The sequence below is a fragment of the Cannabis sativa genome, chromosome 3 (assembly GCF_029168945.1).
Source record: "Cannabis sativa cultivar Pink pepper isolate KNU-18-1 chromosome 3, ASM2916894v1, whole genome shotgun sequence".
Lineage (NCBI taxonomy): Eukaryota > Viridiplantae > Streptophyta > Magnoliopsida > Rosales > Cannabaceae > Cannabis > Cannabis sativa.
The window spans coordinates 43,836,220-43,959,193 of NC_083603.1; the positions used below are offsets into that span (position 1 = coordinate 43,836,220).

The following is a 122,974-nucleotide window of genomic DNA, read 5'->3' on the forward strand; positions in this document are numbered from 1 at the left end:
TTGGCTCTTAGAATATCACAACAAAGAGATTGACTTTCGCATAATAAATTCTGCCCCTATTTAGCTAGGAAGGCTAGATTCATCTCCTTAGTTTTACAAAAACCAAGACCACCTCTGGACTTAGGAAGACAAATCTTATCCCAAGCTTTCAACCGGATTCCTCGGTTCCCTTTCTCAAATCCCCACCAGAAATCACGCCCCAAGCCATCAATCCTTGCGACAAGTCTATTAGAGAGCTTAGTAATTTGCATCACATACATAGGCATGGACAGTCCCACAAACTTGATCAGAGTAGCACCCCGCTTTAGAGAGGGTTTTAGCCTTCCAACCCTGCAATTTTGAGGTAAGATTCTCTACAACAAAGTTGAAATTAGCATCCTTCTGTCTAGAGCGAAATTAGGGGAGCCCTAGATATTTAACGTTTCCTTCCGACCTTCCAATTCCCAAGGCATCTTGAATCCCTTGTTTCAATTCCATAGGGGTATTTCTACTGAAAATATATAGAAGATTTGAGTCCAAGAACAACACTTCTCAAGGCAATCCCAGTAGCCTTTTGCTTCAACCAGAGAGGCCCTACCCACCAAGATTAGGTCATCTGCGAAAAATATGTGGGACAGAGTAGGGCCACCTCGGGAAAGCTTAATGCCCCCGATATTACCATTACCCATGGCTTTATCAAGAAGTCTTAACAAAATCTCAGTCGCCCAAATAAAAAGGTAAGGTGATAAAGAGTCTCCCTGACGGAGTCCACAAGTTGGAGAAATGTTCCCAACTTGACAACCATTAAGACACACATTCAGAGACGTAGTTGAAATACATTGGGAAACCTAGTTACGGAATAACTCTGGCACCCCATAGCAATACCATGGTCAATAAACTGTCAGCTTATCTTATCATAGACTTTCATCAGATCAATTTTGATTGCAAACAAGCCTTCTTTGCCCTTCTTCCTGTTGAAGGAATTAATGATTTCTTGTATAATCACAATGTTAACATGAATACTTCTACCAGGGACAAAAGCAGCATGTGTAGGACAAATAAGCCGCGGGAGAATAATTTTAATCATGTTTGCAATGACTTTAAAAATGACCTTATAAGATACATTGCAAAGAGTAATAGGCTTATAATGGTTCGTTCTCTTCACGTTCTGAATCTTTGGAATGAGCACTAAATTAGTAGCATTTACTTCTGTGCATCGTTCCAAAGGTGAAGAAATCAAAGACCGCTTCACAAAAATCATCTCTCACCAAATCCCAATAATGCTTAAAGAAGAGGACCGACTTATCATCTGGACCAAGAACCTTAAACCTTAAGGTTGCCCATGAAGAACAGGATTTTTTGAATTTCATTATAATCAGGGGTCCAAATCAGATCTTCTTTCTCCACATAAGATTGCCTATCAGTAATGTGATGATAATATTCAGAATCATAACATATTTCTTATTACATGCTCAACTTATGATTAAAGAGCAATAAAACCTTAGGAGTTTCTTAATTTTAAAAACTAAAAAAAACCTCATAAAAAATAAGCCAAACAAGATCATGATTTGTATAGAAGGTTCTCTTTTCTTGTTACAATCAAATATAAATATTTGCATGCAATCACAGCTCAACAATCAAGTCAGTAAAAAATAATTTGTTTAGAAGGTTTTCTTCTTATTACAATCAAATATAACTGCATCCAATTACAGCTAATCCAACAGTCAAGTCAGTCAGCTAATCAAATTTTACTCTCTTCCTCCTTCCCAACTAATATCCCCATCAACTCAATCAAGGAGATGAGACTTCAAATTTTTTCTAAAAAAGCTAATGAGTATTCAAATATTCAGCAACAAAGAAAAAAATAAAATAAAGATGTTAACATCAGTATAATAATCCTATTCTATAAGTTTGTGATCAGTTGCTGAGAATTCAACAATCCTATTTCAAGTGCTTCCAGGAGCATCAGTGCCAGCAGATTTGCGGTTCAAGTAACGAATAACAGCGTCTTCGACCCTGTTCAAAAGAGATATGGCTTCAAAGTCAGAAAATGATAAAAGTTTAGGTTCTTCAGTGTACTACTGATGGCTATCCAACCTGTTGTATCATAACCACATACTTTTGGTATTTGAAAAAAACATGAAATACCCTTTTGAGTATAGCTATTCTCATGTGGGGTATCTCAAAGAACCTCAACCATTTGACCTACCCTTTTAACTATTCTATATATGGTATTCAGAAGAATCAGAACATTGCTATTCCAGCACCTTAACCCCAACCCCACTTGAGATAAACAATTTAATATAAGGTTCACATATTTTAACTTTTAAAAAAACAGATAAGTAAGATCTCCTATTGATTTTAATCGAGTAATGTTGGACACCTTAAGATGCGACTTAGCAAATACTCATAGTATTTAAGCAAGACCGGCAACTAGTTTATTAAACCGAAATGAAAAGCAAGCATGACATAATCAAACTCGGGATTTTATACTTTTGGTTTGTAACCTGATGATACCAATTCTAAATGGCCTGTTTGGATGAGAGATTTTGGTTTCTTGACTAGAGTTTTACTTATTCTGCAAGGTTGTTCAAGATATAAGATATAATAAACGTGGATACTAGTTACTGCAAATCATGTACGCAAACCCCTCAACCCGGAATCCATTATAATCAAGCTCTATGTTAGTTGGCAATCCATAATTGGGTTGGGAAGCCAAGCAATACAAACAGGTAAATTTACTAATAACGCACACAATAGATATAATGATGGAAGCTTACCAGGGTTGATTATAAAAGTCAGAACGCCGCTCCTTCTCTGCATTTCGACTGGCATCTCCAGCAACAAGCTTTAAATCTTTGCTCTGAGAAGCTATCAGAGTGTTAATAAACTCTGCTGGAGACTGACTGAAACTAAGAAAGAAAGCCCGCCGCCTCCTATGTTCATGAATCTTCTTTATAGACGCAGATATCAGTTCATCGCAAGCATCAATTTCCTTATTATTCTCAGTACGTGCCAAGAATGAAGACATTTCTTTATCCAGAGAAAGAGGCACATCAACCAGCACATCATAGCAATTAGTTCCAACTGGACAAGTTCCCGAAAGCTTAATCTTATGTTCCAGATGTATGGGTTGTGGTGGAGTTAAATGCTGTGCTAACTTTTGTGAAACTGATGTAAACTTCATCTTCTCATCCCCAAACACTTTTTGAAGAGGCGGATCACACATGAAAGAAGTAGGGTCACTGGGGCTCTGCAATTTTCTAGATTTAACATAATGCCAAATTGCAGCTATGATCCTTATGCGGCTATCTGCCTCAATGCCAAGAACTTCCTTCAGAGCTGGGGAAAGTTTATATTTTTCTGGCGTGTAATTCATTTCTAGCCTAATTGCTGCAGTGAACTCTTTATTCCCTATTCGCTTCACTTCAAAGCCGTCGTGTAGAGCAGGCGAACGAGCACTATCCCACGTAATTACATGGCTATCTGGATAAAGATTATTGTCCAAGTATATAGTTATTTTCTTGAAAAAGGAAGAAAACTTTGGAGTCAAATTTGGGGTCATGCCATTGCCAGCAACTACAGGATCTTTCCCATCTTCCAAAAGCCTCCCAACTATCTTAAGTGACCAAGAAGGAGGTTCTGCATTATTGTGTTCTGCATTATTGTTCTCGGGTATAGGCTGCGTCTGATTTACATAAGTGTTGAATACGTACATTCTGAGTGTTTTCTGAAAACGTGGAGATATTTTGAACGACTCCTGGATGTCAATTTTCTTTCTTGTCAAAGCAGCATCCACACGAGCCTCGAATTCAAGCAACTGAGTATAAAGCGCAGACTCGGGCAAAAGGTCTGCCACCTTCTCTGGTATTTGTTTATCAGGTAGCTTTCGCTTCTTCCTCCGAGCAGCTGGGGTCAGCTCCATTGTTTTAAATGGTGAACTTGTATTAGCATTTGATGAGTTTGTGGGTCTTGAAGGTGGCTTTTGATTAGCTCGCTTGGCACCTCCACCTCCAGTACCTGGAGTTGCCACAGAAGGTGTTGATACACCAGCATTACTATTCATGGAATTGTGCAACTGGGCAAGGGCCTGAGCTTGAGCTTCCAAGTCTGCTCGAATTCGGGCTTGCTTAGCTTGACCGAGAGCTTGTGCCTGTGCTTGAGTCTGACCCTGACTCTGTGCTTGAGCCTGACCCTGACCCTGACCCTGTGCCTTTGCCTGTGCTTGAACATTCACAAATTGAGTCTGAACAAGTCCCTGGGCTTGAGGCTCAGACAGCTGAAAATGACCCGGAAAATGAGACACACCTTGTGTTTGATGTTGTGCCTGAGACAGAAGATGGGGTTGCTGATTCACAGCTATAGACTGAGGCACCATCCCTGAATTTCCAAAATGAGGAGGTAACCCTGCCCCCACACCCTTGGCCTGATTATTGTTATTCATTGACATTGTTCACTCTAACATCACTATCTTTAAAATCTAATTTTTCCTTTAAAATCCTCAAACCCTTCAAATTTTCGAAACCAAAACAAAAATTAAATCTTGGGTTTATCTTGCTTATAAAACTTATCCACAATATGAACCAAAAGAGATTCCAATTCTAGTGAAACGTTAAAATTCCATTTACCACAAAAGTTTCCACAACAATTCGAAATTGTCCAATATAACAGCAAACCCAATTCTCCAAATCACAAAATTAGCAATATATTCCAACACTACAAAGAAGAGAAACAAAACAAGTGTCCAAAACTTTTAACCGTCAGAATTCAAAATCTTGTGTAAAGGAATTTGAGAAAACAAAACGAAAAAAATAACTATAAACGCAGAATCTAAAAATGGTAAGCAAAGGAGAGATAAAAGAATCATTTTTTCTTACAAGTTTGAATCTTTCTTTCTGCTATTTCTTCTTCTTCTTCTTTCTCTTTCTCTCTCTCTCTAGAGATCGGCCATGGACCCAAATTTGCTTCCCTCTCTTCACCGCTATTTTCTATACAGTTACTAGAAAATTACAATATTGCCCCCATTTACGTTACAGATAAAATAGCTAAGGCCCAGCCCAACTAAGTTAATAACAGGGTAACTATCTTATAAGGCCCAATTAATCAAAGCCCAGATTTTGGCCCAATAAAAACTCAGTCCAAAACATCTCGTTAGGCCGTAAACCCTACTTCTGAACTCTTCCCAAGAGACCCCCATATATATTGGAAACCCTAATTTTCGACTAGGGATTTGCCACTTCGCCAGGAAAAATTTTGATTCGGAAGCGGAAGGTCAGAAGAAGCCATGGTAAGTCACTCTGCGTTTTTCTTCTTCGTATTCTTCTCTGATCAGCTTTTAGTGCGATTACCTCGTTTGGTCTCGAAATCGGTGTAAAATTTAGCTGTGAAAATGCAAAAGCTCTTGCTTTAGATTCTTATTCCGGATGTGTTTCTATTGCATTTTCAGGTGAAGTATTCTAAGGAGCCTGATAATCCCACCAAATGTAAGATTGGATTTTCTGTTTTAAAGATTTTTCATGTTATTTCACTGTATATTGTTTTTAAAGATTGTGTTGTTTGGGAGCTTAGAAATGGACGAGAACTGTTTAAATTTAATTATTTGAGCTTCATTTCTTAACACTTAGAGTTCGAAATTTTAAAGATTTATAACATTCGTAGTTAGGTTTTGAAAGGATCTTCTGATCTGACCGAACCTGCTATTCCATTTGCGACTCCTTTGGTTTTAAAAAGTGAATTTGAAATATTTTTGAGGAATTATAATTTATATTTGGTGTTTATTATAGAACATTAATGTTTATCTTGTTTCTTCGTAATTCAGCCTGCAAAGCCAGGGGGTCAGATCTCAGAGTTCACTTTAAGGTACATTTCTTCGCTCGACGAACTATAATTTGGTTCTGTAAACTAGGATAGTTGTAATTTTTAATTACTCGAGCCACTTTTTTTAAACAAATGTGCCCAATTCTACTTTTTGTTAAACTACATTACTTGAAGATTTGCATAGTATCTCGAAGCTTTGTTAAGATTATACTTGTTGTTACTATGTTTGTGTGTTGCTTTTTGTTTTAACGAAAATAAATTATGAAATATTAGTATGCTGAGTAGTAAAAATATGTTTGCAGCTATATTAGAATTACTGTATATTTTTTAGTCATCTTTTTTTTCGCAGCTGCTGTCATTTTTCTGCATATATTTATTCAGATGTTTATTTTATTTGCTTGTATATCTCTTCAGAATACTAGGGAGACAGCGTTTTCAATTAGAAAGATGCCTTTGATCAAGGCAAAAAGGTATTTGGAGGATGTTTTGGTTCACAAGCAAGCTATCCCATTCCGTCGCTTCTGTAGAGGAGTAGGGCGTACTGCACAGGCAAAAAATCGCCACTCAAATGGACAAGGACGTTGGCCTGTAAAATCTGCCAAGTTTATTCTTGACCTACTGAAGAATGCTGAGAGCAATGCTGAGGTACAAGTCTTCCTAATCTGTTAATCTTTATTTGTTTGTTCTTTCCTTCTCGAACATGTTGTATCTTGTTGTTTTCTTGGGTTTTCTAACAAATTTCTCCTGTCAATTCTTCTTTAGGTGAAAGGTTTGGATGTCGATTCACTTTACGTTTCTCACATCCAGGTGAACCAAGCTCAAAAGCAAAGGCGTCGTACATACCGTGCCCATGGAAGAATTAACCGTGAGTATTTACATAAGTATACATTTATCATGTCTCCATTTGTTTAGCTTTTTAGTAACCTTTACCATATTATTGCAGCTTACATGTCATCCCCATGCCATATCGAGCTGACTTTGTCAGAGAAAGAAGAGCCGGTCAAGAAAGAGGTAAATAAATTGTTAAAAAGAACACATGATCTGATATTTACAAGCAATTTTCATCTAATATGACTTTGCATAATTGTGCAGCCTGAAAGTCAGTTGGCTTCTAGGAAACCAGAAAAGACTCGTGCTTAGAGAGCTCTCCAAGGCGGTGCCTCTGCTTCTTCAACAGCTGAAGGTGTAGGCTAAGTAGGAATCCAAGTTTTTGTTTGAGTGCCCAGAAATTTTATTTTTGTTTTTTGTCAAACCTGAAGCTTGTTTTTGTGGCAGATTTTATATTAATCTTTATTTTATAGCTATTGCTAGAAAGCCTTTTTGGACTTTTTCAATGTTAGTTTGTTTTAATGAGTTGGAAGTTGATGCTGGATACTAAAGCCTTAAATTAAAATTATATACCTCTACTAAAGGTTTAGCTATATAACTCTTACGATTCTCTTAAATCTCCTCCTTGTGTTCTTGAGTAGGTTAATCTTATAAAACTGGTGATAATTCAGTAAGTCAAATGAAGCATCGAAATGTACTCATAAGCTGTTTTGTTCCATAAAAAAATACTGTGCTTTGCTCTTTGTTTTTGAGATTTTCTAAAATGTTGTGTACTCTTTGAGGCTCATTTTTTGTATTATTTTTCTTATTTTAATAAATTATTTTGGGTAAACAAAAATTTTAATCTGGGAGATGGGGAATGAAAATAAATTAGTGTAGAGAAAATAAAAATCTATGGATTGTTTTCTAGACAAGTCTTTAATTAAACTCTAGTGTGGTAAGAGCATGACTTCTTTTTTAAAAAAAACAGAGAGAAATATCATTCATTGGTTTAAATGGACAAAGATCAGAAGGTTAGGCAAAAACAAAAATGTGAACAAAATAGGATTGACAAGAACCAAATGCCAACACCACAAAAGACTAGGATGATAAACACCATTATTATATCGAAAAGAAAAACTTAAATAAAGGAAAATGCAACTCGAGAAACTTCTAACATCTAAACAAAATTAGTTAAACAAAGCAAATCACCCGGTACTAGAATCAAAACAACAGAAGGGTGCGTTCGCCTTGGGGAAACATCCACATCCAATCCTTTTTTATTGCAACCTTCACAAAAATCCCAAGGATGGCAAACCTTAGCATAGAACCAAAAGACATCTTCTACTGTCCAAAAACGAGAATGTAAGAGATTACGAGCAAAGCCACCACCAAAATACACCCAACCAACAACCACAAGGGAGAGACCCCACCAAACACCACAAGGAGGAGAAGCAACGACCCCCCAAACCCTCCACCGCAAGACCCAAAAAGACCATCTCGCTCGGCGACAACCACGAGGGCCAACTTCTAAAATTCTCATTAGAGACACCTTATAGCACAACCAGAGATATGGCCTCGAAACAAAGTGACGCCAAAATCGCTATCACTGGAATGGGAAAACCAGATCTCGCCCCACCTTCCCCATGCCAAAACATATCAGATCCCGACAAGTCACAACATCGAAGCACACATGTAGCGATCTCCTTGTGTGCCATCTGCTAAGAAACGGCCAGTAGCGCCTAGAGAAAAGAAAAATCCTAACAGTATTGAGAAACCATGGTTAGGCAGAGAAACGAAGGATCGAGCATTTGTCTTAAGACCAAGCTTTGCCACACCACATCTTCTCACCCCCAAACAGATGGTTAATCTAAAGTTGTCAATCGTTGCCTCAAGACCTACCTTTGGTGCTTTGCTTTCAATCATCCTAGGCAATGGGCTAAGTGGTTAGCATGGGCGGAGTATTGGTACAATACCACTTATCAATCTTCGCTGGGGTGTACTCCTTTCAAGGTGCTTTATGGGAGGAATATTAGAATATTTTTATTTATGGAAATTATTTTCTAATTAAGGAAATGATTTTCTATTGAAGGAAATAAATAAATAATTGATTTTCTGATAAATGAATATTTTATATTCATTAAATCTGGACAAAATCAATTATGTAATATTCTATATATGGTCAGATTTCTATATTCATTACTTGATTTGATTTCCTGAATTAATTGTCAAAATATTCTGACAATTAATGTGGCGCAGATACTGATGGAGTATCTCACCTATAAATATAGGGTCTCGGTCCCCGAGCTCCTCACTCATTCTGAATCCTTTCAGCAAATTCCATCTAAAGAGAGTTGAGAGAGCGAGGAAGCCCGAACTCCAATACCGAAGCTATCGCAGGGATTGAAGCTCAAAGATCAATGGCTGGAGGTACATCGATCCTTTCATTGCATATATTATTGATATGATTACATTTTATTTTCCGCATTTCATATCATTTGTATATGCTATATTACATACACTATATATATAGTCTAACAGTTGGTATCAGAGCGGACTTATCTCTGCCTTGATTTTATTTGAGTTTCATATATATATATATATATATACATACATACACTATTCATATATATATTTGTTTGGTTCATTTCGTGGTGTATATATATATATACTCATATTCATATAATTCCAAGTATATATATATATATATTTTTCATACGTATATACATATATATATCTTTATTCTTATATATATTATATACATTTATATACTGTATATATATATATTTTTCATTTTCACGTGTATATATGTTTATATATATATTGTATATTATATATATGCTTTATTGCATAATACATTCATAATATTCTTTTTCATTATGTATATACATGCATATATATATAACATAAAGTTATCGGTGTAAATAAAGTTTAATTTTTCCGTTTTTCATTTTTTCGGTGTTTATTTCGAATTCTATATACATTACTATATTCGTATAGTATTATAGATCGATCTAAGCATTGAAAATCCATTGAAAAACTTAAAGATGGAAAAAAATTTCAGTTAAAACTTTTTCGGACCCGATTAATTTCGTGATATTAAAGTATATATTTTTTCGTGTTTTCGTGCATAAAATCTATGTGGATCTCTTTATTATTTGATTTAGAACATTTTAGATTTGAAAACACGCAATTTGGTCGTTGGAAACGCAATTTCCGATCGGGTTTGGGTCGGGTTCGACGGACCCGCGTGCAGAAAAACGGGTCAAAATCGACCCGGTTCGCTGAAGAAGACGACGCAAAACGACATGTCGTTTGGAGAAAACGACGTGTCGTTTGGCGTAAAACGACGTGTCGTTTGTCAAAAACGACGTGTCGTTTGAAACACGTTACAAATGTCGTTGTTGAAAAAACGACATGTCGTTTTTCACATTGTGGAAAACGACATGTCGTTTTCCGTCTTCTGAGGCAGCCTTTACATTTATTAAACGACGTGTCGTTTTTACCTTAGGGAAAACGACGTGTCGTTTTTAATGTTTTCTCAGCACACTTCAGAATGTAAAAAACGACGTGTCGTTTTTGCCTTTTGCAAAAACGACATGTCGTTTGGCAGTATGGATTTTTCAAAAAAAAAAAAAAGGGGGAAAAATTCCGAATTTTTTTTTTATAAATTTTTATTTATTTGGAATATTAATTATTTTCCCATTTCAGTGTTAATTTAGTCAATAAATTGCATTTAGTTAATTTTCCATTTTTGTTTAATACATATATATAGTATAAATTGAAAATAGAAATTTGTTTAAATTTGGTAATTTATTACATGATTTATTTAGGCATGTAAAAATTGTGCTAATTTGTGCATTTAATTATATATTACCAAATTTCTGCAATTTATTGTCTAAATTAATTTTGAAAAATCTGCCATTAATTTCATATTAAGGAATTTGCATTTAATTAATGATCATACATTAATTGTATTATTTTGTATTTAATTGACAAATTTATGTTTAATGCAATTAATTTAGATTTGTGTGATTTAAATGCTCTACATAAATTCCTTTTATAGTGCTAGATATATTTAGAAATATTCAAACATTAAGATAGGTTGAATATTTTATTTAGCAATTAAGTTTCATAAAACGTCATAAAATTATTCATAAAATATTCATAAAACTTTATAAAATGAATAAAATATGAATAAAACGTAAGTAGTTTTGTGGTTTGACATAAGAAAACATGAACCTGGGACAAATGCTCATATCTAGAACGGTTTTTAATGATCTTCGGACGACCACACTAGGAGCACTAATCTCAGTGATTGTCTATTATGTTAATAACGAAATTACTTTTAGGTAGAGCCCAATACCTAATGTCTAAAGTGAAAATATAATTTTTTATAATTAGGGAGTAGCCACAGCATCTTTAATTATATAAAATTATATATTAATTAAAATTCACCTTAATGGACAAAACTTGTAATTAATTATTTGGATATAATAATTTTACCCCACAGGGATTTTATTATATTTTTATAATTAATTAGGATAATATATTAAGTTAAATTCTCTTAATTTACCCCACAGGGAGTTATGAGAATTTGATTTAATAGTGTTATCACAAATTTTAATTAAAGATAGATTTCATTTCTCCATTATTTCTAAATTAAATACTTCATTAAATCTATCATAAAGTTCATCTAATTTTATTAGATTTAAAATTTAGCCCACAGGCAATTTTAGATTTAATAAAATTTTCATCTTCATCATGTTTCTACATTGGTAAAACATGAATTCATTAAAGCCTCAATTCTTTTAACATCTAAATTTTTTGTAATCCTATTCTCAGCCTATTTCATCCACCTCTAAATATGCCGAAATCACTAGTGAAATCCCCGAGCTTAGGAGCTGACAACTTCAAAATCTGGAAGGAACGAGTTCTTCTCCACCTAGCTTGCACTGACATGGATTATGCAATAAGAAAAGATGAACCAGCTGCTATCACTGATACTAGCACTGCTGCTGAGATTGCACTACGTGAAAAGTGGGAGCAATCTAATCGTCTTTGCATCATGTTCATTATGTCCAGAATTCCTATGGGAATGCGTGGATCGGTGGAGCCACCTGAGAAGGTGAAAGACTTTATCAAAGTTATGGATGAGCAGTTTGACACTTCAGATAAATCTTTGTTCATCAACCTCATCCAAGAGTTCTCGTCTACAAAACTCACCGGTGTTAAAGGAGTTCGAGAACATATTTCTAAAATGAGGGACATCACTGCTCATTTGAAGAAACTCGACGTTATCATTCCTGATACCTTCCTGGTTCATTACATCCTTCACAATCTTCCTCCACAATATGGGCCTTTCAAAATTTCCTACAACACACATAAAGAAAAATGGACTATCAATGAATTGATGACCATGTGTGTTCAAGAGGAAGCCATGCTCCTACAGGAGCAAGGAGAAAGTGTTCACCTGACCACTCAACCTAAGAAACGCAAGCCATTCAAGAAGAACAAAGGGAAAAAGCCCATGGCTCCCAAGGCTGCCATAAAGAAAGATTCCATCAAATGTTTCTTTTGTAAACAAAAGGGACATGCTAAAAGGGAGTGCAGCCAGTTCAAGAAATGGATGGATGACAAAGGTAATCCAATTTCCTTAGTATGTTATGAATCTAATATGGCTAATGTTAATCTTAACACATGGTGGATTGATTTCGGTTCAACAATTCACATAACAAGTTCCTTGCAGGATATTCAAAATCTAAGGAAGCCAGTGGCAAGTGAGCAAAGCATCTTATCTGGAAACAAGATGGGCTCACATGTGGAAGCTATTGGAACATGCAATTTAGTTTTAAGTAATGGTTTTATTTTAAAGTTAGAAAAGACCTTTTATGTACCAAGTTTCTCTAGAAACTTGATTTCAGTTTCAAGACTTATACCCTTTGGTTTTTCCTTTACATTTTCAGACAAATATTTTAATTTATATTATAAATCTGAATGTGTTGGAAATGGTATTTTGTCTGATGGTCTTTACTGCCTTAATTTACAAAATAATACCACTAATAATGTTATGCATGTTCACGCTGGCACTAAAAGATGTGTTATGAAAGAGGATTCCTGTACATTGTGGCACCGGAGATTGGGACATATCTCCATTGATAGAATTAAAAGGTTGGTAAAAGATGGGGTACTCAATACCTTAGATTTTACTGACTTTGATACTTGTGTGGATTGCATTAAGGGAAAGCAAACCTCCAAGTCTGTCAAAACTGGTGTCCATAGGAGTTCTGAAATATTAGAAATCATACATACTGATATATGTAGTCCAGATATGGAGTCACATGGTCAGAAATACTTCATCTCATTCATAGATGATTACTCACGCTACATGTATATCTACTTACTTCATAATAAAAGTGAAGCATTAGATGTCTTTAAGATATTTAAAGTCAAGTAGAGAAACAATGCAACAAGCAAATTAAGATAGTGAGATCAGATAGAGGAGGTGAGTATTATGGTAGATACACAGAAGATGGACAAGCACCTGGTGCATTTGCGAAGTTTCTTGAAGAAAATGGGATTGTTGCCCATTACACCTTGCCCGCACACCCGAGCAAAATGGTGTTGCGTAAAGAAGAAACCGAACATTAATGGACATGGTGCGGAGTATGCTTAGTAGCAACTCTAATCTTCCTAAATCCTTGTGGACTGAAGCATTAAAGACATCCGTGTACATATTAAACCGAGTTCCAACAAAGGCAGTCTCAAAAACTCCTTTTGAATTATGGAAAGGTTGGAAACCAAGTTTGAATCATGTGCGCATTTGGGGATGTCCATCTGAAGTCAGAATATATAATCCACAAGAGAAGAAATTGGACCCAAGGATCATAAGCGGATTCTTTATAGGGTACGCCGAAAAGTCTAAAGGTTACAAGTTTTATTGTCCATCTCATAGCACAAGAATTGTGAAATCAAGGAATGCAAAATTTCTTGAGAATGCCTTGATCGATGGGAGTGATCAATCAAAGGACTTAGGTCCCGAGAAAGATCCTTCGAACCTTCCACTTCAAAAGCAAGATTGATAATGGTTAACACTCCCGTAGTTCAAACGAATGTTGAACAACCATTACCAATCACCGAAGATCCACAAGTTGGTAATGATAATCCGGTAGATCAAAATGCTCAAGAGTTGCTCGCAATCGTTGAACAACCCGTCTTGAACCACTGCCGCTCCCCAAGAGCCTCGTTGGTGAAGTCTTAAGAAGATCTACTAGACCTATCAAACCAAAAATTTACAAAGACTATGTTGTGTATTTATTAGAATCCGATATTGGAATTGGAAATGATCCAAACGTTTTTACAAGCTATGAACAAGTAGAGAATCAAAATTGTGGTACAATGCTATGGATGATGAAATGAATTCTATGAGGTGCAACAGAAGTCCGGGAACTTGTAAAGTTGCCTAATGGGGCGAGAGCCATTGGCCGTAAATGGGTCTATAAAACTAAGAAAGACTCATTAGGCAACACCGAGAGGTACAAAGCGAGACTTGTTGCTAAAGGATTCACTCAAGAGGAAGGAATTGACTATACGGAGACTTTTTCTCCGTATCAAAGAAAGATTCCCTCGAGTCATCTTGGCATTAGTTGCTCATTTTGATTTAGAGCCGGAGCAGATGGATGTAAAACCGCTTTTCCGAATGGTGATCTGTGAGGAGGAGGTATACATGAAACAACCGAAGGATTCACCTCTAGTGAAGGTCGGGATTTGGTATGCAAGCTCAAGAAGTCCATCTATGGATTAAAACAAGCATCCCGCCAATGGTATTTAAAATGTCATGATGTCATCTCTTCCTTTGGATTTGAAGAGAATGTCATGGATCAATGCATATACCGAAGGAAAGTGGGAGTAAGATCTCGTTTTCTTGTTTTATATGTGGACGATATTCTTCTTGCATCCAATGATAAAGTGGTTGCTACGTGAAGTGAAACAATTTCTTTCAAAGAACTTTGAGATGAAAGACATGGGTGAAGCATCCTATGTCATAGGCATTAAGATTCATAGAGATAGATACCGAGGTATCTTAGGTTTATCTCAAGAAGCCTACATCAACGTAGTTTTAGAAAGATTTCATATGAAAGATTGTTCACCGAGCGTTGCTCCAATTATGAAGGGTGATAAATTAAATTTGAGCCGAGTGCCCAAAGAATGATTTTGAAAGAGAACAAATGAAGAACATTCCTTATGCTTCGCCGTCGGAAGCCTAATGTATGCTCGTGTGTGCACAAGACCCGACATTGCTTATTCTGTCGGAATGTTAGGAAGATTTCGCAGTAACCCTGGGATAGACCACCGGAAAGCCGCAAAGAAAGTAATGAGGTATCTTCGTGGTACTAAGGATTACAAACCGATGTTCAAACGAACCGACAATCTAGAAGTAGTTGGCTACTCGGACTCGCATTTCGCCGGTTGCACCGATTCACGTAAATCTACATCTCGGTTACGTGTTTATGTTCTTCGTGGAGCCGTGTCCTGGAGGAGTAACAAACAAACTTTGACTCGCTACTTCTACTATGGAGGCCGAGTTCGTTTCTTGTTTTGAGGCTACATCACATGGTGTATGGCTAAAGAGTTTCATTTCAGCCTTAGAGTGGTTGATTCCATTGCAAGGCCGCTAAAGATGTTCTGTGACAATTCAACATTGCTTGTTTTCATGGCTAAGAACAACAAAAGTGGAAGTCGAAGCAAGCACATCGACATTAAGTACTTAGCTATTAGAGAACGTGTTAAGGAAAATAAAGTGGTCATTCAACACATTAGCACTGAATTGATGATTGCCGATCCTATGACAAAAGGCTTGCCACCTCATAAATTCAAGGATCATGTAGAGAACATGGGACTTGGTTCCCTTATGTAATTTGTACAAATAAAGTTATTATTAATGAAACTCTTATTTTGATTTTTCTCATATTTATGCGCATCTTAATTTTACATTTGAGAAAAATTTCAGAGGACCTGAATAAACATAAGGTTTAGGGTTTATTCACTTAAGTACATTGCCACATAAAGTACATTGTTATATAATAAATGTATTGTAATACATGGAAGATAATACTCGATTCATAATGAGGACATGTCGCTATGATTCGTATGTTTATTATATAATGAGGAACGTTGGGTTTGAATATTTTAGTTTAAATGCTGACCAAGTGGGAGAATATTAGAATATTTTTATTTATGGAAATTATTTTCTAATTAAGGAAATGATTTTCTATTGAAGGAAATAAATAAATAATTGATTTTCTGATAAATGAATATTTTATATTCATTAAATCTGGACAAAATCAATTATGTAATATTCTATATGGTCAGATTTCTATATTCATTACTTGATTTGATTTCCTGAATTAATTGTCAAAATATTCTGACAATTAATGTGGCGCAGATACTGATGGAGTATCTCACCTATAAATATAGGGTCTCGGTCCCCGAGCTCCTCACTCATTCTGAATCCTTTCAGCAAATTCCATCTAAAGAGAGTTGAGAGAGCGAGGAAGCCCGAACTCCAATACCGAAGCTATCGCAGGGATTGAAGCTCAAAGATCAATGGCTGGAGGTACATCGATCCTTTCATTGCATATATTATTGATATGATTACATTTTATTTTCCGCATTTCATATCATTTGTATATGCTATATTACATACACTATATATATAGTCTAACAGGATTCACCTTCCTTGGTTAGGTATTCTTCAGGCCCCACTGCTGTGTTGGTCATTGATCAATGGTTGGACAAAAAAGACTCTTTTTTGGATGATTTGAAGATGCACTTGCTGCGAGCGCAGCAAAAGATGAAGGTTGTTGCTGATAGTTCTCGTCAGGCTGTGGAGTTTGATGTTAGTAATACAGTTTTTGTCAAATTGAGACCTTACTACCAAAAGTCTTTGACTATTTGTAAGAATGAGAAACCCAGTGCAAGAAATTATGGTCATTTCTCGATTGTGAAACACATTGGTAAGGTGGCTTATCGTTTGGACTTGCCTCTTTCTTTTGGCATTCATCACGTCTTCCATGTCTCACAACTTCGTGTTGTTGTTCGTAATGCTCACTCTTCGTCCACTCTTCCTCCCACTTTGACATCAGATTTAGAGCTCATTATGGAGCCTGCTAAGTTGCTTAATGTGAGGCAGCAACCATCTTCTTATGACCAAGTTGTAGATGTGTTGATTCTTGGAAAGATCTTCTTTTGTTTGAAGGTACTTGGGAAAAGTTTAACGTCATTCGAGATCAATTTCCAACTTTCAACTTTGAGAACAAGGTTAAAAAAATTGGGGAGGGGGTAGTTAAGCCTAATATCAGATTTATTTACACTAGAAAAGGGGTGAGACACACGAGCCAAGGGTAGGATATCATTTGTGAGGTGAGTTGGTTGTAGGTTTGTTGAAGGGCAATTTGGGTATTGTTCAGGCTTTCTAGTGTCGTGGGGAGCGATAGTTTGTCATGCAAGAATTGAGATAATTCTACGAAAGTCCCTGAAACTCAATCAATATCAACATGTCGTGACCGGCATCATGGAGAGTTCTCTCTCCTTTTGTATGAGATTTTATCTCCTTTAATATTCAATAAACCATTTCAAATTCATCTTAATTCTTTTACTATTTCCAATAATTTTTTTCTGTTCATTCATTGTTCTTCATTATTATCGCTGCTATTAAGTATCTGAATTAGATTTTACAAAAATATAAAAAAAATCTTTCAATATAAAAATATAATTTATTTTAAAAAAAAAGGGTAAATACCATTTTGGACCCTCTGTTTTACAAAAGTTACTAATTGGACCCTGTATTTTGTTAAATGACAAAATAGACCATGTATTTTCTAAAATAGTACAAATAGGACCCTGAATTGATTTTTTATCAAAATAAAGTTTAATTATAATTCGATCTAAAAGTGCTATGACAAAAATGTTTGCATTTTTTGTATCTGTTCGTATTAAGCATTGTCTTCAAGTTGGTTGTATTAAAAAAAAAATTTGTCAAAAATTAAGCTCAGGGTCCATTTTGTCATTTAACAAAACACAGGGTCCAATCTATAACTTTTGCAAAACACAGGATCCAAAATGGTATTTACCCTAAAAAAAAAATAGTGCTTTATGTATTTTTCATTAATAAATGGGTTTTTTTTATGATAGATGAACATATAGAGAGAAATAGAGAAATGAAATTAGAGATAGTTAAATTCTTACCAATAGAATCTCATTACTACGGGCAACAAATATTTCACAAAATTTGTATATGAAGTCTTCCGGTGCACTAATTTGTATAAGGTGACGAGGGTTGTAACTTCCATGACCAAAAGTGAGCTAAATATACATTAACTATTTTTATACCATTTCTCAAAAACATAATAGAAAAAACTACTTTTAATACCAAATTTGGCCAAAGTTTACAATATGCTCTGAATTTTTATAGCTTCTTTAGTTACATTTGCACCTTTAGCCAAACAATGTTGTTTTTACTACACTTGAACAAGCCAAGCCAAACGAAAGCTGGTCAACCGGAACACTAACAAGTACAGTCAGTAGTTAAATCCCTGGTTTTGAAGTCTTTATTGCCAGGGAAAGAACACAAATGTATATAACTATTAGTCACTTCAACAAATTGGAACAAAAAAGATGAGAGTTACATAGCTTCTTCATGGTTGCACAGCCTCCAAAAGCTTCTCGTACACTTGTCTTGCAGATAAATCCTCAACCTGAAGTAATAATATGATTTGTTGTATGGAAACGATGAGTAACTAGTTATATGCTATATGGGCCAAAATTTAGTAAATAATATTGTTCTACTCACCACAAGTAGTTTTGATTTGTTATTCCATCCTCTTTGAAGGGTCATCTGGCTCAATCTCAGACCCAACACCTGTATGAAACCAAATAAAGTGAGGGTAAATTTTGAACGAGAAAGAGAGAGTAGGACTAGGAGGGAGCAAGAGATGAACTGGTATCGGAAGTATACTTTTCCCATAAACTCCAAAAGTTCATTATTAGCTTCTCCACGAGCTGCAGGAGCGGCAACGGTAACTCGAACATCGTCAGCATTCACCCCTTTTAATAAAAAGAAAGAAAAGTTAGAACAATGTATCATCCAAGTTGTAAATATAGATGTTTGTTCATCTTTCGTTGAGTAAGGAGTGTAAGAAACTGTAGATCAACAAGGTTATTAGAAAATAACACGCAGTCAAGGACACAGGCATTAGAAGAGAGACTCTTCGGTTTATACATTACAGAAGACTGAATCTAAGTGTAGAACAAACAAACCAATGGATGTAGTGTTTTATGATGAGGTATGAATCACCATGTTATTTTAGCAGAGAGCGCCCATGCCCACAGATCAGCACCAGCAAGAGCAGTATAGCATCAATAAACACTGGCGGCAAGAGACTATGTTCATGGGATTTATACCATGAGAGCAATATTTGCTTCATGAGACTGTTACATGTTAATCATTGCATGTTGAACATAAACTCCTGTAGGGAGTATCTATAATAAGGAGACGAATAAGACGCAAGGCAAGCAATATAAAGGAATTAACTACTACTTTTCATCTCAAGCTTTTGTGAGCCAGGCTTCTTCATAATTTCCAAGTATACAAACACAAACTTCTAATTTACAATATCACATGCTTTAAGCCTTCTTGGAAAATATAACAACTGATTTTCTGTGAGCATTAGAAAGTGTGATAGTTGCCAAAATAATCAAAGCCAGGGTAAAACTCAAAATGCTATCTATAAAGACTGCAGAAGCACTGAATACATAATAGTTTTGAAAGTGTACAGAGACTTTATTAAAGATGGATGTGAGAATAATTCCCTACTTGTTATTGCAGAGCGTTGTGCGCGATCTTCCACTTCTATAGCCACTTGAACTAGTCCTCCTTCCAATTGCGATATGCAAGGGGGCACAGGAGCATCCTACAATGAATATCAACAAATCAAATCTTAGTCTCATGGAAATTTGCTACCTTAAAAATGAATCCAAATGCAAATGTTATACGAAAAGAATTTTCTCCTTCAGAAATCAACATTTCCATCCCAAAAATCAAAATGATGAAAAGATAAAGAGTTTTAGAATATCATTCTCCTCGACGATTATGAGGCAATCTAAAGTACTACGAGTAAGAATCAATATATTCTCTGAAAAAACAATCTTAATTATGGCTCCTTGAGAATCAAATTTACAGAAAATCGTTACAAAATTACAAAATCTATACTACCTGTGGGTTGGTTTCAGCAGCAACTGTACTAACAGCACCATCAACAACATAGATAAAGGAAGTAGATTCCAAATCCTCCTCAGTGCGATAGCAGACAAAGAGCTCACAACCTAGGCAGTTCATTCGGAACTGCTTCTCCACCATCCCTTCACCCCTGGTTAAGAAAGATCAAAACAGTGACATAAGATTCACACAACAGTGATATATTAAGTTCCAAATAAACACATAACTCTATATAGTAATCCTAAAATTTCTGACAATAAATATACACAATGAAGACAAATTTACCGCTTAAGAAGAACCTTTCCACCCTCACTAATGTTTAACCTTGCAAGATGTTTCTTCTTGTCTAATACATGAGCTTTATCAGTCTTTCTTTTTGGCATTTTCTGCAACTGGGTATCTTACAAGAAGAACATTTCAGAACCCAAAACAGCAACAATCAACTCAAAATGAAACAAAAAAAAACATAATTTGCATAAGATAAATAACCAATCTCAAATGGGTCTATAAACAAAATTTCAATCCTTCAATTGGGTTTAGGTAGTTTCAAAACTGAGAAAAAACAAGTTCATAAAGCTTAACAAGGACCAATGATTTGTGGTTAATCGAATTAATCATATATACGTAGTTTTATAGATAGAAGAAGGAATGAATACCAGTAATGAGGACATGAGATCCACAGTACTTGCAGTAATAGACGAAGAGGTCAGAATCGGGACCAGCAGGACGTGCGTCCTCGCTCGAGTAGGTGTGGGTTGTCCTCTTCGGCATTTTTCTGGGTTCGACCACCGTAATTTTGAAGCTACGAACTAATAAACACCATTTCTTCCGATCAAAAAACGGGTCGGCTGGCCTACTCTGGTTTGCTCTCTCCTACCTAAAACGTTGTCGTTCAGTGACTTTGGCAATTGGGCCTAGTTCTCCAACTTTGGGCCGGCACAATATTATAGTTTTTTTTCTTACAAAAATACACATTTTTTTGTCATTTTTTTACTCACTTTTTTTCTACATTTTTACTTACCAAGCTTTACAAAATACTGTGTTAAAGTTTCAAAATTATAAAAATACTATTTTTTTTAATTAAATAAAAAAATAATTAAAAAAGCTAAAAAATAACTCAAAAACAACATAAAAATAATTATAAAATAACAAAAAAATATCTACAAAGCAACGGGAAAAAAAAATTGACCTAATCGCAATATGCAAAACAATATCAACTCCTCAATATATTTTTATATTATGAATTTTTCTTTTTTACTTAGTTTTGACAACTTAATTTATCTTTTTGTACTAATATATTTTTTTTTTTATAGAATTTGTTGTTACAATTTCATATTTTTAATTTTTTTTCTCTTTTCCTTTTTGAGTTAGTGATAGTTAAAATGATGATTTGTTTTTTAAAATAAATAAATAATTACATTAATAATAGAAGTAATAAAATCTTATTATTTCAGAATAGGGTATATAATATAATGGATAATATATAACTAATATGTAAAAATATCTACTGTAGCACATTGTGTCAATTAAAAAATAAAAAATCTTATCATTGTATTTTAATAAAACATGTCAAAAAAATAAACTAAATATATGTATCTAAACTACAAAACAACACATACAAAAAAAACAAAAAATATCAGGAAGAAACTAAAAATGTACATCATAAAAAAATAACTCAATAAACAACGTAAAAAATAATAAAACCAATGCACATATATAAAACAAAAAAATTGTGTAGAATAAACTAAGAATTACCCATAAAAAATGCATATAAACTAAACAATGTTTAAGTCTGTCATTCATGTTATTGATGAGGATCTTTTTGAGCTTATCACCCCTTTGTTTTCTTCGGATATGAATGAGCACCTCACTTTATGCCCCTTCTTGTGAAGATATTAGGAGAGTTATCTGGTTTATAGGTCAGTTGAGAGCTCCAGGCCCGGATGGGATATGCCTGGCCGTTTTTATCAAGCACATTGGGAGATTGTTGCGGGTGATGTGGTTGGTACGGTTACTCAATTTTTCCAAACCGGTGAGTTTATCAAGACTCTTTATCAAACCTCTATCGTGCTCATCCCCAAAAAGGATGGTGCTAATAAGTTTGACAATTTTAGGCCTGTCTTGCTTTGCAATTTTGCCTATAAAATCATTCAAAAAATTTAGCCAACCATCTTGGCGAGATTCTACCGTTTCTTATTTCTCCTCTGCAAGATGCCTTTGTGCAAGGTCGTTGGATTGTCAAAAATGGTACGATAGCTCAAGAAAATTATACACTCATGTAATAAGAAAGTTACGAGTGTTAGCTTTATCGGGATGAAGTTAGATATGTCCAAGGCTTATGAGTGATTGGAATGGAGTTATTTAGATCATGTGTTAGAGGCCTTTGGATATAATCCGATGTTTCTAAAGTTTGTTGCTTGGTTTGTGTCTTTTGTGACTTTTTCGGTCTTGCTTAATGATGGATCTCTCAAACGATTTACTCCTTCTCATGGATTAAGATAGGGTGATCCACTCCCTCCCTACTTATTCATCCTGGGTAGTGAGGTTCTATCTTGAGAGTTATTTCAGGCAAAAAGTTGAGGGGTTAATTCATGGTTTCAAAGTTTGTTCTCAAAGTCCGACAATCTCCCATTTAATGTACACGGATGATACTTTTTGTAGGGCCAATAGTGAGGAAGTGGAACGGGCTCAAGATTGCTTAGTCAAGTACTGTAAGTGGTCTAACCAAGCTGTTAATGTGGCAAAATCTACCTTGGTTTTTACTAAAAATGTCCAGCCTATGGATGTTGATGTTATTTCTATCCGTTTGGGGTACATGGGACTCACTTATGAGGATTGTAACCCTCTTCTTTTTTCTAGAAGTAGATCTAATGATTTCCAGTTTGTGGTGAATCGTGTCAAAAAGCAGCTTTAAGGTTGGCGGTGTAAATTTCTCTCCCAAGATGGTCGTATAACTTTGTTGAGTTCCTTTATCTCGAGTACCCCGTTGTACACTATGTCTACGTTCCTTTTGCCTAAGACTATTTGCTCAGTCTTTGATAAACTAGCTCGTAAATTTTGGTGGGTTGTCTCAACTGAGAAAAATAGGTTTCTTGCTTTAGCAAATTGGGACTCCGTTTGTTTGCTGAAAAATTGTCCTAGTTTAGGGATTAAGAAGTTTTTTGATTTGAACTTGGCTCTCATCTCTAAATTAGCGTGGAAGTTGGCCAGTGGTGATTCTACCCTTTTATGTAATGTGTTCCATACTAAATATTGTAAAAAGGGGGACACTTTTTGGAACTGCTCGCTAACAACTTCGGCCTCCCTTTTGACCCAAGGCATCTTTGCTACTCAGGGTTTTCTTCGTACGAGAGTTGCGAGTTGGTTGGTAATGTGTGGGGGGGGGGGGGGGCATTGATTTGTGGTGCTCCACTTGGATTCTTTGGCTGTCTTGGGATGACTACATGGCTACCTTCAATCCAAGAGTCCATGATCTTCAAAAAGTTCTTCTTAGCTCTCCTTTTGATTCTCGAGGGTTATGTACTAGAAGATCATTGGCTGATAATCATTAGTAGGTGGACTCTGTTAGATGTTCAGTTGGTTTAAAAACCTAGTAGTCTTCACATTTATTTGATGTTTGACTATTAGTGACTTAATTTATTAAAATTAAAAAATAGAGAACTTTATTAAATATGTGATTAAAAAAAAAAATACTTTTCCCACTATTTTTGTAAGGAATGTCCTAGGGTAATAGTTTTTATTTAATTTTAATATTAAATATACAGTAGAACCTCTATTTAAGAATACTCTATTCAAGAATAACCTCTAATTTGTTATAAAAAAAATGAAGTCCCAATTTGGGCCAGTTATAAATAAGAATAACCTCTATATTGTAATTAGTTATACATTTTTTAAGTCCCGTATTAATAAAATATACCTCTATATAAGAATAATTACATCTTAAAAAAATATATACATATATTTTATAAATTTACTTATGTGGAATTAATAATTTTATTTCAAATTATAGTACATGTATAAATATTATATGTACTCGAAAATAATTTTAATATGATATAGTATTAAGAATTGTTTATTGGTATTTTTGTTACATTGATATTTTTTGATATTTTGATTTTTTTTTTCAAGTGTAACTCTATTTAGTTATAACCTCTCAATTAGAATATTATTTTCTTGGTCCCAAATGTATTCTTGGATAGAGGTTCTACTGTACAATGCCAATTTTATTCTTTAAAATATGTCTTACAAAATAACTATCATATATTATAGTTTAACTATAAAAAACAATTTAATCAATTTAAGCATTATACTTATTCTTCATAAAGTAAATAAAATAATCATTATTATTTTATTTTCAAATAATTATGATAAATAACATATTACAAATATTAATTTTGATTATTTTTTATTTATTTAATTATGTTTATTCATTAATTTATTCCGACTCAAAATACTTTATAATATAATTGCCATAAGCTCATCACTTGAAAATTAATCCTTTGAGATTTCTTCTGAAAAGAAAAAAATATCTGCCCTTTTGTCTTCAACTTAATGCTTCAAGATTTCTTTATAAATATTCTAAATTTTTAATAAAAATATATCTTCCATAAATACCAATAAACTTATATGTTTATTTTATATGTTACAGTGATGAGAGATTTTGCATTAGAGACAGCAATTTAAAATAGTTTATTTAAGCTCTCAGAAAAAAAATTAGAAAAATGAAATAACAAATTATGTCAGTGCAAATTTAAAAATTTAATTCTTACAAAAAATTTAATACATAAATTTCTTATTAAATTTTTATTTGTACTTTGATTTTTGGATAAGAAAACTATAATTTTTCTTTCATCCAAAATATCCACATGGTCAAAATTAGAAAGTTGACTTTTCTCCTTTTAGATCTTTGTAATTTTTAATTGTCATAAAATGGGTTATATTAATAAAAAAAAGAAGAAAAAAAGAGCTCACAAGTAGAAAAGTGGGAGCGGCCGCACAATAGCATTACCACTTCATAGTTCTTACTCAACAAGTGTGAACACTTGAGTCAAGTACAGAAGAAACAAAGAACACGTAAACAATAAAAAAAACAAACTCGGAACAATAATTATTACGAGCTAGCTAAACTTAATTCGTGCGTATGTTAGACAGAACTAGAAGAAACTAGTTAAACCTACGCCAACCAACAACCTCATCGATTCGTGCTTATAATGTTACTCACTAAAATGCGCCGCTTACCGTACACCGCTTCTCAGTTGTATTGTATCATTAAGCCCTTTTGGTGGGTGGCATCGAATTTCCGTGCACCAACCACAAGACGGAGTACGAAAATAAATGTTTTTTCTTTTTTTGAAATTAAAAATGTTTATGTTTTTTATTTTTGAAATTATTTTAAAATTAAAAAAAAGGTGAAAGCAATTTAAGAAAATTAATAAAAAAAAGGATTTTTTTGGGCTTTATATTTTATATATCTTCGTTCAGTGAAGAAAATAATTAAAAAAAAAAAGAAATAAAAAGAGGGAAATAAAGAAAGAAGGAAGACCAGAACAACCAGAAGAGAGAGAGCCAGAGCCATGGTTTCAACGAGGCGAAGTGGATCTCTCACTGGTAACAGCAACAAAAGATCTCCGCCGGCCGACGACAAGCCGCCATCGCCGAAGCGGCCTAAGGTGTCATCGTGAAAGAAATCAATTTCATATATTTATATATATTTTTTTGGAGAGTTCTTGAAGTGTGGGTTTTTATTTTTTTGGGGATTTTATGGGGGAGACTTTTGAGTTTTTTCAGGGTTTTGATTCTGTTTTCTTTTGCAGGTCGAAAATGGTGGGGGTTCGGAAAAGTCGATGCCGGCGGCGGAGAATTCAAAGGAAGTTTCTACGCCGACTCCACCGCCAGCTGATCTTGGTGAATGTGGTTCCGGCGATGCTCCGATTGCCGAAGATGCCGTTACTTCCGCTAAGAACGAGGTTGCATCTGAGGACGTAGCTGTGTCAACTCCGATCGCGGAAGGTAGTTGTTTTCTTTCTTGTGTTATTTTTGAAGAGGAAGATCTATTCGCATGAGCTAAGTTATTATAGGTGATTATTTTTGGAACATTTCTGGTCTTGGTTTGAGAATTTTGAATTTTTGGTTGGCTTAAAGGGACTTCCCCTGCGGTGGATAAGCGTGGCGTTTTTGAGTTTTATCAGAAGCGAAACTCAAGTTTCGACCCACTTGCGCCTTGGTGCAGGCTTTTGTCTCAGTCTGGGCAGGTTATTACTACTTATGCTTCTGAGTTTTCTTGCTTTTTCTTTTTTTAGATAACAGTATAGTTGCAGTTCCAACCTATACTAAATTTAAAGCTAAGCAGTGATTTTGAACATGGGTTTTACTTGTTTTACGGTTTCTTGAACGTAAAAAGTGTTTCTCTTTGGCATCAGAATCATAACATTCCTATCTTGGGGACGAGTTTCACCATTGGTTCACACAGAACCTGCAATTATCTTTTGAACGACCAGGCTGTCAGTGGTGTTTTCTGCAAGATCAGGCGCACGCAGGTATTACCTGAAAGTGTTTTCAGCAGTTTTTTGCGGCATTGATAGCTTGGGAGCCGCATACAAACACTAGCTTGCAGATTCGTTTCTCGGCAGCGAGTGTTTCTTTTTTCTTTTTTAAAAATAAAATGGAGAGGGGTTTTGGGAATGTGTTCTGGGGTGTCTTTTAATTAGTTTTCATTTTCAAGTTGAACTTCGTAAATGTACATGCAGTATGACCACTCATTCTTTGTGGACATGATCAGCGTGAGAGCAATGCTATTGCTGTTCTAGAAAATATGGGAAGCAAGGGGACGGTGCACGTGAATGGGACAACAGTCAAGAAAAACTCGAGCCACGAGCTTAGCTCCGGTGATGAGGTGGTGCTTGGATTTCTAGGGAGCCACGCTTATGTATCCTTCCGGAATCATTAATTTGTAGTATACTGTGAAACCTTTAAACAACAATTATATGCTTTAGTTTTCAATTGCATATAGGCGTCTTTATACCATATTTATGAGTGTTATACTTGTGTAGTTTCCTTAATATTATTTTCCATAGATTTTTCAGCAAATTATGACAGATGTTGCTGTTAAGGGTATGGAGGCCCAGAGTTGTTTGGCAAAACTTCGTATGGAACGTCGGACAGGAGACCCTTCAGCTGTGGCTGGGGCTTCCATACTGGCATCTCTCTCAAGCCTGAGACAGGATCTATCGCGATGGAAATCTCCAGCTCACTCCACTGGTAAAATTCATCCAGGTTCTGAGGTTCCTACTCATTCTGTTGTTCATGATGGCACAGACATTGAGCTTGACGGTCTGGAAGGCAATTCAACTCCGGATATAGGAAGTGAAAAAGCTGATGATATTGGAGCAATCGACAAGATGCCCCCAGAATTCAATCCAGACTCTGGCACAGAAGCAGGCAATGTAAAACTCTCTGGGATGACTGATTTGATAAGGCCTTTATTGAGGATGTTTGCTGGATCACCTAGTTGTAAACTGAAATTGAGCAAAGGTATCTGTAAACAGGTCTTGGAAGAAGGAAACGATGGGGCGAAGGATTCACAGCCAGCGTCATTATCTGGTCTGTCTCTGCGATGTGCTGTATTTAAAGAAGATATTCTTGCTGGGATTCTTGATGGAAAAAATATAGACGTCTCTTTTGATAATTTTCCATACTATTTGAGGTAGAATTCTAGTTCATCTCTCCCTCCCACAATTTTCTTGGTCTTGTCTATTTTTCAGTCAAAGTTATTTTTTTTTTAAAGTATACATTTCAGCCAAGTAAATTTTGGGTATGAAAGATTTCTTGTGATATTTTGGATTTATCTGATCTGGTTCTTTCTATCCATGCATATATATGAAGAGTTTTTTTATGGCTTTGGTTTGTTATGATCATGTATTCTTTACTCACTTTGTGGTATAATATTTCAAACAAGTGTTTTTTGAAAACACTACAGAGCACTTATTTCCAGCAAGTTTTTGTGCTAAGATGTTGCACCTTGATTCTGGGACTTGAACAGGCACACCATTCAATAGACATGATCCCCCCCTCCCCATCCCTGGCAGGAAATAAGCTGTTATTACTCGAAATCTGTATTTGATTGAGGTCACTAATTATTTTGACCCGTGGGGAGGTTGGGTTGGGTGGGTCAAATGTTTGAGATAGCTTTAATTTTATTTTGAATCGGCTCTATGAACTTTGTTAACACAACTCTTACATGGTTAGTATTACTGTGAGTTCTGTATGCTGATGTAGTTTGTATATCAAATCATAGAAAGTTCCTGATTGGTGCTGAAATTTGTTCTTATTCTTGGTATTTCCTTTTTATGTATTGCTAGCTTTTGTGTTGCTTGATTTGCAATTTCCAGTGTTCAATGGCTCTTTATTTTTCTTATTTGCAGTGAGAACACAAAAAATGTGCTGATTGCAGCTTCATTTATACACATGAAGCATAGAGAACATGCGAAGTATACATCACAGCTTAGTACTGTGAACCCACGAATATTGCTTTCTGGTCCTGCAGGTTAGTCTGATTCACTGGTTCTAATAATAGGTTCATGATGTTGATGCTTTTGCGTTCCATGACCATTATAAGTTGTGTTTTATTATGACCAGGGTCTGAAATATATCAGGAGATGCTAGCCAAGGCCCTTGCAAATTATTTTGGTGCTAAGTTGCTAATATTCGACAGCCACTCATTTTTGGCTGTAAGACAAACTGCATTTTTTGATTATGGAATTTAGCAGTTTCAAACTCAGTAGTCACGGCTCCTATCTAATTGGATCTGTCTTTTTAAGAACCAACAAAAAATTATTGTATTTTACATTGTATTTTCATTATTGCATTTTTTTGTAAGTCATATTGAGAACCAATCAATTATTATTATATTGCATCTTCTTTTCGTTATCGTTTTCTTCTTCTTCTTCTTTTCATGTACTTATTTTCCTGTCAGAAAAAATGAAGGCTGATAAGCTGGAGTTATTAATATCAAATATGATGTAGGGTTTATCATCTAAGGAAGCTGAGCTGCAAAAGGATGAAATTATTGCAGAAAAATCCTCCACCTGCATTAAACAAAGCCTTGTACCCACTGACCCTTGTAAGGCCGTGGAACAGTCAACTAGTGAAGCAGAGACACCAAGCTCTTCAAATGGACTAGAATCTCAAACAAAGTTAGAGTCTGATACTGCGCCCTCTTCCTCTGGGGCATCTAAAAATATATTTAAAATAGGTATTAACACTTTAAATTGTCCTTGGAAGGGTCTTGGTGTAGGATTTTATGTGCGCTCTTTTATTTTATCCTTAGTTGCTGCTGCTGGGATTTTTGTTCCCCTTCCCCGAAGTTTTGGTATGACTTCGATAGTTATGAATCATGCAGGTGATAGGGTGAGATACAGTGGTCCAGGTTCTGGCTTGTATGCTGCAGGATCTTCTTCACGGTACAATCTTTAGTTTTTATTGCTTAAGGAATTGTTTCACCGGCTGATTCTGTTGTTTATCATTGTTACTAAATATTAGGGGCCCACCTAATGGAACTCGTGGAAAGATTATGTTACTTTTTGAGAGCAATCCTTCATCAAAAATTGGTGTAAGGTTTGATAAACCCATACCTGATGGCGTTGATCTTGGGGGTATCTGTGAAGTTGGTCATGGATTCTTCTGTAATGGTATGGCTTGGTCTTATTACTGGGATTTTCATTAAATTAACTGTCACTTGGTTTTGCACTCTGCGAATTGACATGCATACTGATGTTCTCATGCCTACCTCCTCTCTGTAGCTGCTGATCTTCGTCTAGAAAACACGGGTGTCGAAGAGTTGGACAAGTTACTTATTAATACATTGTTCAAGGTAGCCTTTAGTTTTCTCAAATTTTTATTCTCCTCCAGTTTTTGAGTGCAAATTGATGTAATATAATTATAATCTTCTTCCAGGCAGTACACAGTGAGAGCAGAAATTCCCCTTTCATATTATTCATTAAGGATGCAGAGAAATCTCTTGTTGGGAATTCAGATTCATATGCCTCATTTAAAAGCAAGCTGGATAGGCTTTCTGATAATGTGATTGTAATTGGTTCCCATACTCAAACAGACAATCGAAAGGAAAAGGTATTCTATCAGTTTTGATATTATTATGTCTGATATTAGAAGAATGAAACTATGGAAGCTGATTTAGTATTTAATTGGGGAATAATAGTGAAAACAATAACAAAAATAGATTGAGAAAAATTATTTTGTGGGTAAATGAATATATAACTAAAATTACATATAATTTTTTTTAAGTAAAAATAATCAAGTTGAGGTTTTTTTGTCTTTTTTGGTCTCTGCCCCTGACCATGATCAAATTATCTATAATTTCTAGATTAGTTTATACTAAGGAAAGTGTTTTGGAGATTATTCTTCCTAGGGGCAGGTATCATGCACCTCTTTTCAAAAGCTGGATCTGATATTTTTCTTGGAGACAATACTGAAGCAAATTTTATATTATCAAATGATCAGACTCTAAAATTTCTTTCTAGATTCAAAATGACTTTCCGACAATTTCTTGGTATCTATTCATGGAGGCAGGTTTAGGCCTGTCTACAAAAGTGGGGCTGATACTCTCAAGGCCCGACTAGTGTTGAGAGAATTAATGCATAATACTGTGTGAAGACAAACCTATTTGTTAAGAAGAAAAGTTGGACTTCTAGAAGCCTATAATGATTAAGACTTTATTTTCTGCTCATTTTCTTTAGTTTGTTCTCGAAGTTTCACATGTTTTTTTGTTTTATCTTTAATACTTTTTCAGTCGCATCCTGGTGGCCTGCTCTTCACAAAGTTTGGCAGCAACCAAACAGCTCTGCTTGATTTGGCATTTCCGGTAATGTTCTAAGCTGTTAAAGTTGTTATATTTCTTTATTCTTGTGTCGGCTATCTTTTTAATATTTTTGGGTGTTGTTTTTGTTGTTGTTTTTGTGGGTATCTTTTCTTTTGGTGTTAATATCTGTTTAACTTTCACAGGATAGTTTTGGAAGATTACATGATAGAGGGAAGGAAGTTCCCAAGGCAACAAAACACCTGGCTAAACTTTTCCCAAATAAAGTTGCAATTCATTTGCCTCAGGTTTGTATAGCTCTAAATGATTAAGTTTCAACTTTAGAATTTTAGGTGCTCATAATGGATGAATTATGATACAATGTTGGTAATGCAGGATGAGGCTCTACTTGTTTCATGGAAGCAACAGCTGGATCGAGATTCCGAAACCCTTAAAATGAAAGGAAATCTCAATCACTTACGCACTGTGAGATCTTTTCTCTTGCTCAAATATTGTTGAATTTCACTTTTTTTTTTGGGGGAAATTAGGGGGTCTGTGTTGTGGTGGTAGGAGAGGAGGTACACTGTTGGGGGAAGCTGTATAACAATAACACTGCCATTGTTAATTTACTGGTCAGAGCAATTATTAAGTAAATAATATTTAATAGTTACAGTTGAATTCTGTGTGTAGGTGTTGAGTCGGGGTGGAGTGGAATGTGAAGGACTTGAGACACTATGCATCAAAGACCAGACACTTACGAATGAAAGTGTGTTTTTTTTTTGAAAATTTTGGATCATGAATTCTGTTGATTTGTTCCCTTTTCCCCTGCTAATCTTTTGTAAACTTTGTCATTTATTTCAGGTGCAGAAAAAGTAGTTGGATGGGCATTAAGCCACCATTTGATGCAGAATCCTGAAGCTGATGCAGATGCAAAACTTGTTTTGTCTAGTGAGAGGTGATTGATAGCTTATTTTGTGATGTCATATACGGTAGCAGTTATAGCTGAAATATTATAATAGTGGCTAGTGGGCGATTACTACTGCACAGTTGTAATGCAATGTTGTGATTCTGGCAGCATCCACTATGGGATTGGAATACTACATGCCATTCAAAATGAATCAAAGAGCTTGAAGAAGTCTCTTAAGGTGATAATTGTTAGATTTTGCACTTTTTTTAGTTTTTAGTATTATTTACATTTTTATTCTGTGTGAAAGCTAGTTTCAGAAATAAATTGTCAGATATGTCAGCTGCATTTGTCATTTATGAAACTGATTGGTTTGGATTAAATTAGGATGTTGTTACAGAGAATGAGTTTGAGAAAAGGCTTTTGGCTGATGTTATTCCGCCAAGTGATATTGGAGTGACTTTTGATGATATTGGAGCTCTTGAAAATGTCAAGGATACGTTGAAGGAACTAGTGATGCTTCCTTTGCAAAGGCCTGAACTTTTCTGCAAGGGGCAATTGACTAAGGTTGGAATTCATATTAAAATGCTTAGTGATGTCAAGGATTCCTTATTTGTCCAGTTTCAGAACTTCTATTTTTTCCCACTGATGCTGATTTGGGGATTAGCTGAATTTAGTTAATTGATGTGTACTTTATTTTGGTTCTGAAGTTGGCATGTGTTATATGACTTTTCCTTCTTGTTCATTTTTAAAAAAGTTCTATTTTCCCTCTTTTTGCAGCCTTGCAAAGGGATACTACTATTTGGCCCTCCTGGAACTGGTAAGACAATGCTTGCAAAGGCTGTGGCTACCGAAGCTGGTGCCAATTTTATCAACATATCCATGTCTAGCATAACATCTAAGGTTGGTAATTCTGCCAAATATTTTTGATGATTCAATCTCTGTATTGATTGCATTGCATAACATCTAATCTGGCATTGTCTTCTGTTAATGCAGTGGTTTGGTGAGGGTGAAAAGTACGTGAAAGCTGTTTTCTCACTTGCTAGTAAAATTGCTCCCAGTGTTGTATTTGTTGATGAAGTAAGTTTCAATGGATCCTTATTGACCAATATGCTTATGTACACACACACATATTATGTCATCCATATTATACGTAATTATTTCTTTGCTTTTCATAGGTTGACAGCATGTTGGGTCGAAGAGAAAATCCAGGGGAGCATGAGGCGATGCGTAAGATGAAAAATGAATTTATGGTGAACTGGGATGGCTTACGAACAAAAGATACCGAGAGGGTTCTGGTGCTTGCTGCAACAAATAGGCCCTTTGACCTTGATGAGGCTGTCATTCGAAGGTTGCCGCGTAGGTAAGACATTGTGTCAAGACTAAATATGTGGAAATATTTTATTAATGTATTTGCTTTTGTTTATTTGTTTTTATGGTTTGTCAATAATGGTCCTGATAATTTTCTATATTCTTCCAGATTGATGGTAAATTTGCCAGATGCTCCTAATAGAGCAAAGATATTAAAAGTAATCTTGGCAAAAGAGGACTTATCTCCTGGTGTTGATTTTGATGCAATTGCAAATATGACTGATGGATATTCAGGAAGCGATCTCAAGGTTACATATATTTTACTTTGTTATTTTAATTTTGGCTTTCTCCTACAGACAAGTTGAGTGACTATATTAAGGTTCACTTCTTGCAGAATCTATGTGTAGCTGCTGCACACCGTCCAATTAAAGAGATTTTGGAAAAGGAGAAAAAGGTACGTTTCATTCGACAACAATCGAAGAATTTTTTTTTTTAAGTGGTTGTGTGTCGGAAAGGGGATCAAATTCCCATTGTGTGTGTCTCGGAAAGAGGAAAATAGAAAAATGACGGTTGGTGCAAACTTCCTACTTTCTACCAAACACAAAGTTTTCCAAGTTACCAATTTCAAAATGAAAAATGATTTTTTTCCTAGTTATCTTGAGGGATGAATGTCTGCCTTCACTGATGCATCTCCAAGTCTAAAATATTTGTTTTTATCATTTCCTACTTGCAACCATCTTATTCTCTAACCGTAATGAACTGAAACTTTTAGAAATCAATAAACGAAAGATTTTTTCTGTGTTGTAAGCTGCTGAATGGCAATGCTTTTTTTTTTTTTTTTTTTATGGCTGCTAAATTATACCTTCTGTTCGAAAATTGAATAAACAGTCACATAATTTTTCTTATGCTTCATCGTTTTTACGTTGGAAATATAAGTTTTTTCATCGTATATGATAGTTTGATATTATTTTTTCATTTTTTTTTCTGATGTGCTGAACCAATTACAGGAGCGGGCCGCAGCTGTTGCAGAAGGTAAACCTTCACCAGCTTTGAGTGGCTGTGCAGATATTCGTTCTCTAAATTTGGAGGACTTTAAATACGCACATGAACGGGTAAAGATGCCAGTCATTTTGTACTTTCACTGTAAAATAAACTAGCTCCTTTTTCTTTCATTGCAATATAAATATATCTTTTTTTATGTCTTGGTCATCAGGTATGTGCTAGTGTTTCATCGGAGTCTGTAAACATGACCGAGCTTTTGCAGTGGAATGAACTCTACGGTGAAGGGGGTTCCAGAAGAAAGAAGGCTCTCAGCTATTTCATGTAAAGGGCCCCATAATGTACAAATGGTCTTTCCTTCCTCCCCCCTTTTCTATTCCCTCTATTTCATAAATTTTCTAGACTTCTCCGTTGGTCACAGTAAATTTTCCCCGATCTTAGGGTTTGACGGAGAACCATTTTGCCTGTAACATGAGACAAGACACACAGATCATGATAAAGTTCTAAGTTTAGTTGTCTTATCCTTTAGATATTAGGATGGTATTAAAGAGGAAAAGAAAAGAGAACAAAAAAGGGTTTGCTGTTGTTCTCTTCATTCCAGTCTCCTCACTTTCCCATATTATTATCCTCTTGCTGCTGCCATTGCCAACAACACAAGAACTTGCCATCCATCCTTATTAAAATCTAGGCTGATCATTTAAAACATCAGAGAAATAAAAAACAATGACGTTGTGCATATGTTGTCATCTGTTTTTTATTCTGGGGTTTGCGTGAAATTGAAGAACAATAAGCAAGTGAAGTGACCCTCCTTGACTCTTATTTATCATTTTTCGAGTGTATGTATATGCATGCATGTATATTAAAGGCGGATTCTGTAGCATATTTGGCTCTCTCTCTCTCTCTCTCTCTCTCTCTCTCTCTCTCACAAACTTTATTTAATGATATAGTTGAAGTAAGCTTAGCTTTCTATATGACTAATCTCTCTAACTCACTAATGATAAGAAATATATAGCTTGCTCTTGCCTCTAATTGATAATACATGTTAACAAGGTTGTACTGTATTATCTTTTAAAGGAGGGTAAAATGGAAATGGTCAGAATGTTATAGGCTGGAATTTGATTTATTTTGATTCAAGACTTATGTTATGAAGAGTAATAAATCTAGATGGAATGTTGTAGAGAAGAAACTCAACACAAGTACATATACAGTAAACACTGCACAATGTCCAAGTATGTACTTTCAGTTCAAAAACGCTCTCAGAGAGCTAACCTCTTTTGTGGTTTTAACTAAGATATTGCAAGAGTATTGTTGAACTGCAAATTAACATGAACTTTTAAAACTTAGGTGATGTTTTGGAGGTAATGAAATAGAATGAAAAGAAATGATTGCATTAAAATATTAGAATGTTATTTGAATGGAATAGTATTCTATTTTATAATAGAAGGAATAATTATTCTAAATTAAGAAGGGAAAATTACTAATTATAGATTTTGAATTGAACTATTAATAAGTAAAATTAATTTTGTTATTACTTGTATTTGTCATAGAGCATCCATATATATTATTATAAGTGAGGATTGTATTATATGTATTAATTCAGATATATTTACTAATTATAGTGTCAATTTATGAACTACAATGTACTATGTGATGACCCATTTTTTTTATAACTCGACCATAAGAGCAGTGACGAAGCCAGAAATTTAGTTGAGTGAGGGCTTGAATAAATATTAAGTCAAAACTAATAAAAATAATGATAAATGTATCTTTCAAATTTTCATCTTCAACAAAATAAAATAATACTGTTGACAAAAATAAAATAAAATATTGTCAATGGTATTATTTTATTTTTTAATAAAGTATTATTTTTTTTATTATTTGTATTGGACTACTTTTAAAATGGGCTTGATTAGAATAAGAGTAGACTCATGAATCATGATTAAGATATTGAGTGAGGGCTTTTGTGAATTGGACTTTAATAAATTGAGCAAAGTGAATTAATATATGTATATATCTACATATAAAAAATTTGATGTATATATTTGAGTGAGGGCTTTAGCCCTAAAGTCCCTCCGTCCCTGCATAAGAGTATGTTTGGTTTGTTATAATAGGCGTGTTATTATAGAATTAAAATGCCCATTATAATATTTGGTTTGGTTTAAAAATGTCATAGGATTACATTGTAATGGTGATTATATTATATATATAATATACTAATTCTTATTGTTGTCACTATTTTTGTTAAGACAAAAAAAAAAAAATGATAGTATATTCACTAACTGACACAACTCTTAATAAAGTTGATGTGATATGTTAGAAAGTCTTTTAAATAAAGTTGAAGAGATAAGACAAGACAAATCCGCTGCTAACGGTTTATGCTTTATTTATGTCTATCAATTTATTTTCTTCCAAAGCATTTAGGCGAATAAAAGATAAACTTCATAAGAACTTATAAATAGGACTAAGGGATTACATTTAAAGGGACTTTTTTCTTTCTCTCATTGGTATTAAGTCTATAAACTGCCAAATTCTAGAGAGTAAACTTGATCTTGTTCATCAATACAAGTGACTCATTGATTAAAGTTTATTAACCACTTAAAAATCTCATCTCAAACATTTTTCAACACTATCAAATCCACTCTTCAATTTTTATAATTGTATAATCAGTTGGTTGATGTAAAATTACATAACACTTATTTCACTAAGAAAGTTGTGCTATGATGATTACATTGGAAATGATTATCTAAAGAAAAAGTAAAATAACTAACAACAAACCAAATATCATCGTAATTAATTTCTAGTATTATTCTTATTTCATCACATTGTTATTACTATTAGTGGAAATTACATGCAGTATGGCTTTTTTAAATGTTTTATGATAAATATAGCAGTTTTAAGTTTGGACAATTTGTATGGCATTTTTTCTTTTTTGGGTTTTTATATGGGTTTGAGGATGCTATATTTAGGTAAATGATTCTTTAAAATCCCATATTTAAGGATAAAGGAATCTGACTTCTCTCTTCCCCAACCCAAACGCTACTCTCTCTCTCTCTCTCGCTCCAATTGACTATACTCTCTTCTACCGCTCACTTAAACCAAAGTCCACATTCTTAGCTGCCTCTTTCCCTTTCTTCTCAATTAAACTTGTTTTTTTTTTTTTTTTCTATTTAAACTACTATTTATTTATTTATTTTTTTGTTAACAACTAATTATTTTATTAAAAACAGCAAAAATAAAAAAAAAAAACCAGTTTCATCAACATCATCATGAAAAAAAAAACAATATAAAAAATTATAATCTAAAAAGAATGCAAACTTTAAAAACTACTTTTATCAACATTGAAAATAACTAATAATTTCATTAAAAGATTAAAAAAAAATAGTTTCATCAACAAGATAATGAAAAAAAATTACAATCTAAAAACGATACTAACTTTAAAAACCAGTTTCATCAATATTAAAAAAAACTAATTATTTCATTAAAAGAGGCAAAAAAAAAAAAAATTCATCAATAACATATTGAAAAATACACAATGCCTAATAACTAAACTTTTACAAACAATACTAAATTTAAAAACCAGTTTTGAATATATAAATTTTATATCAATACCTAATAACCAAACTTCTAACTTTATTCTTTATTTTGGCATTTAATTTTTATTTGCTTGCTCAAAAAATAGAATTGATTTAAACATACGTTATGTAGCGAATGTAGCAAAGAGAAATAGAAATTAAAATCAAAGAGAAAAAAAGAAACAAAGAAAATTAAAGAGACAAAATGCAATAAAAACCATAAGAGAATAACAAAAAAAAAAACAGTGGAATGTAAGAAACCAGTTAGTAAAACAACCAAAATAAAAACAAACAAATAAAAACCAGTTTCTTGAAATAATCAAATCAAAAATTGAAACTTAAAACTCAATTATGAACAACAATAAAAAAACCAGTTATGAAAACTAGTTACTTAAAAAAAAACCAGTTATGAAAATAATAAAATAATATGTTTGTCAAAAACTGATTATTTAAAATAAAATAAAAATTGTTGTTCAAATATCATACAATAATAAAACTGGTTTTATACAAACTAAAAAAAATACAATAATATCATAAAAATGGAGCAACCCCATTACAGAACAGTTAAAACATGTGAAACCAGTTTCGACCTATGAAACCAGTTTTGACGCTATAAAAAATCATAACAAAATATAAATATTAATTATAAAGTTAACTGAAACTAGTTTCATCAGACAATCAAATAAAAAAATACACACACAAAAATACAAAAAAAATACTAATCACAAATATAATCAAAACAACACACCATGCATACAAATATTTAAAAAAAACTATAAGTGTAAAACAACCATAAAAACAAAAAAAAAAAAAACCATAAAACTCGAATAAAAACCATAAAAGAATAACAAAAAAAAAATAATGGAATGTGAGAAACCAGTTAGTAAAACAACCAAAATAAAAATAAACAAATAAAAACCAGTTTCTTGAAATAATCAAATAAAAAATTGAAACTTAAAACTCAATTATGAACAACAATAAAAAAACCAGTTATGAAAACTAGTTCTTAAAAAAAAACCAGTTATGAAAATAATAAAATAATATGTGTGTCGAATCGATTATTTAAAATAAAATAAAAATTGTTGTTCAAATATCATACAATAATAAAACTGGTTTTATACAAACTAAAAAAAATACAATAATATCATAAAAATGGAGCAACCCCATTACAGAACAGTTAAAACACGTGAAACTAGTTTCGACCTATGAAACCAGTTTTGACGCTATAAAAAATCATAACAAAATATAAATATTAATTATAAAGTTAACTGAAACTAGTTTCATCAGACAATCAAATAAAAAAAAAATACACACACACAAAAATACAAAAGAAAAAATATTAATCACAAATATAATCAAAACAACACACCATGCATACAAATATTAAAAACAAAATATAAGTGTAAGTTTTCAACCTAGAAACAAAATAATAAAAAGGTAACTTAAAATAAAAAATTTGTAATAACATAATGAAACTATTTTTTTTTTTTATTTTTTTAATGAAATTATTAGTTTCTTTCAATGTTGATGAAACTGGTTTTTTTTTTTCAGGATGATGTTGATGAAACTGGTTTTTTTTTTTCTGCTGCTTTTAATGAAATAATTAGTTTTTAACAAAAAAAAAACAGTAGTTTAAATAAAAAAAACAACTTTAATTTCTGTAAAAAAAAAACGTTTACAGTTGAGAACATTTTTTTTTATTTTAGTGTTTTATTTTTTAAAAAAAGAAAAAAAAATAAAAAAGAAACACAAATTTAAAGTTTTTTATGGCATTCCTCATTACTTTTTCCCATATTTGTAAGTTTTTTTTAAAAAAATGCCATATTTAGGGTAATTAAGTTTTCATGCCATATATATCAAAACATATATTCATTTTCCCATATTTTTGTAAATAGCCCTTACTATTATGATTATCATTCTATTCCATCAAACTAAATATCACCTACTTATGTTAGCTCACTAGGACGAATACTTCCAATCTTTTTATTATAATTGGATTATAAATGTAATTTTTTTTTAATAACGTTCATTAATGAAAGAGATAGTTAGATTTTATGATGATTACAAATAATTTTAGTTGCAATAGTTGGCACTTTAGCCATACGAATAATGTTTTGGGCATACACCCATTTTGTATTTTATGAACCTCAAAATTACAAAATCCAATAGCAAAAAAAGAGAAAATTACACTTTATACTTTTTTTATATTGTCCTTTTTTATTTTTATTCTTTCTTATAGGTATTTTGGGTACAATACATATAAAAAGAGAGGTATGTTTCAATTAAATATAAAACTAGAGGTAAATTTGATTAATTGATTAATAAAAGTGGTGTTTTACTTGCCCATAGCAAAATTGCTTCCTCCAAAGCATCCCGTTCGTTCCCTTTTCATTTTTTCTTGAAATTTTTTACAATTTTACCAAAAATTTATACTTATCCTTTATTTACCTTTTTTCGTACCTAATTGATTTTGCATCTTCAAATTAAATATTTTTTTTAAAAAATAATAATAATAATAAATAAAGAAGAAGAAAGTTGAGAAAGTTTGGCATAGGTTGTTGGACTAATGGGCCTCATAGTGTGGCCCATTCTAATGGCCCAAAATATAAATCAATTCTAATGGGCTTTTTTGTACAGAGAAACCGTTGTTGTTGATGTCGTCATCGTCTTCTACATCCTCCGTCTTTGTTAATCTGTGTATCTTTGTAGCTGTTAATTGACTGAGTGAGAACGTTGGTGACAAGATTCATATTTTCTCGCACTTTCTCGGTAAGCAAACAGCGGGTGGAATCGAAATTAGAGACCTGAATTTGGAGGTCTAATGGCGGATACGGTCTCAGCACCACCTAGATCTGCCAATGACCTCTTTGCAGACCCGCTCGACGGTCATCCCCTCTGGTTCAAGCCCGAGCTCTTTCTATCTCCCAATTTTGATTCTGAGTCTTATATATCCGAGTTACGAACCTTCGTTCCCTTCGACACTCTCCGATCCGAGCTCCACAGCCACTTGTCATCTCTCAATCACGAGCTTATCGACCTGATCAACCGCGATTATGCTGACTTCGTTAATCTTAGCACCAAGCTTGTTGACGTGGATTCTGCCGTCGTGCGTATGCGGGCTCCATTGGTGGAACTCAGAGAGAAGATCGAACAGTTCAGGAGCTCTGTGGAGGGCGCCCTTGTGGCTTTGAAGAATGGGTTGAAGCAGAGATCGGATGCTGCTTCCGCCAGAGAGGTCTTGGAGCTTTTGCTCGACACTTTTCATGTAGTCTCTAAGGTACGTCTGTTATAGCATGTGCTTACTTCCCTTTCAGCTTCGTTTGTTCTGACATTTTTAGTTTGCTTAGACTAAATTTTTAGTCAATTGGAAAAATGGGTTGGTATTTACTCATTGTTAATGATCTATTACCTGTGATTTAAAAGATATGGAGTAGAAACAGAGAACTTATTGATCAACTTCAATTTTGTCTTATCAATCCTCATGGTTTATAATTTTGTAAACTTTTCAGTCTTTTTCTATAAATTGTTTTATGTTCTTGAGAAATAAAAGAAAAAGTGTAAGCATTTCTTTTTTCTGTTAGAAATATTGAAAATTAAGCTCAATTAGTCAAGTGTATTTAATTTGAGTTGTCTGTGTGTTGCAAGATCACGTATTACTCTAGGTCTTGAGCTTCTTGATCTTGTGTATTGATTCTATCCAAATTCTATACAGGTTGAAAAACTGATAAAAGAGCTCCCTAGTGTGCCGGCTGATTGGTCAAATGGAGATGTAAGTTCTACAGAGAAGAACTTAATGAGCAATGGGACTTCCGTACAACATGTTGAAAGTGGAACAAGTTTGAGAGAAACTCAAAGCATGCTTTTGGAGAGAATTGCTAGTGAGATGAACCGACTAAAGTTCTATATAGCTCATGCGCAGGTCTTCATTACTCTCTTACCGTGTCACATTTTCAATTTTTACTTCATAGTTTCCTCCATTTGTTTTTCTATGTTCTGAAGTACAATCTTTTTGCACAAGTTCTATTAGTATTCATGTGTTGTTTGTTCAGTTTCCCCATTATGTAAATTAATTGAAAACTACTAATTAGGTTGCTTTCTTCGAGTTTGAGAGAAAATATTCATGCTGTTTGAAATTAATGAGGCTTAGTAAAAGAAATTCAATAGATTCGTCAATACAATGCTGTCTTAGTAGTTGAGCTTATGTTGTATTAGTTTTCTAATTTGTTTGTATGTCAAAAAATATCAATAACTTACTTTCATTGCTGTGGGTATTTTCGCATTGTATTATTGGGTGTGTTTCTTTATCATGAGAGCCTTGTTCCACCATCATCAGTACAAACAAAGATATCCAGTTTTGTTAGTTTTTCCCTAACATAGCGATCCTTGATTGTTCATAGGACCTACCCATTTTTTCTCTTCTTAGGTGTTTGCACGATCTTTGCTCATTGGTTTTCTCTGTTTTGCCAGTACAGAACCTACCTTTCATTGAAAACATGGAGAAGAGGATTCAGGGTGCTAGCTTATTATTAGATGCTAGTTTGGGACACTGTTTTGTGGATGGACTGGAACACCGAGATGCAAATGCAATTTTCAATTGCTTGAGAGCATATGCTTCCATTGATAACACTAAAAATGCAGAAGAAATTTTCCGGACAACGATTGTGGCACCATTGATACAGAAAATTATTCCATATGGACCATCATCTTTGGCTACAGGATCAAATGAACTTGAAAGTGATTACGTACAGGTCAATCAATGCATTGATAGAGATTGCAAATTTTTGTTGGAAATTTCTTTTGAAGGTATTGTATTGCTTTTGTGCCCCCATTAGCTTAGCTGAACATTTATTTTCACTCGTTGCTGCACCAGAAATTTTGTCATCATTATGTGCTATTCTGCTGTTTAAGTTTGTTTATTTTGGTGCTGTTCTTGCGCTTGGAACACTCAACACATTTTCTAGTGGTCTAGTATTTTACAGAAGTTGAACCAAATTGGCCTTAGTTTTAGCAGTCTAGCTGTGGTTCTAGACCTAGTAAATGTCAAAGTGATTTGTAAATTTTTTATGTGGCTTCGTAATTTTATCATCACTTTTCCATCCTGTCTGCCCTTTTTATATTATGTAGTTATGACATTAGTAAAGGTTTATTCAGAAGTATGCCAGTATATTTGATGACAACTTGCACGCGTTAACCTTATTAACTAGAATATCTCACAATTGAATTGTTGTGATTTCTTTTACTCCCCAGAAAATTCAGGTTTGCATGTATTTGATTTCCTGGCCAATTCTATCCTTAAAGAAGTTCTCACTGCAATCCAAAAGGGAAAACCTGGTGCCTTTTCCCCTGGAAGACCCACAGAATTCTTGAAAAATTACAAAGCAAGCCTAAAGTTCTTGTCTCATCTTGAAGGTAGGTATTCAAATCCTTTATTTCATTGTACTTAAAAGTATGCCATAGACCTATTTGTTAATGCACTGCCGCACTATTTACATGTTTTTTTTGGGGCCTAATAGTTACATGTGTCTGAGAGTAAGCTATAAACATCTGATTGTTATGCAAGGTTATTGTCCATCCAGTTCTGCTGTTGCTAAATTTCGAGCGCAATCTGTCTATAATGAATTTTTGAAGCAGTGGAATATTGGGGTTTATTTTTCTTTGAGGTAATTCCTATGACAGTACATTGTCTATTTCTCTTTGAGGTAACTCCTATGAATGGTGATTTACAGAACTGTAAGAATACCACGAACTGCTGTTAATAACTCAACTTTTCTCAGATTTCAGGAAATTGCGGGTGCTCTCGATTCTGAACTTGTGGCTGCCAGTCTTGTTCCTGTTCAGGATTCACAGTCTAGTCACAGAAATTCTCAAGATTTGACCTTGAAACAAAGTGTTGCTTTGTTGAATTGCATGGAATCCTGCTGGAGAGAAGATGTTCTTGTCCTTTCTTGTGCCGACAAGTTTCTTCGGTTATCCTTGCAGCTTCTCTCAAGGTCAATTTCATTAGTAACTTTGGCGTGTGTTATACTTATTTAACTCATGCTTATGCTTGACCAACATCCCCACCCACACCAGAATATTTGACTATGGCTTTATAACAGATACTCAAATTGGCTATCAGCTGGACTGGCTGCTCGTACGTCTGCTAACAATGCAAGATCCAACAGTGGATGTGAATGGGCTATTAGAGCTGTCCCAGATGATTTTATTTATGTACGTAATTCTTATTTTCTAAAAATCTACTTGTCATTTGTGGCACCTGTCAAATCTTTTAATTTATGGTTTATCCTTTTGACACTTGGACAAAGGAAACTGGCGGGAAAGTCCAAAATGTCACACTTCTGGATTCTGCAACTATAAGCGCACTAGATTTCATTAAGGAAAATAATTTTGCTCAGAAAAGAATCAAACATGAATTGACAACTTATGTTTGCAAACTAATTTAATAGATATTGTGAATAATTGCAGATTATTCACGATATTAAATGTTTGGCGACCAAGGTTTCTGGAGATTACTTGCAAAATGTTCTTCAGCTTCTTTCCCCGTGTTCTAGTGATGTTCTTGCTGTTGTAAAGCAGAGCGTTTTACAAGGTGGAAAATCCTTGAATGATTTACTGCCTCTAGTTGTCAAAACTATTGTTGAGACACTGGTTGAGAAGTCTGTTCAGGTAACATCAGTTAGGATTTGGTCCAACATGATGTAATATGAATGAGTATGTGATTTATTTCATTTTATGCTATACTGGTTGATGTCAAGTATGTTAACCTTTTTATTTCCATGTTCAAAAATGTAGGATTTGAAACAGTTAAAAGGGATAACTGCAACTTTCAGGATGACGAATAAACCTATTCCAACCAGGCATTCACCTTATGTTTCAGGAGTACTGCGTCCGTTGGAGGTACATGAACTATAGTTTCTTTAATAACAACAATTTTATCTCACTAATCATTTAAAAGTAAATGGTATATTCCACAGGCTATGTGGTTATATTATATTTCTATATAGGACTGTTCCACTTTTCTAAAATCTTTTCAGTCCTTATATTTTAGAGCATTAAGTTGTCTAAACCTCTTTCCAATTGTTGTCATAAGATTTAAGTAATACATGAGATGGTGGTTAACACTCAATTGAGCAACTTGTGTGAGCTTTTATTTTATTGCAAGGTTGTATGTAAAATCTCTTTTGACCAAATATGTTTCATATTGAACATCCAGACTTTTCTGCGTGGGGAGCGAGCTACTAAGTATTTAACCAGTGAAATAAAGAAGGAACTGCGTGACAGGGCTGCAGCAGAGATTACCAGTCGCTATTATGATTTAGCTGCTGATCTTGTTAGTGTGGTTAGTATTCTCATAACCCACATAAACTTTACCAACAATTGATAGAAGTTTTCTAGATCCACTTCTATGCCTTGATTATATTGGAATATTGTCATGACCAGGCTAGGAAAACAGAGTCTTCTCTTCAGAGAATACGACAAGGTGCACAACGACGTGCTGGTGCAAGCTCAGACATCTCGGAACACAACGTGTCCGACACTGACAAGATCTGCAGGCAGTTGTTTCTTGACATCAATGTAGGTTTTGTTCATTTGCACATTCATTGAGTGTATTTACTTGTTGAAATGGACACTGAGTTTCAATGTTTTCTTAACAGGAGTATGGCAAGAAGCTTGCTGAATTGGGTGTTGTTCCAAAGGAAATGTCGGCTTACCGTTCCCTGTGGCAATACGTGGCGCCGCCGGGTGAGGAAAGTGTTTTTGATTTTGAAGTGGCCAATTGGCTTTGATTGAGCCCTTTGTAGATATCTGATTTGTCCTTTTGATTATTTGGTTCTTATAAGTGTTTGATTTACTTATAATTTTGTAAGCTATAGTTTGTTCTTAGATATTCTTATTATTTCTTTTCATTTTTTTTTCAATATGGGAAGCAATATTCTTGCCTTGTACTGTTCATCTTTAGAGTAAAAATGTAAAATAAATACAAAATATGGGTTCTAAATTAAACATGGCACACAGATTCAATGTTTGGAGGGAAGCTGTCATTTTATTGTCCTAGGATTTAGCTCACTACTAAGTTAAGCTTAATTGTAAATTCTAAAAATTGCAAAAAGAATAACCTTTATTTTTATTTTAAATAGAAAAAAAATATGTATTTCTTTACCTATTTTGAGCTAATTTCATTTTTATTCTTCTTATAAAGGCAAAAATAATTGAAAAAAATCATTTATTTAAAATGTTTCAATATTTATATTTCTTTTTATTAATATAACTTATAAAACGGATAAACAAAATCGAAAAAATTAAAAAAAATAATTTAACATAGAATTTTTTTTTTCATTTCTATAAATTTTTTTATTTACAATAACACGTATATTGTTGGTTGTGATTTTATTTTTTTGTTTGTTCTTTAAATTTCTAGTTGTTGTGAGTTTGATTTCTCGTTGTTTTTAGTTATTTTCTTATTTTTTTTTTCGAAAAATATATGTTTAAAGTTTTAAAATTTTAAAAATGTATTTTTGTAAATAATAATTTTAGGTCTTAAAATTGTAAATAAAATATGTAAAATGGTATTTTTATTTTTATTTTCCAAAAATTAAAGCTAAAATAAAAATATTGATGTTTTTTTTATTGTTTTAAGCGTTAATATATTTATAAATAATTTATCAAATTTATTAATAAACACAAAATTCAAAATTAATCAAAATGCAAATTGTATTGTTTTAAAGGTAAATACCATTTCGGACCTTGTGTTTTGCAAAAGTTACTAATTGGACCCTCTGTTTTGTTAAATGACAAAATAGACCTTGAATTTTCTAAAATGGTAAAAATAGGACCCTAGGTTTAATGTTTTACAACTTTTTTTTTATATAACCAACTTGAAGATAATTTCTAACACGAACAGATATAGAAAATGTAAACAGTTTTGTCATAACACCTTTAGATCGAAGTATTATTAAATTTTATTTTGACAAAAAATCAGTTCAGAGTTCTATTTGTACCATTTTAAAAAATACATAGTGCATTTTGTCATTTAACAGAATAGAGGGTCCAATTGACAACTTTTGCAAAACACAGATTCCAAAATAATATTTACACTTGTTGTTTTAATGTTGGATTTTATTTTACACTTTATGTTTTGTTAATCAAAAGTTTATAAATGTACTTTAGTTTAATAATTTTTATTTTATATAATATGTATATATATATATTTAATTATAGTATTTTCTTTTTAATTTTTTTTCTTTTAATTCATATTTCTAAAAAATATATCCATATATAATATATATTTTAAATTTTATGACCAAACAATTAAAATAATTAAAAAAACTAAAAAATTATGCATGTTTTAAAAAAAATTATGGAAGAAAATTAAAATAAGTATAAAATTAACACAAAATAACGTGATAAATTTTTAAAAATTATTTTGAGTTATTGTTTTTAATATTGGGATGTACTTATTAGATATTATTTTGTGGGGTACAAATAAAACTCTTTATTTATATATTTCACTAATAAATATGTTGCGTTTTGTGTGCTGTTATTTATAAAATTTTTAAATTATATATATGACTATTAATTGAACAATAAAATTATATCAAATAATTTCAAACATATTTTTATGTATAATTTCAAAAATATATATATATATTTATTAACAAAAAATAATAAATCTATTTAATATCTTAGATAAAAAAGAAAGCATGCAAAGAAATATCTTCAAAATAATTTTCATCGTCATAGCTCACTTGTAATCAAATTAATGTATCACCGCCATCTCACTTGTAGTCATCATTAATATCTTTTCCAATAATCATCACCGTATCTCATTGTACATAAATAAATTAAATAATGATTTGTATGTATTTACTTCTATACACAAGTAAGTTTTTTTTATGAAAAAATTAATAATCTCTTGATTATTGGGATTTTAAATGTGCTGAATATAGAATTAGTCCTATTCTAATTTTTAGGATTTACAAATTGTTTAAAAAGTTAAAATTTAATCTGCATATTTTTCTGAATTAGGACACTGAGTGCCAAATATATTTTTGTCCAAATATTTATGCAGGTTATAATTTTTTAGTTTATTCAAAATACAGCCGTTATGTTGCTGGATTCTCTAAAATAAAAGGGAATATGTTCTTTATTATTCTTATTATTTGCCCACTTTTAGTTATATTGATGAGAGCCATATTGATCATGATTTGTGCATATTGTTATTTCATGACCTAATATTTGTGTCATCATAAGTAGATTATGTATGCACTCACCTGTACGTAAAAGACTTACAGGAAGAGAATTGAATCTGAGCCACGATATTATGGTGGTTATTAGGTTTGGCTACCCATTTTTTGGATATCATTCTCTATGATTGATATTGAGAGCTAGGGATCTAGTTGACTGTGTGATATGCATTTGACTCTTAATTTTGTGATTATTTGTGAGTCTCTCTATTTTGTTTATACATTTTGATAATGGTGATGATATATTTTATTTTTAAAAACTAACCATGCATGAGTTTTTATTAAACCAAGAGTCATTTGATATTAGTTGTTTTTCTACTCGGCTTTATAGAGTCACCCCATATTTTTTCCCATTCTAAGAGCTCAATTTGATGCTAATGGATGAGGATGGTATCATGGTATCGTTGAGGAAAAAATTCGTTATTAGTTTAGTCTTTTTTTTTTTTTTTTTTTTTTTTTCCTGTTTATCAAACTTTTCAATGAAAATTAATTTTGTATTTAAGCTTGAATGAATAGTCTGGATGACTTAAATTAATTATGTACTAGTTAAAAATAAGGAATGATGGATGCTACACATTATTTTTGTATTTTGTTGACTTATTAAATTTATGTATTGAGTAACTATATAATTGTGAGGGATATTATTGTTCTTTTACATTAATAAGTGATTCTAATTTCATTACTAATATTTACTTTATAGGTACATGACCTATTCTATTATTTTTAAATGTGTATTTCTTAATATAAATTAAAGTAATTTATAAGTAATATTTTCCTACAAGGGTTAAAGTGTAACTTTTGACCACCCAAATTATGGATATTACACATCTGTCACGACCTAAGGCTCGGATCGTGACAAGAGCATTTAGAGGGACAAACTCCTAAAAAAAAGCACCAACATCACAATGGACATAAGGTGCAAAATACTGAAAGAGCTAGAAAAGCTAAAGTAAACAAACCAAACAAAAACAAAAAGTAAAACAATTTCACTCGTCACTCCCCTAACGCAAACGAAGTAACACTAAATCCCAAAACTAGCAGAACAAAAATAGAGGAGTGCTACCATCTTTCGACGAGAAAAGTCCACTCTCAGCTGCCCGTTGTGATTATAAACGGTGAAAGTGTTAGGACAAGGGAAGTCCAAACATGCCACAACATAAAATTACAAGGACAAAAATATGTGAACTACACACCTATCTTCTTCTCAACATAAAAATAAAAAGGACGGACTAGTATTAAAGTAATCTTTATGGTGGTATATAATATGAATATTATTATTCTAAACCAAAGTAAAATAAAAATGATGTTTGTCAACCAAATATGACAATTTTTCTTTCCTATTCTTCTTTTTTCTCACCCGTTCATTTAAGCGTGTATAACAATTATTTAAAGTGACCACCCTACCTATTTCCCTTTTAACAATACAAATTTATGTTAATCAAACGTGTACATAATAACTCTTGTAGGAATTTGTACAAAAGTTGTTATGGTATAATCTCTTATGCATGGTTTCAAAAAAAAAAAAAAACTCTTTTAAATCTAAGTATTTTAGTTATGCAAATATGAATTTAATTATGTAAGAAAATTAATTTATCAAAACAAAAAATTAATTGAAAGTAGCGTGCAATTTTTGTGTGAATTTGTGTTAACATGGAACAAATTGAAAAAACTATATAAAATCATATAGAATGAAAATAATAAATAAATATGAGTATTATTAATTGTATTAATGTACACACAACATACAAAATACAAAAAAATAAATAAATAAAGAATTGTAACAATAAATTGAATGATTATAATTAATAGCCACTACTGCATCATAACCCTGAACTCATCAAAGCTAAGAACACCATCACCATTCAAATCAAAATGTTTGATCATAACTTTGCATTCATCAATGGATTTTGACTCACCCAATCTAGTAAGCATCATACTCAAACTTTTGGGTGTTATGAAACCAACTCTTTCCATATCATATATCTCAAAAGCTCTTCTCAAATCTTGCAACTTCTCCTTCTCACCATGATCATCATGAGTACTTGAATCCATGAAATTCACAAGATCATCCAATCCCAAGAAGCCATCTCCATCCAAATCCAAGCATTCCACAGCCTCTTCTGCCTCTTCAAGTGGTAATAACTCATCTCCAACCAATACAACACCAAGCCTATTCCTTAGCTCCAAGGCTGATATTTTCCCATCACCATTTTCATCAAAGTATTGGAAAACATGTTCCATCTCTAAATACAATTTGCTCATCACCATCTTATTAATTAATGTTATTATTAGTAGTAATGACTAATTGGGTTTTGTGGAAAACATTGTTAGAAATTAGAGTTATATATATGTTATATAGAATGTGGTTGTTGTTATAATGGAGGCGTGTTTATAGGGTGTTGGGGAGAAGTTGCTGAGAGTTTTTGATTAAAATTATTAGTAGAGAATTTGCAGAGAAAGAAGAAAGAAAGAATATGAATTGGGATGGGCTTCTAGGCGTTGTTGTACGGTCATGGATGGGGGAAATAAATAAATACTTTACGGCTGCCACACGCAGAAACTTACAATTTATATGATTGGACCCAACAACACGACTCATAAAAATAAAAATATTGACTTTGGAATGGACATAATAATAATAGTCAATTAATTAATTGGTCCAACAATAATAGTAGGCGCAAGTGGGTTAGAGTGAAGATTACAATACAAGATGAAGATAATGCAAAGAGCTAATTACTAATTAGTAGTGTGGAGCTCTATCATTAGATGTTATATTACGATTTTTTTTAAAAGATAAAATGGAATTTCTATTATTAATGAGTAAACTGAACATAGCACATTACATATAGATATTGTTCATTGAGTAAAATCAGCTAAAGTAAACAAACCAAACTATTTACAAGGACAAAAATTCTTACAGCATCTTTAACTAAATGACTTATAAGTGGTCAAGTGAGAACTGAGAAGCATCAAACAATATAAAGAATACCAGATTTTCATCTTAAATAAATATGTAACAAATTACACCTATTAATAATAATCATTTAAGGATCTTCCAATAAAAATTAGTAGAAATACCCCTATTTATTAAAATTATATAAGAGAAAAATATGACAAACTATACTCCAAATTCCTATATTGAATATATCGTCAAATTATAAAATATAGTGTTAGAAAGCTACAAGACCAATCCCGAATCCACCTGTGCATATCCAAAGCCAAAGCAATTGGAGATTAAACAGGGCCAGACTATATATTGTTAAAACAAAAAACCAGCCCAAAATTATTTAACTGCATGTAAATCTGTAAACCTGCATGTACACCCTATGATCACGGTGTAAATTTATTTAAGAACACTAGTGACGATACAAAATAATCCAAATATGCAAGCATTATTAGCAATCTCCGATATGCTACTGATTGTACTAGACTCGAAATTGCCTATGTCGTGGAATTATTATGTAGGTTTACCAGTAGACCTAGTGTAACATTGACATGCTATTTAGAGGGTCATGAGATAACTTAAAAGAACCATGAACCTTGAATTATATTATCAGAAGTTTCTATCTGTCCTTGAAGGGTACAATATGATGCTGGAATACTTTATCAAATGACTCTAAGGCAACCGGTGGCTATAACTTTAACATAGTTGGTGGAGTTATTTCATGAAAGTCTAAGAAACAGACTATTTTAGCTAAACCAACAATGCAGTCTGAAATGATTGGACTAGCTACTGCTAGTGAAGAAGCAAGTTGGTTGAGAAGCCTGCTAATTGATATTCTTTTATGGGTAAGACCTATATCAGCTGTGTTGGTCCATCGCAATAGTACTGTGACTATTGCAAAAGTTTAAAATCGTAATTACAATGGTAAGAGAGATAAATACGTCGTAAGCACAACATTGTTTAAGAGTTTTTCTCAACAGGAACTGTTAGAATGAATCATGTACGTACGCACTGATGATAACTTAGTTGATCCTTTGAAGAAAGGTTTAGCTAAAGAGAAAGGCCTTAAACTATCGAAAGGAATAGGACTATTGTCTTTAGATTGATGAATCACTCATAATGGTAACCCAATCTATAGACTAGAGATTCTAAAAATAGGTTTAATGAATAATAACAAGTTATGAAGTGATCAAAATGAGACCATGCTATAATTATATCAAAATTGAAGCATAAATTCCTGAAGCGAAATAAGGCCGAGTTAATAGATGTTCTTAATGAGTTCTTTAGTCCAAGTTGAGTGGACTACCAAGCTACCTATGTAGGTATGGGACTACACAGTTGAAGAAGGCTTAAATGGATTGATTGGTACTACCTATATCAACAAGGTGCATCTTGTTTTTCGGTAAGAACTCCACAGTTAAGTGTGCTTGACTTGGGGTGATTTCAGGATGGGTGACCTCCTGGAAAGTTTTCCCAAGAAGTGTGCGAGTGAGGACAAAGCACGCTGGAAACACTCGTGTTGGTCTGTAGGGTCAGTCGTCTATTTAGGAAGCAACGAGAGTGACATACTCGTGTATAAGAGCCATTATTCCGTGGGTGTAAGGGCCCAATAGAGGCTTGAAGCGGGGACGTTACAGTTCGTCCGATCGACTAAGCCTAGTTGGCTTGTTAGTATGGTGTGTACCTTAGTTTTTAGAGAAAAATTATTTATTAAAAATTATTATTTTTTATTTAATTAATTAAAACTGTTTTTAAACATGTTTCATTAATTGATAAACAAAGACTTTTTTTTCATATTTTTTTAGCTACGACCCAACTCTCTCACAATTCATAAAAAACGACTCTATTTTTTTTGTTTTATATATTAACGCATCAGAACCAATGAAAAAAGACATCCCTTTTTTACAAACAATTTTCCCATTTGAATTATTTTGGGCAGTAATATTATTAGATGGTGTATATGACAGTTCGTAATGAGGTTTTGATACAGTGTACTACTGGGCGAGATGATTGACATTTTTCAACTGCTTGCACATTTTTAGACAGTGCCACGCATGTCTTAAAAATTTTAAGAACGACTTAATTTACAATGCAATCCAATTATTTAGTAATATTGTTCCTCTTTTATTTTCTGTAACAACGTTTACAACAATAATCATTATGTAGATAAAGTCAAAGTGTATTTTCTCAACACCTTATTAGTTCTTGCTCCACAAAAACTTAAATATGAGTATAATAACAAAGTCAAAAAATAAATAAAACACGAGTTATATAATATTGCATTAATATATACACACGTACAAACCACAAAAATTGTACTACAATAAATTAATGAAATCTTCAGTACTAATCACTACTGCATCATAATCCTGAACTCATCAAAGCTAAGAACACCATCACCATTCAAATCAAAATGTTTGATCATAACTTTGCATTCATCAATGGATTTTGACTCACCCAATCTAGTAAGCATCATACTCAAACTTTTGGGTGTTATGAAACCAACTCTTTCCATATCATATATCTCAAAAGCTCTTCTCAAATCTTGCAACTTCTCCTTCTCACCATGATCATCATGAGTACTCGATTCCATGAAATTCACAAGATCATCCAATACCAAGAAGCCATCTCCATCCAAATCCAAGCATTCCACAGCCTCTTCTGCCTCTTCAAGTGGTAATAACTCATCTCCAACCAATACAACACCAAGCCTATTCCTTAGCTCCAAGGCTGATATTTTCCCATCACCATTCTCATCAAAGTATTGGAAAACATGTTCCATCTCTAGATACAATTTGCTCATCACCATCTTATTATTATTATTATTAGTAGTAGTAGTAGTAGTAATGATATGTATAGAGATTGTAATTGGGTTTTGTGGAAAACATTGTTAGAAATTAGAGTTATATGTACTATATATATGTGGTTATGATGCTGATCACAGAAGTTGCTGAGAGTTTTCGAGGCATTGAGAAATTTAGGATTTAATTATTAATGAGAAGTGTGTTGTACTTGCTTGCACGGTCACGGATGATGGGAAATTATGTAGTTTACGGCTACAACACGGAGAAGATTTTTCATATATATACGCAAATTAATGGTTGATTATAAAGTAGGCTGACAAGACTGGAAAATTAAAAGTTGACTTTGGACTTTTTGGAAAAGTCCATATATATGAAAAAATGCATATCAAATGAATGTCAAACATTTTGATATTAGATCGTAATCTTAATAAAATATTTTAGGAAAATTCTACCATGCACCCTCTTAAAATGGATACGTTGATGTATCTTTATCTATTTTAGCACCCGCAATAATTTTTTAGTCAAATTTTTTCTCATGGTCATATACGTTATAATTATTTAAGACATCCTGCAAAATTTTAAGAAATTTGGAAAAGTTTAACACGCCGAAAAATACGTTCAAACAATGTGTTGCACGCGTGACTATTTTATTTTATACGTGTAAAAAAAACTGTTTGAACATTATTTTCTATAATATAAATTATTCGGAATTTCTCAAAATTTTGTAGTTGATCTTAAATAGCTATAATGTACATGAATATGAAAAAAAATTAGACTAAATTTTTTCTTGATGCCGAAACAAGTCAAGGGTGTATCAGTACATTCCTTTTATGGGTGTAGGTTATTTTGCTCATTTTTTCAAAAAATCTATTGATGTAGCCACAAACTACGCATATAGTTACTATATGAGCAGACCAGACTTTGAGCATAGGCGGGCTAGGTCTATGCTTAGGACCGAAGAAATTATACTCTATACTCTTTTTATATTGTCTTCTTTTATTTTTACCTTATTTTTTAAAGTCTATCATTTTTACCACTTTTTTTTTAAAAGATTGTACCAATTTTACCCCTATCACTTCAAGATACTCTCCATGTGACTCTCTTATGTCAGGGTATTTTGGGTACAATACATATAAAAAGAGGTATGTTTCAATAAAATATAAAATTAGAGATAAATTTGATTAATTGATTAACAAAAGTGTTATTTTTCAACTTACCCCCTTAGGACCCACCTAGCTAGAGGCCCAAAAAAAGTTTGTTCCCTTTTAGAATTATATATTTTTTTACTGATTTTGAAAAGACTACATTTTTCTTAAAATAAGAGCAAAAATATTTTTCTTCCTATAGCTTACTAAATTTCAGGTTGGCCCTGAGTATGAGAGAGAGTCTAATTAACTAACTTAAGTTAGCTATAGCAAAATATAAGACCATCTCTTCTCTAATGTAAGATGTATAATTGTATTAATTTCAGCCCAAAATATATACTAAAGATATATTTAGCCTATTTTGTAATTGTGCTCCAATGCACAACGAGCAAAATAATTAAAAAAAAATTAAGAAGTAACTAATGTTTATTGAAATGTACAATACAATTAACTTATTTTATTTTTCTTGATGATTAACTTTTTTATGAGATTAAAATGGGAAATTAAAAAAACCTTTTTTAATTAATAAATATATTAATGAGTGAGAAAGTAGTAATCAAAAAATATAATATTTATTGTGTGTTAAAATTTAGACTGTTATCTTTTGTATTAAATTTAGCACAAATTTTAGCATAAGCCAAATTTAGAACAAATTTACACCACCATTGAAACTTACTTTTATCAACGACATATTCTAAAAATGACAATACACAATTCTTATAACACTTCATTAAAGATGTTCTAACAACCTTAAACATTCAATTATTAACTCTAAAGTTATAGATATACAATCCTATATTTTATCCATAGAGCACTACCTATGCAATTATTTTTTGCAAAATGAGTAAAATGCAACTAAATGGGTAAATTTATAATTATTTCCAAAGTTCGAAAGGTACTTTTTACAAAAAAAAAAAAAAAAAAAAAAAAAAAAAAGTAAAATTATAACAGTATCAAAGTTTAGGAAAAAAAAAATCCTATATATATATATTTTATTTTCACAATTCCCTTCCATTATACTAGGAAAATTTTAATTTTGATGATTAATAAAATACCCCATATCAAATTTGACTCCCCTTACTAATTTATACCAATTAATTTCTTTGATTACATGAACTTCCCATTTTACTCTTTTTTAAAATAAAAAAAAATGGTTAAAAACTGAAATGGTTCACCCCTCTCTCTCTTCCCTCTCGTTTGGTTCTCTCTCTCTTTCTCTACTTTGACAAAAACTAAAACCCACCACCCCTCTCTCTCTTCCCTCTCGTGTGCTTCTCTCTCTCTCTCTCTCTCTCTCTCTCTCTCTCTCTCTCTCTCTCTCTCTCTCTCTCTCTCTCTCTCTCTCTCTCTCTCTCTCTCTCTCTCTCTCTCTCTCTCTCTCGGTGGTGGAAAATCGGACCACACCCCCACACTCAAGAATCATTCAATATTATAATAGGTAAGTTGTGTTTTAAGCATTTTGTTAGACATTAGTAATAGTATTTAGCTTGCATTCGTTATATCTGTGGTATTTATTGGAACTGGTATTTTTTTGTTTAAAATAGTAGATTTAGTTTTCTGTCGAAATCTGGGTTTTCCAGAGGTTATCGACAATTTATCGATAGAATATCGATAAAATGTCGATGACATGTGAAGGATGGTCAGGGATGACCATTATCAACATGATATCGACAAATGTCGATGAAAAAGCAATTTAAATAATTTCATTTATTTGGCAATGTATCGACAATTTGTCAATATTTTTTACTTATATTTGTCGATAGCATGTCGATATATTGTCGACGTTAAGACAAAAAAAATGAAAACTTTTAAACAATTGACTAGAAAACAAGTGAATTTTTTTAAACATAAGTAAAGACTAAATAAACATTAAAACTGACAGTTCTTATCGATGGAATGTCGATAGGTTTGTCGAATATGTTAAATTTTTGCCTTTTTTAGTTTTTTTATTATTTTTTGGTATTTTTCCCTAACTTACCTTTTTTTGTTTGAAAATACAGGATCGACTGTGTTTCTTGTTGTATCTTACGATGGTGTTTGGTCTGTTGAGGGTTTTAATTGGGTTTATGTTACGAATTTTATATTTACTACGCAAGTATACGCAATCAAGTAGTATCTCACGCAAGTGAGGTCGAACCACAGGGAATTGGATTAACTACTACTAAACTATACTTATGATTCTATTTGGTAAAATAATAATTTTACAATTTAAAAGTAAATAACTCAGAAAATTAAAAGAAAATAAACGACGATTAATCAAGATGAGAGATTAGGGAGGTGAATCCTGTTGATAAGCTACCCATGTTAATACCTAATTGCTATCCTTATCTTAATGTGAATGACAGATTATAAATTAAACTAACTCCTTTCAGATCTTTTAGGTTCTAAATAATATGTTCTCTAATTAACTTCTTAATTAAATCAACACAAAATCAGCATTAAGCAATAATCTATTTGTCACTAAAGCTATGTAAATACTTTCGTTTCACATCAAAACCTAGACTATCAAATTTTAGCATTCTCAATTCTCACTTTTCAGATTTCGAATTGAGATCATTAAACATGTAAAAGGTGATCAAGCTTGCACATGGAATTAAACACAAATATAGATAGTATTCACAAACAAGATAAATGAATGGCAATTATTTATTAACTAGGCATAAACTTAAACAACATTCATCATCCTCCCTTTTAGTTCAACATAACTCTAAAAACATCCATGATTAATTCAGAAACAAAACTAAACATAAAAGAAGAAATTAAGGGTAAAAGAAAGAAACTAGAAGGTGATATCGCTCCGGGTCTTCAAGATAGCTTCCTCTCCACTTGCATCCACTATTTAGGTCTATTTCTGCTTGCTTTGACCTTCAGTGTCGTATTCCTTATATAGGGATGAGAGGTGTGCTTCCAATTTGAGAAAAAAATCAAAATTAGGTCAAATCTGCGATTTCCGTACCTAGTCGCGACTAGCATTTAAGCTGGTCGCGACTACAGGCAAACCTCGAAAATCAGAGGTTCTGCCAAATCTCGAAGTCGCGACCAGAGTCGCGACCAGGAAAAAGGGCCGCGACCTGGCTCTCTGGAGGTCGCGACTACTGACGCGTCTGGAGCCGAATTTTCCAATTTTTTCCAGTTTGTCCCAGTTTTTCGCCATTTGACTGAACTTGAACTTTAACACCCCAGGAACCTAAAATAATTAAAATCAAGCGTAAAACTGCTCCAAAAGACACCAATAGACGAGATAATGCTAACTTTAAAGACCCGAAACATAGGCTAAATATAACCTAACAATTTATAAAGTTGAAAGCAGTTTGACATTGACAGTTAGAACTAACCCTAAACCCTATCGACAACCTATTGACTTATCGACAAATGTATAACACAGTTAAACCTAAACCTTAAATCCTAAAATATATAACACAGTAAACACAACTAACCAAGTAAATTACAACAAAAAAAAATCTAAAAGTTGGCAAAACCGTTTTTTTTTCGTCGTGTTATTTATGTACGTAATTCTTATTTTCAAAAAATATACTTGTCATTTGTGGCACCTGTCAAATCTTTTAATTTATGGTTTATCCTTTTGACACTTGTACAAAGGAAAGTGGCGGGAAAGTCCAAAATGTCACACTTCTGGATTCTGCCACTATAAGCGCACTAGATTTCATTAAGGAAAATAATTTTGCTCAGAAAAGAATCAAACATGAATTGACAACTTATGTTTGCAAACTAATTTAATAGATATTATGAATAATTGCAGATTATTCACGATATTAAATGTTTGGCGACCGAGGTTTCTGGAGATTACTTGCAAAATGTTCTTCAGCTTCTTTCCCCGTGTTCTAGTGATGTTCTTGCTGTTGTAAAGCAGAGCGTTTTACAAGGTGGAAAATCCTTGAATGATTTACTGCCTCTAGTTGTCAAAACTATTGTTGAGACACTGGTTGAGAAGTCTGTTCAGGTAACATCAGTTAGGATTTGGTCCAACATGATGTAATATGAATGAGTATGTGATTTATTTCATTTTATGCTATACTGGTTGATGTCAAGTATGTTAACCTTTTTATTTCCATGTTCAAAAATGTAGGATTTGAAACAGTTAAAAGGGATAACTGCAACTTTCAGGATGACGAATAAACCTATTCCAACCAGGCATTCACCTTATGTTTCAGGAGTACTGCGTCCGTTGGAGGTACATGAACTATAGTTTCTTTAATAACAACAATTTTATCTCACTAATCATTTAAAAGTAAATGGTATATTCCACAGGCTATGTGGTTATATTATATTTCTATATAGGACTGTTCCACTTTTCTAAAATCTTTTCAGTCCTTATATTTTAGAGCATTAAGTTGTCTAAACCTCTTTCCAATTGTTGTCATAAGATTTAAGTAATACATGAGATGGTGGTTAACACTCAATTGAGCAACTTGTGTGAGCTTTTATTTTATTGCAAGGTTGTATGTAAAATCTCTTTTGACCAAATATGTTTCATATTGAACATCCAGACTTTTCTGCGTGGGGAGCGAGCTACTAAGTATTTAACCAGTGAAATAAAGAAGGAACTGCGTGACAGGGCTGCAGCAGAGATTACCAGTCGCTATTATGATTTAGCTGCTGATCTTGTTAGTGTGGTTAGTATTCTCATAACCCACATAAACTTTACCAACAATTGATAGAAGTTTTCTAGATCCACTTCTATGCCTTGATTATATTGGAATATTGTCATGACCAGGCTAGGAAAACAGAGTCTTCTCTTCAGAGAATACGACAAGGTGCACAACGACGTGCTGGTGCAAGCTCAGACATCTCGGAACACAACGTGTCCGACACTGACAAGATCTGCAGGCAGTTGTTTCTTGACATCAATGTAGGTTTTGTTCATTTGCACATTCATTGAGTGTATTTACTTGTTGAAATGGACACTGAGTTTCAATGTTTTCTTAACAGGAGTATGGCAAGAAGCTTGCTGAATTGGGTGTTGTTCCAAAGGAAATGTCGGCTTACCGTTCCCTGTGGCAATACGTGGCGCCGCCGGGTGAGGAAAGTGTTTTTGATTTTGAAGTGGCCAATTGGCTTTGATTGAGCCCTTTGTAGATATCTGATTTGTCCTTTTGATTATTTGGTTCTTATAAGTGTTTGATTTACTTATAATTTTGTAAGCTATAGTTTGTTCTTAGATATTCTTATTATTTCTTTTCATTTTTTTTTTCAATATGGGAAGCAATATTCTTGCCTTGTACTGTTCATCTTTAGAGTAAAAATTTAAAATAAATACAAAATATGGGTTCTAAATTAAACATGGCACACAGATTCAATGTTTGGAGGGAAGCTGTCATTTTATTGTCCTAGGATTTAGCTCACTACTAAGTTAAGCTTAATTGTAAATTCTAAAAATTGCAAAAAGAATAACCTTTATTTTTATTTTAAATAGAAAAAAAATATGTATTTCTTTACCTATTTTGAGCTAATTTCATTTTTATTCTTCTTATAAAGGCAAAAATAATTGAAAAAAATCATTTATTTAAAATGTTTCAATATTTATATTTCTTTTTATTAATATAACTTATAAAACGGATAAACAAAATCGAAAAAATTAAAAAAAATAATTTAACATAGAATTTTTTTTTTTCATTTCTATAAATTTTTTTATTTACAATAACACGTATATTGTTGGTTGTGATTTTATTTTTTTGTTTGTTCTTTAAATTTCTAGTTGTTGTGAGTTTGATTTCTCGTTGTTTTTAGTTATTTTCTTATTTTTTTTTTCGAAAAATATATGTTTAAAGTTTTAAAATTTTAAAAATGTATTTTTGTAAATAATAATTTTAGGTCTTAAAATTGTAAATAAAATATGTAAAATGGTATTTTTATTTTTATTTTCCAAAAATTAAAGCTAAAATAAAAATATTGTTGTTTTTTTTTATTGTTTTAAGCGTTAATATATTTATAAATAATTTATCAAATTTATTAATAAACACAAAATTCAAAATTAATCAAAATGCAAATTGTATTGTTTTAAAGGTAAATACCATTTCGGACCTTGTGTTTTGCAAAAGTTACTAATTGGACCCTCTGTTTTGTTAAATGACAAAATAGACCTTGAATTTTCTAAAATGGTAAAAATAGGACCCTAGGTTTAATGTTTTACAACTTTTTTTTTTTTATATAACCAACTTGAAGATAATTTCTAACACGAACAGATATAGAAAATGTAAACAGTTTTGTCATAACACCTTTAGATCGAATTATTATTAAATTTTATTTTGACAAAAAATCAGTTCAGAGTTCTATTTGTACCATTTTAAAAAATACAGAGTGCATTTTGTCATTTAACAGAATAGAGGGTCCAATTGACAACTTTTGCAAAACAATGATTCCAAAATAATATTTACACTTGTTGTTTTAATGTTGGATTTTATTTTACACTTTATGTTTTGTTAATCAAAAGTTTATAAATGTACTTTAGTTTAATAATTTTTATTTTATATAATATATATATTTAATTATAGTATTTTCTTTTTAATTTTTTTTCTTTTAATTCATATTTCTAAAAAATATATCCATATATAATATATATTTTAAATTTTATGACCAAACAATTAAAATAATTAAAAACTAAAAAATTATGCATGTTTTAAAAAAAATTATGAAAGAAAATTAAAATAAGTATAAAATTAACACAAAATAACGTGATAAATTTTTAAAAATTATTTTGAGTTATTGTTTTTAATATTGGGATGTACTTATTAGATATTATTTTGTGGGGTACAAATAAAACTCTTTATTTATATATTTCACTAATAAATATGTTGCGTTTTGTGTGCTGTTATTTATAAAATTTTTAAATTATATATATGACTATTAATTGAACGATAAAATTATATCAAATAATTTCAAACATATTTTTATGTATAATTTTAAAAATATATATATATATATATATTTATTAACAAAAAATAATAAATCTATTTAATATCTTAGATAAAAAAGAAAGCATGCAAAGAAATATCTTCAAAATAATTTTCATCGTCATAGCTCACTTGTAATCAAATTAATGTATCACCGCCATCTCACTTGTAGTCATCATTAATATCTTTTCCAATAATCATCACCGTATCTCATTGTACATAAATAAATTAAATAATGATTTGTATGTATTTACTTCTATACACAAGTAAGTTTTTTTTTATGAAAAAATTAATAATCTCTTGATTATTGGGATTTTAAATGTGCTGAATATAGAATTAGTCCTATTCTAATTTTTAGGATTTACAAATTGTTTAAAAAGTTAAAATTTAATCTGCATATTTTTCTGAATTAGGACACTGAGTGCCAAATATATTTTTGTCCAAATATTTATGCAGGTTATAATTTTTTAGTTTATTCAAAATACAGCCGTTATGTTGCTGGATTCTCTAAAATAAAAGGGAATATGTTCTTTATTATTCTTATTATTTGCCCACTTTTAGTTATATTGATGAGAGCCATATTGATCATGATTTGTGCATATTGTTATTTCATGATCTAGTATTTGTGTCATCATAAGTAGATTATGTATGCACTCACCTGTACGTAAAAGACTTACAGGAAGAGAATTGAATCTGAGCCACGATATTATGGTGGTTATTAGGTTTGGCTACCCATTTTTTGGATATCATTCTCTATGATTGATATTGAGAGCTAGGGATCTAGTTGACTGTGTGATATGCATTTGACTCTTAATTTTGTGATTATTTGTGAGTCTCTCTATTTTGTTTATACATTTTGATAATGGTGATGATATATTTTATTTTTAAAAACTAACCATGCATGAGTTTTTATTAAACCAATTATGTACTAGTTAAAAATAAGGAATGATGGATGCTACACATTATTTTTGTATTTTGTTGACTTATTAAATTTATGTATTGAGTAACTATATAATTGTGAGGGATATTATTGTTCTTTTACATTAATAAGTGATTCTAATTTCATTACTAATATTTACTTTATAGGTACATGACCTATTCTATTATTTTTAAATGTGTATTTCTTAATATAAATTAAAGTAATTTATAAGTAATATTTTCCTACAAGGGTTAAAGTGTAACTTTTGACCACCCAAATTATGGATATTACACATCTGTCACGACCTAAGGCTCGGATCGTGACAAGAGCATTTAGAGGGACAAACTCCTAAAAAAAAGCACCAACATCACAATGGACATAAGGTGCAAAATACTGAAAGAGCTAGAAAAGCTAAAGTAAACAAACCAAACAAAAACAAAAAGTAAAACAATTTCACTCGTCACTCCCCTAACGCAAACGAAGTAACACTAAATCCCAAAACTAGCAGAACAAAAATAGAGGAGTGCTACCATCTTTCGACGAGAAAAGTCCACTCTCAGCTGCCCGTTGTGATTATAAACGGTGAAAGTGTTAGGACAAGGGAAGTCCAAACATGTCTTTAGACACAACATAAAATTACAAGGACAAAAATATGTCAACTACACACCTATCTTCGTCTCAACAAAAAAAAAAAAAAAAGGATGACTAGTATCAAAATAATCTTTATCGTGGCATATAATATGAATATTATTATTCTAAACCAAAGTAAAATAAAAATGATGTTTGTCAACCAAATATGACAATTTTTCTTTCCTATTCTTCTTTTTTCTCACCCGTTCATTTAAGCGTGTATAACAATTATTTAAAGTGGCCACCCTACCTATTTCCCTTTTAAGTTTAACAATACAAATTTATGCAAATCAAACTTGTACATATAACTCTTGTAGGAATTTGTACAAAAGTTGTTATGGTATAATCTCTTATGCATGGTTTAAAAAAAAAAGTTCTTTTAAATCTAAGTATTTTAGTTATGCAAATATGAATTTAATTATGTAAGAAAATTAATTTATCAAAACAAAAAATTAATTGAAAATAGCGTGCAATTTTTGTGTGAATTTGTGTTAACATGGAACAAATTGAAAAAACTATATAAAATCATATAGAATGAAAATAATAAATAAATATGAGTATTATTAATTGTATTAATGTACACACAACATACAAAATACAAAAAAAAAATAAATAAATAAAGAATTGTAACAATAAATTGAATGATTATAATTAATAGCCACTACTGCATCATAACCCTGAACTCATCAAAGCTAAGAACACCATCACCATTCAAATCAAAATGTTTGATCATAACTTTGCATTCATCAATGGATTTTGACTCACCCAATCTAGTAAGCATCATATTCAAACTTTTGGGTGTTATGGAACCAACTCCTTCCATATCATATATCTGAAAAGCTCTTCTCAAATCTTGCAACTTCTCCTTCTCACCATGATCATCATGAGTACTTGAATCCATGAAATTCACAAGATCATCCAATCCCAAGAAGCCATCTCCATCCAAATCCAAGCATTCGACAGCCTCTTCTGCCTCTTCAAGTGGCAATAACTCATCTCCAACCAATACAACACCAAGCCTATTCCTTAGCTCCAAGGCTGATATTTTCCCATCACCATTTTCATCAAAGTATTGGAAAACATGTTCCATCTCTAAATACAATTTGCTCATCACCATCTTATTAATTAATGTGATTATTAGTAGTAATGACTAATTGAGTTTTGTGGAAAACATTGTTAGAAATTAGAGTTATATATATGTTATATAGAATGTGGTTGTTGTTATAATGAAGGCGTGTTTATAGGGTGTTGTGGAGAAGTTGCTGAGAGTTTTTGATTAAAATTATTAGTTGAGACTTTGCAGAGAAAGAAGAAAGAAAGAATATGAATTGGGATGGGCTTCTAGGCGTTGTTGTACGGTCATGGATGGGGGAAATAAATAAATACTTTACTGCTGCCACACGCAGAAACTTTCAATTTATATGATTCGACCCAACAACACGACTCATAAAAATAAAAATATTGACTTTTGAATGGACATAATAATAATAGTCAATTAATTAATTGGTCGAACAATAATAGTAGGCGCAAGTGGGTTAGAGTAGAAATTACAATACAAGATGAAGATAATGCAACCAAACTCTTTACAAGGACAAAAATTACAGCATCTTTTAACTAAATGACCCATAAATCACTAATTGAAAAGCATCAAATAATACAAAGAATATCAGATTTCTATCTTAATAAATATGTAACAAATCATACCTATCAATAATAATCATTTAAGGATCTTTTAATAAAAATTAGTAGACACCCCTATTTATTAAAATTATATAAGAGAAAAATATGACAAACTATACTCCAAATTTTTATATTAAATATCGACGAATCATGAAATATAGTGTTAGAAAGCTACAAGACCAATCCCGAATCCACTTGTCATATCCAAAGCCAAAGTAATTGGTGTTGAAGGAATTTTTACAATACTAAAAATAAATAATATTATTAATAATAATAAGTAGGGAATATACGCGAGTACTCAATCCAGAATGGCGAGTATTCGAATCAGAAACACAAAATACTTAGCAAAAACTGGAAAAAATAATGAACACAGGAGAGTATAGTGGTTCAGTCAGATCACTGTCTGCTTAGTCTACTATTGCAAGGATTTCTGTCCCCTTTTCATTTCACGGCGGATCACTCCTTTATATACAAAGCAAGTGTCCTATCATTTACACAAGGATTGAATTCATTATCAATTCGTTCATACATTGAATTACAATAATTAAACTAAAAAACGTAAACACAATAAATGAAGAACAATTTCCAACTTAATTCACTAATTATAGCAACATATGCGGCTTCTATAGTGCGAGTTGGCTGTTCATATTCTTGCATAAGCTCGCAGGCTTAGGATGCGTTTGAGACTAGTCGAGTCTAGGATGTCTGCGCCTTCTCGGAGTCGCATATATGGACATCTTATAACAAGCTGATAGAACTAAGACATGCGAGTCTATATCGGTTTATCAAGACAGTTAGGTCAATGGGACCAGCTCGTAACATAGAGAATCGATCTCTACGTTTTTGTAGGAGGATCACGGTGATACTCGCATATACCCTGACGTATGTGAGTTTAGAACCGCTCCTTGGTCCTACATAACGCGAGCCATTCGAATGCGATTAGACTCGATCATATTTGCATCCTCTCGCTGAGTCTAGTTCAGGCGAGGTTCGTACTCGAGAGGTCTTTCATCGTCATCTCAGCTCTCCTCGAGGAAAGTGAGTACACGTGTCTTTTTAATAGGAGTCCAATCTCGAGTTTCTAGGTGAGAAAAATCTCACTATAACAACTGGAGAAAACAGGGCCAGACTATTGTTAAAACAAAAGACCAGCCCAAAATTATTTAACTGCATGTAAACCTGTAAACCTGCCTGTACACCCTATGATCATGGTGTAAAATTATTTAAGAACACTAGTGACGATATAAAATAATCCAAATATGCAAGCATTATTAGCAATCTCCGGTATGCTACTAATTGTACTAGGCTCGAAATTGCCTATGTCGTGGGATTATTAAGTAGGTTTACCAGTAAGCCTAGTGTAGAACATTGATATGCTATTTAGAGGGTCATGAGATAACTTAAAAGAACCATGAAACCTTGGATTATATTATCAGAAGTTTCCATCTGTCCTTGAAGGGTACAATATGATGCTGACTGGAATACTTTATCAAATAACTCCAAGGCAACTAGTGGCTATATCTTTAACATAGCTGATAGAGCTATTTTATAAAAGTCTAAGAAACAGACTATTTTGGCTAAACCAACAATGCAGTCTGAAATGATTGGACTAGCTACTGCCAGTGAAGAAGCAAGTTGGTTGAGAAGCCTGCTAGTTTATTTTCATTTATGGGTGAGACCTATACCAGCTGTGTTGGTCCATCGCAATAGTATTGTGACTATTGCAAAAGTTCAAATCCGTAATTACAATGGTAAGAGAGATAAATACGTCGTAAGCACAATATTGTTTAAGAGTTTTTCTTAACAGGTGCTGTTAGAGTGGATCACTCATAAGGGTAAACCAATCTATAGACTGATGATAACTTAGTTGATCCTTTGAAGAAAGGTTTAGCTAGAGAGAAAGGCCTTAAACTATCGAAAGGAATGGGACTATTGTCTTTAGATGATGAATCACTCATAAGGGTAACCCAATCTATAGACTGGAGATCCCAAAAAATCGATTCAATGGATAATAACAAGTTATGAAGTGATAAAAATGAGATCATGCTATAATTATATCAAAATTGAAGTATAAATTCTTGAAGCGAAATAAGGCCGAGTTAATAGATGTTCTTAATGAGTTCTTTAGCCCAAGTGGAGTGGACTACCGAGCTACAAGAGTACTCTTGATAGACTCACCTGTGTGAATGTGGGAGCGGGACCGTTTCCTATGAAATTTTGGGCAAAATTTTTTAGAGCGCTCACTATATTGAGATAGCCGTGCATGACCATTAACACATGACTTTTGGAATATACCATAGAAAGGTTATGCGTTGTATATCGTTAGAGATAGAATTCAAGATTATGAGTCATTCTAATATATAAAAAGTTGTATTCACTACGTAAATATTTAAATTGAAAGATACTTTTATTTATGCTTAATGCTATTGTTTAGATTACTGCTTGATAAAAATATTTTTTAAAAATTTAAGTGGAGAATTATTGTTAAAAAAATAAAAAATGTGCTATTTGAGGTCCTTTAAGAATCAATTACACATTGCTTTGGAACAATTGTTTGCAAGTGTATATCTATTCTATATAAAGTGTGTCTATATAACTGAATTCTTGGTTTATGAGAAATTCATGGGTGTGACTTTCTATTTATATTTAATAAAATAATAAAATATTATTTATATATAATAAAATAATAAAATAAAAATAAAACAAATCTCATTTAAACTGATATTTAATATTTGAACTGATATTATTTATATATATACAATATTATATATTGTTCTCATGTGATATTATTTAAACCATAAATTTACTATCCTATTTTGAATTTAATTAAAACCAACAAAATATACATACCTAATCTTGTACGTATATCTCTCATTTTTTTTAATTTTTTTATTAAAGTTAATTATTTTAAATAAATAAAAATTCATAATAAAAATCTAATTTCTAAATTTTCTCTATTACTATACTATTTTGAATTTAAATAACACCAATAAAATATATGTACGTATATTTTTTATTTTTTTAATATAAATTTTCTATATACATATATATTTATACAAAAATATAGAGATAAAAAATAGTAGTGAAGAGATCCAAAAAATTTCACATAAGCTCCAAACACACTTTAAAAAAAGTATCATTTATAATTCTATGTGTAACTAATTTATTTGTTTATTTGGATGATTTTAGTCTATATATCTCAAATTATACTTTTTAATTTTTATAATTCGGTTATAGCAAGTAAGAATATTTAGATTGATGTAATCATAACAGTATATATATAGCTTTAGTTGAGCATGAATTGTCCATTTGATTTTGTTTTAAGTTTAGATTTTACAATTGTATTTGAATACTTAGCTATATATATGTGGATCTTGAGTTTATCGGGTTAATTTGTTGAAAATATATGTTTACTGATTTGCTCAAAACAAATATACATAAACACATATATTTTGTTGAATCCAAATATACATAAACACATATATTTTGTTGAATCTATCATGAAGTGCTATGAGATTGATGAGAGGCTTCAAGAGAAGAATGATATTAAGATAAATTTGGAGAGCATTGCTTTGTTATAATATTATTTGGAAGCTATCATATTTCTTGTTTTTTATATTCTTTCTTTCATATGTTCAGTTATATGCCTGCTACCCCTATTCTTTATAATTTTATTATTACCGGCTCGAGTTAAGTGTCCGTAGTAAGTGTGTAGCATTGTTACTTTTTAAATATATTTCAAGCTAATCTCCATTCTCCTCTTCTCTTTCTGCAAATTTTAAATTTGACTTTTCACTATTGATTTTCAAATAACCCCACACACTAATTAAAATTAGTTTTTGAACTATTTTAAATTATATGATTATTTATTGAATCTTTCTCAATTAAATTATAGAGCAACTAACATAAAATTAAGTATACGTGCCTTGCACGTAACTTTCTTCTAGTATATTGTAAATGTGAGTAATTGGGTTAGAAGAGGGACACACACACGTGCACCGCCACTGCCATCTTTTAGAGAAAAATTATTTATTAAAAATTATTATTTTTTATTTAATTAATTAAAACTATTTTTAAACATGCTTCATTAATTGGTAAACAAAGATCTTTCTTCTTTATATTTTTTAGCCATAATCCAACTATCTCACAATTCATAAAAAAAAACGACTTTGTTTTATTTATTTTATTAACGCATCAGAACCAATGGAGAAAGACATCCCTTTTTTTATAAACAGTTTTCCCATTTGAATTATTTTGGGCAATAATATTATTAGATGGTGTATTTGACCGTTTGTTACAGTAGTGAGGTTTCGATACCTAATGGGCTATTTTATCTTGAAGATGATTGACTTTTTTCGACTGCTTGTACAATTTTAGACAGTATCGTGCATGTTTTAAAAAGAACGACCTAATTTATGGCTTAACTCAATTATTTAATAATATCGTTCCTCTCTTATTTTCCGTAGCAACATTTACAACAATAATGATTATGTAGATAAAGTCAAAGTGCATATATGAGTATAATAATAAATAAAACATGAGTAATATAATATTGCCTTAATATATACACACATACAAACAACAAAAATTGTACTACAATAAATTAATGAAATCTTCAGTACTAATCACTACTGCATCATAATCCTGAACTCATCAAAGCTAAGAACACCATCACCATTCAAATCAAAATGTTTGATCATAACTTTGCATTCATCAATGGATTTTGACTCACCCAATCTAGTAAGCATCATACTCAAACTTTTGGGTGTTATGAAACCAACTCTTTCCATATCATATATCTCAAAAGCTCTTCTCAAATCTTGCAACTTCTCCTGCTCACCATGATCATCATGAGTACTCGATTCCATGAAATTCACAAGATCATCCAATACCAAGAAGCCATCTCCATCCAAATCCAAGCATTCCACAGCCTCTTCTGCCTCTTCAAGTGGCAATAACTCATCTCCAACCAATACAACACCAAGCCTATTCCTTAGCTCCAAGGCTGATATTTTCCCATCACCATTCTCATCAAAGTATTGGAAAACATGTTCCATCTCTAAATACAATTTGCTCATCACCATCTTATTATTATTATTATTAGTAGTAGTAATGATATGTATAGAGATTGTAATTGGGTTTTGTGGAAAACATTGTTAGAAATTAGAGTTATATGTACTATATATATGTGGTTATGATGCTGATCACAGAAGTTGCTGAGAGTTTTCGAGGCATTGAGAAATTTAGGATTTAATTATTAATGAGAAGTGTGTTGTACTTGCTTGCACGGTCACGGATGATGGGAAATTATGTAGTTTACGGCTACAACACGGAGAAGATTTTTCATATATATACGCAAATTAATGGTTGATTATAAAGTAGGCTGACAAGACTGGAAAATTAAAAGTTGACTTTGGACTTTTTGGAAAAGTCCATATATATGAAAAAATGCATATCAAATGAATGTCAAACATTTTGATATTAGATCGTAATCTTAATAAAATATTTTAGGAAAATTTTATGATGCACCCTCTTAAAATGAATACAATGATATATTTTTATTTGTTTTACCACCCGCAATAATTTTTTAGTCAAATTTTTTCTCATGGTCATATACGTTATAGTTATTTAAGACATCCTGCAAAATTTTAAGAAATTTGGAAAAGTTTAACACGCCGAAAAATACGTTCAAACAGTGTGTTGCACGCGTGACTATTTTATTTTATACGCGTGTAAAAAAAACTGTTTGAACATTATTTTCTATATTATAAATTATTCGGAATTTCTCAAAATTTTGTAGTTGATCTTAAATAGCTATAACGTACATGAATATGAAAAAAAATTAGAATAAATTTTTTTTTTCTTGATGCCGAAACAAGTCAAAGGTGTATCAGTACATTCCTTTTATGGGTGTAGGTTATTTTGCTCATTTTTTCAAAAAAAATCTATTGATGTAGCCACAAACTACGCATATAGTTACTATATGAGCAGACCTGACTTTGAGCATAGGCGGGCTAGGTGTATGCTTAGGACCGAGGAAATTATACTCTATACTCTTTTTATATTGTCCTCTTTTATTTTTACCTTCTTTTTTAAAGTCTATTATTTTTACCTTTTTTTTTTAAAGATTGTACCAATTTTACCCCTATCACTTCAAGATACTCTCCATGTGACTCTCTTATGTCAGGCTATTTTGGGTACAATACATATAAAAAGAGGTATGTTTCAATAAAATATAAAATTAGAGATAAATTTGATTAATTGATTAACAAAAGTGTTATTTTTCAACTTACCCCCTTAGGACCCACCTAGCTAGAGGCCCAAAAAAAGTTTGTTTCCTTTTAGAATTATATATTTTTTTACTAATTTTGAAAATACTACATTTTTCTTTAAGTAAGAGCAAAAATATTTTTTTTCCTATAGCTTACTAAATTTCAGGGTTGGCCCTGAGTATGAGAGAGAGTCTAATTAACTAACTTAAGTTAGCTATAGCAAAATATAAGACCATCTCTTCTCTAATGTAAGATGTATTATTGTATTAATTTCAGCCCAAAATATATACTAAAGATATATTTAGCCTAATTTGTAATTGTGCTCCAATGCACAACGAGCAAAATAATTAAAAAAAAATTAAGAAGTAACTAATGTTTATTGAAATGTACAATACAATTAACTTATTTTATTTTTCTTGATGATTAACTTTTTTATGAGATTAAAATGGGAATTAAAAAAAACCTTTTTTAATTAATAAATATATTAATGGGTGAGAAAGTAGTAATTAAAAAATATAATATTTATTGTGTGTTAAAATTTAAATTGTTATCTTTTGTATTAAATTTAGCACAAATTTTAGCATACGTCAAATTTAGAACAAATTTACACCACCATTGAAGCTTACTTTTATCAACAACATATTCTAAAAATGACAATACACAATTCTTACAACACTTCATTAAAGATGCTCTAACAAACAACCTTAAACATTCAATTATTAACTCTAAAGTTATAGATATACAATCCTATATTTTATCCATAGAGCACTACCTATGCAATTATTTTTTGCATGAGCTCTCCAATTATACTAAATTAGTCATGAATTTAGTCTTACATCATGAAACTGTTTGTAAAAATGAGTAAAATTGCAACTAAATGGGTAAATTTATAATTATTTTCAAAGTTCTAAAGGTACTTTTTACAATAAAAAAAAAATCAAATAGTAAAATTATAACAATATCAAAGTTTAGGAAAAAAAATCTTATATATTTTATTTTCACAATTCCCTTCCATTATACTAGGAAAAATTTAATTTTGATGATTAATAAAACACCCCATATCAAATTTGACTCCCCTTACTAATTTATACCAATTAATTTCTTTGATTACATGAACTTCTCATTTTGCTCTTTTTTAAAATAAAAAAAATAGTTAAAAACTGAAATGGTTCACCCCTCTCTCTCTTCCCTCTTGTTTGGTTCTCTCTCTATCTCTCTCTCTCTCTCTCTCTCTCTCTCTCTCTCTCTCTCTCTCTCTCTCTCTCTCTCTCTCTCTCTCTCTCTCTCTCTCTCTCTCTCTCTCTCTACTTTGACAAAAACTAAAACCCACCACCCCTCTCTCTCTTCCCTCTCGTGTGCTTCTCTCTCTCTCTCTCTCTCTCTCTCTCTCTCTCTCTCTCAGTGGTGGTGGAAAACCGGACCACACCCCCACACTCAAGAATCATTCAACATTATAATAGGTAAGTTGTGTTTTAAGCATTTTGTTAGACATTAGTAATAGTATGTAGCTCGCATTCATTATGTTAGTGTCATTATTTTGTGACAGTGTATGTTCTGTTCAATGTCTAGTCGTGTCTGGAATTTTAGACTGTTATATCTGCACTAACGTTTGTTTACGAGAGTCTTTTTAAGTGTTAGTTAGTGCCACCTGGACTTATCGTTGTGGTCATATATATAATCAGTTTCTGTTAGTAAAGTGGTTATCCATTAATCATTCAGACAGTTATTTCGGTTGTTTTAGAGAGATAGTCGTATCTTGTTTCTTGTGATTGTGATTACAGGTTAGATCTTGAAGCTTGAGAGGGTTCGTCAATGGCGGAATGATCTGAATCTGGAATTGTTGAGTTCAAACTGAAGGGATTTCAGTGTCATCTTCATCATCAGATCTGAAGGGATTTCAGATTGAAGACATGTTGAAGAGGAGCTCAGTTGCTGCAGAAGGGATTGTGCATTGACAATCAGTGTTCTTGATTGTCGTTGGTAATTCATTACTATTTGCTGAAAAGGTTGTATTTGATTCCTTTAGAGAGAATTGGTAATTGTAATATGAACCTTTGATTGATAGTGGATGAATTTACCCTGGTTCGGGGAACCCAAGCACTAGTCGGCTGAGATGTGTTCTCAGTGCAGATGAAGCTTGTAAATTGATGTGTGATTTACTGCTTAAAGCTTAATTCTTGTTCATAACTCATATCTTGAAATCGATCAATTTAAAGATGCACAACTTGGTAACTTGAATCAATAAAATCTACTAGTAGCACTTTCATTTGGTATCAGAGCTTGAAATTTTATAAAAATTTGTGTTAGATCCTACTGCTGTATGATTCTTGATTGTTGATTCTTGAATCAACCTTGACGATCGATTCTGTTGCAACTAACTTCCTCTGAGTTCTCTCTCAAAGAACTACAGAACAATTGTGTTTCTGTTTATCACTTCTGTGTGCAGGATGGAAATGTTCAGAGAAGGAGGCTCCACCTCGAGACCTCCTATGCTGGAAGGAGCCAATTATCCATACTGGAAAACCAAGATGCGTGCTTTCTTGAGAGCTGTTGATGAAAGAGTATGGATGTCCATAGAAGAAGGGTGGTGGAAACCAACGATGATGGAGAATGAAATCGTCATACCCAAACCAATGAGTCAATGGACCACTGTTGAAATGGAAAGAGAAAATTTCAACTCAAAGGCTCTTCATGCCTTGTTCAACGCTGTCTCCACTAACCAGTTGAAGGTTATAGCCAATTGTGAAATTGCTAAGGAAGCTTGGGAGAAGCTAAAGATTAAGAACGAGGGAACTGATGCTGTCAAGAAATCAAGGCTGCGTGCCTTGGCAAAGGCTTTCGAAAATCTCACCATGGAGGAGGATGAGTCTGTGGCTGAATTCCATGCAAAACTTTGTGACATTTCTAATGAATCATATGCTCTGGGGAAAACTTACTCTAACTCGAAACTAGTTCGAAAGGTGCTTGGTGTCCTCCCTAGAAGATTCATGTCCAAAGTTACCTCTATCGAAGAAATGAGAAACATTGAGGAACTCGATCTTGACGAGCTCATCGGATCATTACAAAACTATGAGCTATCACTGTCTAGGTGGAAGAAAACCAAGAAACAAAAGGAGATGGTGAAAGAAAAATCAGAGGTTGGGGTTGCACTTATTCACCAAGAAAACAAAAAAACCTGTTCTGGAGGACTTAAATGGCATTACAGATGAAACTGTTGCCATGTTAACAAGAAACTATGCAAAGTTCTTGAAAAAGAACTACAGGAAAAATTCACCAGCTGACAAAGAAAATCAAGCCAAGAGAAACAAAGGAGTAAATTTCAAACCAGACAAGCCTCAACTCGATCAAAAGGGGCGAGGGATTAAGTGCGAGAGAATGTGATGGATATGGTCACATTCAGCCGAGTGTGCCAACACACTAAAAAAGAAAAAGGCCCTTGCAGCAACTTGGAGTTATAGTTATGCGGAAAAGAACTCCACAGCCATTGAAGGATCAGATGAGGAGAAGCAGTACTTGCATTCATGGCCCAAAGTCAGTAATCCGGTTGAATGCGAAGATGATGCGCCTCCACTTCATCGAAGCGACAAAGACAGTCGTCAACATGCTTATGAAGAAATGTTTGCACAATGGGAGTACATGATTAAATAGATTCGTGCCCTAAAGAACTCCCTTGAGCAAGTGGAGACTGAAAAAGGAAAGTTAGAAGACTCTGTCAAAAATCTCAACCGACTTCTTGATGAAAAGGAGAATGAGATTTACAAACTCACACTCGATCTAATCCGAACCAAGCAAGCGTTACAGTTCATTCCCCTGTGCACTGCTGCCATCAATCAAACCCTACAGCTTCAGAAGCCCTATGGTGATCGAACTTCATTAGGATATAAGATGCTTTACAAGCAAGGGAATGAATTGTCTGTTGAGCATTCCTTACCCTCCAATGTCAATTCATCAAAGAAGGAAGATGGGTCTCCTGACACCTCGATCACCATTAATGAATCCGACTCATCCGAGAGGAGACAGTTCCAACCGGACCCACCAAACTCAAATTTGAAGGAAGGAGGACCGATGCGACAACTTTCCACAGAATGACAATTTCATTCCTACATGTCATTTCTGTAATAGGAGAGGTCACATCCGTCCTAAGTGTTACAAATTGCAGAACTACTTGAAAGCCATGATCAATCGACCAAATAGTTTCCCTCCTCCAAATAAGTCACATGGACGCAAACCTCGTCGAGAATGGAAAATAAAGTCCAAACCAAATTCTGATGTTGGTTTGGTTGCAAAGCTATCTCTATCTGCCTTTGTTGAAGGTCGGTGGTACTTCGACAAGGATGTTCGCGTCACATGACCGGAAATAAGAAATTGCTAGTTAACTTCAAAGATGAAAAAGGAGGATCTCGTCACTTTTGGGGATGGCAACAAAGGACAGATTCTTTGGGAGAGGTGATGTAAATGTGAATGGAGCGGCTCACCTCGACAAATGTCTTATATGTGAGAGGACTCAAAGCAAATCTCATCGGCATCGGTCAATTATGTGACGACAATCTCTCCGTAAGTTTCACTAAAACTCAATGTTTAGTTTCATCCGATGGGTGTGTTGTCTTAACAGAAACGTAATCGTAGACCGCTATGCCGTGTGCAATACCATAGTGTGCAACATGACCTTCTTGGACAAACCTGACTTATGGCACTACAGGCTGGGACACTTGAACTACAGAGATCTCCGAAGATTGGTGAAGCTTCAAGTCAGAAAGGGAATTCCTGACATGAAAGTTTCCAAGGAAAGAGTATGTGGTCCATGTCAGCTTGGAAAACAACATAAGGCATCTCATCCCACAATTAATAGACTTCTCACCTCTCGTGTGCTGGAACTCATGCATGTTGACTTAATGGGGCCAATGCGGTAATGAAAGTATCGTGGGAAAAGATATGTAATGGTCTTGGTGGATGACTACTCTCGGTTACTCGGGTTGAATTTCTTAGAGACAAGTCTGACACATTTGGATCATTCTCTGCCTTGATACTGAGATTGCAAACTGAGAAAGACTCCAAAGTTGGAAAAGTTTTTCGACTAAGAAGTGACCATGGAAAAGAGTTCGAAAATTCCATATTCTCAGAGTTCTGTAATGGCATGGGAATTCACCACGAGTTCTCACCCAAAAACTCCTCGGCGAATGGAGTTGTTGAACGAAAAAAACGAACACTACAGGAAATGGCTCGGGTCATGATGCAGGCCAAGGATATTTCAAAACGATTTTGGGCTGAAGCTGTCAATACTGCCTGTTACGTGTGCAATAGAGTTCATCTTCGCACTGGTACCTCTCAAACTACCTATGAGCTATGGAAAGGAAGACCTCCTAACGTGAGCCACATGCATATCTTTGGATGTACGTGTTATGTCCTGAACGATCGGGATCACTTGACCAAGTTTGATCCCGGAGTGATGAAGGAACATTTTTGGGGTACTCCACCAACAGTCGGGCTTACAGAGTATTCAACAAACGGACTCTCACTGTAGTTGAATCAATGAATGTGAAATTTGATGATTTAGAAGGACATGAAGATGTGTGGATCGAAGATGACTCTCCTGTTCTCTCAGGCTCTAGACCAGTCCTCACTAGACAGTCTCAGGTGTACCCTGATACTTCTACAGAGTCTCTAAATACAAAGATCGTGCATATCAGGTGACAATCAAGCCAAGCAAGGCAGGCTGCGAAGAGAAAATGAAGTTGATAGTGCCTCGACCAATGAACTCCAACAGTCAAAGTTCATAAAATCGGGCCCCCATCCTGGGTTGAGAAAGCTCATCCTCAAGCCACTGTCATAGGAAATCCGAATGATACAAAGGGTCAGCCAGACGTAAACTGCAGAATTTGTTAGCCTTTGCCTGCTATCTGTCACAGATTGAGCCCAAAAGTGTTCGAGATGCATTATTAGACGAGTTCTGGTTGGCTGCCATGCAGGATGAAATGGGAAATTTCAAGAGACTGGGTGTCTGGATAATGGTCCCTCGACCAGATGGTGCAAATGTTATAAGGACGAAATGGTTGTTTAAAAACAAGTCTGATGAATTTGGGACAGTGACTCGAAATAAAGCACGACTTGTGGCTCAAGGATATAGTCAGGTCGAAGGCATCGACTTTGATGAAACATTTGCACCCGTGGCTCGATTAGAATCCATTCGGCTACTTCTTATCATTGCATGTTTTTTGAAGATCAAACTCTTTCAAATGGACGTCAAGAGTGCCTTTCTCAATGGGGTAATTCAAGAGGAAGTCTATGTCAAACAACCACGGGGTTTGAAGATCCACATCATCCACACCATGTGTACAAGCTCAATAAAGCCTTATATGGACTGAAGCAGGGCCCACGTGCGTGGTATGATAGACTCACTTCATTTCTCATCTCTCATGGCTTCACTCGAGGTACTGCAGATAGCACTCTATTCATTAAATATATTGACAAAGGAATCTTTGTTGCCCAAATATATGTGGATGATATCATTTTTGGCTCAACTTGTGATACTGAAGTCCAAACATTTGTCACTTTAATGACTAATGAGTTTGAAATGAGTTTAATAGGTGACCTTACTTTCTTTCTAGGACTCCAAATCAAACAACTAGATCATGGTACATTCATTTCACAGTCTAAATATGTCAAGTCTATGTTAGATAAGTTTGGCTACTCTCAGGTCAAGCATGCACACACACCAATAGGCACCACGTCCAAATTGTCACGAGATGAGTCTGGTGACCCTGTTGACCCCACTCTATACAGAAGTATGATAGGTGGCTTACTGTATCTCACAGCAAGTCGCCCTGATATATCCTTTAGTGTAGGTTTATGTGCCGAGTATCAAGCCAATCCTAAACGGCCTCATCTCTCTGTTGTCAAAAGAATTTTCAAATATCTAGGTGACGGTAATTATGGTCTTTGGTATAGTTGTGACACGAATACCTCTTTGGTCGGATATAGTGACTCTGATTGGGCAGGATGTATAGATGATAGAAAAAGCACTTCAGGGGGTTGCTTTTACATTGGGAATAACCTTGTCTCGTGGTATAGCAAAAAACAGCAGTCCATCTCCCTTTCCACTGCAGAAGAAGAATATATTGCAGCAGGCAGCTGTTGCACTCAATTGATATGGCTGAATAAAATGCTTACCGATTATGGGTATCCTCAACACACACTGACCATCTTTTGTGACAGTACAAGCGCCATCAACATCTCTAAAAACCCTGTGCAGCACTCTCGGACCAAACACATCGACATCAGGTATCACTTTATCCGAGAACTAGTTGAGTCAAATATGCTGTCAATATCTCATGTGCCCACAACAAATCAATTAGCAGATTTGTTCACTAAAGCTTTAGATACTCAAACTTTTACTCATTTAAGAACATGTATTGGTCTCTGTACCATCTAAACTGTTCTTAGTGTCATCTGATCAATCTATTTTGTCTATGAGCATGCATGTATGTCACAGTTCTTCAGCAATGGTTCTTCTGTCCTTCCCCATCTACTATATACTACATTGATTGTTACTACACTTGAATCTTCCCCAGTCAAAAAGGCTACCTCTTCCAGATGCAATGGGAAGAGCTCTCATACACCAGGTTCTAATAAGTAGTATGCTCCTTCTATATTAGTTCTTGGTACTCAAAGAGGACGGCTACATCTCTGGAAGAGAGTGAAAGCCATGTCTGGGTACTAAAGCAAAAGCCAGAGTGATATATTAAAAAAACGGCTTCAAATAAAAAAAACAACAATACAAAAATCGTTATTTTCCAACTATCTGTTGGTTCGTAATTGAGCGAGTGGTCCAGCTGAATTTCACTCTTCTTGGACCACATGAGATCACTGTTCACACACGAATGGAGATTCAATGTGTAGTGCTTTTGTCAGTATCATTGTCGATGGGGCAGGGGAATGATTTGTTGCTCTAGTTGTGCAGTTCGTGTGCTCTCAGACACTCTGTTCATTGATCAGCTGATATATATTTTTTTTGCCTTAAAAGTTGAGTATCTTGAAGTTTTTTTTGTTATTTTTCTGTTTTGTCTAAGTGTGGGCTAAATGCATATATTGGGGTATATTTGTCACAAGTCTGGTTTCTTTGATACACTTATTGCCTGATGACGTTGGTTTGTTTCGTTTAGTGTGCCGTATGATGTGGTAGTAAATATTCAATTTGGGCGCGTACGGTTTATTTGGCAAAAATCAAATTTAAAAAAAATCATCATCATTTTTTTTGCCTGGTCAGTTGTGTCAGGGTGCCTATACTTAAGGCCTACGGTAAGTGATTAGTCTCACTTCTTCACTTTCCTCTCTGAAACCCTAAGCTCTGCTTCATCCAAATTCTTTTCTCTCTATCATGGAGAATATCACACCCATTGCAGTCACCCCTGTTGCTATGGTTGTTCCATCCATGGAGTCGACTGATGATCCTCCAGTGCCTCCTACTGTCGCGTCTGCATTGCCTAATCCCTGTCGTGACATTGTCCTTTACCAGTCGGAGGCTGGTGGTTCTGCACCTTTCCCGAGCTCAGAGTCAACTCCGTCTCCTCCCTCACCTCCGGTCAGTCAGAAACCTCGTACATTTCAAGGTAAGGCTCCTCCTATCTCTAAAAAGGTTCGTCCTTCTCTTTCATCTCCTTCCCCACCTGTGTCCAAACGTGTCACTCGTTCTTCGTCGAGTCACAGTCTCCTCGAAACCTATAGGCCCTCCTCGTCCTCCATCTAAGGTCTCTATTCCTACCCCAACCGTGAACGTGTTCAACCCAAAAGAAAATCCTCTGTTGACACCACGTATCATCCCCACGAAAAGAAATCCAAGAAAAACCCACTCCAGTTGCCTCTACAGAGTCATCTCCCAAACGGTCGTCTAGAGGTTCTAAAAAGTCCAAACTTCCCAAAGTTCCTATATCAACTGTCGACCCTGCAACAGTACAATGCTTTGTTGATGCCTCTAAAGCCTCTGTCTATCAACGGTGGTTTGGTAGTCGTGAGCTTTGGTTCGAACAAGTGGTCATTTTAGATGATTTTCCTGAACTGCATGAGTTTTTAAAACTTAGGAAATGGGTCAACACGGTCACTAACTTGTCTGCTCCCCACCCCATATTAGTTCGAGAATTCTATGCCAATGCGGATAGAACCGTTATTGCCGAGGGTCATCCGGGGTGTGTGAATGCCTTTGTTAGGGGTCATAGAGTTCCTTTTGGTCCTTCCACTATTGCTTCCTTATTGCAAGTTGAGTCTATCAGGAATTCAACATATGGGAAACACTTTAATCCAGATCAATCTTTGATGGGTCGAGTGCTAACTGGCAGGGATGACTATATTTGGGACAAACAGGAAATACTGGTTACTCACTTGACTCCATTCTATAGGGTTCTTCATCGAGTAGCCTTGTACAATTGGTTTCCTAATTCTCATTTGTCTGCTGTTACCCTTGAGATTGGCAAGTTCTTGTATGCTGTAGGCACTAATGTATCCATTGATCTGCCCTCGCTCATCTTTGACCGGGTACTGGAAGCATCTGAATCCACTGGCACTCGTAACAAGCTACCATTTCCAAGTTTAGTTCAACGGGTTCTCATGGATGCTCACCCTCCACTCACCACGCATGATTATCAAGTTCAGAATCCGATTCTCAGTAAGAGCTTTCTCTCGGTGGTCAACAGGAAGCCTTCTTCAACCACTCCCTCAGCAACCACAGTGAGTAAAGGCAAGTCTCCTATGTTCAAAGGGCTCTCGGATTCCAGCTGGCAGGTACAAATGTTTACTGAGTTTCAATCTTTTGCCAAACGCTATAAGAAGGATCAAAAGCGTCAGCTTGCCTTTGAGGCCTCAATGTATCAAATGGTTTGCTCTATCAAGTCCACTCTTTTGCACCATTTTCCTGGGGATTCTCTGCCTGACATCTCTCTGCCTGAGTTTCATCGTGATTCGTTTGGCGCCTCATCAGACACATCTGGGAATAATGCACATATGCAGGGGGAGCCTTCAGCCTTGGATCCAGTCACTAGTTCAGCACAACCTGATCTAGATCCTCCAGCTGACACTGCAACACCCTTTGTGTCGACAGGACCACCTTCCCAGGGGGAGTCTGGCACAGCACAGGAACCTACAGATCATATTCAATGAAGGGGGAGATATATGTCATTTGTTTTGCTTGTGTAGTTGATTTGTTTATATTCCTAAAAACTTTTATATCTGGTTTATCAATATTTTCTGGTCTTTAGTTTTGTGTGTTAGTCATTGAACATAACCTGTCAAGGGGGAGAATGTTAGTGTCATTATTTTGTGACAGTGTATGTTCTGTTCAATGTCTAGTCGTGTCTAGAATTTTAGACTGTTATATCTGCACTAACGTTTGTTTACGAGAGTCTTTTTAAGTGTTAGTTAGTGCCACCTGGACTTATCGTTGTGGTCATATATATAATCAGTTTCTGTTAGTAAAGTGGTTATCCATTAATCATTCAGACAGTTATTTCGGTTGTTTTAGAGAGATAGTCGTATCTTGTTTCTTGTGATTGTGATTACAGGTTAGATCTTGAAGCTTGAGAGGGTCCGTCAATGGCGGAATGATCTGAATCTGGAATTGTTGAGTTCAAACTGAAGGGATTTCAGTGTCATCTTCATCATCAGATCTGAAGGGATTTCAGATTGAAGACATGTTGAAGAGGAGCTCGATTCTTTGCGAAGGGATTGTGCATTGACAATCAGTGTTCTTGATTGTCGTTGGTAATTCATTACTATTTGCTGAAAAGGTTGTATTTGATTCCTTTAGAGAGAATTGGTAATTGTAATATGAACCTTTGATTGATAGTGGATGAATTTACCACGGTTCGGGAACCCAAGCACTAGTCGGCTGAGATGTGTTCTCAGTGCAGATGAAGCTTGTAAATTGATGTGTGATTTACTGCTTAAAGCTTAATTCTTGTTCATAACTCATATCTTGAAATCGATCAATTTAAAGATGTACAACTTGGTAACTTGAATCAATAAAATCTACTAGTAGCACTTTCACATTATATCTGTGGTATTTATTGGAACTGGTATTTTTTTTTTGTTTAAAATAGTAGATCTAGTTTTCTGTTGAAATCTGGGTTTTCCAGAGGTTATCGACAATTTATGAATAGAATATCGATAAAATGTCGATGACATGTGAAGGATGGTCAGGGATGACCATTATCGACATGATATCGACATATATCGATGAAAAAGCAATTTAAATAATTTCATTTATTTGGCAATGTATCGACAATTTGTCAATATTTTTTACTTATATTTGTCGATAGCATGTCGATATATTGTCGACGTTAAGACAAAAAAATGAAAACTTTTAACAGTTGACTAGAAAACAAGTGAATTTTTTTAAACATAAGTAAAGACTAAATAAACATTAAAAATGACAGTTCTTATCAATGGAATGTCGATAGGTTTGTCGAATATGTTAAATTTTTGCCTTTTTTAGTTTTTTTTATTATTTTTTGGTATTTTTCCCTAACTTACCTTTTTTTGTTTGAAAATACAGGATCGACTGTGTTTCTTGTTGTATCTTACGATGGTGTTTGGTCTGTTGAGGGTTTTAATTGGGTTTATAAAGCTGAAAGCATTTTGACATTGACAGTTAGAACTAACCCTAAACCCTATCGACAACCTATCGACTTATCGACAAATGTATAACACAGTTAAACCTAAACCTTAAACCCTAAAATATATAACACAGTAAACACAACTAACCAAGTAAATTACAACAAAAAAAAAATCTAACAGTTGGCAAAACCATTTTTTTCGTCGTGTTATTCAAATTGTACTCCTCAAATTGAGACTTGATTTTTGTAAAAGCACCGGTGCCTCTATATGTCACGCGACCAGTAAAATGCTAGGATGTTGGAACTATGAGTCGTGGAGCCATCTGAAAAAATGTATAACAAAAAATATTATTGATGCCCTCACAAAATATTGTCAACAAAATGTCGACATTCTGTCGATATCATCACACTTAGAAATGACAGAATACAATAAAATCATATTGTCGACAACATACCGATAACCTATCAACAATTTATCGATAAATTACATTAGATAATTATTGCACATATGGTGTCGAAAACATGTCGACAAACTGTCAACATTATATCGACAACCATAACATGTTCTCAAATTGTCGGAAAACTATTGACATCCCATTGACATCCTATCGATATATTCTTTAAAACTAGTTATGTTCAAACAAAGACCTATTATCGACAACATATTGACATTTCATCGACAAAATATCGATATAACCAACAAATTCTTACAAATATATCCTAATCAAAATGTCGAGAAATCATAGATAAAATGTAGATAACCTATCGATATACAGTAATAAAATAGAAAAATTATGATGCTCAAACTATTTTTAATTTTTGTCGACATTATATCGATAACCTATCGATATCTCATCGTTAACACTGTAAAAATATACAAATACTACTAAAGAACACACATTATCTAAAATCTATAAAAATTCAACTAATCTGAAGAACATACACAAATTTGCATCCAAATCTATGAAAAATTTGATTTTTTATTTTTTTTAAAAAAAAACTTACGTTTTTACTAAGCTTGGTGGTGGCGACAGTTTTACTCTGGGTTCTCTCGGTGGTGGTCTGCTGTCGGTGGTTCGTGGTCGTGGTCGTCGTGGGTCGCTTGTTGTGGTCTTCATTGTTGTGGTGGTGGTGAGCGTTGGGTCGCCAGAGAGAGAGAGAGAGAGAGAGAGAGAGAGATGTGAGAGAGAGGGAGGGGATGATACTTTAGGCCTTTGGGTTGGGTTTTTATCACACCGGTTGGGTTCTTGGTGTGGTGGAGAGAGAGAACGACGAAAAGATAGAATAGGAAGAGAGAGACAGTCAGGGAGGGAAAATTAAATAAAAAAGTATTTTGAGTATTTAAGAAATTAATAACATTTTTTTTGTACAAATTAGTAGTTAGTATATATTTTGATATTAGGAATTTTATCATGTATTATTAATGAAATTTCCCTTATACTACTCCACCAAACACCATGTAAGGTATTAGTCAAGTCAATTACTTTCAACACTTGCGTACCATGACACTAATCATAAAGAGATTGTATTATTAGTCTAATAGACAGTTCCCTTTAGGCCTTTACCAACCGTATATATTATTTAATTATTTTACATTTCAAAATGTTATATTCTAACGCGTATAATTAAATATTAAATCTTATATAATTTAATTTAATAATTATTACAGAGTATTATTAACCATTTTTTTTTTAAAAAAAAACTACCTATATCTAATATCAATATTTTAATTAGGGTAAATATTATTTTAGGCCCTGTTTTTCGTAAAAGTTATCGATTGGACTCTCTGTTTTGTTAAATGACAAAATAGACCTTATATTTTCTGAAATGGTAAAAATAGAACTTTGAGCTTAATTTTTGACAATTTTTTTTAATATAACCAACTTGAAGACAATTCCTAATACGAACAGATACAGAAAATATAAACAGTTTTGTCATAACAACTTTAGATCAGATTATTATTAAATTTTATTTTGACAAAAAATCAGTTGAGGATCCTATTGTACTATTTTGGAAAATATAGAACCTATTTTATAACAAAAGATCATAGCTTTTGTAAAACACAAAGTCCAAAATAGTATTTACCAGTTTAATTATTATGAATTACTACTAGAATCATGTAGTTTTAGCATTTCCCACTTACGTGGAAGTGTATGCCTTTTATGTGTCCGGAATGGTATGTGTTTTCCTTTTTAAAAAAAAAGTATGTCTTTTATGTGTATGTTGTTGTAATTGAATTTAAGTAAAAATACACTCTCTAATAATTATACATTTAATAAATATTAATGAAATTGTAATTTTAAATAAATAATTATATAAGATATCAATTTTTTATATATATTTTTTTATAGTATTTTATAAAAATATAAGAAAACAACAAAAAAATTATATAAAAGTAACAAAAAAATAATATTAAAACAATATAAAAAATAATATACAAATAACAAAAAATCAACAACAAAATAATAATATTACAACATAAAAATACACTAAAAAATCGTATTTTATGTAAATAAAATCTAAAAAACCGTAAAATTGTTGAAAACTCTATACAGACAGTAATCTTGCAATTTTTTTTTTTTTGAAATTATCTTATTTTTAAACAAGTTTGATATATTTAGGAATACAAATTTTTTCAAAAATACCTTTCTTTTATATTTTATTTTAATTTTACGGCCTAAAATTTTTAATTACAAAAATACATTTGTAAAGTTTTAAAATTAGAAAAATATACCTTGTTCAACAAAAAGTAAAAAAATAAATAAAAACAGCGAGAAAGTGACAGTTATAAATTAACTATAAAACAATAGAAAATAATTAAAAAAAAAAAAAAACTCATGACAACTATAATACAACTATAAATAAACTATAAAACAACAAAAAAATAATTTATATTTTTACTAAAAAAGTATTTTTACAAATAAAAACATTCAAAAGAGTAAAAATAAAAAAAATTCTTGATGTATTTTTATGATTTTTTTACAAAGTTTTGGTCTATGTAATTTTTTTGGGTTAATTTCACAAATGCACAAAAACAACAAAAAAAACAACAAAAATACGGTTTCACGGAATTTTAAACATTTTAACGATTTTTTTGATTTTATTTACATAAAACACGGTCTTTTATGTTGAAATTTTGTTCATTTGTTGTTAATTTTTTGTTATATGTATGTTATTTTTTATTGTTATTTTGATGTTATTTTCATGTTACTTTTATGTTGTTTTCTTATTCATTTTATGTTGTTTTCGTGTTATTTTTTGGAAAACCGTAAAAATGTAAAAAAACATTCTTTGAACGTAAAAATGTAAATATTTTACAAAAAATGGTGTCTTATCTAATTATTCCAATTTTTTTTAAGAATAAGGCCCAATACATTGCCCATGTTGGCATCTTTATAAGTGCTTAAAATTAAGAAAAAATTACACTCAAACACGTAAAATATATTTTATTTATAAGGATACCCATATTAATTTAAATAGATAAAAATAACGAAAGCTATTTACATATACACATATATTCGGCATTCTCTCTCGTCACTGGTGCATTATTCACCATTCTTTTTTTTATTTTTTGATAAAATTCATCTTTCTTTTTTTCTTTCATAATTTTTTATTATTATTTAAAAATAACTCTCATTTTTTTATTCAACTATCAATCATTTATTTTATATTTTTTCTCTTAATACATGGCACCTAAATATCTCTTTCATTTTATTATTTTTTCAAAAAACATTATAATAAATTTCCAACCTTCATGTATCTCTCTTTTTTTTCTTTTGCAAGTTTAAAAAAATAAATATATTTTTTACTACACAAATAATTGTTTGGTTTTAAGAGTTACATTATTGTAATTTTTTTTATAATGATCGTTTTAATACGTGAGAAGTATATATCTTTCTCATTCACCAAAGAAGATTTCCAAGATCAAATGTAGCATTTTAGTTTCTTTTATATTTTTTTAACAAATAAATAATTAATCCTTAAACTTAAACAAAATTTGATGTATCAATAACTTAATAGGTTACTAAAAAGTTTTTTTTTTTTTTATCTGTTACAAGACTAAATTATAAATAAACATATGTTATAAAACTATTTTCATAGATGTATAAAATAACTTGTAAATAAACTAAATAGTATCGTAAACATCATATAAGTTACGCTAAGTCAAACATTAAATTTAATTAGACAAAATTAAATGTACTAACCAATTCCATAAGTTACTAAAAAAATTATTTTTTTAATTATTAAAAGTAAAGTTTACTTGTTAGTTTCTTTTTAATGATATTATTGGTGAATATTTACTTGAGGATATATCTATGATTAAGTGTTTTTGATTTGATTAAACACTTATATATATTATTTTCTGAGTTTTGTGTCTTAATGCCCTTTTTCTTGACCACCATAGAAACTATGTTGGATTTAATTTAATAAAGAAATAAATAAAAGAGATTCTATTTTCATAGAATATTCATCAACATAATGATGGTTTCCTATTTGTTGCAATTAATTGTTTTTTCTATTTTAATTTCATCATTCTTTTTTATATAGCTTTATATTAAAATAAAGAAACTGTTTTATTGTATTTAATATTATGAAAGTAATACCGATGTATTACTTTTTATTTTTAAGTTCATTATTTCAGAATACAGTTTACTTGTTAGTTTCTTTTTAAATGTTTTATGTTTGTTTAATTTCAGAGAATTGAAGTTTTTGTGTAGCTTTAATGGTGGAGAGCTTCGACGAATTTTAACAGCGGTCCAGTAGCTTCGACTAAGTTGTTCGAAGAGCTTCAATGGTGGAGATTCGAACAATGCAAAATTCTAGTTTGAGATTGTTTAATTTGTTTGATTTCAGAGAATTAAAGCTTTTGAGTAGCTTTAATGGTGGATTTAGTTGCCAAGTTCCACAGACATGATTGGAGAGCTTTGACAATCGATCGAGTTATGATTTCGAAGCTTCGACGATAGAGTTTGGATTTGGTTGATCGAAACTTTTCTTTTTTTTTTTTCTTTTCTTTTTTTTTTGTTTTGGGATGAATATATATTGCTTGGTAAGGGTGTGATGCGCACCGTTTTGGGCAAACGATAGTTGCCTAAAAATTCTGGGTTGCCATTTTTTTTGGTTGGTTATGAGTTTTTTTTGAATTTTCGGTAAGCATATACGCATATAGGATGTTTTATTTTTTTATCGTTATATGTAAGATATTTTTAATAATTTATGTATATAACTAAAAATTACCCTAAAATTAATTAACTCTTCTAAAAAAAGATTATTTGGTGTGGACTTTTTTTTTTTTAACAATTATATTGTTTTAAATAATTTTTTCGTGATAAGAAAAAAATATATTTTTTACTTCTTTGGAGTAGTTGCCGATTTCAAAGTGAAATTATAAAAATATAAACAACCCTAAAAATACATAGTTTGGAGAGGAAGAAAACGATGAAGGCTATTATGAATCCAAATAAGCATTTTCTACTCTACTAATAATACAAGAGGAAGAAAACCATGAAGGCTTATGAATCCAAATAAGCATTTTCTACTCTACAAATAATACTAGAGAATCCAGAGGATTGAATGTAGGGTTCCACATCGAGTGGGTTTTAATAGGTTTTGGGTATTCGAGTTTTCAGGTTCACATTTTTCGAGTTTGGGTTTCGGAATCTTGGGACCGAACTTGCCTGTATGAAAATCAAGTTTTTCAAGTTTTGAGCTGGGGTGGGTTGAGTTTAGGCGGGTTGGGTTGGGTTTCGGGTTAGGCTAGCCTTCTTCTTTAAAAAAAATATCCCTCTTTTTAACATAAAAAAAAAAAAAATACAAAATAATACAATTATACAATATTTTATTATATATACATATAACATAAACTATCACATTAACAATTTAACACACACTCACAAATTCACAATTAGAAAAATATATATAATATAAGTATATATAATATATATACATAAAAAATAAAAATAAATAAATAAAATGCTAACCGAGTTTCGAGTACGGGTGACAATTCGTGTTCGCGGGTCGTGTCGAGATCCATGTATAATAGGTACATGCTCAATCCGTAACACGACCCATTTAATAATCGTGTCAAAAAATGAAACCCGAACACGACCCGTTTATAAACGAGTTGCCACGACACGACCCGTGTAACTCGTTTATAAACATATTTTGTTTAAACATGTCAATCAATAATACGTTTATAAAGTATTCAACACGTTTATAACCCATTCATGACACGTTAAAGTACTAAAATAACTTTAAATAGGTCATTAACTGGTCAATTTCGTGTTAACCGTGTCAACCCGAACACTACTCGTTTATTAAACGGGTTAGACGAGTCAACCCGAACACGACCCAAACCCATTTAAGGCAAACCCGAACCCGCTAACTCTCGTGTGGGTTTCGAGTCGTGTTATCGTGTCTGACCCGTTTTGCCGACCCTAATTTCGAGTGGGTTTCGAGTTTTGAGTTTTCAAAAATATTAAACTCGAACCCACCCGGTACATAACCGAGTTACACCGGAACCCAGTGTACTAAAATTGAAACTCAATTTTTTTGGGTTTCGGGCTAGATGAGTTTTGAGTGGGTTTCAGATTTCAGGTATAAATGTGTACCCCTAATTGAAAGTGACAAAACTATGGCATTTTACACAAGTGAAATTGAGACTAAAGTACCCTTCTCCCATACATAAAGAGCTAAGAAACTCAAAACACATGCTTACAAACTCAACCATTCAGAAAATCATGAGCACAATTTTGAGGGACAGTCATTAAAAAATGTGAGTGAGTCAAGTCCCTACCTAAAAAATACCAAAGAATTGTGCTCTTGTCGTTGGAGCATCCAAAGAATTAGATAGAGCTGTCCAAAAAAGCATTAGCAACCAACAAAGTGTCATCTATACTACACTACTTACAGCTTCATTCCAGAATTTGTAGGCTGCATCATAAATTTGGTTTTGGTAAAATCTCAAGCGCACTTAGTGAACACTGCTGTCTTTACATTTTGGAAAAATCTCACCTCTTGTATAGTTGAAAATCACCTTCAAAGGAGAGAAGCATGATACATAAGAACAATTATCACCCTTTTTATCTTGAAAAATACTCTCAACATATGTAGTCAAGTCTGAGGCACCAAGCCTTGGACACATATTTTCATGCCCCTTACTCTTAAGTATCATATCAATACCAGCTTCAATGCAGGAAATTACAAGAATGCCATTGCTGAAAAAACTTACCCGAAAGGAACTAGAATATGGACAAACCAAATTTGGTAAAATATCAATTAAACTAACAGACAAGTATTTGAACCAAGATTTCGGGTCACCATATTTCTTCATCACCCAAACCTCAACTATTTTAAATTCATCCATAGTGAAAAAGAAAGACACCCAGAAAAGTTAGCTAGCTTCCTAACATGAGATCCTTTTACAATTTGAGCTGGTGACTTATATAGCTTAAATTTCTCTATACTTATATCACAGGAAACTATCCCCAAAGATGATTCGTGATAATCAGTTGTATTTCCATAACAAATCTTTCAATGAATATTCTCATTAACAACAATGGAGCAACCCAGAGACATATAAATAGTTATGTAAGAACAGTATATGATTCAAATCTGAAAATATGTCAGGCATTGCCATTGTTTTCCAAGAATTGCTTCTCAAACTATAAATCCCAACTTGGTTACCCTCTTTAAACAAATTAAGATTGCCAACAACACCATTCCTGTCTCGACATGAAACCTTTACCACTTTGAAATCAGTGGTGAAAGGGTCATACCCAAGCCCAAGTACAGAATGAGGAGAAGAGGGCAGTGTTTTAGCACCTTATGGTGGAGTTCCATAAATAAACCATTCTATTCCTCAAATCGAACAGACTTAATATACCATAATCACTGCCCATAAACAATTATAAAGGTGGACAATGCATCATGCATCTTAAATATGGGAAATTTTTGAGAAGAAATCTCAACAAAATGATTTGTGCTTCTTGTCAAGCCAATATAATTGGTCCATTTTTAAATCCTTTCCTAAATGGGGATTGAGAAATTCTGATGAAGAGTCCACCAAATATGGGTGATTATATATTCATGACCCGCTTTGACTGATATGAAAATTACGTGCAGAAATTCCAATACCATTGCTTTTCCTTTCATCCATTCTAACCAAACAGGGGCATGACTTACCAATCAATCCTGTGAGGAGTACACCCTTGTAGTTATGCTGAAGAAACTAGAAATCAAATTGTGCTCAGATTAGTTGAAGGTCTTCAAATGTGTTTCACACCAGCATAGAACTGCATGTCATGGTAGGATAGGAAGCTCCACTTTGTCAAAGGAAATGAAACTCACTCGTCCTTGCTCCACATGACAAAACTTCAAAGGAATTCCTCCACATTTTCTCTCCATGTGTTGAAGATCGGGTTTGGATGGTGGATAGCCGCTAAAGAAGGAACAAAAAAAAAACACTTAGCAATTAATCCACAAATGGATATGTGAGTCTAGCAGTGAAATCCAATACATCAACATTAATACAGTGGTCAAGTGCTTGTTAAGTTAAAGTATTAGCAAAAAGATGATGCAAAAAGTGTTCCAGTGACTTGTTCTAAAGAAAATGGAGAGGAAAAAACAAAAGATAAGATAATACTTGTTCTAGGAATAGGGGTAACTCTAAGGCTATTAATTAGTGGCCTAGCTCTATTGGGAACCAAGCCTCTCACAAGTTTGGAAATTGATTTGCACTTTGAGTTGTCAGATTGACAGATTTCTTTCGTTGATAGAGAACAAATCTCTATCGGAAAAAGAAAGACACTTTATTGAATTGTTCAACTGGAACTTGTAATGATTGAAACATGTAATTTGAGCATATAGTATCAAGTAAAATCAGTGTATAGTATCATATACAAAATGATAAAAATCATCCTAGCAAGATTTAAAAAAGAAACTTGTATTAACAACAAATTTCAAGCTCACATATTATAAGAATTCAATAAAACAATGTACCTAGTAAAGCAGACCACAAAGCTTGGAGCACCAGGTGAAGACTTTCTAAACTTGGTATTTGGGAGATAAACATCAAATACTGGTTTAACTTCGCCAACCTGCAGCCTACTAAACACTCCTAGTACAGAGATTTCGCCTTGGGATTTCAAATCCACTACATTTTCTGAGGAGCATTGTGAAGAAAAAGATTCAGTATTGCTCTTAACATGTTTAAGAGACCAGGGGATACCGTGCCGCCCCACAACGTAGCCAAGAGACTTCAGTTGTTTGTAGGCCTGAAAAAGCTCCCAAGAACATCCATTATTATCATCAGAAAGATTCATATACATCTCCTCAATAGAAATACTGGCACCAGCATCATCCATTAAAAGAAAAGCCCCCAATTCGGCCATAAACCTTTTAAACAAAAATTATTTATTATCGATTCATCTCATCTCAATATGGAAGTTAAAAAAAAAAATAAGAACTTTCACTCACAAAGCTTCTTCAATTGAGCAATAGATTTTGCCACAACGGACTATGCCTGTTGTCTTCCAAATTGAACCCTTATGAAGTTCAATCTCAGCCATTCCCATCTTTTTAATCCAACGACCCTTTGATAAAACCTTCCTGAAACCATTAACAAATAAATAAAACAGATTCAACTTCGGGTTTTTTTTTTCAATTAATTATATAAAAATAACACAAACTATAAAGATTAATGTTTACCTAGGCTGTAACTTGGACACTGGTACAGAAGCATAGCAATATTGTTCATCATCATCATCCTCAGAATCTTTACTATATTTCTCATCATCATTTTCTTCTTCTAAATAAATTTCCATTGTAGCCCCTTCCATCTTCCAGTCAGTCAGCACTCTTCTAGCAGTTATGAATAGTCCTATCCCCAAATTCCTCCCCAAATTCCCATAAACCTTCACAGTTTCCTGGCGAAATTTTTTAAATTTTGAAATATTATATTGTAAATTACCAGTGATATTATTACTTGGCACAACTTCAATTACAGAGACATTAAGAAAAATGGAGATTCATATCATCGAGAAAAATGGAGAGGCCGGAGCTGGGAGATGCCAAGTGCCGAGAAGGGGAGAGAGATGAGTGAAACGGAGAGAGAAGGGTGGTGGAGGAGATAGACGCCGACAATAGGAGCCGAGAAGGGAGAGGGAATCGTGGAGGGTGAGACACAGAGAGAAAAACTTACAGTAATTTGCAGCACCTTAAATATATAAGATTAAGGATATTTTCAATTTTATATTTTAAAAAATATATATATATCTTACCTAATATATAAAATGCCTATCTCACGATTTTTGTTGGGTACTTAACAGACAGTTATGTATTTAACAGAATATTCCACAAATTTAACAGAATATACCAAAAAAAAAAAAAAGTTTACAACATACACCCATTCAATTTATAAGTAAACCAATTTCATTTGTAAAAAAATTATACAAACCAAGACAACATTTCGTAACAAACACCAATTCGTTCCCACAACTCATAATCTGCTATGTTCTACTGTGGTTTTCTCAGGTATTTCTTTCACATTGAGTTGTTGTAAATTTAAAAGGATTAAATATATATATTTATATATATGATATTAGGTAAGTTATATGTATAAAAAAAAATACTTAGAAGAGAAATATTTCAAATAAACATAGGTGTACAAGAGAAATGATACATTATTTATATATATATAACAAAAATTAGAAAGTTTCACAAGACCCTGCGAGGATTCAAGTACCTTGGCTGAAAAATAATACTAAAAAAAAAAGATATGAATAATTTTCTACCTTCAGTTCGCACACAGACAATCAATTAACAATATTTTTGTTGAAAGAAGAAAGTAAGAAGAGAGAAGTATAGAGAAACCCCAATCCTAGAAGCACTAGCAGTAATTTACGTTTAGAAGAGAGAAGAAGAAGTTTTGAAATTTGATATTAAGAGAGGAAAATAGGTAGTACGGCTGACTTGGTTCTTACCTTGCATATAATCGCGCTTTCATATCAAGGTTTCAAACTAGGGTTTCATTTCTCTCATCTCTTTGGGCCGAACTATTGTTGGTTCATTGTATGAGTTTGTGTCTCACTTCTTGTTGGGCTGAACCATTGTGTGAGTGAAGAGAGAATTGAATTATTGGGCTTGAAATAAAAATAGCAAGTTTTAAGGGATAAATATATAAGGCATTATTTTTTTAAAAAAAAAAAATTACATTTTTACATTTAGAGATTTTTTTTATATATTTTTACGGTTTTACATATAAATGACACGAAAATAACAAAAAAACTACAAAAAAAAAGTAACATGAAAATAACATCAAAACAATAACAAAAAAATAGCATACAGATAATAAAAAAAAAATCAACAACAAATTAACAAGAGTACAATATAAAAAAAATCGTAAAAATGTTTAAAATTCTATTAAACTATATTTTTGTACATATTAGTAGTAATTTAAAAATTATAACAAAAAACTTAACCTATTTAATTTTTTATATGGATAAAAAATTTAAAAAAAAAAAAAACCTTGCAGGTAGTTGTCGCCTAGTATATCTATTCTATATAAAGTGTGCCTATATAACTGAATTTCTTGGTTTATGAGAAATTTATGGGTGACTTTTTATTTATATTTAATAAAATAATAAAATATTATTTATATATAATAAAATAAAAATAAAACAAATATCATTAATATTTGAACCGATATTTAATGCTAATTATTCGAGAGTCACAACCCTCTATTATAAATAGTTACGTTTTGCTAAACCTATATTCGGCGATCCAGACTTTGGTGAGACCACCTTTGTAGGAGCTTTCTCTGATTAATTGCCCTGATTTTAGTGGGTAATTGCTTTCTGAGATTGGAACCATGTGCAAGGACTTAAAGTTAGCTGCTCCCTGCTATACCAAATTCATGTGTCCGTGGAAGTTTTTCATTTTGACAACACATAATTCATTTACATTTAAATACCTTTTTTCTTTTTAGATTTTTCATAATTGGTATTTCTATATCATACACAATAAAATATAAATTTACAAGCCGTAAATTCCACTTGGAGGCGCAGGAACTGAAGACGTCGTGGTACCCGCACCCAAAATCAGTCGACAAGGCAATTCTCTTAAAGTCTCTCTGGTTCTTTTTCTGTGTAGATTTTATATGTTTGTTTGTTTGAATCTGATAAGTGTTTTTTTATCAAAATTCTGATAAAAGTGATTGTTTATTATATCGTTAACATATGAATTAGTTTCTTTTGCTTTTTTTATTCTCAACTTATCAGTGACAATAAAAAAATCAACCTTTTGTTAGCTAAAAGTTTGAATCCATCAAAAATAATCAATAAAGCAAATGTCAGAGGAGACGAAGGCGGTGGAGCATCAATTCCGAGGCCAATATGGTGGTGGCACAATAAATTGAGATTTTTTTGGTGTATATTTTGTAATTTTTTGTATCTATTAATTACAATTTTATTTTAATTTATCATTTATAATAAAAGATTTATTACTTTAATTTTCTTAATTTAAGTATGTCATTTAATTTTTTAATGGTATTTATCACTTTTTCGGCGTTTTATGTTTATTAATTTGACTTTTTAAAAGAATTTTAAATGGTAACTATATAACTATATATGTTAATTTTTTAATTTTAGTTATTTTTATAAAAACAATTTTTATTATTTTATTTTCTTAATTATTTTAGATATTATTTGCCATCTTTATTATTGTTTATTTTTTAAATTATTTTTATACCAGGTTTCTCTCTATTATGTCAACTTTAAAATTTTTAGGTAATGATCAACTAAATCACGATTTTAAATTTTGTCTTAATTTCATGTCATTTAGTTATTATTACAAATTAAGTTAAAGTTTTAAATGATAGTTATATTTAGAGATTTTTAGTATTGTTTTTACAATTCAATTTTTTCAGATTATTTATATTTACTTCAAATTTTTATTTTATTTTTATACTTTTATTAGTACTTTATTAGTATTGTTTTTGCACTATTTTTATAATTTGGATGCCTTTTATGGCTTTTGTCCCATCTTTATAACTTGCCTCTAATTGTTTAGAGTAAATTTGTAGTTTGGTATTCGTGACTTCTTGTGACAGTCAGTAGTCCCGTGATCCGTAAGGGGAAACACCGGGTAAGTTGTGCAATCCCACACCGCCTGGGGAAGGTCAAGTGGGATGATTCTGAGACTGTGTAGGTATGGGACTACACAGTTGAAGAGAGCTTAAATGGATTGATTGGTACTACCTATGTCAACAAGGTGCATCTTGTTTTTCGGTAGCCCATCTCGAAAGAACTCCACAGTTAAGCGTGCTTGGCCTGGAGCAATTTCAAGGATGGGTGACCTCCTGGGAAGTTTTCTCAGGAAGCGTGCGAGTGAGGACAAAGCACGCTGGAAACACTCGTGTTGGTCTGTAGGGTCAGTCATCAGCCCATGATGCAGCCAGAGTGACATACTCGTGTATAAGAGCCATTATTTCTGTGGGTGTAAGGACCCAATGGAGGCTTGAAGCGGGGATGTTACAAATGGTATCAGAGCCTTGACCCAGCCGGAAGTGTGGTCGACGAGGACGTCGGACCCCGTAAGGGGGGGTGATTGTGATAGTCAGTAGTCCCGTGATCCGTAAGGGGAAACACCGGGTAAGCTGTGCAATCCCACACCGCTTGGGGAAGGTCAAGTGGGATGATTCTGAGACTGTGTAGGTATGGGACTACACAGTTGAAGAGAGCTTAAATGGATTGATTGGTACTACCTATGTCAACAAGGTGCATCTTGTTTTTCGGTAGCCCATCTCGAAAGAACTCCACGGTAAGCCGTGCTTGGCCTGGAGCAATATCAAGGATGGGTGACCTCCTGGGAAGTTTTCTCAGGAAGCGTGCGAGTGAGGACAAAGCACGCTGGTAACACTCGTGTTGGTCTGTAGGGTCAGTCATCAGCCCATGATGCAGCCAGAGTGACATACTCGTGTATAAGAGCCATTATTTCCGTGGGTGTAAGGACCCAATGGAGGCTTGAAGCGGGGATGTTACACTTCTGCAAACGACTTTTGAAATTTGACAGATAAGTATTTCAAGTCTTGATATTATTATATGAATTGTTTTACAATCTTTATTCACATTACATACAATCTTGATATTATTAGTATTTCAGTAAATTTATCTTTTTATTAAAATTTCTTTAAACTAGAATTCTAAATTGCATTACTGAGAACAAAAAAAAATAATTTTAAGCTTTAAGCTGTAATACATATAAAATGTATAAGATTTTTTCTAAACCTAAAATTTTTAATTTCATAATAATTAACAATCATTTATCTGTTTTTATTTTTAAAAAATAATTGAGCTTACCAAAATCTATAAGAACAAAACCAATGAAGAAAATTTTAACAAAAAAAATATCATAAACATTATTGAATAATGGCAATTGTCAACACAAGAATTTCAGCACAAAAAATTATACTTGACCCCTAGACAAGATTATCATGATCTTCCAATCCTAATAATATAAATAGTGAACAACACCTCATTAGTTATTCTAGGAGAATGATGCATGGTAATGTCAAAAAAAAATTATTAGATGATAATAATATTTCTCTAACAATGATACCCTAAGTAAGAACTAAGAAGTATTGTAGCGTTTTATTTTTAAGAGCATGAATAATATTAAGACAATTGGATTCCACAATCAAGCTCTTATTCTCCTATTAAAAAAAAACACATTGATATACATGTAAATGATTCTTAGTTTTACAATAATAAATTATTAATAAACTCACAATTTCATAAAATTATAAAGTAGTAATTTCAATTAATTTTTAAAAATAATTTATAATTTTTTCAAAATATTGGTTATAATTATTATTTCCAATTTTATAAAAAATAAATATAATTTTTTTAAAAAAAAATAATTATTAGAAACTTGCCATAAAAGGTTATTAGATTGTTACCTTATTAATTTTTTTTAGTGTCCATCTATGGGTATTACCCATTTAGAAGTGTTCCATATATATATAAAGTATTTTAACTAAAACATTTCACATTAAAATTTGTGAAAAAGAGATTTTTTATCTACAACTTTTAGATAGATGTTATCTTCAATTGTCAATAATTTAGAGATTGATTTTTAATTTTCTTTTTTATTTCACACACATTTAAGTTGTGTTTTCTTTAGTATTTGAACATGAATTTTTAGTTTATTTTTAGATTATCTTAAGAACATATTACACTTAAATTACCAAGTTTTCTTAAACACTATAATATATTACATCCAGTATTTACTTTTAATTGTCAAAATTATAAATTACATTATTTAGATATACATAATAATAATCTCACCTAATAAGTAATAATATTTTTTCTTTAATTGTTAATAATATTTTTTAAAATAAAATAAAAAATACCTAACATAAAATTAGTATACGTGCCTCACACGTAAATTTTTACTAGTATATATATATATATATTTACATAATTTTACACGGCAATTAGAATCGTAAATTTTTTTAAAAAAAATATATATAAAAAATAATATTTTTTATTATTATTTTAAAATGTCAAAAATTTGTAATCTCTCAATTTAACATATTTAATTTACACGTTTAGAGCTTTTGGTATTCAACTTATATTCAGCAAAAATTTTACATTGAAAATATTAAAAAAATAATACAAAACTTAATTTACTTATATTAAATTTATAGTATAAAATTTTATTTACTTAAGTTTCGATTCATTTAAAATTATAAAAATAATCTTTTAATTACAATTTTTTTATTTTAAAAAAAATACTTTCTAATTCTAATTATGAGAATATTAATTAATTTAATTAGTTGAACTCGGAAAAAATTTGGGTGAGTATAAAACTGCAGAAATTTAGTAAATTTGTCTATATATCATTTTTGTGAAGAATCAAGAAATATTTTAGGATTTGAATAGAAAAATTCCATTAGATTTCCATTTTCACAAAAATTTTGTCATTTGAAAATTTTAAAAAATTTATAGGTTAATGAGGTTTTATGAATTTTGAGATTTATTTTTTTATATGGTGTCGTTGTATTTTACAATTGTACTTAATCTTAGTAATTAAATTATCTACGGATCATTTTGTAGAGATTAAGTTAGACATAGTTCAATAGTATCTTGAAGAAAAAAATTAATTGATCACTTTGACAAGATCTCACATGAGATTTTTGTTGTTGAGATGAATGATTTTATTTGGTATTTTCAAGGTAAATAATCTCCTTAAAATTTTTTGTTAGTTTGTAATTGTACTTAATTTTTTCGAAAGAAATCAAATTAAATGTAGTTCATATTGTTTATAATCTTGTATTCTTTGGATAAGTGAGTACTTTATTTTGAATGAAAGTTTATTTTTTATCTCACTTAAATAAATGAAAAAATCACTTGAGTTACAATTTTATTTTGACGAAAATTGTGAAATAAAATTTAAATTTACTTCACGAAAGTAATTTGAGTAGTAAAATTTAAGAAAAATTTACTTTGACAAAGATATACATCATCATCATCTTGCTTATTTAATACTAGAATTTATCTTTCTAATTTTTCTTTTGTACATTTTCTTTTAATTCACGGTACACATCATTCTTTTTAGCCTTTCGACTTTATTTGTTTGTTTTGTTTTAGTGTCCCTTTTTTTTTCCATCAGATTTTGTATGCACTGCTCATATCTATTGTGTGAATAGTATGGCTGAAAATCATAGTTTTGGAGTCGTACAGCTTCTTTCAGAGTCGCATCCTCGCATCCATGGAAATACGAAGAATATATTGGAATGGATTTTCAATTTTCGAAGAAAGAGATTTGATTCTAAACTCAGGATTCTTTCCCTGAAACTCGAAAGGTTTTAACCGTTTCAACAGGGTTGAATGGGTTTGGAGCTTTACCTATTTCGGATGATGCTTCTCAATTCATTGTCTTCAAGGTTTGGTGTAATTTAGTTAGAGAGTAAACGTAATTTGAATTTGGAGTGTAAAGGTTGTTTGCTGAACCACATTCTATGATCACTTGACATTATTTTGTGTATTGATATATTCTTGTTCGAATTTTGGTCTCCATATAGAAGATATTTGATCCATTATAATTCTTTTTAAGAAGATAAATTGTCAAGATTCTACCTAAATTCTATCTCAAAGAATTTTCTGGATTATGATACAGGCTTGTCACTCAGAGAGCCGCATAGCGATGGTAAGAAGATAGAGAACATTGCTTGCCAATCTACTGTTCGAATTGAACAGTGCTGTGGAAATTTACAAGAAAGGTGATATTTTTGTGTTTTTTTAGACATGAACTAATGTCTAATCCTAAAAAACACAAAAAGTACCAACTGTTTTGGAACCTTTTATATTTAGAATGGAATTTTAATGGAATCTTGTATTGCCTAACTAACTTTTATCATGTAGACTACTACTACACTACTTTATTCACTATACTACTACTACTACTACAATTTTTTTGGTTTTTAATGGTTGAACATATTCTGATTTTCAGTGTTCACAAAGATCTTCAGGTATACTTAAAGTCAGTTAAAAATTAGAGTAATTTGCGGTAAAAATACCCAAGTTTAACTCGGAGTTGCAGATAAATACCTAACAAAAGTTTTTGGCGGTAAAAATACCTTCTGTTAAGGTTTTGAAACTTCCGTAGGTACCTCCCCGTTAAGTACCAAATAAGCGTCCAATTGTCATTCTCTTATTAGTCCACATCATTAATTTGTATTTTTTAATTAAAAATTCATTTAAAAATTTAAGAATTAAATAAAAAGTATTTTAAAATCAAACAAAAATAATAATGTATATTAATAATTTATAATTGAATTAATAATCATTAATTAAATCCCTAAACTAATGCCACATGACATCTGAGTAAACTTGCCATAATTAAATTATAATTAAAAAAAAATATCTAAACCTCAAACGCCAAATCTCACACTTCTTCGTTCTTCTTCTCTCTCTATTTTTTTTTTTTTTTGAGGTTTAGATCCACTCAAATGCAGGAGAGACAAACAGACGAATCGATCGATTCAAACGCATGGGAGAGACGCCTAGGAACTGGAGAAGCTTCGAACAAAACTGGAGAAGATCAAATCTCGGAGCCCTAGAAATCCCCAATCTCCACCATAGCATACGAACCTTCACCTGAGAAGAAACCTCACTGGTAAAGATCCTACTAAACAGGACCCAGATCTGAAAGCTCACCATGGTGAAAGGCTCTCGACGTACGACTCAAAGTTTTCTGCATTTGAAAAAAAAAATCTGAGTTTTTTTACTACAAAAATGGTGAATGTTACCTACCCAAACAATAAGTGTTCTACCTCTGAAAAAAAAAAAATTGGTTTTTGTTAGGTAAGGGAAAAACTAAATCTAAAAATCTGAGATTTATTTGTTGGTAGCGAAGCTTTTTTATTTGATTTCGGATTTCGGATGAACTTTCAGAGTTCATATTTATTTGTTCTTCATAGTGCTGGGTTTGCGTTTATGGGTTTATGATTTTTATGTCTAAGTTTGTATTTTTGCTTGGTTTTAGGTTTTAATTTTGTCTGAGTTTGTTAGATTTATATGTATGAAGAATGATTTTGTATATTAGTTTCTGTCTAATTTGGAATTTGGAATCAGGTTAATGAATTTGATTTTGAATTAATTTTACTTTGATTTTGTTGTGATGGAAGTTTGAATTTTTTGGGTTTGTGATTTTTACATTTTTGTTACTTTTAATTTAATTTTAATCATTGTATGTTTTTATTTATCTATTTAAAATACGAATTTTAATATATATTATTATTTTTATTTGATTTTAGAGTAATTTGCGGCATAAATACCTAAGTTTTATGCCGAGTAGCAGATAAATACCTAAGTCCTATTTTTGCCGGTAAAAATACCTTCCGTCACTACTCTGGAACTTCCGTAGGTACCTCTCCGTTATGTGCCAAGTTAGTGTCCACATGGCACATTGTGATTGGTCCAGATAGATTTATTTTTATTTTTTATTTTAAATAATTATTTAATATTTTAAAAATTAATTTTAAAAAATAAAAAAATATTTTTTTTCCTTTTACTCTCTCTCTCTCTCTCTCTTTTCGTCTTCTTCCTTCCTTCTTCATCTTCAGTGCTCTCTCTCTCTCTCTCATCAAAATCAAAATGAAACCCCCTGCCTTCTCCCTCTCGCCCATGTCTTCTCCCTCTCGCCCCTGCCTTCTCTGCCTTCTCCCTCTCGCCCCTACCTTCACTGCTCTCTCTCTCTCTCTCTCTCTAAATCATTAATTAAAACCTAAAACTAACAGATTAGGGTGGAACTGGTGTAATGACATATAGAACTGTCAGAAAATTATCAAGAACACAAAACAAAAATAAATAAATAAGACTAGACTCAAAATTCTTCTATTGATACACTTTCCAAACAAACTACAGAACTCAGAGATTCAAAATCAAGACTAAGAGTTGCAGTCATGTTTTGGAGATTCATCATTTGGGGCTCAAGTCTTATTAAAACTAGAAAAAATAAGCAATAGTAAGAAAATTTAACATCATTTGGTGCTGTTGTTAGATACAAACATAGGCATCATTTGAATGTGGCATGTGAGCAATACCCAGAATGGTTCTCATAAATTGAATGTGAATTCGAAAATTGAACATATAGAACTCATGACTTTCTAATTGATGAAAACTCATGACCCAAATTGAAACATGCAGTGCAAAGAATAACTAAATTTGAACACCTCTTTGTTACTCACACTGGAAACTCATTCAAAATCCCTAAACATACAAATTTTAGAAACTAAAATTCAAACTCATTGAACAACAAAAACTAGTCTAATTTTGAATCAATGAAAGGGGAAAGATCAAGAGAGAGAGAGAGAGAGAGAGTTCTTACGATAGAATCAAGAATGTGGCGGAGGAGGACTTGGATCTGGATCTCCATGGTGAAGACTTTCAATCACATCGCCGAGCTCTTTCTGAGTTAATTCTCTTCCAAACATGAATCCATACCTGAGAAGGCAGGGGCGAGAGGGAGAAGGCAGGGGGTTTCATTTTGATTTTGATGAGAGAGAGAGAGAGCACTGAAGATGAAGAAGGAAGGAAGAAGACGAGAGAGAGAGAGAGAGAGAGAGAGAGAGAGAGAGAGAGAGAGAGAGAGAGAGAGAGAGAGAGAGAGTAAAAGGAAAAAAATATTTTTTAAAATTAATTTTTAAAATATTAAATAATTATTTAAAATAAAAAATAAAAATAAATCTATCTGGACCAATCACAATGTGCCATGTGGACACTAACTTGGCACATAACGGAGAGGTACCTACGGAAGTTCCAGAGTAGTGACGGAAGGTATTTTTACCGCCAAAAATAGGACTTAGGTATTTATCTGCTACTCGGCATAAAACTTAGGTATTTATGCCGCAAATTACTCTTGATTTTAAAATATTTTTTTTTTATATATTTAATCCTTAAATTTTTAAATGAATTTTTAATTAAAATATTAATTAATGATGTAGACCAATAAGAGAATGATAGCTGGACACTTACTTGGCACTTAACGGCCAGGTACCTACGGAAGTTCCAATACCTTAACAGAAGGTATTTTTACCGCCAAAAGTTTTTGTTAGGTGTTTATCTGCAACTCCGAGTTAAACTTGGGTATTTTCACCGCAAATTACTCTAAAAATTAATACAACAATATATAAGACCCAACATCACTATTCTCTCCAAAGTACACCATTAAAACCACATTTTTTTTATGAAACAGGCATCATTTAAACTCTCATGGTGTTGCAAAGGTGAGTAGAGTGACCAACACAAGCATGACATTGTCTCTTTTGAGAAAGGAAATATAACAACCGCAGAGCGCAGCCATAAACAGGTATTACTCCGCTATCTATGAATTGAATGTTATTATGAATTACATAGTTCAAGCTTCCATCAGTTATGTTTCTTAGCTTTTTTGCTTAACAATATATGTAGTCAGAGTTGCATAATTCTATCATCCTATAGGCTGAAACTTTAGTTTATAGTGTCTTCAGTCTATTATCTAAGTGAACACTTATTTTCATTTCAGATTTCCTTGAAGTGGGAATCTGTTCCACCACACAGTTCTTATATTGACAAAACTAATTTCAACTTCTTTGAAACTTATGTGTTCAGAAATGGTCAGGTGTGTTTTGTAGGCTATGGTTCATGAGTTGATTGGTATTCAAGATAATAAAGTGGACTTAAGAGCAATAGACAAACTCCTTAAGGATCAACAGGTTGAGTTGCATATGGCCTTTTAACACTCTTGTGATTTGAATTTCCGTTATTTATAGTCTACTTTTTCTTACAGGAGGTTGTGCTATCATTAGAACAAGAACAAGATTCATTTTTCAAATCTTACATGTGTATGAAAATTTTAGAGATATTGGGATGAACATTAAGCGATTAGTGGATGAATTTCAACAAGTTTCAAAAAGTAACCAGAGACAATAGGTTTGTATGAGGAAATTTGAATAATAATCTCACCTAATAACAAATAATATTTTTCTTTAATTTTTAATTGTATCACTTTTAAATAAAATAAAAAATAACTAGCATAAAATTTAATATACGTGCCTCGCACGTAGCTTTTTTCTAGTGTGTGTATATATATATTTCATTCTTTAGATTGTACTTACTGAGAATATCTCTCAAGTCATGGTTGATTTTTTTATTTCGGCCAAAAATGTGCTAATTAATCCAAATTTTTATGTTAGTATTCAAGCATATATGTTATACAAACACACATCCGACTCAAGAAAATGATTCAGTTACACAACCTATAAATTGTGTGTAGAAAAGACCAAAAGCAAGTCCCGTCAAGAGTCTATCTTGCGTCAACAATCTAGAGAACTTTGGTTGAAGGAGGGTGATCGCAGCTCTCGGTTCTTCCATGCTTCTGTAGTCATCCGGCGAAGGAGGAATTTCATTTGGGCCATTAAAGATCGCGACGGGAGGTGGTTGGAGTCCAGACCTGAGATTGAGGAGTACTTTAGGGGTAACTTTTCCCAAGTTTTCCGTTCGGGCAACCCAGTCCTTGATGCTGAATTTTATGACTTGCTCCCCAAGATGGTGTCCCCTGAAGATAATCAGGCTCTGATGTCTATCCCTTCGCCTGAGGAGATTAAAAAAGTGGTTTGGGAGCTCCCTCCGCTTAAATCCCCAGGCCCGGATGGCTTCCCGGGTAAATTCTATAAGGATAACTGGGATACTATTAACTCGGAGGTGATTAATTTTGTCCAGGAATTTTTTAGTTCAGGGCGATTTGTTACTGAGATCAACCGCACCTTCATCGTGCTGATTCCTAAAAACGATTCGGCTTCCTCGTTTGAAGATTATAGGCCGATCAGTTTGTGCAATACTAGCTACAAGATTATCTCTAAGATTCTTGCTAACCGAATTCGGCCTATCTTGAGCAAGTTAATCTCGCCTAACCAGTCGGCGTTTGTCAAGGGTCGATGGATCGCTGAGAACTCTATTATTGCTAATGAAATCATCAATTTCATGAGACACAAGAAGGGAAGACAGGGCTTTATTAGTGTGAAATGTGATATGTCGAAAGCCTATGATAGACTCGAGTGGAGGTTTATTGAGGCGGTTCTTTTGGCTAATGGTTTTGACAACCATTTTGTCAAATTGGTGATGTTTTGCATTGAATCAGTCAAGCTCCAGGTTCTTCTCAATGGGGGCCTCACAAAAACATTTACACCAGGAAGGGGAATCAGGCAGGGGGGACCCCCTTTCGCCTTATATCTATATCTTATGCTCTGAGGTCTTATCTCGTCTCCTCCTGAAAAAGGAAGTGGAGGGCCATCTCAATGGTATCAAGATGTCTAGAACCGGGCCATCGATAACGCATCTTATGTATGCGGATGATACTATGCTCTTCACAAGGGCCGATGCCATTTCGGTCTTGGTCCTCCAAGAGTGTACGAGTAAATATTGTAGCTGGTCGGGGCAGAAAATCAATGCTGCTAAGTCTCGGGTTACCTTTTCGGACAATTGTGGCTGGGAATTAAAAGGGGAGTTGCTTGATCTTTTGGGCTTTGATATAATGGACTATGATGAGAAATTTCTGGGCAACCCTCTCTTCATCCGGAAGAATTGTGGTAAGAACTTTCAGTTTGTGGTGGACAAAGTGGCAAAAAGATTGGAAGGTTGGAAGGCCCGGCTTCTTTCTCAAGCGGCGCGTACGGTGTTAGTCAAAAGTGTAGTCCAAACTATTCCGTCTTATTCCATGGCTGTGTTTAAACTTCCGGGTTCTATTCTGGAGGAGTTGGACAAGCTCACTAGAAGATTTTGGTGGAAAGGGGACATGGAAGGGGGCAGATATCTATCCTTGATTGCTTGGGAGAACTTGTGTAAGCCTAAAGTGTGTGGCGGTTTGGGCTTTAGAAGAGCTAAAGATATGAATATGTGTTACATGGCTAAGCTTGCGTGGCTGTTGGCCAGAGATGGAGGAGAACTTTGGGTTCGAATGATCAAAAGTAAGTATTTTCCTAACTCCTCTTTCTTTGATGCTAGTTTGTCTGGGAGTGCGTCGATAGTGGCTCGTAGTATCTGGTCTGCCAAACAGCTTGTGGTGGCTAATTCTGCTTGGCGGGTTGGTTCGGAGTCGGATGTCAATTTATGGAATGGAAGATGGATAATAGGAGATGATGTTCTGATCTGCGCGGGGGATATTAATCCGACAGTAAAGCCTCGAATCGTGTTGGGGGATTTACTTCAGGCTGACTCTCTGGCTTGGGATATTAGGGGTGTGGAGGATATCTTTCGTCCTTCGGTTGCGGCGGTTATGGTAAGATTCAACCCCCTGGATCTTCCTTTGGAAGACGAGCTTGTCTGGACTCTAACTCCGAGAGGTAACTTTACTTTAAAGTCTGTTTACTGGGCTCTTAATGCTAATTCCCTCTGCTCTGGTAATGGTATCTTTAAGAAAATCTGGTATGGCTCCCTGCATCCCCGGCTGCAATTGTTTGTGTGGAAATTGTATGCTGATGCTTTACCAACCGGATCCCGTCTGGGCGCTATCTTTGGCAATGAACCGGATTCTTGTGCCCTTTGTGATTGTCCTTCGGGGAACACTACTAGCCATCTCTTTTGGGAGTGCGAAGTGGCTAAGAGGCTTTGGTTTATCTCTAAGTGGAATGTGCGGATTGACTCTGTCAACATCTACTTCGGGAGAGACCTTGTTGAATGGATTTTCAATGCGCCATTCTTAGCCTCCTTCAATAATTCTGAGAAGGAGGAGTTTATCTGCTTCGCCGTGTGTCTGTGCTATTCGTTATGGCGTTTCAGGAATGAAGCCTTTCACTCTAAGAAGGTGCTCCCTTTCGAAATTATGCACAAGCAGGTGGAAAGGGAGTTTGCTATGTTTTCTCTTAAGCCCTGTAAGCATAAGCCACCTAACACCCCTGGTCAGGATGTTGGGTTCACGAGAGAGATTCATTCGGGACTGTACCAGGTCTGGGTGGATGCTGCCTTCCACGCGGGGGGTGCTGCAATTGGTGTTATCATTAAAAATTCTTTCAACCAACTGCAGGCTCTCTTTGCTTGCAAGGTGGAGGCCCATTCTGTGATTGCTGGGGAATTGCAGGCGATTATCAAAGGCATTGAGGCTCTGCAATTACTGGGAGTGGATAGGGGTTGTTTCTTCTCTGATTGCCAGATGCTTACGGTGGCTGCTAAAGAGAAAAGGCCTCCTAGCTGGTCTACTGCTTGTTCGTTTTCCAAGTTGCTTCGTGCGATTGAAGGTATGGGAGTTTCTCTGGTTTGGATCCCGCGGTCCGAGAATTCAGGGGCGCACACTTTGGCTAAGTGGGCTCTCCATAATGATTGCAATGGTTTTGTGAACTTTTGGGAAATTACTCCTAGTGTTTTTAATGTTATCTTTTCCTTTTAATGTTTTGGGGAGATGCTTCCTCCTATGAGCATCGCTTTCTTTGTTTAATGAAGTTTGAAGTTTAGCAAAAAAAAAAAAAAAAAAGTCAATAATAGAAATTGTGTGCTTTTTCTTTCATTATAATATATACATTGTTATATATATAGAAAGAAATGAATTTTGAATTGATTAATTTTTTCATGTTTGGCGTGTTGGGCATTATAAATGGCTTTGGATTATTGTAAAGCTATTGTTTTTCTAATTTCTTCATTTTGCCATATTTATATTTCTGATTCTTTTTATTATCAAAACTGTCTTTTGTCTTTTCTTTTCGAGAGCACATATTTATATTTTTTTTACAAAATGTGCCTATCGAATCAAAGAACAAGACTTAGCCAATTTTTAGTCTAGTACCACTGAGTGGTAAGAGTAGCTCAGAATGAGAATTTCATAGCTAGCCAATACACACACATTAAATAATTAGTTAAAACTTTTGATTTTAGCATAGGAAAGCACCATTGAGTTATGAGAATGTTAAATGCACCAATTATCTAGCACCCTCTTACTTGTCAATATCGTTATTGATGCACTTAAGTATTTCATATAATTTAATGAGGAATATCGCTAACCAATTGCAAGACGACATGTCAAGAAGATGCTAAGCAACACTGATGCTAATAGCAATGCTCTTGAGTTATGCAATATAGAATAGAGATAATAATAACACTTTTTTAGTATTAAAAAAAAAAAAAAATTCAAATCTTGATAATAAAAGTCAACATTTTTACATGACATAATATGTTAACCCACCACCAAACCAACCCATAGTTGGAAAGAAAATACAATCTTATTAACTCCCAATATATGTAGCCCACCTAATAATATAAACCTGACACAATAATTAGCCCTACTGTTCCCAAATGCCAACTTCCATAAACCCATCCTCAGTAGCACAAGCCCTAAACATCCCAGTAGTATTAAACCCACAAGCCACTTCTCCCCTATTAGACACAGCTATGAGCCCAGCCTGCCCTTCATCGAGCCGATGCTTTATAACAAAGTCCACAGCCTCTTGGAGGCCCAAGCCCTTGTACTCCATCACAGCACCCACCTCACGAGCCAACGTGCCACGTATAATAGCCTCTCCTTCACCAGTACAAGAGACCCCACAAAGGTCACAAGCGTAGGTCCCAGCACCAATCAGTGGCGAGTCACCTATACGACCGGTCATTTTGTTCATGAGCCCACCTGTCGAAGTAGCGGCCGCACACCTACCCTCACTGTCCACCACCACGCACCCGACTGTCTCGGGTGCGTACACGCTTATTGGCAGCCCGTTCATCACGATCGGGCTGTCAACACCAGCGCTACACTTGTCCAATCCTGTGGCTGGGATTCTATAATCAAACTATACAAGTAGCCCCCAAAACAAAGGACAAAAAGAGAAAAGTTAGTCCCATACCATCATATACTTTAATAATAATAATAATAATAATACACAAAATCAGAAAGAGAATCCACGTACCAAAATGGTTTTGGCTTCTTTTGCCAACTTTAGCATTCCTACATTTTCTTTTGTGATGAAGTATTCATTGTCCACCACCTCAACTCCCTAGTAAAAAAAAATATGACACTGTCAAACTTGGAGTTATTATTCATAATACGTGTGAGTCAGTTTACGATGAAAAGGGTTTATATATATATATATATATATATACACGTGACTTTGAAAGAGAGCCACACGAATGAACTAGATACTGTTAATTATTTATATATATTTAGAAAAAGGACACCTGTGAAGTGATTATTCTCCAAAAAAAAACAAACCTGTTGGCGGGCAAAGGCTTCGGCACCGGAAAAACCAATATAGGAATGAGGAGATTTCTCCATAACAAGCCGAGCGAGTGAAACGGGGTTTTTAACGGTAGTTAAACCCGAAACGGCACCGCATCGTCTTTTAGGCCCATCCATTATGCTAGCTTCCATTTCCACCGTCCCATTCTCCGTCAAGGCCGATCCACGCCCAGAATTAAAAAACGGATCAGTTTCCAACTCTCTCACCTGTTAAAAAAAATATATTAATATCCAGTTATGGTAATAATTTAGTGTAATTAAAAATAAAAAGGGTGAGAATTACGTACAACGAGTTCAACAACATCAATGGCAGAGAGATTAGAACGAAGAGCGTCGATCCCAAGATTAAGACATCGAGTGAGGAGTTGTTTGGCTTGGTGTTGGCATTCGAGTGGGAGATTAGGGTCGACACCAGCACCACCGTGCACCGCAATAGCCCACCCGCCCATTTTTGTATTTGGTTTTTTGTGTTGGAATTGGGCGTGTGGCTGAGTTTTCTTTGGCTTTCTTATTAAAGTGTAATTATGGTGGTGCCCTAAATCGAATGAGAGTGGACCCTTTTATAGGCGATGGGGTTGGGGCGGACTCCAAGTTTGGATTCTAAATTGAATTAAATATGGTAATGGATTCCAGTCTAACACGTGATAAGATTCCAATTCCAACGTACTCCTTTCAATTTGTTTATTTTTGGGTTTTTTGTGTTTTTATGGCCCAAGAATCTTGAACCGAATCCTCTTGCGTTATTAATTATTATTACACTTGATTTTACTGTTTTACCCTTTCTAATTCTCACTGTTCTTTTCTATGTGTCACTTTGTCAAGACCTTTTGAACTGTCTTTTTCTTTTTATGGCCCAAGTTTAACACTTTTTTTTTTTCTTCTAAAAAATAAATAAATGAATTGATGAGAATTTGTCATTTATGATTACTTTCCGTTTTTCTCTATATTTATTTTTATAGACAATATCATATATGGAAATGGAATGGAATTATTATTAAAAAATGCCAATTGCAATTTTTTCTTTATTAACTTGTAATTGCACATGTTTTCATTTTAAGAAAAAAATTATTGTAATTGATTTTTTTTTTTTTTTCAATTTTGGTTATCAAGTTTGATTTGCTTTACTTTTTTGTCAACTTTCCACGAAAAAAACAACCCTCTTTCTCTCTCAATGACTCTATGCGTTGTATCACAATTAATTTATAAGAATTGAACCTTGGTTGGTAATGGTTTTTATAATAATTATAAAAATAATTAGTAAAATAATATATTTTTTAAAGTCATTTTGAATTTTGACTAAATTTTGATTACTCTTTTCAAAATGACCTCAGTATAAAAATTCTACCAGTTGTCAAGAGTATTGCAAACTAGACTATAAATTAGAAAATAACTTCAAAAAAATATGTCATTTTTGTCAAGAGACTTAACTTAAATATATAAAACTTGTTATTGAATAATCCCATCATTTAGGTTGGATAATTTTCATTGACATATATTCATTTAACTATTATTTATAAATTGTATGAAGAATATTATTATTAAGTAGTGTACTATATCGATGTGATACTTAATAAATGATTAACACCTTTATATATTAAAATTATTAAAATAAAATATATATAACTTTGATACTTAATTACACACTTATATAACCATATGATATTGCTAAGCCAACTAGGAACAAATAGTTAGTTTTTTCATATATTAAACGATAAATATGCAAATATGATTACTGTGTATGAGATTGAAATTTACGAAAGAAGTACCAACTTATTTTGATTTTGGTATCTACAATATATAATTTAATACAAAATTTGAGTACTCATTTGACGTAATTTTTGGATAACTACGAGTATGACATTAATTGGTGAAGGTTGGATCTTATATTTTACTTTTTATTTTCAAAACAAAATATTGAATGGCTTCAAAAAATCTAATGTTAAACAAAAAAACGGTATTTTTCCAAATAAAAATTAAATAATTTATTATTTATTTATTTTGCAGAGTGGTAAAAGATTGAACTAAATGTTGAATAATTGATCATCATCTCAATTAAAGCCCTTTGAAAACAAAATGGCTTCAACTTTTTATCATGATAATCTTCAATAATAAAAGAATGAAATTAATTAATTTTCAGATATATATGAACGAATCTATTAGGCAATAGCTGTGTAACATCCTATGACGGCTTATTAGGAGTATTTATTAATTTATAGTTGGACACATTACATATTATACTACTATATTTACTCTATACAAATTATATATAAGATAACAATTAAGAAAAATAATCAAATTAATTTGCAAAATCAGTCTTGGTCTTATAAATATAGGTAGATATAGGACTAGGAAAGAGTCTTTATGTTAATCTAATTAAATTGATATGATCAGAAGCGTAATACACTCGTGTGATAAACATAGTTGAGTCAGGTACAACGCTTATGGTTCATACAGATTTGATCTATCTTAAATAGTCTGATTATATTCATTAATAATTTTTTTTTTATATTTGTATTAATTTAATTTATCTCTACTATACAATAATAATATTCGTTTGTGGTGGGAACTCGTGCATAAAATAAGATGAATATCTTACAATTAATGTATTATTTTATAACGTGAGCAGTACTAGTATAGTATCTGGCAACAACAATTTTGAAAATGAAAAAATAAATTATGTCTTCTTGTGGCCTAATTATTTTTATATATTTTATTACAACCACAACTAAATATATATATCACTTTCCCTCAAAAAAAATATATAAATATATATATATATATATATATATCACTGAATCATGTCTATTGTCTTGCCCTTGAGCATAGGTTATGATTTCGAAATTCGACAAAATTAGCCAGAATCTTCAGAAAAATGACAAACGAAATAAACAATTATTTATAATTTTATTTGTTAGATTCTCGATAAATTTCTTTGAAAAAAATGACATAAATAAATATTTATAATATTTTATAATTATTTATGTTATTGCAAAATAACATATATAACTAAATATTAAATTGAATATACACTTAATTTAATATTTTACTTATTATATAAATTTCCATCTTACCTATTAGACTCTTCGGGAAAATGGTCTTCTACTGTTTCTCCCTTCTTTCTTTTGTTCTTTTTGTTTTGTCCATCACTATTACTGTTCCTTTCAATTTCTTTCTAGTTTTTCATCCTTTTTTTTTTTTGTGACATCTCTTCTTTTTTCCTCATTTTTAACATTCAGAAAATTACTCGTAAAGTTAGAACATATCTCTAGTTTCTCTTTCTAAAAACTAGAGCTTAAATACTTAATTTTTTTTTCTGTAATTACCATATCGTGAGAAATAAAAACTCGAAGTAGACGTAGTTCTATTATCGCAACATAGGAAGTGAACTACTATAAACTTTGTATGTCTCTCTAAATTATTAACTTATACTTATTATTCATCTCGTCAATCTAACGAGCTAATGTTAGCCACTTTTCAGCGTCAATACCATATTTTATGTAATTTTCACATAATAGAATTTCAAGTTGTTTTCATAAAAATAGTTAATCATTGTATATTTTGGTATTTTTTTAAGCTAATTAGGATTTTTACCTCCTAAACTTTGACATGAACGAAATTATGCCCCCTGAATTTTTAAGGTCGTTAAAAATACCCCCTGAACTATTGAGATTGTTGGATTTAAGGATTTTTGTCCAATTTTAGTAAATAAGTCTAACATTGATGAAAGTTCAGGGGGCATGATCTAGTACATGTCAAAATTCGAGGGGTATGATGTGATAGATATCAAAATCTGGGGAGCATGGTTTAGTACATAAACAATCACTGAAATAGTAAAATTGAATAAAATTAGGCAAAAGTCTTTAAATCCAACAATTTTAATAGTTTAGGGGACATTTTTAACGATTTTAAAAATTCAGGGGAGTATAATTTGATAAATGTAAAAGTTCACGAGCAAAAATCTTAATTAGCCTTTTTTATTATTATTTTGTTATATAATATCTGATATTTATTTTTTTATTTATTTTTTGTTAAAAAAGTATTTAACAAATGGTTAATTTACTTCCACTCAAATATATATATATTTTTTTTTTTTGAAAAGGACTTCCACTCAAATTTGGAAGACCCAAATAAAAAAAAATGCTTGTCACATTATAAAATGGATTGTCTTTAACAAGACACGTGGGTCTTTATAATTAAAATTTAAAATACACAAAAGAGAATAAGTAAATACAACTAATCTTATTATAAATTTGATTTAAAATCAAAAGAGTGAGTAAAAATAATGTTCTCACTTAAGAAATATTTGAGCATTGCTATTAAGGATTTTAAGGTGCACAATACCATACTCTAGCACGTTAAAAGTAGTTAATAAAAATATATGGAATCCGATAATAAATTACACTAATAGCAATATGATACGATTACTACACACTGCTATATCTTTTAACATTTCTCTTGGAATGAGTATACTATTTTTGGAGTTACCGTTTGCAGATCGCTTTGGTAGTCTAGAAACTGTAAGTTTTATAATGGTATCACTCACACGCCGCCTATGTGAGTCAAATTATTAACCAGTATTTTAGAGAAGTGAAGGCTCTTGCCTCTAGATTTGTTGATGCCTACTCGCCTAAAACCCCTTCTCCTTCAGAATTGCCTAATATTTTGGATCATGTTGTGACAAATGTGTTCTTTGATGCTCTTTTAAATAGGGCATTGGTGTTGTTGGTGTAGTAGCGGTCGGGGCAAATGGAGTTAAGGGTCTTCATACTGATATTTTCCCTGCTTCTTCAGCTTTGGAAGTAGAAGTCAGAGTGGATCTTTTGGTTGTTCAGTGTGCTCAACAAGCTGGGTGGTTTCAAGTAGTTTTTTATCGGATTGCAAGGTTCTTTGTGAGGCGTCTAAGCTTCGTCGAAGCCTAGGGTGGGAAGTAACTAGTATTTGCCCTTTTATTTTGTTTTCTTTATTCGATCAAAGTTGATTATCACTTTTGTTGGATTCTTAGGAAGGATTACAGTGCTGCCAATATTTTAGCTGATTGGGCAAAACTTTCTAATTTTTCAAGTTCTCCTTCCTTTAAGGAGTTAACACCCACTGTTGTTAACAATTTTTATGCTTGTTTTGTTTCGAGTTTAGTTTGTTAAATGAAGTCTTCTTCTAACAAATATTTATATAGAACACTTTTCAATAAGTATTACCCATTAATAGTTATTAAACAAATTTAACTATCAGTACCAATTTTAAAAATATTAAACTAGTAAATTATGATTTAATGACGGATAATAGAGAAATTGTAATTTCTATATTTAATTTAATTACTTAATTAAAAAAATTAAAAAAATATTTTTTTACACTATATCAAAAATATATTTATATATAAAATACAATTAAACTCAAATTTTTTATTTTATTTTTTTGCCAATCTTTATTAATCAATATATTATTATTAAGATTGCACCCATAATAATATATACATAAAAATAAAGGAAATAAAATTAAAAATGTCTAGTGCTTTCACTTTCTTTCTACCGGGTTCCCAAACATTAGGATAATAGGTAGGTGGCGGCCGATCATATATAAAGCTGAAAGTAAATCAAACGTGGGTGTTTCCAATACTACATCTTGTTTAATATTATTTATTCCCTTCACTTTTACAATCTATTTTGTTTAATTAATTTAGAGGTCATCCCAAGAGAAAATCTAAATAAAATATTATCATGAATATTAAGTTAATTACATTATAAGAATATTGATATAAAGTATAAATTGTTTGCAATGCTAGTTATTGCCGACGATTCTAAATAGTCGAGATATAGGTATACTTGACTGTTTTAAATTGACAGCCATTTCACTTGTTTTACAATAGTTAAATAGGCGTTAATTATGTAAATCGAGGAAAATAAATTTATCCCAAGTCAGAAAATTCCATTTTTTTATAATGAGAATACTGATATTGGTTGCTTCAATTTTACAAATTGTGTGTGATTTCTGAAATGGCCAAACTTGTGTTCAAGTTTTCTAAATTTTCATTTCAACCTAACAAGTAATAGTGTATTTAACTATATTATATTAAATCTATACATGATAAAAACAAATTTATATATATATATATTTTACAAATTAGTGATTAACTAGTAATAATATCTATAATTAAATAATTGTTATAATTTATTAAAAGAATAAATAGAATATTCTATTTTGTTAGAGTATACTTTTTATTTTATATTTTAGTGTTGTGATTGGATTTTAAAAATATATGGTCTCAAATTATAAATTTATACTTTTTTTGTGTTGGTTTAATACAAAATTTGTGTATTGGGTTAGATGGCTATAAGTAGTTCATTAATTTATTAATCTTGCTTAAGGTTCACTTGGTTCAAGACAAAAGGTTCTTCTTTTTTTTTTTTTGAAAAAAGACAAAGTAATACATTTTATGAGCCACACTTTCATCTTCAATCATTTCTTATAACTTTATAAAGTTTAATTAATTTGTTCGTGGATCATGACTCATTCAGGGCCGACCTGAAATTTTAGGAGCCTAGTATTCTAGTATTTAATAAAATTTATAAATAAATCAATTTTTTTTAAGAGTAGGACTAATGCACACGACGGAAAATTAGTGGAGGGTGCTTCTGTCCCTATTTGCGTTAATAGTGCATTTGTAAAGCCACAATATAATTGGATTTATGTGTAATTAGAGGTAATTACACAATTTAGCATATTTGTCTGACTATGTAATAACATTGTAACTGTGTAATTGAAAGTAATTGAGGGGTTCTAATTACACTCTCCAATTCTCATGGCCCCCAGGCCATGAGAATTGAATGTAATTGTAATTACTAAAAACTTTCCATATTAAACATTAGCTATTAAAAAATATTATTTTCCCATATAATTACTAACTATTTTGTCAAACAAGATATTAGGAATTCATATGTAATTACCACCTCATATCCAAACACACCTTGCATTTTAAAATATAGGGTGCGTTTGGAAGTAACTGTGTAATTACTAGGTAGGGTAATTACTAGGGTGGTAATTACACAGTGTAGTAATTACACTATATTTTAAAATGCAATGTATGTTTGGATATGAGATGGTAATTACATATGAATTCCTAATATCTTGTTTGGCAAAATAGCTAGTAATTACATGAGAAAATAATATTTTTTTAGTAGCTAATGTTTAATATAGAAAGTTTTTAGTAATTACACAGTGTAATTACATTCAATTCTCATGGGGGGCCATGAGAATTGGAGAGTGTAATCGGAACCCCTCAATTACTTCCAATTACACAGTTACAGTGCAATTACATGGTCAGACAAACATGACAAATTGTGTAATTACCTCCAATTCCACACAAATCCAATTGCATTGTGGCTTTCCAAACGCACCCATAGTGTAATTACTATAAACTGTGTAATTACTACCCTAGTAATTACCCTACCTAGTAATTACACAGTTACTTCCAAAACACACCCTAAAAATTTTATCACTATCTCCGCTTATTTTTCATCAAAGATAAGCCAGAAAATACTTTAATGAGAGTGGGGACGGAACGAGGACGGAAGGAAGAATCCCCTAATAGTAAAAATAAAGTTTATAATAAATTTTTTAATATATAAAAATATTATACATAAAAATTAAAATATTATATATTAATTATTATTCAATAAATTAATTATTATTTAAAACACAACTTAAAATTCATAACAAAAGATACTAATATACTAAAAAAATATAAACATAAATTATAAATTATCAAATATTACTAGAAATATAAAATAAAATACTAAGCGGGTCCTGTTGGGGCGGGGAGTGTAATTCCCGTTCCACCCCATTTAATATATTCGGGAACAAAAATTAATTTCTATCCCTACTCTGTTTCTATTTAGACGGAGAATTCTTACTCATTAGAGGTGGGTCTCTGCAGGCCCATCCCATGAGAAAAATGTGCATTCTAGCCTTCTAGGAGTCTTTTTGTGTAAAATAAATAATAATAAGAAAACTAGGACTTTTCAATTGGAGTGGAGGCCCTAATAATATAAGCGGCCCAACTAATGTCCAGAGCCCACCCTGCTCATTTCAAACTATGAAATATAGCTCGACTAAATTAAAAAAAATGAGAAATGCTAAAAAAAAAAACCAATGAGACAATTAACTATTTTTTTTTTTTGAGTGTAGGCAATTAAGTATTAAGTCTAGGGATGTACACAGAACAGAAAATTGGTAGGTAGTGTTCTTCCCATACTATTCTTGTTAAGGATTAACGGCTTATTCCCTATTGAGGATGGGGCGGGAAATCCCCTAATGAGAATGAAGATGGGGTGAGGACAATGCGAGGAATTCCCTATTAAAAAAAATTATAACAAAATTTAAATACATAAAAATTAAAATATTATACATTAATTATTATTCAATAAACTAATTATTATCTTAAACACAACTTAAAAGTTATAAAAATAATACTAATATACTAAAAAAAAAATACAAACATAAATTACAAATTATAAAATATCATTAAAATAATAAAATAAAATACTAAAAGGGTTCTCGTTGGGAGGGGGAGCGTGATCCCCGACTCCACCCCAGTTAATATTTTGGGATAAAAAAATAATCCCTATTTTTGTTCTCTATTTAGACGGAAATTTTTTGCCCCATTAAGGGCGAGTCCCCGCGGGACCCATCCCATGGAAGAAATATGCATCCCTAATTAAGTCTCACATAATTTAAAATAATAATTTTTAAAAAATATAGCTAACTAATTACAAAATATTATCTTATTATGGTATTAAATATCATTAGTACATTATAATAATGCTCTTAGGAAATAATCATATCGCTCCATAGCTAAAAAAATATTTGTTGTTGTTGAAGGTTAAAAACTATTTTTTAAACACAAATAAAGTGCTTGACATTGTTTGCTTTAGAAAAAAAAAGGTAATTGACATTGTTTACAAAAAATAATTTTATAAAACGAAAAAGGTATTTAACATCATAACAAAAACAATATTTTTTGTTTTCAAAAAATAAAAACTGTACATGAGTTTGACACCATTCTAAAAAAAAAGAGAAATTTACATGGTATACTAACTTTTGTCATTTTTTTACAAAAATACTGTCAGGCGGTATTTTTTACTTTTTTACTGTGTTTTTTTAGAAGTTTCATACTGCAGTATACTGTGTTAAATTTTCACTGGTGTTCTACTGGTGTTTTACTAGTGTTCTACTGTTGTTTTGAGTTATACTGTTTTGTGTTTTACTGGTGTTTTATAAAAACACAGTATTTTTGAAAAAAATTCCGTATGACAGTATTTTTGTAAAAGTTAACCCAAATTCCAGTATTTTTGTAAGTTTCAAAAAAAAAACAATCGGAGAATTATTTTTGCTAACATCTTTCCTTTTTTGGGTTAAGGATCGAAACCCACCACAACCCTTCTCAAAAAGAATTTTTCATGGCCCGATTAAGTTGCTGTAGGTGGTACCATCTTGTTTGATAGGAGTAGTTTATCGATGATACAATTAAAGGAAGTTGAGAATTATCATATTTTTTCATAACCTATTTGGAATACATTAAAAGAGAAAAAGCCAAGACACCAGAAATTAGAAAACTTAATTGTATTCCTAATAAAATGAGATCTTTTACAATTCTAGGCCACTTCTTTCCTTATATCAAAAACAATTATACCTGTAAATTATTAATAATAATTCATCCAATGAATAAACTCATTAACAACAATTAAGCAGCCTACGTTTTGTATTAATAGTTATATATTAGTAGAAAGATTCAACTTCCGAAAATATGTTAATAGCCAATGTTTTCCATAAATTACTTCTCAAATCCAAACTTGGGTTACCCTCTTTAAACATTGTATGAAAGCTATTTTCAAAGATCATTCTCATTTAGAGATGTGACTTGTACCACTTTGAAATTAGTGGTCCAAGGGTCATGGCTTAATTAGTCCAAGTATAGGATAAATTTGTCCCATAAGAGGAGAAAGGGGAAGTTCACTTTAGACTCTTTTAAGTAAGTTTTGGTTGGAGATAACAAAATGAAATAGAATGAGAAGAAAATAATTTTCATTTTATTTTTTTGTTTGGTTGTATTTTAAAATATTATAATATCATTCTAATAGAATGGTCTTTCTACTATTTAGTGAAATGACTATTCTATTTTGAAATAGAAGTAAATATCATTTCAATGCAACATGAGAAAAAATTTAATAATTTTTTGATCCACTTTTTTTTTTTTTTTTTTGTATTTTAAATTTAATTCCATTCTTAGCTGGCGTTTGGTTGGAAAGAATAAAAACATAAGAAATAAAAATAGAAATGAAATATAATATGAAATACATAAAAAAATTATTCAATTTTTTCTTGTCATGCATTGGAATAGTCTTTTTTTCCATTTCAAAATGAAATAGTCATTCATTCCACCAAAATAGTAGAAAAGTCATTCCATTATTGGAATAACATTTCAATACTTTAATTTGCAACCAAACAAAATGATAGAATGATTTTTTTTTTTTCCATTCTATTCTATTTCATTACCTCTAACCAATGTCACCTAAGCCTCTTATATATACTATTCTATTTTCATCCCAAACACTTCCCCTTAGTACAAAGACCCTAGGTAGTAGATGCTCGAGATGGTGATTGATGAAATATGTGGTCCGTACAATTTAGAGAAATACTCGCACCGTTTACCAAGGCCATTGGGAGTTGAAATAGATGCTTAAAACTTACAAGTCACGTTTGCTTGGAGATAATGAAATGTAATGAAATAGAAAATAAACTATCTTCATTCTATTATTTTATTTGCTTGCATATTAAAGTATTGGAATGTCATTCTATTAGAATAACCTTTCTATTATTCTGGTAGAATAACTATTTTATTTTGAAATAGAAAGACAATTCCAATAAATAATTAGAAAAAATTTAATAATTTTTTTATAACTTTTTTTATGCATTTTAAATTTTATTTTGTTCCATTCTTATTCCTATTCCCTCTTATATTTTCATTCCTTCCCACCAAACACCACCATAATAGATTACAATAACAAGATTGGAATATATTTGTGCGATTAGCTATTTATTTAGTAGTATACATAAAAGCTTTTGTTCAAAACATTGCTCTTATTTACCTACTTGTTCTTGTCTTTGTTGTTACATAAATTCTAATGCTTGCAGTGAAAACCAATGTTGCATTTTCTCTTGTTTTATATGCTTTTGTTTTTATCATTTCTTTGATGATAATTGATTAACAGGCTAATAATAGCAACATAGAGAGGCATAGCTATATAAAATATAAATATCCACCAAGTACATAAATATGATTTTGATTTACCACGACATATTACATTAAATTGATATTTTGATTTAGCAAAATATCCTAACAACTAAAACTTTTAAAAAAAAAAAGAAAATAGAAAGTACACTTTTGAGGGATAGCTTTAGTCACCCAACAACAGTGAGAGAATCAAGCCCATTCAAAGTCCAGCCGAAGGCACTTCGCAACACCAAAGAGTTAGGCTCATTACATGAAGTGGGGCACCCCAAATGATCAGAAATAACAGCTCAAACCAGTCAATAGTCACATACTTAGCTCATTGCAGAATTTGCAGCCAATTAACATCACAATTTGAGAGGGAACCAAACCAAGTAGAGGAGCATGTAACACTCCACTTTCCAAAACTATATATAAACAGGACTAAGGAGAGATGCACCATTCATGAACCACAGATCCATTTATGAAAAAAAATTCTGTCAATACAGAATTCTCAACCATTTAAATTAAAAGTACTCCCAACATATGTTATAGAGTCCAACAAACCAATTCTTTCAGCCATATTTTCAAGCCTCTTATTTTTGGCATCATACAAATACAAATCATCAGAATGATCACAAAAAATTAAAAAATTCACATTGCTAAAAAAATATGATGGAAAAAATAAGCTAGAACCAGATAACTCAAACCTATTTGGAAGAAGAACATCCAAATTGAGAGACACATATTTGAACCAAGAATCCGAGTCATCATAATTCTTCATAACCCAAATTTCAATTGAATCTTCATATGTATTATCAGTGAGCAAACAAAGACACCCAGAAAACTTAGTCAGCTTCCTAAAATTAGGGGTGTTTATTGGATCACATTCATTGTTTTTAGGCCCATCCAGATCCGATCCAATTATATATTGGATGTTAGATTTTACCATCCGATCCGATCCAATTGATTTCAGTCATCCAATCGATCCAACATCCATTGGATGTTGGATTGGATCGGTTCTATCCATTGGATGTATTTCATATATATTTATTGGTTCAATTTGAATTTATTCAATATTTTAGACTAGTATTTTTGGATCGGATTGGATCCATCCAATATTTTAGGTCCAATATGTATTGGATTAGACTGGATCCATTCAATCCAAGAAAAATAGAGTAAAATTTTAATGTTAATTCTTATGTATACATATATATTTTACGTATAACATTATAATGTTAGAATACTGTAAATCTGTATATAGCCCTAATTAATTCATGAGAATCAAACAATAAGATTAAGGAATAGCGGAAGCGTACCGGAGTCCATAGAATCGACCTTTAAATGATCTTTATTGGTATGATCTTCCAATTTGCATCAAAATCTTTCTCTGTAGTTTTTCTCTTGGTAATGGGGATACAAGAGTGAAAAGATACCATGCAAATGGGGACCATTACCCGTTATATTACCAACAGACAAACCTGTTGGCAATATTTTTGACTATTTCTATTTGGCCCCTCATCAATATAGAAATTGTCTAATTGGTATCCACATATTAAAATCATGACAATCATGCCCTTAAGTCATAAACTTTATTCCAAAATAGACCACATAAATTTGACTTATTTATTTGATGACCCAACACACATTTTATATATACAATTGTGACCCCAATTATTTCTAACAATCTCCCACTGGGTCACATATGTATACATATAAATGTGTTAACCTTATTGAGCTCATAACTTTGTCATCATAACCATAGGCATGTGCAATCTCGTCCATTAACTATATCAACATAGGATCAAAGCGATTTTCGTTGTATCAATCACAACTAAACCCATCAATGGTCACATACATCAACATAGCCAAATGACATAGATCAATTATGATAATGTGGTATGAAAATTACATGCATGGTGATCTATTCATGTCAATTTTTAATTTGTCCTACTTTACTTTATGGAGATCAAAACTTTAGCTTAAATGTACAAAGTGAAATAAACTGAATAACATAATTTCTGATCAGAAAAATATCCAAATACACATGTTTCATAAAACAAATAAAACACACTAAAGACAAACTCCCACTGAATCTAGATATCCTCATAATCTAAAACACCCATACGAGCAGTGTGCTCATGAAAGACCTTGGGTGGCAAACCCTTAGTAAGGGGGTCTGCAATCATGGAGTTTGTACCTAAGTGTTCTATACAAATCTGTCCACTTTGTACCCTTTCTTTTACAACAAGGAACTTGATGTCAATGTGTTTTGACTTCGTCGAGCTCCTATTGTTGTTGGAATACAATACAACTGACTTATTGTCACAATA

The 122,974-nt window shown here is 32.4% G+C and overlaps 11 protein-coding genes and 1 long non-coding RNA gene across 17 annotated transcripts; 5 read left to right on the top strand and 7 right to left on the bottom strand.

Annotated features, from left to right (window-relative positions):
* Nucleotides 1-1,635: 1,635 nt before the first annotated feature.
* On the bottom strand, nucleotides 1,636-4,997 carry LOC115711485 (SWI/SNF complex component SNF12 homolog). Its single transcript, XM_030639824.2, has 3 exons — nucleotides 4,857-4,997; nucleotides 2,760-4,695; nucleotides 1,636-1,995 (listed from the first exon to the last, which is right to left on the bottom strand). The coding sequence occupies exons 2-3, from the start codon at nucleotides 4,427-4,429 to the stop codon at nucleotides 1,926-1,928; spliced, it is 1,740 nt and encodes a 579-aa protein (XP_030495684.2). The 5' UTR covers nucleotides 4,430-4,695; nucleotides 4,857-4,997; the 3' UTR covers nucleotides 1,636-1,925.
* Nucleotides 4,998-5,011: 14 nt separating this feature from the next.
* Nucleotides 5,012-7,219, top strand: LOC115711486 (large ribosomal subunit protein uL22y). Of its 2 annotated transcripts, XM_030639825.2 has the most exons (7): nucleotides 5,012-5,266; nucleotides 5,426-5,462; nucleotides 5,798-5,838; nucleotides 6,211-6,441; nucleotides 6,559-6,661; nucleotides 6,740-6,807; nucleotides 6,889-7,219. In XM_030639825.2, exons 1-7 carry the CDS (start codon nucleotides 5,264-5,266, stop codon nucleotides 6,934-6,936), a joined length of 531 nt encoding a protein of 176 aa, XP_030495685.1. In that variant the 5' UTR covers nucleotides 5,012-5,263; the 3' UTR covers nucleotides 6,937-7,219. The 2 variants fall into 2 exon arrangements, with proteins under 2 accessions (XP_030495685.1, XP_060967210.1); XM_061111227.1 differs by having other exon boundaries at nucleotides 6,740-7,219.
* Nucleotides 7,220-11,515: 4,296 nt separating this feature from the next.
* Nucleotides 11,516-12,826, top strand: LOC133035380 (uncharacterized). The gene is made up of 2 exons (XM_061111229.1): nucleotides 11,516-12,245; nucleotides 12,353-12,826. The coding sequence occupies exons 1-2, from the start codon at nucleotides 11,564-11,566 to the stop codon at nucleotides 12,385-12,387; spliced, it is 717 nt and encodes a 238-aa protein (XP_060967212.1). The 5' UTR covers nucleotides 11,516-11,563; the 3' UTR covers nucleotides 12,388-12,826.
* A 5,183-nt stretch (nucleotides 12,827-18,009) lies between these two features.
* On the bottom strand, nucleotides 18,010-20,791 carry LOC115711550 (UPF0235 protein At5g63440). 2 transcript variants are annotated; one of them, XM_030639901.2, is made up of 7 exons: nucleotides 20,536-20,791; nucleotides 20,165-20,279; nucleotides 19,877-20,030; nucleotides 19,478-19,574; nucleotides 18,620-18,708; nucleotides 18,455-18,523; nucleotides 18,010-18,359 (listed from the first exon to the last, which is right to left on the bottom strand). In XM_030639901.2, exons 1-7 carry the CDS (start codon nucleotides 20,648-20,650, stop codon nucleotides 18,300-18,302), a joined length of 699 nt encoding a protein of 232 aa, XP_030495761.1. In that variant the 5' UTR covers nucleotides 20,651-20,791; the 3' UTR covers nucleotides 18,010-18,299. The 2 variants fall into 2 exon arrangements, with proteins under 2 accessions (XP_030495761.1, XP_060967213.1); XM_061111230.1 differs by having other exon boundaries at nucleotides 20,165-20,271; nucleotides 20,536-20,744.
* A 4,544-nt stretch (nucleotides 20,792-25,335) lies between these two features.
* LOC115709807 (uncharacterized) lies at nucleotides 25,336-34,783 on the top strand. 3 transcript variants are annotated; one of them, XM_030638032.2, is made up of 28 exons: nucleotides 25,336-25,548; nucleotides 25,693-25,888; nucleotides 26,021-26,130; nucleotides 26,299-26,415; nucleotides 26,658-26,804; nucleotides 26,953-27,321; nucleotides 27,424-27,581; nucleotides 28,300-28,421; nucleotides 28,514-28,605; nucleotides 28,901-29,129; nucleotides 29,277-29,337; nucleotides 29,417-29,565; nucleotides 29,677-29,747; nucleotides 29,831-30,004; nucleotides 30,684-30,755; nucleotides 30,896-30,997; nucleotides 31,086-31,175; nucleotides 31,380-31,455; nucleotides 31,551-31,644; nucleotides 31,765-31,834; nucleotides 31,981-32,160; nucleotides 32,374-32,496; nucleotides 32,590-32,673; nucleotides 32,772-32,956; nucleotides 33,074-33,212; nucleotides 33,299-33,358; nucleotides 33,912-34,016; nucleotides 34,118-34,783. In XM_030638032.2, the coding sequence occupies exons 1-28, from the start codon at nucleotides 25,453-25,455 to the stop codon at nucleotides 34,229-34,231; spliced, it is 3,585 nt and encodes a 1,194-aa protein (XP_030493892.1). In that variant the 5' UTR covers nucleotides 25,336-25,452; the 3' UTR covers nucleotides 34,232-34,783. The 3 variants fall into 3 exon arrangements, with proteins under 3 accessions (XP_030493892.1, XP_030493891.1, XP_060967211.1); XM_030638031.2 differs by having other exon boundaries at nucleotides 25,350-25,548; nucleotides 26,953-27,581; XM_061111228.1 differs by lacking the exons at nucleotides 25,336-25,548; nucleotides 25,693-25,888; nucleotides 26,021-26,130 and having other exon boundaries at nucleotides 26,626-26,804; nucleotides 26,953-27,581.
* A 5,332-nt stretch (nucleotides 34,784-40,115) lies between these two features.
* Nucleotides 40,116-59,850, top strand: LOC115709316 (conserved oligomeric Golgi complex subunit 2). Of its 2 annotated transcripts, none has more exons than XM_030637394.2 (12): nucleotides 40,116-40,752; nucleotides 41,188-41,394; nucleotides 41,948-42,278; nucleotides 42,723-42,884; nucleotides 43,036-43,135; nucleotides 43,250-43,465; nucleotides 43,574-43,685; nucleotides 43,941-44,141; nucleotides 44,268-44,372; nucleotides 44,689-44,814; nucleotides 44,916-45,050; nucleotides 45,131-45,501. In XM_030637394.2, the coding sequence occupies exons 1-12, from the start codon at nucleotides 40,297-40,299 to the stop codon at nucleotides 45,260-45,262; spliced, it is 2,283 nt and encodes a 760-aa protein (XP_030493254.2). In that variant the 5' UTR covers nucleotides 40,116-40,296; the 3' UTR covers nucleotides 45,263-45,501. The 2 variants fall into 2 exon arrangements, with proteins under 2 accessions (XP_030493254.2, XP_030493253.2); XM_030637393.2 differs by lacking the exons at nucleotides 43,941-44,141; nucleotides 44,268-44,372; nucleotides 44,689-44,814; nucleotides 44,916-45,050; nucleotides 45,131-45,501 and adding exons at nucleotides 58,373-58,573; nucleotides 58,700-58,804; nucleotides 59,121-59,246; nucleotides 59,348-59,482; nucleotides 59,563-59,850 and having other exon boundaries at nucleotides 40,117-40,752.
* Nucleotides 49,409-53,563, bottom strand: LOC115709317 (calcium-binding protein CML38). The gene is made up of 2 exons (XM_030637395.2): nucleotides 53,056-53,563; nucleotides 49,409-49,987 (listed from the first exon to the last, which is right to left on the bottom strand). The coding sequence occupies exons 1-2, from the start codon at nucleotides 53,470-53,472 to the stop codon at nucleotides 49,532-49,534; spliced, it is 873 nt and encodes a 290-aa protein (XP_030493255.2). The 5' UTR covers nucleotides 53,473-53,563; the 3' UTR covers nucleotides 49,409-49,531.
* Nucleotides 59,851-63,607: 3,757 nt separating the features above from the next.
* LOC115708784 (calcium-binding protein CML38-like) lies at nucleotides 63,608-69,991 on the bottom strand. Its single transcript, XM_030636794.2, has 2 exons — nucleotides 69,420-69,991; nucleotides 63,608-64,189 (listed from the first exon to the last, which is right to left on the bottom strand). The coding sequence occupies exons 1-2, from the start codon at nucleotides 69,834-69,836 to the stop codon at nucleotides 63,734-63,736; spliced, it is 873 nt and encodes a 290-aa protein (XP_030492654.1). The 5' UTR covers nucleotides 69,837-69,991; the 3' UTR covers nucleotides 63,608-63,733.
* A 20,212-nt stretch (nucleotides 69,992-90,203) lies between these two features.
* On the bottom strand, nucleotides 90,204-92,955 carry LOC115709789 (uncharacterized). The gene is made up of 4 exons (XM_030638000.2): nucleotides 92,333-92,955; nucleotides 92,102-92,233; nucleotides 91,625-92,020; nucleotides 90,204-91,064 (listed from the first exon to the last, which is right to left on the bottom strand). Exons 1-4 carry the CDS (start codon nucleotides 92,461-92,463, stop codon nucleotides 90,926-90,928), a joined length of 798 nt encoding a protein of 265 aa, XP_030493860.2. The 5' UTR covers nucleotides 92,464-92,955; the 3' UTR covers nucleotides 90,204-90,925.
* A 7,627-nt stretch (nucleotides 92,956-100,582) lies between these two features.
* On the bottom strand, nucleotides 100,583-102,799 carry LOC115709790 (uncharacterized). The gene is made up of 2 exons (XR_004010289.2): nucleotides 102,515-102,799; nucleotides 100,583-100,879 (listed from the first exon to the last, which is right to left on the bottom strand). It is a non-coding gene; the product is annotated as an uncharacterized LOC115709790 (long non-coding RNA).
* A 2,526-nt stretch (nucleotides 102,800-105,325) lies between these two features.
* Nucleotides 105,326-107,545, top strand: LOC133036092 (uncharacterized). The gene has a single exon (XM_061112571.1). The coding sequence runs from the start codon at nucleotides 105,326-105,328 to the stop codon at nucleotides 107,543-107,545; it is 2,220 nt and encodes a 739-aa protein (XP_060968554.1).
* A 560-nt stretch (nucleotides 107,546-108,105) lies between these two features.
* LOC115710174 (probable isoaspartyl peptidase/L-asparaginase 2) lies at nucleotides 108,106-109,958 on the bottom strand. The gene is made up of 4 exons (XM_030638516.2): nucleotides 109,666-109,958; nucleotides 109,352-109,585; nucleotides 109,050-109,136; nucleotides 108,106-108,932 (listed from the first exon to the last, which is right to left on the bottom strand). The coding sequence occupies exons 1-4, from the start codon at nucleotides 109,825-109,827 to the stop codon at nucleotides 108,432-108,434; spliced, it is 984 nt and encodes a 327-aa protein (XP_030494376.2). The 5' UTR covers nucleotides 109,828-109,958; the 3' UTR covers nucleotides 108,106-108,431.
* Between the last annotated feature and the right edge of the window lie 13,016 nt (nucleotides 109,959-122,974).

Excerpts from the sequence above, each read along its gene's own strand:
- LOC115709789 (XM_030638000.2), bottom strand. The coding sequence starts at position 92,463 with ATGGAAGGGGCTACAATGGAAATTTATTTAGAAGAAGAAAATGATGAT. Across the intron at positions 92,234-92,332 it reads GTGTCCAAGTTACAGCCTAG|GAAGGTTTTATCAAAGGGTC; the intron begins GTAAACATTAAT and ends TAATGGTTTCAG. Across the intron at positions 92,021-92,101 it reads TGCTCAATTGAAGAAGCTTT|GTTTATGGCCGAATTGGGGG; the intron begins GTGAGTGAAAGT and ends TTTGTTTAAAAG.
- LOC115708784 (XM_030636794.2), bottom strand. The coding sequence starts at position 69,836 with ATGGTGATGAGCAAATTGTATTTAGAGATGGAACATGTTTTCCAATAC. Across the intron at positions 64,190-69,419 it reads TTGATTTGAATGGTGATGGT|ATGGTGATGAGCAAATTGTA; the intron begins GTTCTTAGCTTT and ends TTAATTAATAAG.
- LOC133036092 (XM_061112571.1), top strand. The coding sequence starts at position 105,326 with ATGGGGGCCTCACAAAAACATTTACACCAGGAAGGGGAATCAGGCAGG.
- LOC115709316 (XM_030637394.2), top strand. The coding sequence starts at position 40,297 with ATGGCGGATACGGTCTCAGCACCACCTAGATCTGCCAATGACCTCTTT. Across the intron at positions 40,753-41,187 it reads CTTTTCATGTAGTCTCTAAG|GTTGAAAAACTGATAAAAGA; the intron begins GTACGTCTGTTA and ends AATTCTATACAG. Across the intron at positions 45,051-45,130 it reads AGTTGTTTCTTGACATCAAT|GAGTATGGCAAGAAGCTTGC; the intron begins GTAGGTTTTGTT and ends TTTTCTTAACAG.
- LOC115711550 (XM_030639901.2), bottom strand. The coding sequence starts at position 20,650 with ATGCCGAAGAGGACAACCCACACCTACTCGAGCGAGGACGCACGTCCT. Across the intron at positions 20,280-20,535 it reads ATCTCATGTCCTCATTACTG|ATACCCAGTTGCAGAAAATG; the intron begins GTATTCATTCCT and ends TCTTCTTGTAAG. Across the intron at positions 18,360-18,454 it reads ACAAATCAAAACTACTTGTG|GTTGAGGATTTATCTGCAAG; the intron begins GTGAGTAGAACA and ends TTATTACTTCAG.
- LOC115709317 (XM_030637395.2), bottom strand. The coding sequence starts at position 53,472 with ATGGTGATGAGCAAATTGTATCTAGAGATGGAACATGTTTTCCAATAC. Across the intron at positions 49,988-53,055 it reads TTGATTTGAATGGTGATGGT|ATGGTGATGAGCAAATTGTA; the intron begins GTTCTTAGCTTT and ends TTAATTAATAAG.
- LOC115711485 (XM_030639824.2), bottom strand. The coding sequence starts at position 4,429 with ATGTCAATGAATAACAATAATCAGGCCAAGGGTGTGGGGGCAGGGTTA. Across the intron at positions 1,996-2,759 it reads GACTTTTATAATCAACCCTG|GGTCGAAGACGCTGTTATTC; the intron begins GTAAGCTTCCAT and ends TCTTTTGAACAG.
- LOC115709807 (XM_030638031.2), top strand. The coding sequence starts at position 25,453 with ATGGTTTCAACGAGGCGAAGTGGATCTCTCACTGGTAACAGCAACAAA. Across the intron at positions 29,338-29,416 it reads GCTGCAGGATCTTCTTCACG|GGGCCCACCTAATGGAACTC; the intron begins GTACAATCTTTA and ends ACTAAATATTAG. Across the intron at positions 29,566-29,676 it reads TCATGGATTCTTCTGTAATG|CTGCTGATCTTCGTCTAGAA; the intron begins GTATGGCTTGGT and ends TCCTCTCTGTAG.
- LOC115710174 (XM_030638516.2), bottom strand. The coding sequence starts at position 109,827 with ATGGGCGGGTGGGCTATTGCGGTGCACGGTGGTGCTGGTGTCGACCCT. Across the intron at positions 109,586-109,665 it reads TTGATGTTGTTGAACTCGTT|GTGAGAGAGTTGGAAACTGA; the intron begins GTACGTAATTCT and ends TTTTTTTAACAG. Across the intron at positions 109,137-109,351 it reads AAGCCTTTGCCCGCCAACAG|GGAGTTGAGGTGGTGGACAA; the intron begins GTTTGTTTTTTT and ends TTTTTTTACTAG.
- LOC115711486 (XM_061111227.1), top strand. Across the intron at positions 5,839-6,210 it reads ATCTCAGAGTTCACTTTAAG|AATACTAGGGAGACAGCGTT; the intron begins GTACATTTCTTC and ends ATATCTCTTCAG. Across the intron at positions 6,662-6,739 it reads TGCCCATGGAAGAATTAACC|CTTACATGTCATCCCCATGC; the intron begins GTGAGTATTTAC and ends ATATTATTGCAG.
- LOC133035380 (XM_061111229.1), top strand. The coding sequence starts at position 11,564 with ATGGATTATGCAATAAGAAAAGATGAACCAGCTGCTATCACTGATACT. Across the intron at positions 12,246-12,352 it reads GAAATGGATGGATGACAAAG|GATATTCAAAATCTAAGGAA; the intron begins GTAATCCAATTT and ends AGTTCCTTGCAG.